This window comes from Mastigoproctus giganteus, chromosome 7, assembly GCF_048544385.1.
Source record: "Mastigoproctus giganteus isolate SK-2022 chromosome 7, ASM4854438v1, whole genome shotgun sequence".
Taxonomy (NCBI): domain Eukaryota; kingdom Metazoa; phylum Arthropoda; class Arachnida; order Uropygi; family Thelyphonidae; genus Mastigoproctus; species Mastigoproctus giganteus.
In genome coordinates this window covers 54,704,103-54,839,590 of record NC_143581.1, presented here as the reverse complement: position 1 = coordinate 54,839,590, position 135,488 = coordinate 54,704,103, and the positions used below count along the sequence as shown (strand labels likewise).

At 37.8% G+C, this 135,488-nt stretch overlaps 4 protein-coding genes across 4 annotated transcripts; 2 read left to right on the top strand and 2 right to left on the bottom strand.

The window, feature by feature from the left end:
* The first annotated feature begins 12,114 nt into the window (after positions 1–12,114).
* Positions 12,115–16,140, top strand: LOC150082912 (uncharacterized). Its single transcript, XM_090378319.1, has 3 exons — positions 12,115–12,210; positions 12,300–12,365; positions 12,457–16,140. The coding sequence occupies exons 1-3, from the start codon at positions 12,115–12,117 to the stop codon at positions 16,138–16,140; spliced, it is 3,846 nt and encodes a 1,281-aa protein (XP_090234445.1).
* A 1,745-nt stretch (positions 16,141–17,885) lies between these two features.
* LOC150082911 (uncharacterized protein F54H12.2-like) lies at positions 17,886–19,121 on the bottom strand. The gene has a single exon (XM_090378318.1). It carries the CDS (start codon positions 19,119–19,121, stop codon positions 17,886–17,888), a length of 1,236 nt encoding a protein of 411 aa, XP_090234444.1.
* A 1,366-nt stretch (positions 19,122–20,487) lies between these two features.
* Positions 20,488–21,585, bottom strand: LOC150082910 (uncharacterized). The gene is made up of 2 exons (XM_090378317.1): positions 21,125–21,585; positions 20,488–21,001 (listed from the first exon to the last, which is right to left on the bottom strand). Exons 1-2 carry the CDS (start codon positions 21,583–21,585, stop codon positions 20,488–20,490), a joined length of 975 nt encoding a protein of 324 aa, XP_090234443.1.
* A 21,557-nt stretch (positions 21,586–43,142) lies between these two features.
* On the top strand, positions 43,143–105,339 carry LOC150082909 (uncharacterized). Its single transcript, XM_090378316.1, has 4 exons — positions 43,143–43,344; positions 51,052–51,111; positions 101,513–101,758; positions 104,285–105,339. Exons 1-4 carry the CDS (start codon positions 43,143–43,145, stop codon positions 105,337–105,339), a joined length of 1,563 nt encoding a protein of 520 aa, XP_090234442.1.
* Positions 105,340–135,488: the final 30,149 nt, after the last annotated feature.

Here is a 135,488-nt window from a genome sequence, read left to right as displayed (position 1 = left end):
GACTTGTGAACCGGTGCATTGTCTTGATGGAACAGCACATGGTGATAACTTTCCCTCATCTTTATTTCCACATGCAGTTCCTGGACTAAACTTTATAATAATTGCTTGATACTGTCTGCTTGATATTGCTCCAAGTATTCAAACATTAATGATTTCCTCAGCATCCCAAAATACAGAAGTCAGACTTCACTAGCACTTGATCAAACTTGAAACAATTATCTTTGAAAGATAAGATCCTTGACCCTTATCATTTTAACAAAATGCGTACAAAAATAGTTAAATCAGGGTACCCATTAAACTTTGAAGTGCCTCTAAAAATCTTAGCAAAACTCTTAACAGAGACTCACCTTGTTGATATTTTTTTCATAGCCAATTGTTCTGTTAATATGGACTGCATGTTCCATAAACAGTCCTTAGAGTCTCAAGTTTTTTGGATTGTGATCTATCATTCATCACTATAATGTAGATATCATTGATAAGTTCTCCATCATAATTTTTTCTACTGCATTTTGTTATTTTCCTACTTCACAGGGGTGTGGGACCTCAGCTGCAATTGAGGACTCCAAAATTTACCTATATATTCAGACAATGTAGAGGCCCTAAATCTGTGCTTGGCCACAATTCAAGAGAGTGATTAAATGGACACTGGTATTCATAGTTAAATACAATGCATTATTTAAAACATTTTTGGTGAAATATACCATCAAATATATATGACAAAGTGCAAATTACCAACAATATCACCTATTACGTAAAAGTGATTTCTGTTTAGGCCAGGCTGCACAAAACCTTCCAAAACCATTTTGTGTTTTCATTGGTAAATAGCAGCTTTTTGATAATTCTGTTATAACTGTGTTGGCTATGAAAAGTTTCCAAGGTTAGTTGCATTGTAGTTTGACTAATAAGAGGAGACTGGGGTTTAACAAATAAACAGTAGCAAAAGTAACAGTTTTCTAGCATGAGTTAAAAAAAAAAAAAGAAAAAGTACTGTGTATTTCTATTTAAATTATATAGCAATAACCATTCACTATACACAACTCCAAAGCCACTGTGCTATAGTGATTTTCCATAAGAATGGAACAAAGGGTTGCTCTTACGAAGAAAGGCTTAAGTTTTACAAATTACAGTGTCTGGAGACTAGGCACCTGCGAGGTGATCTGATTGAGGTGTATAAAGCCTTGAATGTTTGAGCATGCTCAATGCTGATGGGATTCTTCCTCTTGCTCAGAATAATCGCCTGAGAGGGCATAAATTCAAACTGAGGAAAGACGGTTGTAGGATAGATGTGTGGAAGTTTGCCTTTAGCCAGCGAGTGGTTGATTGCTGGAACAAACTTCCATTTGTCGTTGTAGAAGTTGATAGCTTAAATCAAGCCCGGGCAAACTTTTTGGCTGAAGGGCCACATTAGGAATTCGAAAAGAAGGCGGGCCACACGTAAAATACTATTTTTAGATATATATTATTTTTTATCATGAAGAAGAAATATAACATAAAAAAAATTCTCTAACAATCAAGAATTTAATGAGATGGATGGAACTGTTTTACATCTTTTAACATTTTTTTTTAATTTCGGGTGTTATTTTGTAGTTGAGATTCTTAAAACTGCTTGTAAATGTTCATCGGTGATGCTCGATCGTAAAGAATTTTTATTTAGATTCATGATGGAAAATGTTTGTTCACATATTTAGGTCGATCCAAAAATAACCAACATTTTTCGGGCAAATCTTTAAGTTCATCGAATTTGTTCGAATTAAGAGTATTGTAGAATTTACAGATTTTCTCACCACGGTGCAATTCCCTTAAACCGGTATCACACTGCAGATCTGTAATCTGAAGTTGTGGTTCACTTGGTGCCAGTGACGGATTTAGCACTTGAGAGGCCCCAGGCACAATTCAATTTTGAGGCCCCCTCTAAATATTTCCGGTACCACTACAGTGTGCATTCTACGCGCACGTTTTTACTATAGCACGCGCTCTAGATTTCGTGTTGCGGTTTTAATCATTTTGGTTGCGCAATTCTTTCATACATATTTTAACTAATGTTGAAATGAAAAAATGGCACAACTAAGCATTAATGATAATACGTATTCACTTAGTTCGCGTAGATATTTCATATAATATGTGGGGATATTCGCAGAAGAGTTGACTAACTTCTCATATTAAATTATAGTTTTATTCAGTAACGGTAATAAAGATGAGTGTAAAAATTTAAAATGAAACAATTTTATTTATTATTTTTTTTTTAGATCTGAGATTTGAGGCCCCCTCGATTTAAGAGGCCCCAGACGCGCGCCTCGTGCGCCTGTGCGGAAATCCGCCACTGCTTGGTGCACTATCCATTTCTATTGAAAATGGGGCGCGCACTATCGCCAAACTTCATGGTTGGAAAGTGGTCTACCTTGTTAATTAATAAATGTCGAAGGAACAACTGGAGTTTTAATTGAAATCCATTCAAACTTTTTACCATATCATGGGCGTATAAATTTTTCCCTCGTAACACGGTGTTGAAAGTATTTAAGCGTGTCATGATGTTCAGGGTAAACGCAAAATCACAAATCCAGTTAGTTAATTCGGGAAAGTCCATAATCTTTTTCAGTTTTAAAAATAGAACGATGTCATCTTTAGGATCCAATACTCGCCGAAGAACTTTTCCTCATCTGAGCCATCGAATTTGGCTATGATAAGGAATATCTGTGTACTCGGATTCAATATCTTGTACGAATTGTCTGTGTTTCAGGCCCCTCGATCGTATTAAATTTACTAGTTTAACAATACAAGATGTGACATGTTCAAATTTTAACACAATTTTACATAATACTTGTCGATGTATAATACAATGAATTGTAATTAAATTATAATCGGGATAATTTTCACAAATTTTATTCTTAATTTTCATTAACGCTCCAACATTTTTACCTGTCAAACTTGTTGCTCTGTCAGTTGTTACGCTGACCATTTTGTTCCATTGTAAATTATATCTTGTTAAGCATTTTTCAACTCTGTAACTGTTAAGCATTTTTCAAATTATAAAAGCACCCGTCGGCCCGCTCTAGTTCGCTCACAATTTCAAATTCTATCTCAATTTGAAGAATAGAGAGATGATAAAACAATTTACGAGTCGACAAATTCTATAATGTATTACATACACAAATTTATTTTTCAAAAAGGTGTCGCAAAGGGCATAAAATAAGTAAACTTTTTTCGAAAATACCATTAAAGCTCGCGGGCCGCATGCGGCCCGTGGGCCATAGTTTGCCCGGGCCTGGCTTAAATAGATTCAAGGCAGAACTTGACAAACATTTGGAGAGAGTGGATGGGTGAAAATAAGGGTGGTTTTTTTTTTTTTTTTTTTTTTTTTGGCTGATGCTATATAAGCTTGCTTTCTTGCATCATGTGCCTTTGCTAATGCTAAGCCAGATATGTTCTGTGTACTTGTATACTTCATTAGATAAGTATGGCCCTGCAAATGCAATCCATTTTACTGTATATTGCAATAAAGATGTTATTATTTTAAAATTTTGTTTAAAAAAAAATTTTTTTTTAATTTTACAACATGCATCTTAACATAAATCTTATATTTAGAAGATGAATAAACACATCCTCTTTATATATATGAAAAAAAATCACTCCCAATTAATGAAAAACTTCGCAGTGCACCTTGTATTCCAGAAAAGTAGTTCATTAACTAGAAAAAAAAAAAAATCAGGAGACTACTGTATGTTATGCTTGCCCAGACTATTGAAGCCATCTGCTCTGTAGTCCCTATTCTCTGATATTTATGAATTTCTCTCTCTCGATTGACTTTTTCATGACACCAGTTGAAACAGGCTCTTTTTGCAGTGGGGAGAAGGACCCAAAACATACCCAGAAGCTTCCCAAACATGGTCATTTCTCCAAGGGAACATCCCCAACCATCAAGCTGAAGTGTTCTGTAAATAAATTCCACGGTAATTCGTAAATAAAGAAAATTAAATAATTTGATTATAATTAATATAAATAATTAAAAAACCCAGAGGCTGAACATCTGGTGAGTATGGGCTTGCCACACCCAGGGTCCTGAGCTGGATATCATCATCATTCTCTTTTTTGGTGATTCCCTCCTATTTCTCTCTCTCTCTCTCTTCAAATTTTTTTTGGCTGGTGGAGCATAAGCCTCAGGCTTCCTTGCACCATATGGCTAATAATAATAATAAGTAAGATAGAAAATGAGGGTGGGACTACACTTCAGCAGTAATGTCTGGCAATCTATCCCTCCTCTACATACAAACTTTCTTTGGGACATTACACTTCAGCTGTAACATGTGATGATTTCCTCTACCCACTTTGTCACTTCTTAATTATTCTATATCAGTATTCTACTGATGTATAAGATTGCTTTATTCAGCCTATATTTCTAAGGGCTGCTTTGTCATTCAATAAATTATTTTTATTTCTAAATTTATGCAGCATAATGTTCTACCTTTTATACTTCTTACAAATGTAACCTCAATTCACAAAGGAGGATCAAAGGCTGACACAAGTAATTATAGACCTGTTAGTTTAACTTCTGTTCCAGGTAAGTTAATGGAGGCACTGGTTAAAAAAGCACTGCAGGATCATCTGGACAAGAATTCAGTTATAGCTCAGACGCAGCATGGTTTTGTTAAGGGCAGGTCTTGCCTGACCAATTTGATTGGATACTATGATGTAGTCACAAAAGAACTGGATGCAGGGAATAACTTTGATATTATATATTTGGATCTTAGAAAGGCTTTTGATACTGTTGCACATGGAAGACTGCTGCACAAATTGGAGCAGTGTGGCATTGGAGGCAAATTGCTGCTATGGATAAGGGGATGGTTGAGTGGCAGAAGACAGAGAGTGGTAATCAATGGACACTTCTCAACGTGGACTAATGTTATTAGTGGAGTTCCTCAGGGTTCAGTGTTGGGTCCGTTGTTGTTTTCGGTGTTTATGAATGATATTGATGATGGGATATCAAGTTTAATGTCCAAGTTTGCAGACGATACGAAGGTTGGCAGGGTTGTCAAGGACACTACTGACGCTATGCTGCTGCAACAGGATCTGGAAAGGTTGAACAGATGGGCTGAGAGGTGGCAAATGAAGTTTAACATTGACAAATGTAAAGTACTACATATGGGAAACAGTAACCCCAGAGCAACGTATCAACTCTGCGGTACTACACTGACAGTGGTGGAGAATGAAAAGGACCTGGGGGTAATTGTGCAGGCAGATATGAAGTTCTCTGAGCAGTGCAGACGAGCTGCAAGAGTAGCTCATGGTGTGTTGTCAATGATATACAGGAATTTTTCTAGCAGGGATAAGGAGGTGATTATTCCCTTGTATAAGGCAATGGTTAGGCCACATCTTGAGTACTGTATACAGGTCTGGAGGCCTCATTTCAAGAAGGATGTAGAGCTGCTGGAACGGGTACAGAGAAGGGCAACAAGATTAGTGAATGGAACAAAGGGTTGCTCTTACGAAGAAAGGCTTAAGTTTTGCAAATTACAGAGTCTGGAGACTAGGCACCGGCGAGGTGATCTGATAGAGGTGTATAAGGCTTTGAATGGTTTGAGCATGCTCAATGCCAATGGGATTCTTCATCTTGTCAGAATAATCACCTCAGAGGGCATAAATTCAAATTGAAGAAGGATGGATGTCGGATAGATGTGCGGAAATTTGCCTTTGGCCAGTGGGTGGGTGGTTGGTTGGTGGAACCGACTTCCATCACTTGTTGTTGAAGTTGATAGCCTAAACAAATTTAAGGCTCAACTGGACAGGTATTTCGAACGAACGGAGGGGTGAAATGGGAGTGGGTTTTTTTTTTTTTTTTTTTTTGGCTGATGCTGAATAAGCTTGCTTTCTTGCATCATATGCCTCTATTAATGCTAATGCTAATACATAGGAGTTCTGTGAATGGATTGTTTTATATTTGGGTCTATGTACTAGAAGAGAAACTCAAAAATAAAACAATTTCAAGCACCATTAAGAAATGTATGCTGCAACAAGTTTTTCCAAGCTTGGCATTCCAGTTATAACTCAACACTTCATTATAAATAATACTTCATCTAAATAATACATCATAAATAATACTTATTTATCATCATAAATAATACTTATTTATCATCATAAATAATAAATAATACATCATAAACAATACTTCCCTCAACTGCAGAAGTTTATTATTCTAGCTGACAGGTCTAATTTCTGGTACTTAATTTAATCCCTTATCAAATGATGCTTTGTTTCACATCTTCCATTTGTTTTTTCTGTATTTTTTTTTTTTTTTTAGTGGGACACTGTTAAAAGTAAACAACAATTTCCCATTCAGTAGTATTCTTCTTGGCTGGAAGATTCCACAAGAGCATTTATACTGGATCTTTATGGACAACAGCTTTTTCAAAGTGCAAATTTTTGGACAGTTATTCAGGATACCCAGTACAATTAAACACAGCACAATTAAAAGCACTTACAACACAAAGCCAGACACCAATGGTAAGACACCCTTATATTACAATCTAATAAAACACCTGAGATCTATTTGCTAACTGTTGCTCATGCAATCCCCCCTCCCTTTTTTTTTAATTTCTCTACTCTGGAAAGGTTCTGGGCTCTGCAAATACAGAGTATTGCTATTTTGCTAGTAGAGGCATATGATGCAAGAAAGCAAGCTTATGCAGCATCAGCCAAAAAAAAAAAAAAAAAAAAGCCTCCCATTTCACCCCTCCATTCATTCCAAATGCCTGTCCAGCTCAGCCTTAAATTTATTTTGTCTATCAACTTCCACAACAAAAGATGGAAATCTGTTCCACCAATCAACCACCCACTGGCCAAAGGCAAATTTCCGTACATCTATTCTACAACTGTCTTTCCTCAATTTGAATCTGTGCCCCCCCCCCCTCAGGTTCTTAATCTGAGCCAGAGGAAGAATCCCATCAGCGTTCAGCTTGCTCAACCCATTCAAGGCCTTATACACTTCAATCAGATCACCTCACAGGTGCCTATTCCCCAGGCACTGCAATTTGCAGAACTTACGCCTTTCTTGGTATGAGAACCCCTTCATTCCCCTCACCAATCTTGTTGCCCTTCTTTGTACTCGTTCTATCAACTCTTATGTCCTTCCTAAAATGAGGCCTCCAGACCTGTACACAGTACTCTAGGTGTGGCCTGACCATTGCCTTGTACAATGGGATAATCACCTCCCTGTCCCTGCTAGCAAAATTCCTATATATCATTGACAAGACTCTATGACCTACCCTGGCAGCCCATCTCCACTGCTCAGCAAACTTCATATTTGACTGCACAATTACCCCCAGGTCTTTTTCACTTTCCACTTTCCCGAGTGTAGTACCACAGAGCTGGTACGTTTCTCTTGGGTTATTACTACCCATATGCAGTACTTTGCATTTGTCAATGTTAAACTAATGCCGTGGTGTACTGGTTTTCTACTGGTACATGGTATGCTGGGGGTCAAGAAAAAGGAAGCTTGCTTTTTTTTTTTTTTATCTTCATGTTCATCTATTTGCATGTAATATGAGGTAGACAGATTTTCATGATTCATGTAATTCTTTTTGTGGGTGTTTTTAGGCCTATCTGACCATCATAAATTCTATTAAAATTTGACCAATATCAATGACTTCCCCCCCCCTCGAAATTCAGTTCTCTATATATAAATAATAGAAGTATTGTTTTGCCATTGCTTGGTAACAAAAAGTTGGTTTGAACGTCAGTATATGTTCCTTTGGCCCCCTGGGAATGTTTTATGATCCATTACAAACCCCATAGTATTGTATTAGCAACATGATGCAAGGCAGCAAAGCTTATTAGCACCAGCCAAAAACACTTAATTTTTCCAAACTATCCATTCCACAAGTTTATTCCAACAACTGGTTATTCTGGATGAATGCAAATTTCCATAAATCTATTCTGCAACCATCCTTTTTCAATTTAAATTTAGGCTCCTTATGTGTTTAATCTAGTTCCCATCCCCACAAAAACCATATTAATTCAGCATCAGATAATTCAATGTATTTGATACAAGAGGTTTCAATTCACAAACATGTGAGTTGCATTTGGAATTGAAAATAAGTTCCAAGGTAACTAAATAATTGCCGACTGGGATAGCCGGGTAGGTAAAGTGCCTGCCTACCAACCCAAAGGTCGCGGGTTCGAATCCTGCCTCGGGCTTGGATCAGAGTAAATGCAAAAACCTTTGGGAGGTGCATTATGGCCACAGAAGCTGATGTACCAACAACTAACAAAATTTAAAAAAAACTAAATAATTAAAATTGAATAATTCAATTATTTAATTTTAATTATTGTAGGGTTATTCCAAAATATGGTTAATTGCAATTCAAAACCTTAATGTTGCTGAAAGGGAGAACAGTTGTCTACTGTTACCCATAAATTATTCATTGGTTTTTCTTTATGTTGCCAGGGTCACGGAAACAATGACACTAAAAAGAAAACAGTGATACTTCAATAAAAAAAAAGCTGGAGATTTTGCATTCAGTAGGCAAGAATGAGAATAAAAATCTGAAATAGCAAGGGAGTTGGCATTCCACTGTTTACCATTGATTATGCTGTCCAGAAAAACTATCCAAAGTTTTCAGGAGGCCTAGCAAATATACAATTGTCAGTGTATATACTCATACTACCATTGAAGTCAGACTGACTGGTCTGCAGTTACCCAAGTTGGTATCCAATCCAAAGGACTTTCTCCTGTGTCAAATGATGCCCTCATAATTAACCTCATAGTTATTGCACTCTCTTGCCACCTTCCTCAAAATTACTGGAACTATGTCAGATATGTCATCAATATGACAAGAAGGCCCATGATGCCCTATGGATGATTTATCGAACATTTGCTAGTAGAGATAAGGACGTCATAATCCCATTATATAAAGCTATTGTTAGACCACACTTGGAATACTGTGTTCAAGTATGGAAGCTGCACCTAAAAAAAAAAAGACATCGAGCTCCTTCTTGAAAGGGTGTAAAGACGGGTAACTCGCCGGTGAGATCGGCAAAAGGGCATCCATATGAGGAAAAACTTTGAATATGCGGGTTGCGCACCATAGAGGAAATTTAATTGAGGTGTTTAAAGCTCTGAGTGGCAAAAGTAAAATGAATGAGGACAAAATTTTCACGGTTATAAATGATTCTAGAATTAGGGCCATAAATTCAAGTTACATGGGAGAAGTTTAGGGGGATTGCCGGAAGTTTTATTTTAGCCAGCGAATTATAAATTACCGGAATAATTTACCTACATTTGTGGTTGAAGCTGACAGTTTGGGGAAATTCAAATATCAGCTGGATAGTTGATAAATGCATATTTGGTCCTTGACCTATGCATATTTGGTCCTTGAGGTTGTCACAGACATTCTCTCAGATATGCCAGACAAGCTGTACTTGCTACCTGAGAGTCTAAAACGCTGACGGAACTGATATTCAGGTGACACTCAAGTCAAGTGGACCCAATTTCGGCGAAGTCCGGACGGTCTGTGACAGCCAAATCCTCTGCTTGCACCTTCACGATGGTGGGACTGTTAGTAATCCTGGGTATAACCTCCATGCATAAGTATATGGTGGACCACCCAGGTGTGAACCAACGTAAGCAGGGGTCGAGGTGTGGCGCCCACACCACATGGAGGAACGCCGCCCCTCTATGTTACCAGGCAGTACTAGGTGGTAGATGACTCATCAATCGGTGAATTACCACCACTTTGCTTATTGGAGGCTTGAAGTGGTGGAACCCATGTTTAGTCTCTAGAGCTAAGTTCCGGTCAACCCTTCCCTATCTCTTCCATCATGCAGTATGACTGATGACTTTTGAGGTTACGATGAACGTCGTGGCGAGATCCAATATTCCTTACATTTCGACGGTACAGCTCTAAAACGGTGTTCGCAGGCCGGTCGCTAGTTGGTACACCGGACCGAACCTATTGGTAACTCTCTAGGAGGCTTCTCCGGATCAGCTAGTGTATAATCTTGCTACCTCTACTCTGCCAGATAGTGACTGGAGGGAGTCCGAGTAGTGTATATGCGGGGAGCATTGTCGAGGCCACGTTATGTCAAGGATCTGGGTATATTCTTACCACGTGTACGCCATATCCAAAAATTTCATTACTTCATACAACATGTCCCACCCACTTTTTCTTACTATTGAATACACCATGAATTGTCAGTAGATATGTTGGGGGTTCAAACACATTTACATAAAGTCTAAATGGTTTTAAACTCAATTGCATAATACCTGGAGTGATTTAAACTCAATTGTATACTATACTCCAAGTACAGGTGTGAAAATGATATTTAGTTCTCATTTCTCTCCCTAGATGGCGCCACTTGCTTACCGAGTTTTTTAGTTCGTATTTTTGTCCCTAGATGGCACCACGTATATTTCTCTCTTTTAATTTTTTATCATACCTGAGTCTTTTCTTGTGTGTATGTAAACCTTTTGGAAAATACATCACTTGCTTGCCGAGTTTTTTTAGTTAGTATTTGTGTCCCTAGATGCACCACGTATATTTCTCTCTTAATTTTTATCATACCTGAGTCTTTTCTTGTGTATGTAAACCATTTTGAAAATACATTTTATTACTGTATATCTTCTTAAGTTGTGTGTAAACCTTTTTATTGACACATTTCCTAAAATCCAAAACTCAAACACCAAAGAAAATTTCAGCCTTTGATAAAAAGAAAATACATTTTCAATTAGACATACATGTATTTATTCTATCAACAAATGAAAAAAATTTCCGATCTGAAGTTGTGTGTAAACCATTTAATTGACACTTTTCCTAAAATCAAAAAACTCAAACATCAAAGAAAATTTCTGCTTTTTAATGACCATTTTTAAAAAGGTACATCAATGAACAAATCAGTAACATTCTGAGAACACAAACAATCAAAAGACACAGTTCAATGAAATGGGAATAAATGAGCATAACGTTCAATATAACGCTTCCTTAACTCTGATATCATTCCAACTACTGCCTGCAGAATATTATAAGGATTAATTTCTGGTTCTTTCTGCTGCAAAGTACATCTAGCCGTAAAGTCTGTTACAACGTTATACGGAATCAGATGTCGAACCATATACTCGTAGACTTCTTGAAATGTGATATCACTGGTGGTGGTGAACTGTCGACGCAGTCGTAAACATTCGCGAGCTGTGTGTAGTACTTCCATCACTGATTCTTGCATCAGCGTGAATAGTTTAGCTTCGTTCCCAAGCACAGATACAAAATCGTCAACATAGAGTATTTTTTGTGAAAGAGACTCACATTCATCCAAGTCGAGATTAAAATCACACAGCTCACCATTGGTAATTGTAGCACGACCAGCATCTGTCTCAATCTCCAAGCCGTCTGTAAATGTAATAGTTTCATGTGCACGACCCCGAACTAATAGTAATACTTCAGGCCATTTTAACGCTATCTTACTCCACTGATCTACCGTTAGTTTTAGATAACTCGAAGCGCATTCCAAAACGATCGTTACTTCGAAATCAAGCAGGAGAACTCGTAGAATAGTGCGTGAACTGAGGCGACGAAAAAACACATAGTTCTTCTTTGGAGTGGTACTCATCTTAGCAGTTGCTGGAAAAATGGCAAATGTAACGTATAACAGTCATATATAAAGCAGTCCCAACCCAGATATGTGACTAATAATATTACTCAAGAAGAAGTGTGTCATCGGAAATTGCCCAATAAAACAACCTTCAACCCCAGATATGGACTAAGAATATTACTCAAGAAGAAGTGTGTCATTGGAAATTGTCTAATTAGGAGCTCTTACAGAATGACAAACTATTTTCCTTTTGACCTTAAAACCCACTTACAGGTCAACCCAGATATGGACTAAGAATATTACTCAAGAAGAAGTGTGTCATTGGAAATTGTCTAATTAGGAGCTCTTACAGAATGACAAACTATTTTCCTTTTGACCTTAAAATCCACTTACAGGATGTCTGTAGTATTTCCCAACAAGTTTCGTTTTGACGAAATAGTAGGATCAATGACTGAGAATGTCATAAAGCTACTGGAGAGCCTTTAAAAGCGACCACAGTCACAGATTCGTTACCGGAAAAAAAAAAAAAAAAAAATGGACATGTGTGATGATAGTTCACTGGAGTGTGAAGCTGTCCGTCTTGCAGATGTTATTGAAGCCGAAATATTGTATACGAATACTGTACTGTATACTGAGGTGAGTGACTTTCCTCCTATATTGTCCCTCTTTATTTTTAAACGTGATAAAAATGCAGTTTTATAACAATGCTTAATATTCATTTTCAGAATGCAGAATTCTTTTCATTGTCTCCTCGTGTCGAGGGGAGGGCAGGAGGATCAAACGAAGGACCTGTAAGTCTTATTCAGAATCTCATATGCAGAATTACAATCCGAATTCCAAAAAACGTTAAGTATTTTTTTTTTTTTTTTCATTTCTTTTCAGATTCAAATTGGTGGTGGTGACGAAACATACGAACGATTCTACGAAATCAGTGAAGGGACAGAGAAGTATTCCTCTAAATATAAAACTATGTATAAAACGTACAAGTGCAAATACCGAGACTTACATTTGCTTGCTGGGGAACAATTTTTTCTTTTGTTCAAACAAATGTTTAAACTAATTATAGGACAAGTAAACAAGGGAGGAGAATTTAGCCATGTTCGTTTATGTGTAAACGCCGACTCCCTAAAAACACCGATTAATCTTCCATTTATGAAGATATCAGAACTGACAATAGATAGAATTATGGATGCGTTTTTCAGTGTAGATCAGTCGCGAAGTGGCTTTCTGATAACAGACTCTCTCACAATCGATCTGGTTCTTATAAACATATCAAATAAAGGTGGTGCTGGGCATTCTAAAAATATAAAAAAAAGAACTATTGTACATCTGAACAGATTCTTAGAAAAGAAGAAGTGCGTTGTCAAAATTAGGAATAATGATAATATGTGCATGGGACGTGCAATAGTAACAGCTATTTCAGCCGAACAAGACGACACCATTACGTTCCGAAAAGTTCGCGAAGACAGAAACGCTTTGCAGACCTCGAGAGCCAAGCAATTGCATGAAAAAGCAGACGTTTCCGAGACAGTGTGTGGAGTGGAAGAACTACAAAAATTCCAGCGAGTTCTTACTCCCGAGTTTCAGATAGTTGTACTGTCAGCCGACAACGAGTTTGATGTTATTTACAGGGGTCCTGAAGCAGAGAAACAAATATTTCTACTGTGTATTGACAAACACTACGATGTAGTACGCTCTGTGAAAGCGTTATTTGGAGCAGATTATTACTGCTCACTGTGTTTTAAAACGTTCCAAAACATTGAAAGACTTCACACTCATTCTTGTCCATATTCATGCAATAGGTGTCGAACACGTGAGTATCATAGTGGCGATTTGGTGTTGTGTAGTGATTGTTTTCGGTATTACAGAGGAAATATCTGTTTCGACGCTCATAAAAAAAACGACAACTGCTCGACATATCACCGTTGTCGTGAGTGTTTGCGAACGTTCACCACCCAGAAACAACACAAATGCAAACCCCTGGATTATTGCGAAAAATGTAAGATAGTTCACATGTCACAACACTGCTATGTTCAGAAACCAGCGGACCCTAAAAAACATGTATCTATAATTTATTTCGACACCGAGACGGTGTTGCATCAGGGTGAGCATATACCAGTCCTCTGTGTAGCAAGTTTTGGAGATGAACTGCGTTCATATGAGGGACCCAACTGTGTCACAGCATTCATGGACGAGATTTTTGGAGTTCGTGAATCGTCAAAACGTGCTCGCGATGGTCGAAACATTAGCCACATCGAACCCAAATACAAAGATGTGCGGATAATAGCACACAATTTGCGAGGCTTCGATGGCTACTTCGTACTGACTTACCTCTACGGTAAGAATTTCGAACCTCATGTTATTTTTGACGGCTCTAAAATATTAGGAATTTATCATTTGAAACTAAATCTCATCTTCTTAGATTCTTATTCGTACTTATCAGTTCCCCTTAGAAGGTTACCTGCAATGTTCGAATTACCCGAGGTTCGAAAAGGATTCTTTCCCCATGCATTCCATACTCTACAAACTACAGATTATGTAGGTCCTATTCCTGACCAAAAACATTTCAAACCCGAATTTATGTCGAAGGAGGATAGTGTAGAGTTCCAAACGTGGTACTGTCAGAAGAAAGGCCAATCGTACGACTTAAAAGCAGAGCTCATGGCATATACACTTGACGATGTACGGGTATTACGTGACAGTTGTAATAAGTTCAGATCTCTCCTAATCGATATCTCCGACGTCGATCCGTTCAACCAAGATATCACCATAGCAGGAACGTGTAGTAGAATTTTCGCGAGGAACTTTCTACCCCAAAACACGATGGCTATCCTCCCCCCAGGGGGGTATCGAGGGTCGAACCTCCAAAGTCGAAAAGCAATTGCATGGCTATCGTGGCTAGAACAACAAGAGAACGCACCGATACAACACGCCCGCTCGGTTGGGGGTGAGGCTCGGATTGGGCCCTTTTTCGTTGATGGGATCCGAGATAAAACAGTTTACGAATTTCATGGTTGTTATTTTCATGGATGTAGGATCTGCTATCGAGGTAATACGCTACAGACAAACAGAAATCTACCCATGTCAGTGCTCTATGAAGAAACGTTGGATCGTGAAACGTTTCTGAAAAACCAAGGCTACAACTTGGTTTCCATATGGGAATGTCAATTCGATGAAATGAGAAAAAATAACCCCGTCATGAACGCATTTGTAGCCAATTTTAATATAACAGAAGCGATTACCCCTAGAAGTGCCCTCAGAGGTGGTCGTGTGGATTGTTTTAAACTGTACCACAAAGCAGATGAAAACGAGCAGATTCATTATATGGATTTTTGCTCCCTATACCCCTGGGTGTGTAAATACGGAGTGTATCCGCGTGGCCATCCAAATGTTATTCTGAGAGATTTCGATTACAGCAACAGAGCATACTTTGGCATTGCTAGTGCACGCGTGCAAGCACCAGAGAAGTTGTTTCTTCCAATATTACCGATAACATGTAATGGAAAGTTAATTTTTCCTCTGTGTGCAAAATGTGCTCAGGAGGAATCAGTCCTCTGTAATCACGAAGATACGACCATAAAAGGCGTATGGACAACTCCAGAACTGTATTTGGCATGTGACTATGGCTACAAAATTATCGAATTCTACGAAGTGTGGCACTTTGATGAAACACACGAATCGTTGTTTGGTGGATATATCGATACCTTCTTGAAAATTAAACAAGAGGCTTCGGGGTGGCCTCAGGGCATCGATCGTGACAGCTACATCCAAGAACTAAATCAGAAGGAAGGTATCACACTTGATCCTGCTCAAATTAAAAAAAACGCGTCCAGACGCGCTCTGGGAAAGCTGTGTATGAATTCTTTATGGGGTAGGCTTGCCATGCGAACAAATCGTGTAAATACTGTTCTATGCAAGTCCTACTCAAGCCTCGTTGAACACTTCATGGATGAAGGTAAAATTATCCACGATGCTCGACTAGTCACTGAAGAAAAAATGCTGATAGCATACAGCGTTCTTGAAGGTACAGAAGCCCCATATCGCAAAGGAAATGCTGTAATAGGGTCCTTTGTTGCTTCATACGGACGAATTAAACTGTATGAAACCATCGCACCTCTGGGAGAGCGTTTAATTTATACAGATACCGACAGTTTGGTATTCTCATATAAGACAGGCGATACACTTCCATCTACAGGTCACTCACTAGGTGAACTAGTAGATGAATTGGAAGGTGACAATATTTTAGAATTCGCTACTTCAGGACCCAAATCGTATTCGTACAGAACACGCTCGGGCAAATCTGTAACAAAATGTAAAGGCATTACCCTAAACGAGAACAACAGCCGACTCGTAAACTTGGATGTAATGCGATCAGCGGCAATGGGTGAACATGTTGAAGTGACTGTTCCTGTACCGTTCAACGTGAAACGTGACAAATGGCAGTGTAAGCTACTCCATACATCGTTAACTAGGCGGTATGGTTTCACATTTAAGAAGCGCATAGTTGGAGAGGACACCCGCACATTCCCATATGGATACTTCCATGAAAAACACAATCAAAAATGATTCGTCGGTTATAACACTGTCACTATGTGTTCGTTTATCCACCCCTTCACATGTGTCGCGGCCGGTGGTACTCAAAGCGGTAAAACAACCTTCATTCTGTCCCTTATTAAAAACAGCAAACAGTTAATTTCACCCCCTCCGGAGAGAATAATTTACTGCTACTCTGAAGAGCAGGATCGGTTCTCACAGTTTCCGCAGGTTGAATTCGTAAAAGGTTTGAAACTGCCTGAAGTCGATAGACATGTCAGAAATCTAATCATAATCGACGATCTCCTACACGCTGCAAAAGACAGTTCCGAAATCGCTGAAATATTCATTAAAGGAAGCCATCACAGGAATACAAGTATCTGTCTTCTCTCCCAAAATTTGTTCTGTCAGGGTAGTCAATATCGGACCATCAGTCTTAACTCACACTATTTAATCGTTTTTAAAAATCCCAGAGATTCCCGACAAATATCTCACCTAGCCTCGCAAGTATTTCCAGGGCGTTCGAGTGTTCTAGTCGATATTTATAAGGAGGCCACAGAAAAACCGTTCTCATATTTATTACTGGACTTTCGACAAGATACACCAGAACAATTACGTCTGCGCTCGTGCATATTACCGGAGGACGGCCCGTCAATTACTTATGTACCTTCATGGCTAAAAGACTCCGAAAACATAGTGACTTCATCAGGTTTTTGTCTGGTGCCAGCCCCAAGCAAGCAAATACAATTTTGAGACAGACATCGCACTCTCAGGTCACTGTTTTGTGCGAACTGTGTAAGAATTTACTAAGAGGTAACATACCAATCACTCCACAAGAACTTCGTAGACTGCAGCGCAAAAAGAAGCTGTTACGTGTTCTAGCGGATAAAACAGTCCCCTTCACAAGGCGACGGAGACTTATTACCCAACAGGGAGGTGCACTGTTTCCCTTACTGGGCAGTCTGATAATTCCACTGATAACATCGCTAATAAGAAAATGAACGACTCGTTCAAAAAATATTTACTACTGGCACCACCAGAACACCAACGGATGATTTCTCTGGACGAAGAGATGTCCGAGATTCTGAAGAGACAGGACATGTCGATCGAATCCAAGGTGAAGGCCTACCTTCAAACATTGCAGGCTTTTCTGGGACTGAAGAAGAAAAGCGGGCCTCCGGAGGAGGCCCTCGTGCTCCCTCCCGCGGCGGCCGGGGAAAAGCGCGCGCCCAAACGTGCAAGGAAGAAGCCGTCGATTCTGACGTCTCCCCGTCGCTTGAGAGGAAAGAAAATACAGTGGATAAGTATGTGAGTACACAATTTTTTTTTTTTTTTAAATTTGTTTATTTAAGTGATCGATTACATCTAAAGTAGCAATGATATCATTGCCCCACAAATTTTTACAATAACATTCGTTAACAATCTGTCTCATAGTAATACCGTGACATCTATGGGTTAAAAAGAAAACACAATGCAGTCCACAAGCTATAGATTCCCGATGTTGTATTACAGTCTTGTTATGAGTCCACTTGCGACTTTGCCTTTTCAGAAACGCCACAAAATCTTCGGGCGGGGGGCGGGCAAACGTGTCGAAGTAATCGGCTTCTTCTTCTTCTCCGAAGTAAATAGCTATCCAATGGGTTCCTGGTCTGTCGGATGGATCGGTGTTGACGACTAGAAGAAACGGTTTACTAAGAATGTTCGTAGCCAGTTCGTCGCGAGCACATACACTTATGGGGTAATCTTTAACAACACTTTCCAACAAACGTGCTATTTCTTCAGTGTTCATAATCCAGAAGAACCGACCTGTCTTTTGTCAGCGAAACCACGTTCTCGAATTCACTGTACAAGACGCACGTGACGTTTTCAGGCAATGGTGATGAAAATTTCAGTTCGAGACGTACGCTCCCCCGTTTTAGAGCACTAATGTGTGCACCAATCGCGTTTTCGTCTGGCGATAAATCAAAACCGTACAATACATTACCGAGTGGATACTCGGAATATGACAAATCGTTTCCGGTGTCTTCCGTCCATTTATTTAATGAAGAGAAGAGTGACAGATACGATCTCGTATACTGTCCTGTCTTGAAGTCGGGAGTCAGAGGTATTGACGGGTACTGAATGCCATCGGCAGTCACTTGTAAGTAACACAGGTTGAAGTGAGAGAAGTTAAAAGGATTACGAGAGTACGATCCATTGAAACCTTCACTCGACACCAAACCCACAATCACGCGCGATGGAATTTGTCCTAGGAATATATTATCACGTGTGGAATCTACCATTCCTTTGGGAATAGAAAAGTATGTCACGTTCACGCGATTAATAGGGTACACGATCGGGTTCTTCTCTAAAACATTGATGTGTGCTAGTTGAATCTGAGGATTCAATTTCACTTTACGTACGAATAACGTTGCTTCCATAATGTTCAACTTGGCAGTCGACGAATCGTTGGAAAGCAAACAAAATTCGGGGGAACTTCTTACCAGTCGTAAACGGAGGGAGACGTTATTCACTATGTATTTAGATTGGTGACACAGATCGAGTCGAAGTCTTCCTAACATCTCTGCAGTTTTCGATTTTGAGAAGAATTTCAATCGTTGGTACATACCACTGTCGTCCTTCTCGAACATCTGTTTAACATCAGTGTACTGATCTTTGACGTACATCTCAGTTGTCAGTTGCGAATTCTTGGCTTCCCGTCCATAGTTAAGAAGTGTTTCCAGGTATGCACGATAAGGGTACGTATTCGATGATGGGTTAATCAGTTTGTCTTGTACAAAGAGATCGACTTGACTGAATAGAGAGTGAAAGAAATTGTTAACGACTCCTACTTTATCATTTTCTTCCAGATCTTTTCCATCGCTTCTGGTGATTCGCACCTTCAACCGCAAATAACTTTTCCCGAGGTCTAGATACTCTTCCGAAGTCCCCGGAATATAGAATTCGATCGGGCCTACACTATCTACAGATGCCAGAGGAAGGAAAGTAATATACGACGACCGTTCGACACACATATTAGTGGCAGGTTTACTGAAAAGATCCAGCTCAGACATCATAACTTCCATCGAAAATATCGCGACGTCTACGTTTACCACCTCTCTGATTACGCACCTTGTCTTTAATGGCTTGCCCGACTTCTGATACACGATTTAAAAACGAACGTTTAGGTGGAACACCTGATATAACATCATCAACGATATTTCGTCCTGCCGAGAGTACTTGTCGACCGATGAAAGCTGCTGCAGGTTTGAGTATAGGTGTGAGAAAGCGGAATGCAGTTCGGAAAATGCTTCCTAATCCGTGACCTCTCTGGATGGAGGGCCCAGCGAAGTAGGGGTTCCCCCCTGCTTGCATTGTGTAGTAATGGACGTACGCATTCATCGTTCACGGAAATGGAGTTTAATTGTAGTCTTTCCCTCACTGAACGGTACGAATTCACCGCTATCTGTACGCACTTGGATGGTTACTGTATGGAACGTGTTTAACTGGAGTGGGTAATAATCTAAATGCGAGAACTCTCCGTTATTGGAAAACGATACGACACGTAACAGTGGCGCTTTCGTATCGCCTACAACCTGATCCTCAATTAGGTTACAATAGACGAAATAGGAACTGACACCCCTATATATATCTGCCTGGTACTTAGCGTAAACTCTACCTTCTAAGTCTCTGCCTAGTTTTTCGAAACCTAGCATCTGACCGAGCCCTGTTTTTGGGAAGCGAAGGTAAACCGATGGATCGATTTCGATAGACACTATACCTATGGAGTTCACTTTTGCGTCGAGTTGGGGTGCCAGCTTCATCATGGCGTTAAGCACCTGTGGTATACTTTTGTAGCTCCCTCGTGGCAGTTTACAGACCTGAACAGCTTCTGCTTTCACACCCCGATATGTGATCGTTCTATTGGATGCTTCTTTAGGCAATGTGATTTCCTTCTTGGAAAGCCACTCGCCGACGTGATAATTTCGGAAAATATAGAACCCTCCTTGATCCTCGCTAAATGCCCTATCGAGACCTATAACCCGTGTAAAAGCTTTAGAGATTTTCACAGTACTCTCGTTCTTCACCCTTAACGTGAACTGTTCTTTCGTTCCGTCAGTTTTCACTTTCAGTTGAATGTCACTGTCGACAGAATTAATATCATCGATAAGTTTTGAGGAATTGGTATACATTTCTTTTAATACTGTCATCGCTCTGACTTCTTTTTTCTTTTTGGGGTACAGAGTGAATATGTTCCATCCATCGGAGATATTATCCCATGAAAGAGGGAAGTGTACTTCGGCAAGTGCTACTTCCCACTTGCCAGAGAGAGAAACAGCATTAGGCAGTTCCACTGTGAATTGTGACTGAGAATTTCTGGGATGTAGATCCATACTAGCGTTACTGGGAAGTGTAAGGAAAAACATCTTGTGAGCTGACCCAGCTATTGAAGCTTTGTGGGTAGCCTAACCATTTGACTAATAACTGACGTTGTCCTCTGACTGTCTTTTGTTTAAGTACCTTTTCGATGGGGTATACGTCAGGGGGTACATTATCGTCAAAGTTAACTTTCTGTAACTGTGTTTCGTAAAACGTTCCTTCTATCTGATCACCATCACGGCCTGTCACACTGTACACAACAGGGTTACGCTTCAAAACACGTGTAATAGTAAACACTTCTCTCGTCCAATTCCCCCAGTAACCTTTGCGAAAAGGGTGAGACCCGCTGCTCAAAACAACTCTATCTCCGATTTTAAATTTCGGTTTCAGGGTTTTGGTACGGTTGTAGTAGAGTCTATTATACACTTCTTCTTCGTTAGCAAGTGTGACTTTTACAGGGGCCATACCAATAGAACGATGGGTAGTACGATTATACGTAGCCACAATATCGTCGAGTACGTGAATATATTTCTGACTTTTGGAATAAGAAATCCACTTATAAATTTTTTCTTTGAGTGTACGTATGAACCGTTCGGCAATAGCTGCCTTCTTTTCTGATCTTGTTGTATAGAAATTGATACCAAGGGAAAGGAATAACCGACGAAGAGGAGCATTAGTGAATTCTTTTCCTTGGTCGGTGTTAACGCAAAATGGTGTTTCTTCTTCGAAAATAGATTTGAATGCCTGCACCACCTCGTTGGCTTTTTTGCTTTTCAGTTTTCTGACCCAAGAATATCGCGAGAAGCAGTCCACACAAACCAGAAGGTAACGATATCCATCGTTTGAGTCGGCGAGAGCCGACAGGTCACCTAGGTCACATTGAAAAGTGTGATTAAGTCCGGGAACTTTAATTTGGTTTCTCCGAAAATTAATTCTTTGCTGTCGATGTCTCACGTAAGTAGGTTGACTAGCTAGGAATTCGCGAACAACACGTCTGGGTAATTTAGTATGTTTTTGAAGAGCATCAATAGAACTGAAACTACCTATTACTTTAGGATTATAATAGTCTGCTAACATTTCTCTATCTCCACAGGTAGGAATGGACAGTGTCGAAGACATCGCACTACTTATATTTGTCATCATCCTGATAGTGATTATTATTATCTCGGAACAGCAGCTTGAAGATTGGAGGATGGACTGCTTCCACACATCTGAAAATGTTACTGTTTGTTCATAGATGTACCTTTTTAAAAATTGTTCATTAAAAAGCAGAAGTTTTCTTTGGTGTTTGAGTTTTTGATTTAAGGAAACGAGTCAATAAAATGGTTAACACACATAAGTTAAGACAATAATAATAAAAAGGCTCTAATTAAAAAAAGTATCTTCATATTGAATCTCTAAGGAAACGAACCTATAAAAGTTTTACTCACACACAAGAAAAAAAGACTCAGGTGGATTAGTTAATAAACACTACGACAATGAGTTTTCTTTTTATCAAAGGATCAATAAAGGTTTAAATCTATGAGAAGACACTGCGAAAGAAAATATTTTTTGTCACTTTTAAAAATAAAAAGTGGCTCTTACTGCGACATTACACGATTAACACAAATATTCCGATGACATTATTTGATATGTTTATCGCTTCAGTAAAAAAGTGATGGAGGAAGTCATCAATAAAAAGTGATGGAGGAAGTCATCATGCTGGGACATTACACAATTAACACAAATATTCCTACAAGAATGCGTGTGGTGGCCTAGAAAAAAAAAATTAGCAACACAGGACGTGTAGACCGTTTTATATAAAAGCTGGGTACAGTCTGTCGTGACATTCACCGTTTTTCGGGTCTCAGCTCAACTACAATTCCACTAGTCTGTACCATGGAGCCACGCTGTGAAAACATGCGTTTTCCCCGTCATTGGCGGGGAATTGGAAGTAGACCTTTCCTCAACTGGCAGGGGGAGATTGAAATTCCGGACAGCTACCTACAACAGCGAAAAGAAAGAAGTAGCGACGAAAACATGCGTTTTCCCCGTCATTGGCGGGGAATTGGAAGTAGACCTTTCCTCAACTGGCAGGGGGAGATTGAAATTCCGGACAGCTACCTACAACAGCGAAAAGAAAGAAGTAGCGACGAAAACATGCGTTTTCCCCGTCATTGGCGGGGAATTGGAAGTAGACCTTTCCTCAACTGGCAGGGGGAGATTGAAATTCCGGACAGCTACCTACAACAGCGAAAAGAAAGAAGTAGCGACGAAAACGTGCGTTTTCCCCGTCATTGGCGGGGAATCGGAAGTAGACCATTCCTCAACTGCCAGGTGGAGATTGAAATTCCGGACAGCTACCTACAACAGCGAAAAGAAAGAAGTAGCGACGACAACGTGCGTTTTCCCCGTCATAGGTGGGGAATCGGAAGTAGACCATTCCTCAACTGCCAGGTGGAGATTGAAATTCGGGACAGCTACATAAAATCGACGGGGACGAGGTTTCGTCCGAGTTAAAAGGTGGAACTTTTTTAATTTGTTGATTGAAGTGTACATGTACGTCGGAAATTGTTTTTTTCATTTGTTGATAGAATAAATACATGTATGTCTAATTGAAAATGTATTTTCTTTTTATCAAAGGCTGAAATTTTCTTTGGTGTTTTGAGTTTGGGATATTAGGAAATGTGTCAATAAAAAGGTTTACACACAACTTAAGAAGATATACTGTAATAAAATGTATTTTCAAAAAAGTTTACATGCACACAAGAAAAGACTCAGGTATGATAATAAAAAAAAAAAAAAAAAAACTCGGTAAGCAAGTGGCGCCATCTAGGGAGAGAAATGAGAACTAACTATCACTTTCACACCTGTACTTGGAGTATAGTATGCAATTGAGTTTAAATCACTCCAGGTATTATGCAATTGAGTTTAAAACCATTTAGACTTTATGTAAATGTGTTTGAACCCCCAACATATCTACTATTGTCAAACTAATAGAGCAAGCTTATCTGCGAAAAGATCTAAACTTCCCAAGCACTTCCTAGTTCATTTCACAAATATACATGGTTTGGCAGACACTTGCAGTCTGCCAAACCCCATGTACTTTTTCTGACAGAATCTCAGTTATGGGTTGATTCAACTACTGCTCATCTCAGATGCCCAATTTATTCGCTGTATGATTCCTTTCGCCTCAAAGGTGGTACTTGTAGTAGTAGTAGTAGTGGCATGTGATGCAAGAAAGAAAGTGTATGAGCTTATGCAGCATCAGCCAAAAAAAAAAACACACCATTCCCTCCAAATGCCTGTCCAGTTCCTCCTTAAATTTATTCAACCTATCAACTTCCACAACGAAAGATGGAAGTTTGCTCCAGCAATTAACCACCCGCTGGCTAAAGGCAAATTTCCGCACATCTATTCTACATCTGTCCTTTCTTAATTTGAATTTATGCCCCCTTTGGTTCGTAATCTGAACAAGTGGAAGGATCCCATTCAAGGCCTTATATACCTCAAATCAGATCACCGCGCAGGTGCCTAGTCTCCAGCCACTGCAATTTGCAGAACTTAAGCCTCTCTTGGTAAGAGGATCCCTTAATTCCCCTCACCAATCTTGTTGCCCTTCTCTGTACACGCTCAAGTAAAATCGACATCCTTCCTAAAATGAGGCCTCCAGACCTGTACGCAGTACTCAAGGCGTGGCCTGACCATTGCCTTATACAGAGGGATAATCACCTCCTTTTCCCTGCTAGCAAAATTCCTATATATCATTGACAAAACCCCATGACCTGCCCTGGCAGCCTGTCTGCATTGCTCAGAAAACTTCATATCTGACTGCACAATTACTCCCAGGTCTTTTTAATTTTCTACCACCTTAAGTGTAGTACCACACAGTTGGTACGTTTCTCTGGGGTTACTTCTACCCATATGCAGTACTTTGCATTTGTCAAGGTTAAACTTCAGTTGCCACTTCTCAGCCCATCTGCCCAAATTATCTAGATCCTGTTGCAGTAGCACACTGCCATTACTGTCATTAACAACCCTGCCAACCTTTGTATCATCTGCAAACTTCAACATTAAGCCTGATATACCTTCATCAATATCATTGATAAATATACAAAACAGTGAACCTAACACCGAACCCTGTGGAACACCACTAATAACATTAGTCCACGAAGAGCAGCACCCATTGATTACCACCCTCTGTCTTCTCCCACTTAACCATCCTTTTATCCATTGTAGCAACTTACCCTTAATACCATTCTGCTCCAATTTGTACAATAGTCTTCCATGCGCAACAGTGTCACAAGCTTTCCTGAAATCCAAATATATGATATCAAAATTATTTTTTGCATCCAGTTCCTTTGTAACCATATCATAATATCCTATCAAATTTGTCAGACAAGACTTTCCCTTAACAAACCCATGCTGTGTCTGAATTATTGCTGCAGTCTTGTCTAGATGATCCTGCAATGCGTCTTTAACCAGTGACTCCATTATTTTACCCGGAACAGAAGTTAAACTAACTGGTCTGTAATTACTTGTGCATATGTCCGTTCTGATATTCCCTGTCAGAGACTTGGCAATTTGGAATCTCCTCTCTTTGATCTTCTCTGGCTTAAAATATCTCTACCTCATTGTGTCAAATTCATCTATTGTCTCTACCGTTCTCCCAACTCCACTAATCACTTGGAGCTCTTTGACTTCCTCTCTTTGCAACTTGACTTTCTCCAGTCCAACTTTCCTAACAGTGAGGTAATTTTCCTTGGTGATTTTAATGTTCACAACTCCAGCTGGCTTTCGTTTTCTAGTCACACCGACCCAGCAGGTCGAGATGCTGAGGCTTTTGCAATTACTAATGACCTAGCACAGATTGTTCATTTACCTACAAGAATACCGGAAAATCCTAATCATACAGCCAATACGCTTGATATTTTTCTCACAAACAACCTTTCTAAGTACACGGTCGAAGTGAGGTCCTTTAGGCACTTCAGATCATAAATTGGTGATTGTCTCTTCTCCAATGGAACCTTTATCTCGTGGCTATTCCCAACCTCGTGTTGTTTGGCATTACAAGAATGCAAAATGGGATGACCTGCGAGACTTCTTTTCCTTGGTCGGATTACTGTTTCAAAACTTCTGATGTCAACGTTTGCACAGATCGTGTCAGTGAAATTATTCTTGCAGGAATGGAATCCTTTATCCCACACTCCACTTTAAAATCTCGTCCCTTATCTAAACCTTGGTTTTCCAATAAATGTGCTAAGGCTGTTCAAGAGAAGAATGTTGCATATCGTAATTGGCTTGTTTCTAATTCTTCAGTTTCATTTTCTGCCTACACCAAAGCTCGCAACAATTGTAAAGCAGTTATTAATAAGTCCAAACTAGAGTTTCAACAGGCTAATAGTAGAAAACTTGCTTCTTGCTCTAATGGTAGCCGAGCATTCTGGTCTCTTGCCAAAGCTATTGGCGGCAACTTTTGCCCATCTCTGCTCCCACCTCTGTCCAAACCAGATGATTCTGTTGTCACTTCAGCCAAGGATAAAGCTGACCTGCTAGCATCCCATTTTTCTTCCAGCTCATGTATTAATGATCTTGATAAAACACCTCCCACCATTCCGAACACGCTCCATTCAATGCCTCCTGTGGTCTTCCGTCAAAAGGATATCAGAAGGATTTTGATGAATCTTGATGCTAAGAAAGCTCCAGGTCCCGATGGTATTTTTCCACTTGTTCTCAAAACCTCTGCTTCTGAACCTTTGTGCTCCTGAAAGTGAAAAAAGGCGGGAGCCTTTTTTCACTTTCTTATTCCAAAGGTGTTCTTCCTTCTGCTTGTAAATATGCTCATATCCAGCCAGTTCCTAAAAAGGGTGACAAATCCCTCCCATCCAATTACTTCTACTCTTTCTAAAGTAATGGAGAAATCAATTAACCGCCAATTCTTAAACTACGTAGAAACCTTCCGTCTGATCAACGATCGCCAGTATGGATTCCGTCAGTGTCGATCCACTGGTGATATTCTGGCTTATTTTACCCCTTTATGGACTAATTCAATGGAAAGGTTCGGTGAAACACAAGTAGCTGCTCTTGACATCTCAATGGCTTTCGATCGTATCTGGCATAAAGGTCTTCTAAACAAGCTTCCATCTTATGGTTTGACAACTGTTTTTTGTTTTGATTGGTTATCCAGTTTTCTCTCTGATCGCTCACTGAAGGTGATGGCTCTCTGTCTTCTAACTTCTCAACTAATGCCGGTGTCCTCCAAGGTTCAGTTCTTTCCTCCACTCTTTTGCTCTTGTATATTAATGACCTTCCATTGACTGGAAATTCTATCCATAGTTTTGCCGATGATAGCACATTGCATTCCACTTTCCATTTTGAGAAACCTTGTCCTGCTCAATCAGCTTCAACTTCTCGAAAATCTGCTGCCAATTCCTTAAATGCCGATCTTCAGGTAATTCTCCAGTGGGGCAAAGACAACTTAGTTGATTTCAACCCTTCTAAAACTCAGTCTTGTCTTGTATCTCGCAAAAAGAATTCTTCTGCTCCTATGCTTATCTTTAGTGACACTCCGATTTCTAGGCAAAATGATATCTCTTTTGGGGATTACTCTGACTTCTAATCTCTATTGGTACAAGCACATTACAAATATTTCTTCCTCTGCATCTAAAAAACTTGGTGTTCTCTTTCGCTCTCGGCGTTACTTTTCTTCCAAACAGCTGCTCACTCTGTATAAATCGCAAATCCACCCTGCAATGGAATATTGTTCCCACATCTGGGGTGGTGCCCCCAAAACTTCTCTCAGGCTTCTTGATTCCATTCAGAAGAGGGCAGTTAGGTTAATTAATGATTCATCTCTAACAGAGTCTCTCCACTCGCTTTCTCACAGACGTACTGTTTCTGCTACATGCCTCTTCTACAGATACTTCCATGGGCACTGTTCTTCTGAATTGGCTTCTATAATTCCCGCTCTGTCTTTCAAAACAGTCCGAACACGTGCCGCCACCAGCGAACATCCAGTACTGTCCAGCTTCAAACCCACATAACCAACTTTTCATCTTCCTCATTTATTCCTTCAACTGCCGTTTTCTGGAAAAAATCTTCCTTCGTACGTATTTCCTGAAAATTACAGTCTACAGAAGTTCAAGTCCAATGTCAACAAATATCTTCTTTCGTCTTCTCAACCTCCAACCCAAGCACGGTACTAAGTACTATAGGTTTTAATACCTTTCGTGTGTGGGGTTCACATAAAAAAAAAAAGGTTGTCTATTTCCTTTTCTTTTATTATTAATTAATTATTTATTTTATATACCATTTTACTTTTTTTTTCTGGCTGGTGTAGCATTAGCCTTAGGCTTCCTTGCAGCATATGTCCAATATGTCACCAGCAGCTTGCTTACCTTTAGGCTTAAAGTTTTTCTAATAAACAATCTTCTGTAATTGTAAAATCGCTGATTTCACAATATAGCTTCGGTCGCACAATTTTTCCTCACAACGAAATTCCTAGGCACAAATCTGATTCAGATGGGGTGGACCAGGGGCGTATTCAGGGGTGGGCAGAGAGGGCATAGTTCCCCCCCCCCTTAGCCAAAACTTTTAAATTAAAGAAACAGAAGGCGTTCTGAAAAAAAAAAAAAAAAAAAAAAAAACGCAAAAGCCTGGTCGCCATGCTCCCCTTACGATGTTACCTGGACCTGGTTGCCATGTCTCCCCTTACTATGATACCTGGATATGCCACTGGGGAGTTCAAAATCATGATGGGAAACAAATAATTCAACGTTAAGAGAAACAGCATCTTTTTTAATCATTCCTAGTCTGCAGACTGAAGACAATGGAAATTGTCTTCAGTCTAATGACATAATAAAATTAAACACTATTATAAATCCACATAAGAATTGGTTTAAACTGCAGCAACTAATTTACAGAAAAGTGTTAACTGTAACCTGCTCACAAGCACACACATACACATTAAAACTACTTAATGAAAACAATGAGAAAAGAAAATACCAAAGTTAACAAAGCAAGAGCCCAGGAAAACATATCCACTGATCTCGTTTGGGCGAGATCAGTGGCTAATTAGATTTATTCTCAGAGTGTGCCCAGGAAAGGAGCATACAGAGAGTGGAAGGTGGGATTAGGTTGATAAGTCTCCTTCCTCTTAAAGTTGTAAGGACTTTGTGATTGCATCAAAAAAATATTTGAAAGGTACTACATTAAGTTAATGAGTGTATATTATATACTGAAAATTATAGAAAATTCCTTGTGCTTCCTTTAAATCAAAACTATCACTTGATGTTTGTTCTGATAACGCCGGACATAATCTTAATATAAGTGTTGTCTTGTTTTCTTTATTAATGCCTTATCTAGTTATTGTAAGTGGTGGCTAATTGGTTGATTTAATTTTTTATGGCTCATTGGCAGCTTAGACAATAATGTGTAAATGGTGGCTAAAGCAGTTTTTCTTACGTAGCGTTAAGCAAACTAAGTTTGCTACTCGGTCTACTGATCTGATATTGTGGAGGTACCTTCACCAGAAATTGCCTTGGTATTGCACCAGTCTACGGTGGCACCTAGACCCATTTATCTCTACCGGAGAAGCCGAATTTATGCAGAACTTCTGCAAAACGGGCCTGTATGGAGGAGGCCTCTGCGCCACCGGGGAGCAGCCAGTACCCGGACATTCCCCCTCCCCCGATAACTGTCCTCAGACACATAGAACCGGGCCTGAGTCCACCATTCTGAGTGCCTCATGCACTAAAATCCCGCACCCACCGGAAGTAGTGCTATACTGGTGGGTGCCAGCGATCCCGCTCCAAGGCTGCCCAAACCTGGGAGCCAGCAAAAAATAAAATATAAAATAAATATATATAAAACAATAATAAAAGTAAAACAAAATAATGAAAAAAAATAATAATAAATAAATAAATAAAATATGTAAAATAAATAGACACGGGGGGGGGACAATCCAAACAACCCCGTATCCTACAAACAAAAAAATAAATAAATAAAATAAGAAAAAAATAAATAAATAACAATAACAAAATAATATATATATTAAAAAAATTGCACTGGTCTAAATAAAACTATACCAGTGGAGAATTACAGTATACTGCTATTTTATTTCACTGTACAGACTCGACATTCGATTTTGCTTTTGCCATTCACTTAACTTCGTACTGTTTTTGCTGCATGCCTCTTCTACAGATACTTCCATGGGCACTGTTCTTCTGAATTAATTTCACTTTTGTATACACAACCCATATATTGTGAATACTTCTCGTCACTGGATTGCTAAGGTCTTCTCATTACCTAGATGCTCATCAATGAAACCCCGAACAGTCGAAACCCATGCCTGGATAGACTTGTAACTCGGAGCTAAGTTGTGAATACCAAGGCAACTCGTGGTGAGCTTCCTCCACAATATGAAATCAGTGTACTAAGTCACAAATTTGAATACATTTTCGGTTTTTCTCGGAAATAAACACACTTGAGGTCAGAGGAGTTCACAAGATAGAAAGGAAAATATAAAAACATAGTACAGTACAATGCTTAGTAATCACGCGGACTTGAAGCGTGTGCACTTTTGTACCCTAGCGCTTGACCACTTGGCGACGGAGGCTTTAGTTTCCTGAACCCCAGACATGAAAAAACCTTTTGCCACCACTTATGATAATGTTTTATAGCACTCTTAGCACCGGCTGTGTGTGTGTGTGTGTGTGTTGTGGGGGGGGGGAGAAAGAGGAATCACGCCTGCCCCTTCTTAAAAAAGGTTTGTATGATGAAATGTAAGAAACTATTTTAACCGAAGATGACCTTAAATTCTCGAGCGAGCTCGAAAATTTCAGCTAAGGGTTATCACATCCCTCTGGTTTAATGTTAACAAATGGCAACACATTCCTGGTTTAATGTATAATACAGTACATGCATTCTTCTTCAGCTGCGATAAATGAAAGGAAACATTTGCGAAATATCTTACTTCATTTATTGTCACTTAATTTATCTTTGGTGTTTCGATGAGGGTTTCCAAGGTTATAATCCCACCTGCCGTTACGGATACGGGCCAATGCAAAAGATGTCAAATAACATCTGTAGCAAGTGTATTTTGATGATGTATGGACCTTGAGACAGCACGCGCGTGTATCTCTGGAATTTGGATTTCATGTCAGTTAATACCTCACTTAGATACGTACTTACTTAATAGCCACTTAATTATGTATTGGAATATGAAACTTGTTATGGACATAAAAAAAACAACAAAAAACAAAGCGGGGCTTAACATTTTGTTTGATTAACAATTTAAAGCGATTGATTTCTGATTAAGTTTATTTTATTATTATTTTTTTTTTTTTTTTTCGATTTCGTTTTCAACGTTAAAAAAAAGTAGTTTCGTTTTTACGAATTAATTCTAATGAAAAGAGGATTACAAACAAACAAACAAAAAGAAAAACTTAATAGTAGAAGAAAATCTGGGTTAACCAAAAGTCATATACTCAAGAATATTTTAAACTATATTTTCAATTATAAGTGATCACAGAAAAGAAAAATGTGGTATTTTAGACTTTATATCCACTGAAACTGAAAAACAATGATGAGGTTTGTTACCAAATCTTGGAAAAAAAAAAAAAAAAAAAAATGGTGACGTGTAAGAGGACTATTTTCATATGCTGTATATTGTTGCATATTCCTTATTATTTCAGACTAGACTCGCCAACCTGCCGCTAGAACTCTTACCTGTCTGCAAAGCAGCTCCACATCTGCCCATTATTTCTTATGTTAAGTTCTAACGGCTTGCGTCAATAAATATTTTTTTAAAACGTGGCATTAAAAAATGGAGAAGCCGGTTGACTGCCGTAACGCAGCAGGTGCTGGCAGATGATTGACTATCAACAACACGCGACATTTCATCGGCGAAGCCACGCGCACCCCTGTGCAGGCACGGAAAACTACTGCCGCTGCTGGATTCATGTCTTTTCCCAATTAAGTGCATCGTAAAGCGAGCCAACCTGCTGAAGTTAATTCAACCTGCCCGCCGAGAAACACTCGCATTAGAACCCACTGGAGGCCATTCCACTTTGCTTACGATATAACAGAGCAGTCTGCAATCACCAAGCGGTGCGTTTCCTGGCAGCTGCCAATGGAAAGACAATTCAGCTGGCGCGAAACTTTTTATTTGAACTGGTGTTGGCAGACTCTGCATAGCAAATGGCGGTTTCAGAAGGGGGGGTGGGGACTGCATTTTTTGTGACCTACATAAAATTTACTTTTCTAACTTGGTCTTCTTATTTTTGATTACCGAAGACATTAACCGAGAATCCTTAGTAGAAAAGATTGCAAAAACAATAGAATTTATTGTAATATAGTAATTTATTGGAAAAGTATACTTTTTATTGCATAGCACATGTAATTTGTAGATATTCCCAAGGATGCGAAAATGAGTTAAGGGGGGGGGGGATGTAGCGGGTTCGAAGTACCCAGATCTTGAAACAGAAGATGTTCTAAAAGTTTTTTTTTTAAATTGTTTTAAGTGTTACTTCGTTATAATAAAAAAATAACTTGGCCGAGAAAAGTGTAATTAGACAAAAGAGTCGGTTCCTACCTGCCCGGGCACGCCCCAAAATTCAGACACTGCTCCGTCTTGGAGTCGACCTTCAGAAATTGGCTATAGACTAAAAATACCGTCACATGCTCCTTGATGGATTACATCTGTGGAACTGGGATAATTTCCTCGATATGACGTTAAGTTCCTCATATTTTCATTTTTACATGTTTAATTTTTGTGTAACTCAAATTTCTCATGTAACGGTAATTTTTTTTTTTTTTTTTTTTTTTGCAAATTAATCACATTTATAATGTAAAACTCCTGGCCATGTCGCCGTGATGAGTTTTATTGTCTCTCTAGTACATGTTCTGTACTTATCAGCAATAAAGAATTTATTTATTAATTTGAAAAAGAAAAGTCGATACTGATTTCTAACAAACCAGATGTTTCAAAATATTGTCCGTTATTCTTACAGATTAGATGTTTTTTTTTTTTTTTTTTTTGCCAGGAAGCTGTGCAATACGTATTAGAACGAATTGAATTATTTCTCTCCTACGATTCAAAAACAGAAGTTATTACCTAAGTGCCGCTATTCATAGAGGAAGAGAAGGGATAAACTGTCCCCACCACCCAGTCGGCATTTTACGATACGGTTGCTGATTTTTGCCAGGTGTCGCTATTCAAGATGTAAATAATATTACCTAACTATGGGGCGAAACAGTGCTTTTAACATATGTACACCTGGCTCAGTTTGCCGCCAAACTATGCTATGGAATTAGCTATTATTTCATTTCCGACAGTGGCTAATAAAGAGATACGAAGCGAAACGCATGACACTTGGGTGGATTCTAAAACTTAACACCTGTAGGGAGACAGTATTATTGAAAGCCAAGTGTGTTTCCTCGGCTTAAAAAAAAAAGGAAAGAAAAAGTAAATACAGGCAAATGCTCGTTATGTAGCAAATATTTCTATTTAGGCAATGCAGTTCCTCTTAAAATGGAGAATATCTTCCTAAAACAACAATATCGAATTCTGAAGCTGAAAGACTACACAGAATAGAACCTCAGATATCTGGAGATCACATAATTTGACTATTGAATGCAAAAAATCCCTTGAATATTGCGAGGAATTGTTATTTACAAATTGTGCTCTGAGTGTACGGTTATTATTTTGGTAGAAAAGATAAATGTAGGCCAAAGACTACATTTATCTTTTAATCATCATCTATCCGTCAGAAAAAGCAATTCTGTCTTATTGATGAGACAGAGTTTGAAGCCTTTACATTAGGGTAGCCAAAATGCAGCGTTTTTCGGCCAAATTTTTCTCACATGTCTCGCATTTTTTATTATTATAATTATTTTTTTTAAATAAAATTAACAACTCATGTAAGCACAATGTGAGGCGTCATGCGACCTTGCTTTAAAGTCATTTACATTTCTTTAAAATGTAATAGTAACACCAAAAAATAAAAACTGTATGTCATTATTAGTTAGTAGAAAAATCTTTTTCTAATAACTTTCAAAGAATAATTTTTATTACTCGATTTCAAAAGTTAATCAGTGTAAAATTCTGAACAGTTCTTATATATATATATAAGAGAGAGAGGCGGCTCGTTGGTAGGTACTGCGGAACTGCAGCACCCTCAGCTTTTTAAATCTAAATATACAGTCAAACGGATTTATGAAATTTTGTGAAGAACAATACAACGCAATGAATATTTTTATTAACGGGTCCCGCATATATAGTATACTCATCCTGTATTTCCGATACGTAATCATTTCAATAATAAATGAATAAAAACACAAAATCGCTTCCAACTTTGAAGTTAAACCGTAGATGGAACTGGGCGCTACACAGTTCCACATTTTGGCTCCGGCGGGTGAGTCAATGCCTAGTTGGCAGGTTGCCAATACGCATTTTTCAGAAGTGATAAAACGAGTCAAGAGAACTGCGAAGCAAGCAGTGCCGACTTGAACAGTGCACCAAACTTGAATGAAAAAGTTATTAATCTATTTTCAACAAATAAAAACCGAAGAATGGATTTTATTTTTAAATAGGATTTAGAGATTACCCAAGTCTGTTAATGTTTTGTAGTATTTTTAACTTGCTTATCATTACAGTATTACCATCTATGTCAGGGTCGGCAACCTTTTTAAGTGAAGAGCCATTTTTGATCTAATTGAAAAAAAAAAAAAAGGGAGAATCCAAAGAGCCACATTTCATCAAGCTGGGGGGGGATGGGGGAATTTTTTAAGAAATGGAATAGAGTGGGAAGGTGTTTTATTAAAAAAATATATTTTTTCTGAAATATTATTTATCAATAATATACCTTTGCAGCTGAACTTCTTGAGCGAGTCTCTCAACATCAGGGAAGTATGCTGTAATTTTCATCTTTAAGCATGCTGAGAGCCGCAGTTACATGCTCAAAGTGCCGCAGGCTGCCGACCCCTGATGCATGTCTACATGTCTTATAATCAAGGTAATTTAATGTAACTTTAAGAAGCAGCACCCCCATACATCAGAGTCAATATATATATATATATATATATATATATATATATATATAATAAAAGAATAATTGTATTAAGAAGCTAAGTAATCATGGAGGGTGGAATGTAACAGTACGAATAGGAAGATAACATTGATTATGGATCAGAGACACTGCATTATCAAAACGTACCCTACAGCCATAATGTGTATATATATATAAAATATATTGTATGTAGAAAGTGTGAAGAAGAAGATTTTGGTTTAAACCTATTGAATCTACGCTATAAACCAGAAATGAACTCTACTAAATGGATAAGGAATGTAACGATATATGGTATGAAAAAGAATGATCTGTATGCCCTACGTAATATAATTACATTTATTGGCACAATTTATTAGACCTTATTCTTACCGCAAAATTTTAAAATTTCGTTCTCAACACGTGGCTACAGCACACGTGTACCATAGCATACAGAATGTGTCGGAAACAGAAGCAAGAACACTGCAGTCTTTCTCATAATTTCGGTGGCTGACCTGTGATGAAGACACTGAAATTGTGAAAAACACTGCAATGTAATCTTACTTTGGTCACCTTTTCACTTCTTATTTTTATTTTTAATTTCCTGTCTCTTTCTTTTTCATACCATATATCGTTACATTCCTTATCCATTTAGCCGAGTTCTTTTCTGATGTATACCGTAGATTCAATAGGTTTAAACCAAAACCTTCTTCACACTTTCTACATACAGTATATTTTATATATACACTCGCCCTTAAAACTGTGAAACATATGCTGCTCGTTCAACGTTAAGAATGTAACTATAGTTGGGACTTTCGTCCATTTTTTTAAAAAGAACAAGCTAGCTGAAAACGAGTTATACTATACAAAAAAAAAAAAAAAAAAACCAAGACAATAATGTTACTGGCCATCATTATATGAAGCTATTCCAATGTGCGTGTTTTACCATAAATAGAAAGCACTTCCGATAAGAGAAAAGTGCAGCTATTTATTTGTACTGTATATCGCCCCCCCCCAACATTATTTGTAGTGTAGCTCTCTCCCACAACATTATTGGTTTTCAACAAAAACAACATTAAACATACTTTTATCAAATATTTATTCGACGCCTCCCTTCTCTCTTTCTCTTATTCTATTATGAACCAACCTTTAGTTTACCAGTGCTTAAAATCTACCACTGGATTTGGTCCACCAGGCCAATGCTGTGACGATACCTGGTAAACCCCGAAATTCTTTCTTGAAATTTACTTTCAATTGTTTTATTTTTGCTATGTAGGATGGAGAAATGAAATTTAATTGTGTGTCTAAATATATTTGAAACAGAACTTTAATTCGTAGAGGTTCGCACAGAAAATAAACCATTGAATTAAACAAACAGAAATTAAATACAATGAAGGATCAAAGTAATAAATATTTAGATAAACTAGCATCCATCAAAATAAACTTTTCTTTCCGCGAAGAAAGTTATTTGGATGAATCTAACCAACATAAATCTCAAAGAGAAGAAATTTTTGTCCACATTCTTTGAAAACTCATGTCCAAAAAATTAAGAATGAAAATAAAAACTTCCAGAATCTGAAAGTATAAGAAGCTGTATTCTTCAGAACAGATGAAGCTTACAGTCGAACTTTTCACCGAACCTTTCCATAAAGAAAAGGTTCTGTGAGTGATCTTATAAATCTTGAAAGAGCACAGCAGCGCTAAAAGATTGCGAGCAGGGCTTACAACAATACCTTTTAGCAAGCCACCACTCCAAGTTTTAACTTGTTCTGGAAGTTGCTTTGAGTGAACATTTCTTTTCTCAATTGTCGCGTGTACTGAAAATGATGAACGTTACATTCCATCGTAAACTTGGAAAGTAAGCCACGGAAACACTCGTTACAGTTTACGGATAAGACGTTATAATAAACAAACAGTGTTAATGGTGTCAAAGGTTTCGTGAGGGAAGGTTTTTCGCTTGAAGCTGAAGAAAGAAGCGATAGCCCATCAACAACCCGAAACGATCTAAACAGCAATGAAGTCTGCACCATCATTCGATTGGACCGACGACTGACCATTCAAGAAATTACAGAGAAGACTTTTATTCAGTTCGGTGCAGCCGAATTTGACTGAGGATTTGGGCATGAGGCAAGTGAGCACCATGTTTGTTCGTCTCATTCGAGATCAAACACAGCATCGAGACCTCGTTTCATCTGTGCTGTTTCAGCAAGCTGCGTCTTATCCTGCACTTAAAAAAAAAAAAATAATGATAATAAATAAATAAATAAATAATATATATTGGTGATTGATGAATCTTGAGTGTATGGATATGACCCAGAAACCAAGGTTCAACGATCCCAAAGGGAAAAACGTCGTCACCAAGGGCAAAAAAGGCGTGGCAGTCAAAATCACGTGAAGGTCATGCTGATTACACTTTTTTGATAACGAAGGGATGATATTATCAGAATTTGTTCCTTAAGGTGTCACTGTTTAACGCGACTTACTAGCAAAAAGTTTTGAAATGGTTGAAACACGTATTCCGTCGTGAACGACTCGAAAAATTGGCTTCACCATGACAGTGTAGGCGCCTCCGTAGCCAGGTGGGAAGGAGCAGCAGTGCGTAGCACACGCTTCTTGATTAGACCGGGGTTCGAGCCCGTCACCACCACATACGGAGGATGCGGAAAGGTCAAGGGAATGACCACCGCATATTCCCGGAGAAATATGGCCTTAGTTGCTAATGCTCCTATAAACCAAACAAACAACATGAGAGTGTGCCATAATTACACGTCTCTCGCCATCCGGCAATTTTTGACAGACAAAAACATTCCTTTTGTGCCACACGTGTACCTTATTCATCTGATCTGGCACCATGCGGCTTTTGGCAATTCCCAAAATTAACACAGAACACGAAAGGGGAAAAAAAAAACGAACGACTGATAGTCTAAAATCATTGACAAAAAAAAAAAAGACTTCCAAAATGTTTTGAACAGTGACGGGCACGATTAAGTAAGTGTGTCATTGAAAAAGGTATAAAAAGCTAATATTGAAGTTAATATAATATAAAAAGCTAATGAAGAATATTAAAACATTTATTATATTAGACATTGATCACCGAATAAAATTCAGTTTTTGCAACATTCGTCGCTTTTTTTGATCAAACCTTGTAATTAGTAAAGCTGACATAACTGTGTAGATTGCCACAGGCCATCTTTTCAAAAAATTGGTATGTGGCAATTCGGATAAATGGTCGGGAACCAGCACCACCTACATTACGCTGATATAACACTGGTTAGGAACTTACTTATATGTCCGTCCATTCCCCTCCACAATTTAAGACCTAAATGGATTAAAAATTTTAATCGTCCACTTCAGACCTGCCACGGATCTGTAAAGGAACTGTCTAGTATTTGAGAGCCATTGGTCTAAAAAAAGAAAAAAGTTGTCTTAATTTAAATCATAAAGCTCTTTTCCCTGATAATTGTTGTATTGCGATTCTTGCAACTCTTCAGAATGGTTGTAAATTTATACCAGTGAGGTCAGACATACTTAGATAAGAATGATACTCAAATCACACCACGTTTACATCAGCTGAACGCAAACAGAGCTCGGTATACTGAAAACATACTTTTATAAACCATCTCCAGATGGAGAAAACATTAAGCAGGAAATAAACTCTTTCTCTCCTTTAATATTCCTTTTGTACAAAGCGCTATTTATCTTAAAGAGTAAGAAAAATAATTGCATACATTAATTCTAACTGGTATCAAAATTTACAACGCCAACAGCGGCAACCAATTTTTCTTTCTGCTGCAGGTGCTGGGCTGTCTGCCTCGTTCCAGTAATGAATGACACTGTTTCTGTGGTAGTTTAGATTAAAAATAAAATGCGATATAGATGGCAGATGTAATATCAACACACCTAGCAGGTTACACAAGCGAAATTTTTGCAAAATGCAGCACCTGCTTAACATAAAAGAACAGTTTCCGGGTTACTTTAGGAAGCTGTAATAAAACATACGGGATACTCCACATGTCTTCTTGCATCTTTGTACTTCTACATTCTGTCTGATGTGCTGTCTACGTTTCTTGTGTGATGCAACAAAACCTACAGAAATTTATGCTCGACGCCTCATACGGGTTACGTTTAACACGTGGTATTAATTAAGATATTTTAACTATCACTACGGTAATGTGGGTAGGCGAGTATTATTTTAATAACAAAGAACGAATGAGCAGGGATCGGTAACCATTTTCCTTGTGGAAAATGGTTACCGATGCTATTTTTTTCATTTTAACTATAAAAATCTTCACCCATGCCACTTAAATAGGTGTATCTGAAATAATTACAGAAATGCCTCATTTTAAGTCAATTTGATAAAGTAACATATCAATAGATATGTTGCTTTATTGACATTATTTGACATTATTTAAGGGTAAACAGGTTGGAAATATTTTTACTCGAAGAGGAAATTACACCACTTGTATTAACGTTATTACTCAGCTTAACAGATATGAGTTAATTCGCGATAAGTTCGCAGTGGAAATGGTATTTGGATGTATTTCAGCGCGAATGTCTCTGTTTCCAGAGTGCATCTCTGGAAACAGAGACATTCATTCTGAAGTGAATGCACATGCACTTAATGTGCAACAGATTCTGACACATTTAGTATGGCATTGGACAGACGAGGAAGTAAACGTTGGGGGTAATAAATAACGGAAAGAACCACACCACCGGTCTGCCGCAAAAAATATTTCCGCGTGCATTGTTGTGACCCGCCTCCTCGTGGCGTGGACGGATACTAGGGAGAAGCCATCCTGGTGATCGCTGTTCCCTAGTAGCTAAGTGGCCAAAACAAAAGAACAAGACACACACGCTTCGCAGACATCATACAGCCGTTTTACAGAGTTCTCTATTCATCACATTGTACCATGGCAGAATTAAACTAACGTTTAGGTGCCACCCTACATAATACACAACACATGTCTTCTGAAGTAACATTTCATTTGAAAACAATTATAAATTACAGATCGGTTTGTTCTAGTCTACACAATTGTGCGTTGGAACTGTTAAATTGACTAATTTGTCACTCTGACATTCAATTTATCAAATTTGCGAGATATTTTTAGGGAGACAAAAAACATAAAATAAAATTGTGAATGTTCAGTATGGGGGAAACAAAGTGGGAGATGAAAGTAAATGGTGTCTGTCCGTTCGACACTAGAAAAATGTATGCAATTATGCAAAAGGCAGTAGTCTAAAATTCAGCCGAGTTCAAGTATCCGTTGCATTGTTTTTGCTATGAACAAGAGACGATTGGTAATACAATCGTAATGCTGTTTTCTCTTCCTCCAGTAACAGAAAGTGAATTGCTGGACAGCAAATCGATTAATAGAAAGAAATTTTAAATAAAATTAAATAATTTCCACATGGTTTTGTTTCCGATAACAGTAAACGGGCAGTTCAATCTCTTCGTGCGCAAGCACCAACTCCCGCTTCGTGATAATTTTAAATTTTAAGAGACTATACCCAGGTGAAAAATATAAAAAATAAAAATACGGCGGTCCAGGTGCACACATGGGCGTCCTGCCCTTACAAAGTCACTTTTGCTAACGGGACATCTTTGTAAAAGCTACAAAGACTTCTTTAAGGCGAGCGCGCTCACTCACACATATATACACACACGTGGCTGAAATCATTAACATCATTCAGGAACCCTCGCAGGTGTGGACGGCACGTGCGGATCGCAGATGGCAGCACTGGTGCAGAACGGTGCATGGTAATATGCACGAGCGCCTTTTGCGCATAAAAGCCTCCTGTTACTTTTGCAGAAATTATGTGGAGAGATTCCGAGGTGTATAGTGACCTAAGTAGGACTGACAACGATGGCAAATTTTATTTTATATAAGTCAAGACAACAGATCGCCCCACAAACTGTAGCAAACTATAAATAGATAAATTAGTTTGCAGACTTCGGTATACTTGCTTCTGCAGCGTTGAAGCTTTTCAAAGTGGCTGAGCTGCAGCTGAATCGCCACGGGTTCGATGAATAATTAGGAATGGATTTCTCATTAAATATTCATTCCAAGACATGGCGTTCTTTTGAACTTAAGCTAAGATGACTGCTAAGTTGAATAACGAAACTAATGAATATCAAAACTTGCGGTAGTACAGAGCGCCCAGAATATAAAAATAAATAAAAACTTTGTTTATAAAAACTTTTCGGTGTACCTGCCCGCATCTGTGATCACTTATTTTTCCTATATAATACTCCTAATACTTTTCTTTTAAGTACAAGAAACGGTGAATTGTATTTTAGGAAACGGTTACTCAGAAAGTCTCAATCTTCGATTTGCTCATGTAAAATATTTTAAAATAAAATATCTATTACGAAATCAATAAAGAGACCAGAATCTAAAAAAAACTGATAAAACGTTTTGCAAACGTAATGACAACTTATTGGAGCAAAATATTAGAAAATATAAAATAGTTGTCAAGTTATTACATAACACTGCTGGTGGCAATATGCGGTGTTAAATTTAAACAGCAGGGGCTTTGGAATTTTAAAGAACTTCGCATGACACTCGTCGAATGATTGAGAAAAGAACTGGCCGCAGGCAACTTAAAAAAAAAGTAAGAAATTATAAGTAAAAAATGGAAAAATAATTTTTCGATAAGTTTTTGTTGAATCTGAAGACGAATTTAACAACTTTAGAACGAAAGCAAGTTTACAGTTAATTAATTTCATCTAATATAGGAGACACTAGACAGTAATTGTGAAAAAAGGAGAAATACTTAATATTTTACAAAGCATCATTATGTGTCCGGTCAAGTTTAAATACATTTCATGGTGCGTTCAATATCTTATTCAATTACCCTATAAGCAATGGTCGAAAGGAGGCGTGGGGAGATAAATCGGTGCTCTGGACCCATGGCCTTAGCTATTATTTAAGAAAGAAAAAGAGAAGGGTTAGGATTGGCAAGGTTGCTTACCCCTGGGAAAGGGTCCGTGCTGGCTCTCAACTTCTCTCTCTATAAGGATAGACACCTACTAATGATAACTGAAAATTTATCTCGAAAGTTCCAGAAGTAACTGCATTTTATCTTTATATAAAATGCAAACAATTGGCACTTAGTTCTTCGAAATATGTTCTCCTTCCAACCCGTGCATTAATATATGGTGACGTAACTACAGAAAGTTGGCCTCGCAAAAATAAATTAGTTCCTGGACGGTTAGAGACTAAATAAAATTAATTTTAAAAATTAGCACCCTTTTCTCAACGTTTGGCTGCTTCTGGACTCGGAGCCCCGCAAAGTTTCAGTAGAATAATTTCGCTTCTGCTGATACACTAAGCTGCTTGAAAAGCATTTTATAAAATACAGTACTGTAGTCGAAATCTGCGCTATCAAACTGTTTGAATATCTTGACAGTCCGCTATTTTATCTTTTCGGCCCATAACTGAATGAGCATAGGTTGTATGCGGTAGTGCATTATTTTGCATTACGCGAAAAATGTTTTTGCTGATGTTCAGCTTATCTCTTAACAACCCATAGACAGGGCCAGTTCTAGAGTTCGGGAAGGAGCCTGAGTGCAGAATTAATGTTAGGGGAAGGACAGCAAGGATAAGTTTTCTTTGTCCGGATTGAACAGCAATCCTTTGTTGGGATTTGAGGATGAGCTGAAAATGGTCCCCATCGGTTTGAGAAACAATCACCGTATCTCTACGGTGATTGTTTCTCAAACAATCACCGATATATGGACGATTGTCTCCCATCGCAAAAACGACTCAAATGTACTTTAAAGTGATGACGTTGCTCCACTTTAAGCTGGATGCAGCACGTTGCAAGTGTCGGTTGCACTTTGTACTTTTATCCAACTTGAAATAAGATTTAATAATCGCGCGTTACTCGTCCATTCTATCAAATTGATTGGATTTGATAAGAGGTGAAGCGCAGGGACCAAGTTCTGAATATTTCATTGCTTCAATTGAAACAGTAAAATAAGTCAGAACTTGCATGGAGCTCCGAAAACGAGTGTAGTTTTTGCATATATTGGTGAATTCAGCTGGAGTTAAAAAAAATAATAAAAAATAAAGGAATCCTTCGTATTTCTAAGACAGGTACACAAAAACATTTTATGTACGTTAACATTTTCCAGTGTTTGATGAAGAGAGGAATTAAACAAATCAATAGAGCGCATATGAGAAACTGAAGGCGTTTTATACAGATCAGATCAAAGTAATCGATTTTACACGGAATGTTTCTAAAAACTGGATGAATCTGCTCATTAGAACAAAATCTACCGACGGAGTTTTGAAATCCGATATCTTTATTTACGCAAACTTACTTTTTATTTTATATAACATGGCATTGAATTTTTTCAACGACTATAATCATTTCTTCTAATTCCATATTGCGGAATATATGTTGTTATACTCAACTACTGTAACTCAACCACTCAACTACAGTATTTGATGACAGTGCATTTGTCTTCAGTAACCGTCCACAAATATCTGCGGCGTTCATTGAAATATATCTGTCTCTTTATATTAAATACTGTAATACCCTCTTTAAGCTTTATTATTTTTTTTTTTTTTTGTCAGCTATCTATCAAAGTTACTTTTTTTTTTTTTGCGAGGATAGTTTTTTTTTGGGGGGGGGGGTATTGTGGGAATGTGTAAACGCAGAGGCAAGACCTGTGCGTGGTGGCAAGTGTTTCTGGCCACTTCGCATCCTATAAATGACCCGTTTGTTGCGCCCTACGGGACCAGTCGATACCACCAAGCAGCATTTGTTTCCCGCACGACCTTAATTGCCCTTCCATTTAACAGCTGTCGTAGTAGTGATGGGGAAGGGGAGGAGACTCCGCCAGACCGTTAGTAGTGCCACAGACACGAATAACGCGGATGAGAAAGTGTCCATTTGCCCTGATAAAATATGGCGAAGATATAACTGCATTGCTCAGTGGCTGAATATAATGGTCGCTTCCAGTGAACAAAGCACCCGAAATACGCAGTGCCTATATAAAATGTACATGATGCGTTTTATTCATTTATTTTGATTATTTTGATTAAATTTCATAAAAAGAAGATTCATTTGGCGCTCCCATCTTATATATGGAGACTGACCTACTGAAAACCATCACTACTAAGGCAAAAGAAGTGTGATAATTCACAACTTTATTTATTATTATTTTTTTAGATTGTACTTCTTTAGTATAAAGCTCGCCTTTGCACATAATTTTACATTGCAGTAAAAGTTTTTAGTAGCACTGCTTTAAGTTCCGAGAGATTGCGACAATTATATAAATTAGCATGGCCTTAGAAGGCGAATCTTAAATGACATAATAAAAAAAAAAAAAAAAAAAAACCGCCGGTAACAAACGTTCCAGGCTTTGCAGGACCCAGGAAAGTATCAACGGAACGTTATGCTTGAACTGGAAAATATCAACGGAACGTTAACGATTTATTTTTTATTTATTTATTATTATTTTTTTTTTTTATGTTTATCCAGTACATGCAAACATTGCTAGTTTTCATCGGTTCTAACATTCGGACGCCATGATTAATTACGAAAGTGTTTAAATTTATAGTCGAAATTAATTAGAAATATTTAAGATTTATTTAATTTTTTTTTTTAACACAGGCTCACGTGAGCCAGCGACACTAGTCTCGGGCAGCAAAATTTTATAGAGAATATAAAATAAGTGTGAAAAATTAATAAAAATATACGAAAATATTCCCATATTTGTTTGTCATTTACACGTTTTGCGTTTCTCCATATGAATTAAATTCAAATGTATTTTCCTGGTCACTCCCCATTCCCCCCTTTCCTATTTGAACCACACTCAAATGCCCGGATTTTTCCGCAAGAGAGAAAAAGCTACAGAGAGGGATTCTAATAAACAGTGTCTTAAAGGAGCAGAAAAATACCTGAAATCGCCACTGAGTACAGAACCTCTAAAAGAGGGCGCTTGGTGCAGTTTCAGTGTTGGCTACGCCATAAAGACAGCCCTGCTGATAAGGATGTGGTCCCCAACATCACTTCAAATTTTATACTTTAAAGCATTAAGTAGTGAAATTTGGAAATTATCCATAACAAATAATTATAAATATTTAAGATTTATTTAATATATTTTATATATTAAATATATATTTATTAATGTATTTATTTAATAACCGAAAATTATCCATAAAAAGAATGATAACAAAATAAGTTTATACTTCTAGACAGACATACAGCAAGAGGAATTTGCTACGTATATATGTATTTGTAATTTCAACTCTTTCATCACTGATAAATAAAATGAACTTTTTAATCATCACTCTATACCTGTTTCCCACAAAACGCATATTTCAGAATAATCTATGAGTCACAGGTATTTCTGAGCAATTCTTGTGACGCATAAATGTTACCGATTATTGCAACAATTATTGTGCTATAACATTTGTAATAATTGTTGTGATGCAACAACAATAATTGCTGTTATCAACCAATAGTTCACCGTTGTCTGCTCTACCAGTGTTTTTATAAATCGTATGCGCGTAACTAAAGTAGACTGCATTTTTCGCGCTCTTGGGTACCAAAAGTTGGTAGAATCGCCGTCCCCCCACAACACCGGGTGGAAAAGACCCTAGTTCGAGTCCCGTCGACGACGTGAGGATTTTTGAGGGCCTTTTTCGCAACGTGACTGAGTTAATCGGTCTCCGAGGATAGCATGATTTTTTCCCCCCCGGAAACTCGGATTTTTCATCCAGCAAACAGAAAACCGACCATAGAACTAACGCAATTTACAGACAGTACATACGAAGCAATATGGCCTTAGCTGCTGATGCTCCTAAAACTCTACTACTATTGCACTTTTCATTCATTCATTTACTTGTCCTACGTGATGTCCTCCAGAGCATTAATTATAACAGCAGGAAGAAAGTAAACATTTCTATTTAGCCGATCTCAAGTGGAGAAAGTAGAATTCTCCTCAACAGTGGAATATTCCGGGATTTTCATCCCCACGTGCTGTGCTGGGATTAAAATCCCTGATGCATGAAGACATTTGTACCTGAGTACTCGATGCCAAAAATTTCAAGAACAAGGATATCGTCTGCTACTGGTTACGTTCCAGTAGGACCTTTCTTAATCGCCTACAAAATTATAAGATGTGAAGAACGTCGCAAACCGCATACTCGTGGTAATTTTCACGTCCTTATTCTTAAGAAACGGGTGTAAACTTTTAAGTGGAGAAACCAAATTTTTTGTTGAAAATTTGAAAAATATGAAACCAAATTAATTTTATGCAGTCCTAACTTGTTACTTCTAAGCTATCAAAGAATATACCTAAGAGTATGTATGTTAACACAGATAACCCCAGGGGCTCACAACTGGTGAGTATGGGCTTGGCACACCCAGGGTCCTGAACTGGATATCATTATTCTTCTCTTTTTTGGCGATTGTCTCTCTCTCTCTCTCTCTCTCTCTCTCTCTCTCTCTCGGTACTCATTTTTGGCTGGTGCAGCATAAGCCTCAGGCTTCCTTGCACTATATGGCTAATAATAATAATAATAATAATAATAATAATAATAATAATAAATTCGTTCAGAAGGCTATCCGTTATTACCATACTGTGCTTCATTTCAAATGTCATCCTCCCCACACACACTAACTTCTAGCCCATGCTGCGCTCAGTTAATCATCTTCCGTAACTATCAACAAGCTCACTACACTTGATTTCGACCGCTCATTCTATGTTTCCAATTCATTATTCTATATATTATTTATTTATTATTATAAATAAATGTAGTTCCGAAAGCTCAAGGTGAAAAGCTATAATTTACACTATATATACTAACAGAAACCAATTTTTTTTTTTTCTCTTATTGAAGTTTAGTTCCAGAAATGCTGCAGCACTTATATCAGTTTCCAGTGTTTGAGACTTAGTTGTGCATCGCATCCTGGTAACACCCAACTAAAAGTGGACAAGTCTTGATGAAAAAAGTACAGTAGTATGGCAGCACCCTCATGCCTTTATTATATCAGCTCTAAATAACATTAAACACGGTGTTAAGTTTGGAGTATTTCAACTTGCAATTATTTTTCCTGCCAGTTTTGTTTTATCAAGCATACTAAACGCACACCACGCTCTAAATTCATACCGTTATGACGTCAACTGTTAACGGGTCCGGCGCCGTCTGCGTTAAACAGGTGGTTCACACCTGTTATGCAAGACAAGATATCATCCTGTGATAAAAACGTCAAGAAACGAGGCCAACTCAGACAACTGCTGCTGTTTCCTGCCTCTGCAGAAACTTTTGGACGCTTCCTCTTCTGTTGACTACGATCCACGCACAGATTGTGGCTCTCCAGACGACAGACATGTGTTTCTGTAGTTCCCGGTACGTGTGAGAGAATGTTGAAAGTATTAATAAGAGATCTACGTAAACAAACCAATGACGCATCAGAAAAAAAAAAAAAAAAACTTACTACAAATATCGATAAGAATGCAAAACGTTTCGAGTATTCTTTCTCATTTTTCTTCAGTGCAGAGGATGAAAACAATAAACAAGCACTGTACAAAGAATTGGATATCTGAAAAATATATCCATTTAATCTGGGAAAATGAACCAATCCTCATCGCTGTATAAAACAGTCTGCTTCTTGTCGAATACGCTTCCTGATGCTAATCGTAATGCAGATAACGCAAAAGTGTAACATGCTTATGGAATAATGTTAGATTGGTAAAAATCCCAAATGCTTCCTCTCCTCGGATCGGTCCTTGGAACTACGATTTCAAATTTTATCTCGTTTCGTATAAACTCGTGCATGAAGTGAGTTAAGTTATTTATCTGAATCAAAAAAAAAAACCGAAGTGTTAAAAGTTTTCCAGTTACTGCAGTCACCTTTTGCCTGCTTTCTTGATAAACTTGTTTTCTACAAACTCTAAACGCCATCAAGGGCATGAACTTCCCACTAACTTCATAAACATCGCATGGTTCGAGGTCGTCGTGTGTCCGACCAAGCGAAGTTCAAGGTCTTGACTGACGGAGGGTGTGTAAGGAAACAGGTGGCATGCACAAGTCCGGTCGTAGTGCATGCACATAAGGTTCCTCATGTCCACTTCCGCTCTCTTGGAGAGTGGATCGTCCGCACCAATTATTTCAGGTGGCGTAAACTGGAAAGCTAACAAGCAAATAAACATATGACGTCACGAAATCAAACTGTCGGAGTAGGTCAATAGGGTGCTTTTGTTTCTCCTATGCAAACTTTTTAAATTATGGCTTAATATGATCCAGGAATAACGTACTCAAACACGTTATTCCTGGATGGTAAGCACACTGCTAGTTTAAGCCAGTATTCTGTCTCAAAAAAAAAAAAAAAAAAAAAAAAAAAAATGTACGGCTCATTTGATGTTTTACCAATTTATTTGCAGCAATAAAACAGTTACAACGGTGGCCATAATGAAAATTATTTTATTTATTTCAATAATAGTTTAACGCCCAAATAAAAAGAAGATAAACGTTAGGAGACATTTCCATTCAAATACGGTTAGTACATGCGAACTACACGAGATGGCGCTAAATGACCTAGCTCCATATACAAAATTTCAAATTGTTAAGCATAATACCAATAAATAAACATTTAACGTATTTCCTTTGGAGGAAAATATTGGTGTCAAAGCATAATAGAAAGTTATTAAAAAGAATAAGCCACGCAGCTAACACCAGGAAACTTTTTTTTTTTTTTTTTTTTAACAGTGGCAGGGGTCAGCATCAAGACAGTGAACATCTCATCTCGTGAAAACGTGAAGATGCTGCACGTGATAAAATCTCTAATACATCTTACCAGTACAGCAACGCAAACTATAATAAAACCATACGTCTTTGGATGTCTGATGATTACGAAAGCGTAAGAAAAGCAAAAAAAAAAAAAAAATTCGACGTTTAGTGTCAACGATTTATAGAAGACAGGCCTATTTATCATCAGCTGATGTAGCACGTGACAAGAAAGGCGGAAATTGTTGTCTAAGAAGCAATGCCTGTTGTGAACAGTGCTTTGACACAGATGACTGAATAGATAAGAAGCCTGCCACATGACCCGTGTTTCGTGATGTCAGAGTGTGTAGGAATCGACCACAATAATCTACTCATAAATAGTCTACCAGGATGCACGGCCTACCACTCCTTACTCACGAAGTCAAGTTGTGTGAACTCTAACAAGAATAAGACTATAAAAAATAAAATCAGCTTCTCTCCATTTGAACTATTTTTTTTTACTTTAAACGCCTTAATATTTCGTTCTTTCCTTTTTGAATATATTTCTTTATCTTTCATTCATATTCTCTCTCTCTTACATAGTTTCTCTCTGAAGGAGAACACACCCAGGCCAGGGCTATTCACGCAGTTTTAAAGTACAGAGAAAATAAGAAAGCCCTGCTCAACCGGATTGGGTGTTACCAGCTCAGAAGAAGGAGGCAAGGTTATGGTGCAGTAGTCAACGAACTGAGGCAACCAGTTACATTTCTCCTTTCTTCTGATTGATGGCATTATTTCTACACATACACCACAGGAGGCTTTGTCCTGAGACTTCTTCAACAGGATGAGGGAGCAAAGGAGTTCGAAACTTTTCAATGTGTCCATCTAGAACAGCATTTACTGTTTTCTGCGGATTTGTCATTGGCACAATTCGATAACAAATACATCCCAACCTGCAGATTAATAAGCCGAAATTTGTACCTTGACTTATAAAGAGAAAAGACACAAACACGCGATCATTCAAAAAGCTCGTATGTGACCGCTAAGGAACTAACATGTTGGCTTTAAATTTTACGTTTATTTACTATAGACCTTATGAATGGGTGTGCGCCAAATTTTATGGTTTTGCTACATGTCTTTCTTTTATATATGTATTTGTGTGAAAGATACTGAAGAAGATAAAAGACAAAAGATATTAGAGGGCCAAAAAGTGAATTATGGTCAGCATCATGTTTGAAATAGTTATGAAAAAAAAAATAATAATAAAAGCGAACTTTATCATTTTGAGTCTGTGGATCAAAGTAACCTCCCCCGATGGTATTCTCCACCTTGTCGCGGTGGGGGGGGCTTGCGTGTCCCGATGACCCGGAGAGCTAAGTCGGCGGTAGCTTAGCTACTGGCAGGGCCTCCCAAGCCGGACAGATCAGAGGGTAGGGGCCAGACTAAGAGAGATACCTCGGTCCTCCAGATTGGGGGTTGCTGCAACGGGCTAGCTCCTCGTTCAGTGTAAAAAATACACAAATGCTAAACGACCTACAAGTGAAAATGGACTGCACTCTCGGAAACGACTCTGCAAACGGAAAAGGACTATGCTTTTGGGATGCTGTAATATTCAAGGCCTTTCAACTAAAAGAAACTTTCTTCCGGATGAACTGCAAAAATTCAAGTTAGACATCGTCATGTTATCAGAGACAAAGAAAAAGGGATGTGGAGAGGAAATAATGGGAGAATACTACCATTTTTGGAGTGGAGTCGATAAGAGTGAAAGAGCAAAAGCAGGAGTTTCTATTGCTGTTAAAAAGAAATTGAGACACAGCATCAAAAACTGGCAATTTATTAATGAAAGAATGATCTCATTGCCCCGACTAATGACACTGCCGATACCTTGAAGGATGAATTTTGGGAGGATCTGAGAGAACTAATAGAAAAAATTCTTAAGAACAGAGATATTTCTAATGGGAGATTTCAATGCAAGAGTAGGAACTGAACAAAATAGCAAAGTTATTGGAAGATTTGGAGAGAAAGAGAGGAACGACAACGGAGATAGACTATGCAATCTTTGTGAACAGTTCGACTTGAGAATAAACAACACATTTTTCCAACACAAGGATATCCATAAATATACTTGGTCACAGGAGACAAGACAAATTAGATCAGTTATAGATTACATTATTTCAAAACATTCAGGAACATATGTATTGAAAGATGTCAGAGTTTATAGAGGAGCTGAATGTGGATCTGACCATTTTCTTGTTAAAACAACACTGAGGTGGAACTGGATTAAGAAAATACGTGTGGACAACCAACAATGCAGGGAAGGAGAAATGCTACAAGTGGATCAATTTAACGTTGACCTACTCCAGGACGACAGCATTAGAAACAACTTCACCCAGAGACTGGATGTTGCAATTAACATAGAGATAAAAGGTAATACTGAAGAAATCTACGAATATTTAAAAGATACTGTTAAAAAAAAATAGCTCATGAAATTCTAGGCAAAAAGAAGAGCCAAGGACCAAAAAAGACCTGGATTACAGAGAAAGTAAGAGCTGCTGTAGAGGAAAAGAAACTTGCATATCAGAAATGGCTGGGTGATAGGAATGATGCATATAGGAACATTTATGTTGAAAAAAAGAAAATAGCCAATCGGTTAGTAGTAGAAGCGAAAAATGAAGAATGGGAAAGAAAATGCGCAACTATTAATGGCAAATTGGGCTTCAAGCAATCAGCGGAATCGTGGAAGGTCCTTAAAGACTTGAGAAAACAGAATAAACACAAACTTCAAAAATTCGCTGTTTTATTTTTAAACCATTTGAAAACGTAAATGGTATTTTCAGTTTCTTCTGTTACTAGTGATGAGCATAATCGTGAGGTCATAATGGATTATTTAGATTATGGTAAATCATTTGAATGATTCATTCGAAAGATATAATCGAATTATTTCATTCGTTGATATCATTTGAATGATTAGTAGTTAGCGACCACTAATTATTCGATTATTGAAATCTCTCGATTACTAACCATTCGATTACGCTTATCACTAGTTACGACACAGAACGACTTGGCTGCACTGCTTGCTAGCTGCTCGTTTTTTTCAAACATACTACTACATTTCAAATACCCATAGCTTCGTAACTGTTGAGAATCGAACTCATGTTGACATAACATTTTTAATGTGAAAACATCTATAGCGGCACCTAACAATGGAATGTAACGAAAATGCGAGACGAAAAAAGAAATTGTTGAAAAAAGTTGTATTGTTGCAGTCATATGACAAATACTTGTATTGTTGCAGTCATATGACAAATACTTGTATTGTTGCAATCATACTATTCAACAAATGGCTAATTAGGCTATTGGCTTGAATTTCGCTCAAGTCTTCCAAGCCAAGGATGTTTTCACATAAAATAAAACATCTTTCGTGCGCACGCGGTTTTTTTTTTTTTTTTTTTTTTTTTAACTCAATGGCTCCAGAAATCACTAGAGGTTAAGACAAAGTCGTGGGATACTCTGTATATTAAGAAATTTACTGAGAACACCTCAATACATATTCTCTTAATGACGTGAAGGCTATGTTTCGAGCCCATGCTACCTCTCATCATTAGGCCTCATGAATGTGGAACTCATATTTGGCTCAGATTCGCTATTGACTGAGCCTGGCTCTGATTGTTCTTATACAATAATTACTTTAGTTTAGAAATGAAAGATTTAACTCTATGATGTCTTGTAGAACACTTCAGTGCTGGTACTCTCCGTAGTTGAATAATTATACAAATAGATTACATGTATTCCGCTCCCTCGTAGACAAGATCAGCGATCCAATGCACCCCGGAATCGGAGACCCGTGGACCCCAAAATACATCGAATCACCGCCAATCTTTAAGCGAGAGAATACAATACATCCGTATTTTAAAAACAATTTAAATGATTTGAGACGAAATAAATACATATTGAATCCATATTCTTAATACTTTAAAAACTAATATTAAAACAAAAAAATGAAGAATCCTATAAAACATTAAGAGACAAGAATTTTGTACTTCCCTGAAGCGGACGGGGCTTTTTCGACCAGGGTCATGATCACATTAAATTGTTTTTAAAATACGGACGTATTGTATTCTCTCGCTCAAAGATTGGGGGCGGTGATTCGATGTATTTGGGATCGGGCTTGGGGTCCAAGAGTCTCCGATTCCGGGGTGCATTGGATCGCTGATCATGTCTACAAGGTAGCGGAATACGTGTAATCTATTTGTATAATTATTCAACCACGGAGAGCATTAGCACTGAAGCGTTCTACAAGACATTATAGAGGTAAATCTTCCATTTCTAAACTAATTTACTTACCGGTATATCGTAGAATGTATTGAGCCATTGCTGCTCTGTTAACTATTAATTATACAATAATTACAAACTAAGTCTGGCTCAGTTAGTATTTGATCGACAACTAAAAGCGTTTCATCTTCGTGAGGACTGATAGTGAGACGTATTGTCTCCAAACGTAGCCTTTAAGTCATTAAGAGTATGTATTGAGGTGCTCTCAATAATATATAATCACGTGGTATGCGCATCTTCGTGTAATAATTAACCTTAATCTTTAAGGCTGTTAACCACGTAATGTTGTTCTTATACATTAAATAAGACTACTTATTTTAAAATATTCCTTCAAGCTTCATCAAAACTAGGCATGCAGCTTCCCAGGCTCTCCTCAATCCAGCATTCATTAATGTGAAAATACTGTCCAATAATGCATTCGAAAAGTATACCCTGAGTGAAAGTAAGAGGGGGGGGGAAGAGAGGGATGTATAGAAAGTCCTGGGCATACAAGGACATATAAACAAACTTTCACTGGCCTCTTACGGGGGAGAGGTCGGATCCCCACTCTTTCCTATCAGTGCTGTTAAGTGTTGTTCTCGAAAAATACTGCTGAGAGACATCTGTTTTAAGTTGTTGCTTAGCAATGACACTTCTGCTGCGCTTGGAATCGCTGGTACTCGATGTTCTTGTGTTTGATGCAGCAGCTTCTGCGGGTAGATATGAATGATGAGTTAGTGACTCGTGCAGAAAGAGATTGGAGCCCGCCATCAAACAGCTGCAGGTTCAGTAGTCTGGTTGGATTTTTTGTTTTCTTAATATTTTTCCTTTGTGTCCTTTTCCGTCAAGTTTTCTAAAGATCGCGTTCGTCCATCTACTCACCTGCCATAGAGAAGGATTTGATTTTGATGAGTGCACGCGCATACGTCTGCAGAAAACACTAGCGCGCATGCTCCCAAGGATCAGCAAACGTCTCAGCAGATGTGCGAACAGATGCCGTCTATAAGAACGTTAGCGAGCGACACAATGCCGATCCGGAACTTATTGTTAGGCGAATTGTCGCAGTGTGAGCGGTTCATTCTTTCCAAGTAGTCCGCACGCTCTACAGAGTAGGGGAATTACGTCTGTAGAGAACCCCAACGCTACTTCATTGTTCTGGCACGCGTCGTGCGCCGCGTTCGACACGTGGCACGGAACGGAACTGTTCCCCCTCCCCTTTTTTTAACCTCGTGTACGCAAGTTACCGTTACGTTATCGAAATTCAAACTGATGACTGCTCCTGTGATCTTCATCCTGTTATTTTACCTCTTTCTATTTTCTGTATTCATTCTTTATTAACGTACATTTTCAATCGTCTGATTGAATATTCACTTCTGCCTGTCTTTTTTTTTTTTTTCTCTCTCTCTCTCATTAATTCTACCACAAGCTATTAAGAGACGAGCTCACGTATAGATCAGCATTCATTTACAATGAGTAATGAAACCTCCGTTATTTGTATTTATAGTTCTTTCTGTGTACTCATCAAGAAACGTTAGTTTTTTTTTTTTTTTTTTTAACTGAAAAGAAGAATACGTTGGGTGCCGCAAAAACATTCCAGGGGTACCACGTAATTTGGGTTTAACTTACTTAAACTTCTTTTTTTTTTTAAATTATGTTTATTTCATTATAAAAAGGTGTACGGTACCTTTTTAATTTTGTGGTGATCTATAATTGATGTTTATTTAGTATCTCTATATAAAGAATAAAATTATCATATATATATATAAAAAGATCGAAAACCACTGCACTAAGGTAATTGTATCTGACAGCGAAATAGTGAACGTGGACAACAGTTTCAAAAACTAAATCCAACAATATGGTAAAGCATTAATTGTCCTTCAACTTGGAAAACCTCTAACTTATCAAAACATGTACACTATTTTTAGGGTCCGTAGTCTAACGAAGGACCCTTATAATGTCACTCGATTGTCTGTCCGTCCGTCTGTCACAGCATTGTATCTCTGGAACCACTCAACCTATTGACTTGAAATTTTGCATGGGTTTGTACATCATGTGGGCCAACATAACGCCATATTGATCGTTGTTGACCAAAATTTGTCTGAGAAGGAGGGTCAATGTGGGGGGACAAAAATATTGTCGACAACCTATAGCTTATTATACACTGTTGGAAAATATCAACGAGTAGGTTTAAAATATAATTTTAAAATATTTTTAAAATTAAAAATTATGGCGCCAGACGGGAAAATGTGAGTAATTTTCGTGTTCCCCCGTTCTATTTCCGTCGCTAATGGAGCTAAAAATCACATTAGTTATGCTTTATTCGATGCTTACCAAGAGAAAACTATTCCGATTGAAAATCTATCATTTACTTTGTGTTAACATTAAAAAAACAATTTTGTATTGCAATTCGATAGCGCACTTCTTTGTACTAAGTAATTCTCCTTTTGGTGACAAAAAGGTTGCCAAACAGTTGGTTAATAATTCTATAAATGTCATTTATAAATTTTGCGACGAGAAGTATTTTTTAACAATTTTCAAAGCTGGAGTTGTCCCAGCAAGGAGATACTCAGAGAGCCAGTGTTGAGGCGGTGGTGGTGGAGAGACGCCTGTGCGGAGTCTTGTACGGCCCTCACCTGCCAGTCGCTTATCCCCGAAGACTTTAATCGCTTCTCCAGGAAGAAGTCGGAGTCGCTTCTCCCACACTTGTCATTCACAACATCTGAAAAGACTTAAATAGACAACGTTTTCGTTAGTTCCTCAGTTTTAGGCCAAGCCGGGGTACTAGAAACTTTTTTCAGTTAACATAAAGCTTTCTATTTGAGATACTACAGTAACGACCATTCGTGACTATGGACCCTTCATTCTGAGTGCCCGGCATTCAGTAGTTGAACGATTTATTTACGTACAGGAGATCCTGTCCACGTATAGTTAACCACTTCGTTAGATGTGCAAAAAACTGGATGGGTTTACGTACTCCAGTTTTTGAATTTTAAATAATATTTTTAAGGGTTTAAAGGCTTTTGTATAAACAAAAATTTACTTTGGATTTCTACGTCATTTTAACTTAATGGCCTTCTTACTAGTTACAGAATTTAAAATGCATTCGGTTTATAGAGATTATAATTACTCATTGATAACTAATCTCCCTGTGAGTGGCGGCTAAAGGAATCAGTATAAGTGTATAGTAAGAAATATTCATTAAATTTACTTACCGGTAGATTGAAAATAATAATAAAAAGTAAATAAATATTTTAAAAAAATAATAAATAATCGCATAGGTTTAGTGAAATCTTCACTTCATTTATCCCAGTGGCATACTTGTTTATGGCGTTCAGAGTTATCAAAAATGTCAAGAGAGTCATTTTGTTGAATAGGCAACTACTCTAAACCTAACGCGGTCGAAAACTAGGAAGGGATGTTCAAACTTTTGTTCTGCCGCACCTCGTGACATTAATTTTTTTACGAACATATATGGAAACAGTGGTACTTAAAAGGGAGGCGTTAAAAGTTTTTGATAAAATTTCCAATGCGGCGTCGCTAAAAATTATTTTTTTTAGTAATACCGCACTGGTGTGTGCGTACGCGAAACCCCCCAAGAGTCGATTGTGCATCCCAGAAGCATTGCAGACTTTCACGCCAGTAATCTAAAGGATTTTTGCAACATAAATTATGACATTTTTTTCCATGGCGACCAAAATCTATATCCTGGTATCTTCCCTTTCTTCCCCTAAACCAGCGTTTCCCCAAACTGTGTTCCGTGAAAAATCCTAATTAATAATTTAAAAAAATAAATTTTGCATATTTGTAGCGTACAACACTTTTGTATCATTATAATCTTTAACATTATTTTTTTCGGTTATTAATATACTGGTAGACTAATAATCAAATAGACCGCGGAACACTTTATTTTGGCGGGCTTTGCATAGAGAAGTATGCGTAGAGGTAATGCCATCTACGTAAAAGTAGCAATGTAGTAGTCTGATATGCTATTCGTATGCGATTTGGACTGGAGTACACGGGTTGAAAGAGAGGTGGAAGCGAACCGATATCATAACTAAACTCACTTCCTTGTATAATTTTTTTTTTGATAATTATCAGTATTTCGAAATATTATTATTGAAACATGTGACCATGGATTTGTAGTTGAAAAAAAGAACTTTAAAACGAAAAGCAAGTACTCCTAGTAGTGCAACTGTGGTCGATGAAAACGAAACACAATATTGTCACACTTCAAAAGGAAGGATGAACAATCGCAGCCTTTTGTTCCCCAAAAATCCGAAGTGAAAAAACAGGAGCCAACTAATAAAAGACCAAAACGAAAACATGATGACAGTTCTTTGAATTTTGGTTTTACATGTGTTGGAAATAAAGATGCTTCTGATGCACAGTGCGTCATATGTAATAAAATATTAGCAAACAGTTCTTTGGCTCCCGCTAAACTTTTGTTCCGTGAATATGTTGTGAGATTAAAAGTGTTCCGTGACTAAAAAAGTTTCGGAAACGCTGCCCTAAACTATGTACTACACTAGATAGTCTAGCCGTTTAGGGAACGGGATTTTCTTCTAAACTGTACAATACAACGGTCCTCTCAGTAGAAAGTAAATACAGTATTTAACAATGTACGTAACCGTAAGTAAATGAGCAATATAGTCACAAAGGTATGGTCAGCAGATATCTTCTTCTGGCATTATAACCCAGAGTGGGTCTTAGCCTTCTCGATAATGTTCCACTTAAAGACCATGAGAATAAGTTGGAGAATCAAACGTCTCCACTTCTTATTCTCATGGTTTTTAAGTCCTTTCGTCATCCATCCATCTTTTTCGTGGTCTTCCTCTCACTCTCCTCCCTGTAGGTTTCCATTTCATTATACTCTTGGTCAGTAGTACTGGTACAATAATTTCTTTGATTTTTTGGCAAGCTATAGACTAGACAATTTTTTTTTTTTTTTTTAATGAGACAGGTAAGGTGGGGTGGGGGGAGGAGAGAGAGAGGATTACTTGATTCCCATACTAACTTAAAGTTTCCATACTAAATATTACAATTAAATGAGCAATACATTCCTCACATTTATTTTTAATAATAATAATAATAAAAGATTCTTAATGAAAGCTAGCTCTTCACAATACTATGACAGTCTGAAAGAAAAGAAGATTAGAAGCGGACAAAGGTGCAAGCAAATACAGTGCAGATTTTAAATGAGTCCGTAATTTTATCTTTTTAGAATCAAAACTCGGTAATTTTGGAAAAACAAAAGAACTTCCATCCTCCTTTGTTTCCTTCTCTTCGAAAAACGGGGTACTCGATTTGTATACCCTTTCTTTAGATCTACAATAACCATGGCGTGAGGGAGTAAAGCATTTCTCTTTTCTTTGAACTCGTGTCAGTTGCCATAGGAACGCAGCTGCTATAGTAACCGATATCACGTATATTAGTGGGAGATTTCATGACAACAGTGAAATCGAATAAAATTAATAAGCAAACAGCAAGAAAGAAACAATTAGGTTTGCCGCAAACCTTTTCAGGAATGTTGTGATTGTTTTAATGCTTGGGTACAGAGAAAGTTTCTTTAGATACCTGACAGAGATCGCAAGAACAGGTACTACCGGGGCTGTAATTATCCCTTGGACCGCTGTATTAATGATAGGGAGCATCAGCAGGGTAGGCACATAAAAAAGACGGACGCCTCGAGCACACAACGTTTGGCGCCAACAAGGCCTGGGCACGCACTCCGCGCGGTAAACACATCGTTTAACAGTGTTTGATACGTGGGTTGCTTTCAGGTAAAAAAAAAAAAAAAAAAAAACATCTTCAGAAGGACAGGGTGCTTTACATAAACTATGAAAAGGAAACTCATGCGTAACCACAGCAACCGGCAACTACACGGTTAGTATTTAACTGTCTATGCAAATTACGGCTTATAACCTCAGAAAAGAAATTGAGATAATTTATATCGAATTAAAGAGCGAAAGGTGTTCAGTCAAATCTGGCAGGGCTACCGCTGATCACGAGACCTTCATGAAATATCTGCTAAGCCTAACAGATGCTTCACAAGCTCTCTGGTAGGCTTAACAGACAGAAGTTACACAGAACTTCTGTCACCAAACAATAAAAAAAAAAAAAAAATTAATGAAAAATAAAATAAAATATTATTATTATTATTATTATTATTATTTACTTGTCAGAGATAAGAAGGAAGTGGCTGGTGGTCAGTAGATATACTGGCACAATAATTGCATTGATGTTTTCTTTTTTTGTTAAGCGTGCGTGTTACCGAGCACGATATTCTACTCATTGTCCTGTCGTCCGACTGATCCTACCCAAATAACAACTGCAATTGCAGTTAACGAACGCAAAGCAAATCTATCGTCACTTATTAGGGCCCAATGAAAGACTCGCAGAATTCGTGATTGAATACCATCCGTTTTCCACTTCGTGAAGTAATCCGAACACGAAACTGTAAATCATCTGTACTTTTTTCTACATTTTATTTTTTATAATTTAGAACTCTTCGTGACGATCATCTCTTCCAGCAAAGTAAAAGAAAATTTCAATTCGGCAAATATTCGGATGAATCAATTTGGTAAACGAAGTGGATTCCATCGTATTGACCTAGAAGATTATTATTAAATCTCATCGTAGCCTACCTTATATTAACAAAAACGGCTATGATAATTATTAATTACTTTAAATTTTAAATATTTTTACAGATAATCCGAAACTGAAGAGCCAACTGTAGAAACTGCAAACACAACCATTCAAACTAGACAGAACGAACTGAAGGAAACAACGCAGGAAGCTAGTAAAACATCAATAAAGCTACAAGTATTTTCACCTATGATCGAAAAAGAGACAGAGCACTCGTATGCCAAAAAGATGATTTGTCTTTTTCCGATTAACTACTACCTATGGTCAATGGCGGATGTTAACTCTAACAGTTAAGAACATCCGCCTCACCGAACGGAAAATTATGTTCCTGGAGAAACTAGGTTTTCGGATTGCAAACACAAAACGATCGCATACATTTTCTGGAATAGTCACTGTCGATATATACATTGCATCCAAAATCTGATGCTGAAACTTGTACGGGGAATTTCTGGAGTTGAAGATATAGCAATGATAGATTAGGATACGAAACGCCCTTTTTATTTTTAGCGTTATTTTGGATAAGCAAAAATAGTAGTCATTTCCGTGGCTTCTCAGTTCACCCCAGACGTACAAATAGAGAAAGGCGCTTTCCACCAGTCTTGATGTACACTGATACGGGAATTTAAATTATTATTTCAAAGGTACCCAAGCATATGTTTTTAGCTGCCCTATATTTTAACAACTTGCAAACGCGCACTTATACTTGTATGTTTTTGTTTGCAGAAATGTGTGCGTTCATGGGCCGATTTGCATGTTCTGTGGGCTAAAAAAACCGAATAACTCGCGGGGAACTCTACTCCCTTCGTCTAACATCGGCTAACCACAGCCTCGATTGAAGAGCACTTTAAGAAATTCTGCCAGTTGTTGACACACACATATATACATCAACTCTCACAGACATAGTCGGGATAATTCTGTCCATGATGAGGCCGCGTTTACTCTGGGTGACTCCTTTATTAAGTACGCCTACTTAACAACGAAGAGATCTCCTTTTAGTTCTCAGAACTGGCATAGACTGAATGACGTGCCCAGAGTACCCCAGGGATGTTAATCCATGTTGACTTGACGGCTTTCTACAGTTGTTACAAACTGGATGGTTACAAATCTTCACTCCGAAGAACTTGTTCCACATTATCCCACGGTGCTCAATTATCTGAGATCCGATCACCATAGTAGGTGGAATTCACTTATTCCTGTAGCCACTTGTGTACATTTCTGGCTTTATGACACGCGCGGTATTCTGTTGGTAGTACCTATAAGATCATTCATTTCCTGGAAAGAACGCTAGAAAAATGAGCGAGTGTGGTGGTTCTTACATTGAGTGATATTTTCACAAAGTTGAAAGACTGTATTTTATGTATGTGACATTCGGTTACAATATCTCACATAATAAATATGTTGCAGCTTATAGCGCATTACTTATTGACCTGCCCTTGTATTTACAGATGAATACTCTGCAGCTATGAAGGGATGCGTCGTGTCGTAAAAAATTTCCAGATAACAATGTAGCATTGAAATGTTGAATGGTATCAAGGGTCCCAATGTACACCACGAAAACGCTTCACCCTTCTCCAGTCATCGCTACCACCAGTCTGCATTGCTGACATCTGGCAAGATGGATCCACGGACTCATGTGTTTTCACCATATAATAGTCTTCACATTGGCATAAAACAGCAGGAATAGGGATTCATCAGACCAGGCAACGTTCCTCCAGTGTTAGTATTTCTTATCTTACTGTAACCTTACCTTCTTGTGTTTGGTGAGAGGAGTGGAATCCGGTTTGGTCGTGGCTACGATACCCCATCTGTGACAAGGTATGACGAGTTATGCGTTCTGAAATGCTTCTTTGGTTACCACTGTTGTAAAGGGTGGTTATTTGACTGAATGTAACTCTTCTGTTATCGTGCGCAAGTATTGTCAGGACACGTTCCACCAATAGGCCAACATTCGTATCGCACTATACGAAAACATGATGCTATTAGAGAATGAGCGCTCAACTTCGTGAAAACGATGGATGTTCCTAACAAGGTGCGGGCCAAAGTTTGGCAACCAGATATCTTAGGGCAGCACAGACCAGACTTTTTCTGAAACGTGGCACATAATTCCATTGTAAACGTTTCTTATGCCACGTGAGGGACAGATTAAAAAGTCACACAATGTAAATCGGATTTGGAAAGGAAGGGAACGTAGATTTAAAATTAGGTTACAAATTAAGTAAATACATTTCTTAAATCAGCAATGCTTTTTTTTACACACATTCCTGTAAAATAGCTAAAAAAATGTTTACGAAAACTTTAAGGTCAGGCACTTAAAGAGAATAAATCAACCATTTCCCTTCCTCACTATTGATCTTAATATAAATTTTATTTTATATTCCGGGACAGTCACGTAGGTCAGAATCTAAGTAAGAGAGTTATGCTAAGCGCTTAAAGTAAGAAAATGAAAACAATTACGTTTATAAAATAAATTGAATATAGTTTAGCAAACCAATACTTGCCCTTACAAAAAAAGTTCCATGCGGAGTTCGGTAGTGCCACTACCTACCCACACTAAAGTGGTGCTAACAAGCGGTATGCAAGGTGTTTCAATTAAAAAGGCACGGACGGATCTGTCTCGCTTATTTTTAGTTTTAGATTATTTGTTGTCTGAATTTTTTTTTTTTTTTTTTTTGCCATATTTCGGCTGAAATTTTTGAATTTCGTGTTAAAATTGGCCTAAGTATTACCGTTTGGGTTTTACGATTTCTAAATTTAAACTGTACCTAATCAACCGTTTTTTTTCCTTAATAGAAAAGTTGTTCCTCGTCCTCCGTTCAGTCTAAAAAAGTCATCATTTCATCATCATTTCTGAAAAAGAACGTAGACCGACTTTATTTGAAGAAAATTAAAAGACAAGCATAAATAATTAATACTCTCAAATTCATAATATTTTTTAAAAAAAATCTATAAAGCATATTAAAATTGAACAAACTTAAGAGATCAAGCTACTGAAAAAAAATGTGGCAGAAGTTGATAGCTGCATTAGATATATATAAGATAAAAAAAAAAAAAAAAAAATGCTAAAACTACAGCTTTGGTAAGAACAATGATGATTTTAGCTTATAATTTATCAAATAAATTTTAAAGCGCATCGGGGCTATCAATAACAATTTTAATAAGTTCTAAATAATTCATCCTGTGGCACATTTTAATAAAACTGGGCGTAGTGTTAATTGCTCCAAGGTCTTCCTTCAATTACTGTAAAAATTAGTTTTTTTTTTTTTTAATCGGCTTTATATCACAGCGATATTTTGTACTGTGTCAATACCAGCTTTTAATTATGACACTGTTTTCGAACAATATATTTCATGTATTTATGTGCGTCAACCCTGACGCACATAAATACTAACTATCTAACTCCCGCTTCTCCAATAAAGGCAGCCATAGCTTCCATAACCACATCTCTGCTGTCAGTAACAATCATTTACAGAGTAACCTTCGCAGTTACGTGTTAATATTAATTGCATATTTATTGTATAATTATGTTAATTTTCATGTATTTTGCTTTCAGACGAACTCTAAGTATAAAGTATACGTGAATCACATTACGTTCAAATACACACGCGCAATACTTCACTTCAACTGGAAAAAGAGTACAAGTTTACAATTTTCTCCAGGACAGCAATATGAAGTTTGCACGCGCTGTTAACGCAGGCTCATTGATGTTTTAACTTTCAAACTGCAAACATGACGTCTGGTTCTCTTCAGAAATCCTTGCCTGAAGCGTATGTAAACAGCATCACAACCGGATTACAAATAGCACGCTCATGATGCTTTTTGCAGAGCATAACGATTGTGGAAGTTTCAACCAATTATCGACTCTTCTTGAGGATATACAAGAGGTTTTTTTTTTGGCTGATGGCTGGACAAAAGAGACAACAACGCATACTGATTTCTCTTTAGCAGTGGTTCTATTTCGAAAATGACACATTAAAGAAATCTTAATTCACACTTCAGAGTCACAGAAATTATATCTGAGTTCAACACCGGCGTTCTGAGCCCTTCCCCTCCTTTTTTTTTGTTAATTTGTTTGACGTACTTACTTATACGCATCCCCTCTCCTTAAAAAAAATATCGAATGCCCTTTATAGATCAAACCATCTCTGGAGATAATTAAAATAAACATTTACCGAGATTTATTCCGAACCATAATAATGGTCAGGCTCAATTTTTACATAAAAAATTCAAAATGTTTAATTAAAGGATACGTTTCATGTGAACCAAATCGCTGGCTCAGACTAACAATCCTATGTTATTCAAGAGTTTTCAAGCATGTACACAATTTTTTTAATTATGCTTTTGTTTCAAAATCTACATCGTTATCCTCAAAATGTCTCGCGAATAAATTAAATTACGAGAACAGGGAAAACCAGTTCCGGATATTTCTATTCAAGCCTGCAGAAGTCAGTTTCATTCAGGAGCGTTTAGATTACTCCTAAGACAGAACACTAATGAGAATGCGTTGACATTCTCATTACAGAAAAGTTGGTTGGGTTGTTTCCAATAAGCGCAGAGGCGGGTAGCAGACTCTAACCTTCTGCATATCGTTGAGCTGGTAAATATATATCTTATTCTGGCAAAAATAATTTGAGTTGCGGCAGCAAACGAGCCACTGTTTAAAATATGATTTCACGTCACAGTATCAGAGTATGCAGTCTTTTTTGGTTACTCATAATAGACTATACCTTACTACAATTTAGGGAAGCAGATATGACACTGAATCTGTTTGTACTGGCTGCAAATAATGTTTCATGTGCTCATAGATGGCATAATACTGGGGAGGGTTAACGTGTTCATCTCTCTCTCTCTCTCTCTCTCTCTCTCCTCCTCTCTCTCTCTCTCTCTCTCTCTCTCTCTCTCTCTCTCTCTCGTCTCTCTCTCTCTCTCTCTCTCTCTCTCTCTCTCTGTGTGTGTGTGTGTAATGGAAAGACAATTGTATGGAGTACTTGGTACAGTTTATCTACGTAATCTATTGCATTCACGTTTCCTATATTAAATAATGCACTTCGTGCATACTAATATTACGAATTTGCAAAGTTGGAGTGGCAAAATTTACTTTATAATTATAAGAACATAGCTAAAAAAATAGCAAATAAATAAATAAAAAAAACAAAGCAAATAAATAAATTTATCATTTTTAGCGCTTATGGGTCGATATAAATCACGTGGGATCGGAGAGAGATTGGAAAGAATACCAGCTTACAAAAGCAATCGAGCCAGTAAAGAAAAAAAAGTAAAACGCAGCAAAACGGCTGCTACCTTTCGTAAGAGAAAGCCAATACTATACAAGAATATGAAACTCATTTTGAAGAACTAGAATAAGAACTAGGAAGAGATCTGCGATGAGTAGGAGCAAGAGCCGCAGCCTGCTTAAAGAATTCATCGAATACAGAAATTGGATATGACTTTACTAGAAAATTTTTGTATGAAATTGCATTTCGCTGCTGTATTCTCAGCATCATCAGGCATCAGTTTTGTGAAGATAAAGCTGGATGTAGGTGTATGGACTGGTTCCACGAATTTTGTTTTATAAAACCTCTAGTGAAAGTCTTTGTATCAACGTGTGCCATTTGCGCTGATTATGAGAGCGAACAAAGACTCAAGACAATATATGCTTGTTTATCTTCTTTATAATTAATGAAAACGAACCACTGTTTTACTTACTTTTGTCCGTTTTGCTCATTTCAGCTTATTTTCCGAAAAGAAGCGTTATTGGTATCTCATGTAGAATAACGCTAATTTATACTTTTCGATATCATTATTTTTTTACTAATCAATAGAATAAAAAAAAAACACTTAGAACTTGCTGAACCTAAGGAACTTAAAACATATATTAAGATTTTTTAATAATTTGTTCTGTCTCTTTGAAAGTACAGTAGAACCTGGATGAGTTTTTCAAGGGACTGGAGGTTTAAAACTCTTGCGCGGGAAAACGTCTTAGAAGGGAAAATGACCTAAGGGTATGAAATATTAACTACACAAATAAAAAATGAAAAGGTACACATACATAAGTTAAAGATGATTTTTAAGTACTATTTTAGAATTTATAAATATTTTACTCTGCCTATGGGAAACATTTTTAAACTAAGGATTTCTAATTGCTTTATATTATGTTCATTAAACTCATTACCAAGTTGGAAGAATGAGCTCCTTTGGAGATGCAACATACCTTAAAAGATCACAATTACAATAAGACAGAGCAACAATCTACTAATTCAGAACTGTTCACAACCATCAGAGCAACGTGGTCTACGTATCCAATTATGGATATCGTTGAACACAATTGCAATATGTCACTTCCCTTATGTTAAAATGTTTCTACTAAAACTGTTTTAGCGCTGAAAGCCTCAGACTACGGAAAATTCACTAATCGAACAAATTAGTGCATGGCATCATTTCGTAGTAAACCGCCGAAGCAGGTGAAATGGCATCGTTTTTGTTATATATCATATTGTGAGTGCCTTCACAACGAATTTCCCTGATATTGAACTACCTCGAATAAGCAAAGCTTCGCCAATGGATTCTCGGCGTATACCATCACCCCACAACCCCTGGGTGGTGGGTATCCGCAGAGAATAAGTAACATCCGTCTTCTCCATTGGCGAAGCGTTGCTTATTGGAGGTAACGCAATATCAGGGCAACTCATTTTGAAGGCATTCACAATATGAGATAAATGTATATCAAAAACAAAACGATGCCATTTCACCTACATCACTGGTTTACTACGAACTAAAATGATACTTGGCACTAACTTGTTCGATTATCAAAAATGTTTATATTATTTAATATTAAAATAAATAATTTCTATATTTAAAAACGTATTAAGTGGGAAAACGTCATTATAATAATACACTGTATATTCTTTATCACGAACTTTTTATGCGGGAAAACCTTTTACCCGGGAAAATAATACATTACAACGTACAGGGTTGAAATTGAGACTTAAGAAACCAAACCTACTCTACAGGGGAAAACTTCTTACGCGGGTTCTGCTGTAACTGTTAAAAGAAAGTAGTGGCGTTATTGGGTCTTATTTCGATTATTATTATTATGCGTATAATTATAACAGAAACTGAAATAAATGCTGGGATTGTCCTCCTCCTCTTCAAATTTAAGAAACTCTTCTCACTAAGTTTGATGAGACCAGAAATAGTATTTTAACAGTTATCGTTAAATTTCCGATTCCATATTGGCTTTTAATTCGTCCGATATGCGAAGGCTGTTAATTTTTACCACTCTATTTAATTAGTCTAAAAGACAAAAATGCGGCGATTTTTATCTTTTGATGGATGTTCAATTATGATGATGTGCTATCTTCAATGTAAGCAAAAAGTCACGGCAAGATGACATATAACAACGATTGTTGGACTTCTGGGAATGACTAGTTCTAATTACTTACTTTTGCAATTAGAATCAAATTACATCAAGGTTGTCAATGATAAATTAATATTTACAATTTGGGTTGCATGAATTTTGAAGCACCTTGTAGGAATATTTCAAAGCAGCAACGTACCAAGTGATGGATGACCACTTCTCAAGGAGTAAAAGGAAAAGGTTCAAACTCTGAATGAAAAGCTACATAATGCAGCTTTAAAAATAGATACTTTTACAGGAATCCGTAGTAAGTTGTTTGTTTGTTTGTTATTTTGGTTTTTAGGAGCATTAGCAACTAAGGCCATATTGCTCCGGGATATGCGGTGGTCATTCCCTGAATGACCTTTCCGCATCCTCCGTATTTGGTGGTGACGGGCTCGAACCCCGGTCTAATCAAGAAGCGTGTGCTACGCACTGCTGCTCCTTCCCACCTGGCTACGGAGGCGCCCGAAGTAAGTTGTTTTGTTATTTGGTTTTTAGGAGCATTAGCAACTAAGGCCATATTGCTCCGGGATATGCGGTGGTCATTCCCTGACCTTTCCGCATCCTCCATATTTGGTGGTGACGGGCTCGAATCCCGGTCTAATCAAGAAGCGTGTGCTACGCACTGCTGCTCCTTCCCACCTGGCTACGGAGGCGCCGGCCCGAAGTAAGTAACATGGCGCAGTAGTAAGAACAAATACTAGCGAAACGTGCAACAGGTACTAATAGATACAATGAGAAGTCCAAATGTCAGTTACATTGCTGGTACACTGGCTGAGCTTACAGTATCACCAGAAAACAATTCTAGACCTCTAACGATTTTGACTTACAGTGCTAAAACTGTCTAGAATATACGCATCGAAGACGAGAGAGATGTAACAGTGAATAAATCCTGAAGATTTGCACTTACTTTTAAAGCTTGTAAAATAGTGCAATAAATTATTCATGAGCATATAACCAATTATCTACAGATAACTCGCAACATAATTACCCTCTCCAAACTCATTTCGGGTACACATGATACTCCTAACATCGATAGCCTTATCATCCTGCCCACGAAAAACAGAATAACTAACCGGCAAACATCTTTGATCAGACCTGCCCTCAACCAAATCAGCTCGCTCAGCCATATGTTCCCAGCAAACACGATTGGACTCCTCAACGACCTGAATATCAACTCAGAGATGATTTGCGTCGACAAAGCCTACAGATCAAAAGTTTTAGCTGATACCTTCACAGTCCTGCAATTTTAGATTTTTCATATCACCATCACTGTACGTGGCTACTGTGTTGGAGGATGATATGCGCTCCTTCTCCTGTTCCTGACAGCCTGCAGCATCTTGCCGGCATCCCCGCACTCTTCTTGGACAGACGCTGAATGTATTTAGAGTATTATGTCGAACCTAATCTGTCTTAACTTCTGTAATTAATTATTGATTCGATCTCTGTATATTTATTTTTCCCTATATTGATATTGCATTCATTTTTATAATTCTGTTTACCCTCCTAGCATTTGATTGCTGTCAAGGGGTGGATATAACTTTTCTTTTACCCGATTAAATAAATAAATAAATAAATAAATAAACAAACAAACTATTTTATAGTAAACAAATACTGTTCGTGAAGCGGACTGTCTATCCGCTCGCCAGTGCTGCCTTATTCATTATGCTGCAGCACGGTGTACTGGCTTTTTCAGACTTCGATTATGTAATTCTTGTTGTTGTTTACTTATATCCTATATTTGTTCTTCCCCCTCAAAGGGGAACTACTTCAACTAAGGTGCAGTAGCTCCAGGACCCCAAGGTTCTGGGGTTTCCAGAATAATGCAATTATCGTTGGACCAGAGCCCTCAGGATCTTAATCGTAGAACTTTTAAAAATGTGTGTCAGAGCCCTAGATTCCCAAAATCCGGCATTCTATGAACCACTAACACACAGGTCCAAAGTTTTAAGACTTCGCTACATCTCACAACGACAGAATCATTCATTATGAGATACAGTCATTCATAATTGTAGCTCATGATGAACAAACTGATTTCGTAAATTTCTGTATAAAGTGTTTGAAGTGGTTCTGCATACTTTCCTCATTAAAATATGATAACCAAACTATTAACTGAATAGCGGATTACTTAACAGGAAGAAAATACGTCGGTATATATAACACGTGTTCCAATCAGCTGCTACTTGTATTTGGTATGCTCTAAAGTGGTAACTGGATCTTTGCTATCTCTTGCATATCAATGACGTGGCCGGTATACGTTCTCATCTCAGACCTAAGACAACTGATACCCTCTGTTGACGATGGTACGTGGCACAGGGTAGGAAAGCTGACTCACTACAAGACCAGTTACTGCTTAACCAAGATTCAAATGAATACAAGACTGGTGTAGCCCATAACAACGTGGGACTAAACATGCATCCAACAGCGTACGATATATGACAATATTTATTTGTGACCTTGTAATACATACCACGGATAAACGAAATAAATAAAAACAGGCGAATTCGCATAAGTTGATTCTGTGGTGAACACATACACATCAAATATGCGTAGTATGCAATTACCAACAAAAAAATACGATCGTAGGTCTGTATCAAAATTCAAATGTCCTTCAAGCAAATAAACACTTAGAATTCCAAAAATTAGCAAATTTCCCTGAAAGCATATTTTGTAGTAACGCAATATTTACTAAAAAAAAAAAAAAAAAAAACACCTTCAAGCAATTAAAATCATAAAGCACAGGCAGATCCGCCTTATGTACACCACCCTGCTGCCCTCTTGTCGGTGCGTTTGCGTCATCGTCAGTAGCGTTACGAGAGCATTTTTAAAAAAGGTATCTAGAATAGCATCAACATAGTTTGGCTAGGAGGAGTGAAATAGCCACATTTTCCAAGTAAAAATGAGACTGCACCTCCTAACTAAAACCTGCTCTACAGTAAGGATTTAGTCGAAATTAGGTTTCGGTATTATTATAAACAGAGGCTCGCGTTTGTAAGCCTCTTTTGGTAGAGAAAGGTAATATATATGCAACTGACAGCCAGTGCCGTGATTTTCATTATTTTATTTCTTAAATGAGTGCTAGAGGCTGCTGTAGGAGTGACATTTAAAATTCCTTTCCACTCGGTCTCAGAAACTAAGAGAAACCATCTTTATATAAAATAAAATAAACAAATTGTTTCTACCTTTAGTTCAACCAGATTACACAAAAATAATAAGATACTGTGGCGAATAATTCCAACTCCCACTGATTAGTACGAAATTAGGTGTCATTGTGTGCAGGAAGCTTAAGGCGAATTTACATTTTGCACTTTGGATGTACATCCACAGTGAAACAGAGTTGAAAGCCTGACACAATATACTTTTTTAACAATACAGTTTCATTTCATTATTTTCCAAAATGTCAGAGGTTGAAATAATGTGTTGGAATCAATTTAATAAGTGTAGCCTTTCCAGAAGAATGTACTAAATTATTAAACAAAATGGGAGGGAAAAAAAAAAAAAAAAAAACGCTAACGCCGTCGTAGAAGGATAAGGCCGTGGGACCAAGTGGCGAGAGCAACTGGAAGTATTAAAAAAAAAAAAAAAAAAAAACCTGTTAACAGAACTCCGTGGAAGATCCTGATATTTATTTTTCATACACGTGTCACTGTCTTTTCGCTGCGAATAAATCATTCATCAAAAATAGGAATCCGAACTACTTCGTTCACTATTCACTTAGTGATGTTCACTTCGAATGAAATTCAATTTATACGTTTGCACTTTAGATCAGGGGTGGGCAACTTTTTTCGTCAGCGGGCCGAATGAAATTTTCGTATCATGATGCGGGCCGAATGAAATTTTCGCATCATGATGCGGGCCGGAATAGATTGAACGATTTAATAAAAAAAAATCAGAACCTAAAAAATGTTATATTACTTGAATTACCAAATTATTAATGTATTTTAAAAAATATATATCTGAATGTCCAATTATCATTGAAAATGCGGCATTCGGCATCAAATTTTCTTTTTTTTTTAATTGGCTCATTTTATGGGCTATAAATTATATTAAATTAAAAATTGTAATAATTAGAAAAGGCATAAAACATCTCGCACCAATATTATTTTTTTCAATAAGAAGTCAAACCCAAAGGAACTTCGGTTAGGTGCTACAATAAGACATTAGGAAATAACTCTTTGACGCTGCGTAGAATCACTTGGTTACTGTTGTACTGGCCGCGATTCCCGATCGAACCGAATTAAGCCGAACGTTTACGGCGAGTGTAGTCAGGTATGGATTTTCTATATTTATGCATTTACCGAGGGGGCCGGATTCAACATCGTCGCGAGCCGGATGTGGCCCGCGGGCCGGCTGTTGCCCACCCCTGCTTTAGATGAATCATTATCTAAATTCGCCTTTAGAATCGATACCACAGTCCGTAGAGGTAAAAAAAGCACTTGAAGGCGTGCGTCATAAAACAGCACATAATTACGGTGAGAAAAATTTTACTGAAGTGAAAGTTGTGTCAGCATGACTTTCGAAGTAATTCAAATATTGGGTAGCTGTACACAAATCTGAAAATACACGGCTTAAAAACTTTTGAAAGAACCGCCGAAAGGAAAGATGACAAGATCATAAAGTTACTCGTTTTATTCGCATCGGAATGCTTGTTAGATTAGGAAACAAACACTAAGAAATCAGCACGAACATGTGCGCACACACAGTGGATTCATTCAATTCAACGCAACATAGTATAATGCAGTCCAGGTGAAAATTTTCTGTCACATTTAAGATGTTCAGGGTGAACGTTGTCTAAAGCAAAAGCAACAGGAGTTTTAATTTGGGAAAACAATACAAGGATGGTTCAGTCCACCGAGCACCTGTACAACCATACTGTGGCATTATCAATGCAACTGAGAGAGTGAATGATGATTCTGATGGAGGGAAACTGTCGTTTAACTCCTTGGGAGATAATGAACATGGCGAAAGTCAGTACTGGTATCATGTGCATCACAATCCATGACCAGGGGTGGTCGATGCGATGAAGCACCACATCAGATGGCTGCAATAAGCGGGAACTCCGATGAAATGCTTGCTTCAAAGAAGAAACTGCTTAGGGAAGCTAACATAACAAGAGCCGCTCCTGTGTATGACCACTTGCATCATCAGGGCTGTGCAACGTGCCTTAAGAATAACCAGAGAATGGATAACGCTTGAACTGCGTTACCAGCAGAAGGAGAAAAATTCCTATAGCGGGTTGTTATCGTTGATGAACCTCGGTGTGGTTATTATGATCTGAGGAAATAATATCAGCGTGTGGAAACAGAGCTTTCAATTTTCAAAGAAGGCATGAGAAAAGTTCATGTCTTTCTCACATTCTCTGATGCTCAACGATCATTAACAAATGCTATGAAACATTACTTTGGTAGTGTGAAAAGGGTCAAGCATCCCGGCATTCCGAGAATAGTGTTGCTCACATGAGAGCTATTTCCCTCTCCCCCTTTCCGGTGAAAGTTATTCTACGAAAGTTATGCTGGATACATTTTGTTCGAAGCGATTGAACGTCCTGTATACAGAGCGGAGCTTTCTCCGTGTGATAACCATAATTTTTGGACCCTTGAAAAAGTTCCGGAATGCAAGGTTTTCACATTAACTATTACATGAAGGATGTATAAATAATATCATTTGAACCTTATATCAGGGCGAATCGATTTGCTTGTGTAGCGAGATTTAGGTGAAATACGTATACAATACATTCAAAGAAATATATTAACCACAGTGCATAACGAATCCAAAATGAGCCCAAGAAACGTTCACGTCAAAAATACCATAACACACATCAACGGAATCCAAAATTAAAATGGGAGTTCTAGTAAACATGCAAGCTTTTTTTTTTTTTTTTAATTATGTAGCAAGGTCATAGCCTCTTCTAGCAAAGACTGATTTCCATAGTCCCCAACCCCTCCTTCAGCGCTGATGAAAAGGAAACCAACAATGGTATCTTTGATCACGCTAAATCACTTTTTCTGATTCTTTCCAAAAATGTGGGATAACTTCAAAGAATGTGGATTTCATCTCTATCTGCAGGATGAAAAATGCCTTCTTTTATATTTTTAAAGTCCATGTTTAATAAATGGATTATATTCTCTTAATTTTAATTATTTAAAGGGATTAAGTGACTTCTTATAATTTTAAACTATACATATGTTAAGTTTTAACATATGTATCGCTAATTGGTTTGAATTTGTGTCATATCACTTTCGCTGTATTGGTCAACACAATCTCTCTCTCTCTCTCTCTCTCTCTCTCTCTCAATATGACCGATGCTCAAAACTTTGTTGTTACGTAGTCTAGAGGATCAAAAATGAAAATGGGAGTTCTAAGTCCTATGAAAATTAATTTGTATAGATTTCTGTGATAGTGACGGAAATTTACTTGGATATATTTACAATTTCCAGTTTAGGACAATATCAATGCCATAGTTTAAAACATTGCGGTACATGATATTATGTGTTATTCTACGTATCAAAAAGCGTATATATTATGTTAATGTAACCTGCTAATGAAAATGCTGCGCAAGAGTTAAAACTGAATAAATAAGTATTAAATAGTTTTGCGAGTTATACACATTCTAAAAATATTAAAATTACTTCTTTCCTCTCATTCTACGACCCGGAAAAATGACAACAAAACTGGAAGACGAACATGTTTAAACCAGGAGATACTAGGAGTCAAACTCGGAGAACTCGAAGTAAAACTAATAGCAAAATTATAAATGAATTACAAAAAAAAGTGGAAGTCAAAACAACTTAAAAAAACCAATAAAACATGATTTATGTGCATGCGATGTAAACATATTATTTATTATTATATAAGGAGAAAAACAAAATGGTTGCTTTAGTATTACATGCAGAAGTTTCTCTGGCGTTTAGTATAAAATCAAATCTAAAATTATTGCAAAGTTCACTAGTAAAAGTCGCCCTATTATTCAGCCCTCCCCTCAAAAAAAAAAAAAAAATAATAATAATAAAAAAATCCAGGGGTGTATACTACCGTCTAAACATGAATTTCTTCTATGAAACCTGGAATCATCTGCACAACGAGAGACTTATCTGTGGAAACCAAAACTTAACCTGTTGCTATGCCTTGATATTCACAGCAAACACAAATCAGGAAGTGCGCTCGAAGAATTTCAGATCCTGTAAAGATCACGTGGCCGCATTCAGAGACGTACAAGTTGTTAGTTGTCTTTATTGTGGCGCCTCCCAGGCGATTGAATTAATGATGCTCAGGGTTGGTCTGACAAGCTACTACATTCCTCGGATGCACATACAATCGGATTTGCATGCGTTTAGTGTCGCGAGCGACAACAACTGCAAGATCTCTAACCTCCCCTATCAATTATCGCCTAATATTGCGGCACTAGGAACGTTACTTATACGCCAGTTAATTTTGGATTACGTTAGTCCCTTTTTTAATTTTATTATTATTTTTGGGTGGGGGAGGGGGCACGCAATCATTGGTTCTAGCAAGATCTGTTAAGTTACAAAAAAAAAAAAAAAAAAAATCCTTACACCAGCTGATAATAAGTCTGAAAGAGGGTGCAGTGTGAATACTGATGATAAAGTTTTTGTGGGGGGGAATAGGGTTATCACTGAAGGGAAAAATGAAACCTCTCCCTTCTATAAAGACGAAATGTAACCATAAAACAAGTGTAAGGCTGAAGGACGTTGACACGCAAGGGATTGGTGTGGGGGGGGGGGGGAATTGTCGGTAACACAATGTAAATTACCCTTTCCCTGGACGTCCGCTATGATTGGGATTTACGCCTAGATAGCTCAAGTGAGGAAGATTAGCATATTGGAGCTGACAGTGGGTGATATCTGTGTCGTTGAAAGAGCAAGGAAAGGCAAGAGGAAAGGCCGGGTCACGTTTTGAACACGATACGGCCATTGAGGTGAAGCATTCATACTGAGCTGGGTGCCACCGCTTACAGAAGCTTTCCTTGTACAAGTCCCGATGTTGTCTCTGATAATTTTCCATATTCTAAACACGTTTTTAGAGGTTAAATCATAAATAAGGCTAAAACGCGAGTTCCACACCAACATTCAAAACACGAATATTCTTAGGATTTTTACTATGCGCATGGCATCTAGAGAAAATTCACTAATTTCAATTTTATACCCGAGCATGCCGCTTTAAAGGTTAAGTCAAATATTTGTCAGTCAAAATTGCCCGATGGAATATATAAGTGGGGAAAAGAATACTAGTAATGTTTCGATCACTTTGACTCAATTGTGTCAACAGGTGCTATGGAACATCGACATTATTAGTGACGATGTTAGCTGCCCCTGTTTCTAATTGTCAATGCTGTTTGACCTGAGGCTTTGTCACCATTGGAGCATGGTTAATACTTAGCAGCGTGATAAATGCAAAAGAAACAAATCGACACATGTGTCAGCCTGTAATAGACAGCCCGCCCTGGCGCCATTCTAGACCTCAATCTGTGACAGCACTTCTTGTAGGAGGTGTGTAGAGGGGGGGGGGGGTGTCCTTCTACAACTAAGTCTAAAGTTGTAATTAGTTTCCTTGACCTATGTTATGCCATTCTTGACTTGCAAAACAAGGGTAGAGGGACAGAGGGGAAGATAGCGACAACACGTTCACGGACATGATCGGGATTTAACTTCAAAGGTCGCCACCTGATTCTTCCCAGGACGCCAACAGTAATAATAATAATGCGTGCTTCGTGTGTTCATGGGTCAGCATACATATTTCGTGGAGAAAAAACGCGGAATAACTCAGGGGAATACATCTCTACCTAAAGGCAAATAAACTCTTGGAGTTTATGGCATATACCCAGTAATTTTGAGGAAGCCCGCCATGGAGTGATTCCCCCATAATTAACCATTGAGGTTAATTATGGAGGAATCACTGGACTCGGGAGAGATTCCTTTGGATTGGAGAAGTGCCAATGTATCGCCAATAAATAAAAGCGGTTCTAAGAGTGAAGTCGGTAACTACAGACCGGTCAGTCTGACTTCAGTGGTAGGAAAAATCTTAGAGGCAATGATCAACAGTGCAGTCCAGGGACATTTAGATATAAATGGAATTCTGAAGGATACGCAATATGGTTTTGTTAAGGGAAAATAATATTTAACTAACCTAATAAACTATTTCGATACACAATTACTCATGAGCTGGATGTAGAGAACAATTTCGACATTGTTTATTTGGATTTTAGCAAAGTATTTGACTCCGTCCCTCATCAGAGGTCTGTATAAGCTGGAACATGTTGGGATAACTGGAGAAGTTCAAAGGTGGATCGAAGGATGACTGCAGAGCAGAATGCAGACGATTGTAATTAATAGATATTCTTCAAATTGGTGTGATGCCAGAAGTGGGGTTCCTCAAGGATCTGTTCTGGAACCACCGTTGTTTCTGATTTTCGTAGATGACATCGACGAAGGGATAAAGGGTGTGATGTAAAAATTTGCAAGTGTAAAGACTGGGGGAGTTCTTAATGATCAGTGCCAAGCAGTGCCCTTCAGGATGACTTGAACAGGATTCAAGAATGATCAGAAAAGCGGCAGCTGTTTTAATGCACAAATGCGAGGTCTCACACTTGGAGAACAGCAATCCCAAAATAACTTATACACTTTGAGGGATTGAATTAAAAACAGCAGAGAAAGAATGGGATCTGGGAGTTATGATAAGGGCAAATATCAAGTTTTCTGAGCAGCGCAAACAGGCGGCCAGGGAAGCCCATGGTGTCCTATTGATGATTTATCAAACAATATCCTGTAAGGGTTATAATCCCGCTGTGTAAGGCAATTGTAAGACCGCAGTTGGAATACACAAAGACCCCCAATTGGAATACTGTGTATTCCAAATGCGGTCCAAGCATAGAGACGTCATCTGCAAAAAAGACATGGAGCTTCTTGAAAGGGTCCAAGGATGGGCAACTCGCATAGTGAGATTGGTTTGTTTGTTTGTTTGTTATTTGGATTTTAGGAGCATTAGCAACTAAGGCCATATTGCTCCGGCATATGCGGTGGTCATTCCCTGACCTTTCCGCATCCTCCGTATTTGGTGGCGACGGGCTCGAACCCCGGTCTCATCAAGAAGCGTGGACTACGCACTGCTGCTCCTTCCCACCTGGCTACGGAGGCGCCAGAGTGAGATTGGAAGGACAACCGTACGAGGAAGGACTTCGAATATGTGGGCTACAGAACTTGGCAACCAAGCACCTTAGAGGGAACCTGATTGAGGTTTATAAGGCTCAGAGGGGTTAATAATTGAATGAGGGCTGAATTTACTGTTATAAAGAATTCCAGAAAAAGTGCCATAAATTCAAATAAAAAGGAAGACGTTTGGACTAGATTGTAGGAAGTTTTCTTTTAGTCAGCGAGTCGTTCTTTACTGGAGCAAGTTGTTTTCGTAGGTAGTTGAGGCTGACAGTTTGAAGAAATTCAACAGTCAACTGGATAGTTACCTAAGTGAGGAGAGAATCGCATAATTTGTATTTTCTTATCTACTTGTATTTTCTTATGCACTGTGTGGCTAATATTAATACGTCCCCTAAGTCAAAAAGGCCTTAAGAAATTTCTCCAGCTAGCCATGGCTTCGAACTCAAACCTTTTCAAAAAGCCAAAAGCGAAAGAGCCATTTACGCCACCAAGATCCCAATAACGCTGAATTATGAAACAATCAAATTCCAAGGGAGTGCGAAATGGCCAACCAATTACTGAAATTACTGCTGCAGAATAACAGCGACCGCGGCAAGTCAAATAACTCAACCCGACCGTCTTAATTCAATCCCAACTATTATTTTGAAAACATTATAATTTTTCCGAAAACTACGTTTACATCCCGGAAGTGAAATTATTAGAACTTCCGCCTAACAGTCAGGCGTTAATTTGCACTCTGCAACCGTGATAGTCCCAGGAGTTGATTAATAACGCACGGAATAAATGGTGAAGAGTCACTTCCGTCAGAATTTCCCAGTTCTACACTAAAATTAGGACCAGCTGACCCGTTTTTAATTTAAGTGGTAAATACATCGTAAATTCAGTGTCGAACAGTTTGCGTGAGAATTGAGGACGAGATTGCAGCAAACCAGAATTATAAATTATCCTGCAAACATAATTTACTTCAACTGTCTGATTCTGTCAGGGAGTGTTTGTGGAACGTATCTGTAAATGGCCAAAGCACTCTTCCTTTCTTTCATTAAGCTGTTTTCTTCTTTTTCGTTCTTCCTTCTCTCTTTTGTCATCCGACTTCTCTCATTATCCTTTTCTGTTCTCACTCTCGCCATATTTTTTCTCCTACTCCCACTATTCGCTCTCGCTCTCACTCCTCTTTTGTATCGCTTTCTTTATCATATTTTTCCTATTCTCTCTTTAATGCTGTCATTTCTTTTTCTATTTTTGATGTTTCTGTTAATACATATCAACGAGTTACTTCCAGGAACCCGAAGGGAGGTGTGTGGCGGGCACCCTAGCCTTGTATCATCCCTTTTTACCTCGCGACGAAAAGTCGGGGTTAACTTCTCCAAATACGTCCCTACGCATGTAGAGGTCACTCACTTCTTTCTATAAGCCGAAAGGGTTTTGTCAGACTTGTTTGCTCGGCCGTGACCTTCCTTGACCTCCAGTAGAAGAACTGGACCGGCCCGCCCGCAGCTAATTATGCACCTGTGCGTTGAATGTTGCCAGTTCAGAGAAGAAGGCGTTGTGTCGCTTTGAATCCAGGGTTGGCGCCAAAGCCGGCTAAGAGTGGGTTTGTCTCTGCCCCCCTTGCTGCGGCGCCTCTCTTTCGCGACTCACTGGCGTCCACCTGTTCACGTGCCGGGTCTGCGATGGCTAAGCGATAGCTCACCTCGCTCTTCTCACCTGCTCCACCTACCCCTTTTTTTCACCCGGGTTGTGCATTCAGTAAGCAAAGCGATTCTTCACGTGTTTTGGTTGTCCATAGAAATGAGAAATTAGTTCGTCTGGCATGGCTTTGTTGCTACGATATTCACGGGCCGCCGTGGAGACAAAACGTCAATCTTCATTGAAAGTTGCCATTTTTCCGTTAGTTTTAGTGCCAAGAAATCGAAAGCGAAAGTACACGCAATCAATCAAAGTGATGAATGAGCTAAGAGGTTTAATTACATCCCAAAGGGCAGTTAATTAAGCAGTTGGGAATATTACAAAGCCCCTTAATTCCACGCTATCATTCGGCTGATACGATGATCGCATTTGAACACCTCTTTATTAACAGCACTTACTGTGTACACGCTTTTTGAATAAACGTTTCCAACGACTGGTCTATTTGTGCTCTGTTGCCATGGCAACTGTGGGTTCGTTCATCTCAGATAAACGTAAAACTAAACCAAGATTGGGAGAGGAAAAAAAAAACACGCCCGTTTTTTTTTTTTTTTTTTTACAGCAGCGTGACCAGATGTTGTCGTGCTGCATGCTTTGGCGACAGGTGGTTGCCATTAATAAAATTCGGATATAACGTATTACAGCGAACACACCGCCCAGTTCGCTTTCAAATAGTCCATTCCTCACCCGCAGTTACGCGCGACATTCAGTGCTCCTATCGGAAATGCCCGAGCAGGTGGGGTTATAAATATTGAAACTGTTTCCTGCGGCCGCCTTTGCTCTCGGAAGCTGCAAAGCATCGCATACTTGTATTTGTTAAAATCCCTTTCGTCCCTGTGGTTTGGTTGCAGAGATGAGCTGGTCCAGTGCTCGGTGTTCATATGAAAGAAACGAGTTGACTGGATTGATGAAATTCGCTGACTTATTAGGTAGCAATTTAGTTGGGATATCGTTCTGTGTTATGACTAATACGTTTACGATGAAAGCTGTGGCAACCACAGAGAATGGATCATTTGAAAAACAATTGGCTGTTAGTTACCGCGCAAGGACTTTCATGCACAAAAATCAGGAACAAGTTGTTGAGAGGATACTTTCAACTGCGGGCTGCTTTTTAATATTGAACATTTAGTTCTAATAATCAAGTTGAATATCTCATCTCTAAGACCAGAAGTGAACTGACAGCAAGGTATCGGCCCAGTCCACCTGTGGCTAGCCCAGTTCTGGTTGAGGATGGGTCAGAACCGGGCTAGCCATAGGTGGACTGGGCCGATACCGTGCTGCCGCAATAGACACACACAATAAGCACATAGCCGACCCAAAGCTCGGTGACATCTCGACCTGCCATGCATATCATGATCTTTGAAAACATTAAAATAAAATGCATATCTGCCATCCCAGTCAGCCCTCGAAGAAAATGACCCGTCAGGCGCAATCCACTTCCACAACAATGCAAATTTACAAATTGTAGGGTTTGCGATAGCTGGATTTCTAATGACAAGATAATTATTTTCACAGAGTAAAACAACTAAAAGAGTCCGATTACACCGAAGTTATCTGAAATCCATTCGCCCCATATCTAAAAACAGATTCGGCATAAAATTTAGGAAATTCTCATTGCAACGACATATACATTGAACACGCAGCAATGTAGCCTTTCACGGCCTTAAGCCAGAGGTTAACATCACAAAATTACGAAACCTACATTGCAGGTGCCCAAACTAAACAGGAGACCATCGTGTCAGGTTTTTCGGTTTTATTGGTGCATTAGCAACTAAGGCTATAATACGCTCGTGTCAGGTAAAGGATATGTTGTATAATACGAGGATGACTCTAATGAAAACGAGATTCCGATTTTCTAAATTTAAATAACGTGCAGCAACCATAGGTATAAATTTTGAGGTTGGTACCAGTACTCTCATTGAATAATAGGCCACGTTGGCTTTCCTGTATAGACAGCAACAGAGACAATATGGCGTTCACAATAACGAGTGCATCCAAAAATAGCACAACGCATTGTAATCCAGTTTCTTACAAAGAAGGGTGTATGTCCAGCAAAAATTCATCGGCGTATGGAAAAGGTATACGCCAACAACTAGATTTTTTTTTTTTTTTTTCTGTTTATACTCCGGGACGAACAAACGGTTAGAGGAGTTTACAAGATAGACATAATACTGTACAAGAAACAGCACCGTATTCAGCAGTCACGGGCTTGAACCCCGGTCACTCAAGGCACGTGTACTTATGCACCCGCGCGTCTGACTGCCCACCAGTCTATGAATAGACGTTGTTACTGTGTGTTATCTTTACTGTGAAGGAAGAGGAACCGTGGAAGATGATTGTACACTTGTCACAGAAGAAAATGCTTATATCGACAGGCAATGTTATTAGGAAGATCGATATACGACAGTTTATTTGAATAGGAATCTGGATATCAATCATAGGTGTGCCTATCCCCATCATTCACAACAGACTGCAGTACAGAAAAGTTTGTCCGAAGTGCGTTCCCGAGATCTGAACCATAAAGAGAAACGTTTGCAAATGGGATTGTCTGCAGCAGGATTGTCTGTCCTCATCCGATAGCAAAAGGAAGAAAATTACTTCTGTCGCAGTTAGTGATGACAGAGGTCTATGGATTGTATAATGACCGTGGATAAGACATGGTACAGGCACTTTCAACCAAAACTCCAAGTAATGCATAATGTGGTGGAAACAGTCATCATGACAGCTGAAGAAAATCAATGTTTTTCTCCGGCTCACAGGGACGCTTTCGTGCCATTTCATAAGTTGAGGTGAAACAGTCAAGTGGCAGTGCATCCTCTGTACATTTCGGATTAGGGACATAAGTGTTACTTGTCTAAGCGGAACCAGGAGGTTTCCCGCAAATCTGTCCAATGTCACTGCAAAGAAGCATGAACAATGCTAAGCCCGAGGCTTAGCATTGGCCAGAGACCCGTGCTGGCTCTCAACATCCCTACCGATAAAAGATAACCCCCTCATTCATTTCACTCAACTTCCATCAGGGTCTCATATACCTCGATGAGATATAATTACCTCCCTTCATATTTCTATTTTCCAAGCATTGAGGAAAGTTCAACCTTCCTATAATTAGTCAACCACTACTAAAACTATGATTCCAATACAAAATATATTATTGATATTATGAATATCTACGCTTTAATCCAACTGGTTAAATCGCCTACTAAAGCTGATCATCTCCTTGATCTAGTTTCGTCTACACTCACTGGACTAAAAACCTTTATTCAATATATAGTAGAGCCATCTTTTCCCCGAATTACAGCTCATGCACATTGTGGAATGGATTCCACCAGGTCTGTCTCCAGATTTGGCCATCCTTCCATCACGATATTCGTTAGCTACTGTATTGTGATCGATAGAGAACTACCCTTTCCAGCATCCCAAACATTCTCAACTGAAGAATTATGCCACCAGGGTAGATGTCGGACATCTTGGGAATGTTCCTCGAAACATTCGGATACAATTTTCGCATGGTGGATAGTTGCGTTCGTCTTGAAATAATCCATCGCAATCTGGGTAAAAATGGATTCTTTCAAGACGAACGAAACTATATACTGTGCAAGAATCCATCGAATTCAGGGTAAAAATGAAGCATTGCAGGGTCAAGTTTGTATAATACGAAAGAAAACTTCACTGGAAGTAACACGATCTTCTAACGGTATGAGCGGACCCAATCAGTACCATGATACCACCTCCAGCCGCTTGAGGTACAAAAAGATGTAAATCGAGACTCGTCAGACCACATGTTTTCTACTGTTCTACAGTCCCGTCTTATAGTTGGCGGCAATCCAGTCGAATCTTTCAATTTTCTATAGAAAGAAGTGGCAAATGACTGCGAAATCCCAGATTCTTCAATCTCGGGCTGCATAGTTCGCTTTGAAATGGGTCTTTCATTGCCTAAATTGAATTTTTCTGTCATATGCTACACACTGCACCGTCTGTTTTGAGGAAGCAAATTCGCTTTAAATTCGTATTGTCTCATTCTTGGAGTATATCGACTTTCTGCCTCATTTCTTCCCTCTAGAGCTGAATTTGCCTTTCATTATCCACTCGTATACTCTCAGATGGTTCTTTCGACACACCAATAATCCTTTGTTTTCTCAATTGTGGCTCTTGCTAAACCAACAATAACAAATTTCTGAAAATCAGAAAGATCACCTGCCTCCTCATGACCGGATTAACTACACTTTGATCTTAGCCAAAAGGCTGAAAAGCGATGACCGGATTAACTATGAAGGCCTCTGATGCCAAGAAACTTGTTATCACACCACGTGGCAATTTACGTTTGCATACCGAATGTTTAATTATCTGTTGACACCAATTGGACCAGTGATACCTAATTTTTGGACTAGTACGGTTGATAAGTCGCATTGGAATAAACCGTGTTTGTAAAAATGATTCTTTCTTGTGAAAAAAAAAAAAAAAAAAAAATACGCAGTCAATTTTCTGTTATAGCTGCATTTTCATAAGTGGGAGGGGGCTAACTTGCGAAGATCATCAGAACTTCGCCATAGCGTAAGTATGCTCAAGTAGCTCGTTAAACATATTTCGTAAACAAAAATCTAAATTTGGCAGGAAAAAAAAGTATCTCTGAATGTTGATAGAAGCCAGAAAAAAATGCTGATGTTTCAAACGAATAAGGAATTCCGCCTAGTTCCTCAATAACAATTAAAAACAGAGCTGAAATTTTGTCAGGACTGTCCAAATATAAAGGCACTGCAAAGAGAAAGAAGATTCGCCGTGCCATGTATTCTGATGTGGGAGAGGTTGTTCTGCAGTGGTTCTTGGCAGCTATAAGTCAAAACCTATTATAAGTGAACCAATTCTACAAAAAAAGCTCGTGATCTCGGATTAGCCTTAGGACAGAGAGAACTTTGTACCAGGAACTGGTTGGTTTAAATGATTCAAAAGACACAACACACACTATATGGCTGACCGATGAAACAGGTGGAACCGATACCACTGCTGCCAAAGAGTGAAGTTCAAACTGTGATCACATAAGCGGTGATCCTTTATTGTATACTTATAGCATGATAAAACAGGTCTGTTTTATAAGGCTATAAGTATACAATAACAGGTCTGTTTTATCAGGTGTTGCCATCCAAGGCTGTTTCCATGCTGATAAACGTAAAGGGATAAAGCAAGAAAAGAAAATAAGGTTGTTTCTTTTTCTTGAGTTAATTTAGGCAACAGCGACACAAGAAAACCAATTGTCATAAAAAAAAAAAATCTTCAGAGCCTCGTTGTTTGAAGAGAATGAATTTTACTGAACTTCCATTACACATCGCAATAACAAAAAGGCATGGATGACGCAACATTTGTAAAATAGCAAATGGCTAGTAGAATCTAATCGCGAAATGGCTGTAAAACTAAGAAAGTTTTACTGCTGCATCACAAGTTTACAGCACGCTGTTTTCTGTACATTCATTAATTGCAGTGTAGAGAGGGTCTATGACTCTGATTGCCAAATTATGCCTCATTTAAATGACATCATGAACGAGAGATCCCTCTGCTTCCAACCGAGCGGTGGAGGACAACTGACTGGTGGCTGATGTTGACAAGCTAAACCTTGTCAAACCTCCTGCAGCGCAATGTTGAAGCATATTGGAATGGAGATTTTGTTGTTGTAGAATTTTAGGAGCATTCGCGACTAAGGCCATATTGCTCCATGAATATTGTCTGTAAATTGCGTGTTCTGAGATCAATTTTCTGCGTGCTGGATGAAAAACCCGAGTTTCCCGGAGATAAAACCATGCTATCCTCGCCTGAAAACGACTAACTCAGCCATGTTTAGAAAAAAGCTCATAAAAATTCCCCTCGTCATCGACGGGACTCGAACTCTGCTCTTTTCTACGTGGTGTGGGGAGGATGGCGATCCTGCCAACTGTGCTACCCACGAGGGCTTGGAATAGAGAATGGTATTTCATGAAGCATACCCATCTATTTCTCCTGCACTGGTTCTCCCATCGTAGCATAAAAACTCTTGTTGGATTTATCCTCCTGCAGTTCTATGGGAACTGAGCGAGTCAGTTCTCTGCAATGCATTGTAACCAAGTGAGCGTTGACGAACAGACATGGTTAGACGTTGTCCTATTGGAACAGGAAGAATGTGGAACAGTGGCTGGAGTTGCTTATACGTGGCCCTGCTAAACTGGATGGGCGTTGCGAGTAAACACCTACTGAAACTCTACAGCCATCCTCAACAAAAATCCCCAAGGAAAACTGGGGTGAGAGAGAAACTTACGGGGTTGTCCCTATCGCACAGGATATAAGTAAATATACCCGGTTTAGAGGTAGGCTGCGGCGGTTACTTCTTTACCTTGCTCGGTGTTTATCCTTCTAGACGGTTCTAACGGACGTCTGTAGAGATGGCCTGTTCCGGCTGGGGCAGTCGGTCTTTTTGACCTCTACCTTTTAAAGGAAACGTCGGGTGAATTTTCGTGCGGTTTCCAGGTTTCGATGGTAGTGACAAATGGTGGCCATTGTGCGCGCCTAAGCTCCGTTTAGGAAGCATCCTCTTCCAATATTCCCATTGCTTAGTGATGAGACATCTCCTTAGTAATGGGTCCTCTCAAGACATCGGATTGAAGGTACTAACTGAAAATGCGCTAAAACCATTTATTTTGGAATAGAATATGCTGGGTAATTTTAGGTCGTTTGTTTTCAAAAAAAAAAAAAAAGGAAGAAAGAAAGGTGCGCCTTTCTTTTTTCTGTAGTTAAAAATATATTATCAGATCGAGCCCGTACGCTGCTGCTAAAAATATAGAACCCACCGTTAGCATATAGGCTGCCAAGAAAGCTACACAATTAAGATGTATACGCCTGAAATTATTCTGGACTGTACCAGAGTATAAAAAGATATTTTAATGAACGACGAAAAAAATCGCTATACAGTATATTGGTCTGAACTAGGGTTTGCAGGCATTGGCAGCATCAAAGGAAATAGAAACATCATTTATAACAAAGAACTTACATAATATTAGGTAGATATTTGATAAGAACCTGCCAAACGCAGTACATCAAGTGAGGGATAAAGACCAGATAATCACAGTGAGTGACTTGAATTACAATGATTACACCTACTTAGAATAAGCTAATGATTCAAGGACTAACCTTATTATTCGCTTGTCACTTTTGTAAGAAATCAGATTGGACAATGAAAGATTACAGTGCTTGGTAGATGTGAGAGATGGTTGGTATTGGTGGGTTGAACACTATGATTAAACTACATATCTGAAACGGCAAAAATCCAATATTCACCAGAAGAATGAATCATTTTAAAATATTTTGAATAGCTACTGGATAAAATTATAACTAGCACAATAAAACGCAGGACCATAACTATTTTGCTATCAGTTGTTTTTCGGCTTCTGCAGAATAACAAGAGTCGCAGTCGCTTGAGTGGAGATGTCTGACATGTTTCATTGCGAATCAGCAATATTTCAATAGGATCGTGCGTGGTTTCTTCCTATCGGCATGCTTCTTAGTATTTTTCTGTCATGTACTTATTTGGCGTATGCATACAAAAAATAAAGAAAAAAGTCCAAATACGACGCCCTATTTATTTGCCTCGTACACTGCGAGCCCCAACTATGATAAAACAAAAACAATTGTTGATTCATGGTAGTTGGGTGCCTTCCCTATCACGAGTCAGAGTTCTTTTTTTTTCCCTTTGGGAAAAAATATAAAATTAATATTTTATTTAATATAAAATTAAGTAAAATATAAAATTAAGTAAAAGCAAATTTTTCTTTTACTTAATATAATATAATTACTTAATATAATTATATTTTGCTTTTACTTAATATAAAATTAAGTAAACGCAAAATATAAAAAAACAAAAAAAAATAAGGTTCGAGATAAAAGTGGGTCCAAATATTGTCTCTACTGTTTTTTTTTTAATTAAAGAAAATTATTTTAGCATATATAACAAAATTTGAAAAATTATTACTGAGTAAGTGAATATTACATAAAACATTACATTTCTCATCCAAATTATTAAAAATACCCTCACACGAGTGAGCTGTAATTGTTCCTGATATTGCTGCCCGAGCGCGTCATTAGCGGCTCCGATATTTAGAAGGGCCATATTTGGAGCAGGGGGAACTATATTTCGAGACTTCCCCTTACGTGTATGCAGGACCGTGCAGTAGTATCTGGGAGGCGCAGGTGCATGGCTAATTTGGAGGGGTCTTTCTCAAAAGATATCTCTTTCCGATCCTGCTCTATGCTTCTGTTATTTGGTCCTCAACTCCTCAAGCACAGCTCAACAGATACAATGGACTCGAATATTGGATTCTGAGGCGATTCAACCGGCTAACTGGATGACCGTTTACAATCTCCATTCCAATCTCGCCCTAACCCCATGAAAAATACAGGTCGCAAGCGCAAATATTCAACTGCTGGCAAAACTTATCGCAGAGAAGATAGAAGCCCCACCGATCTCAAATATCATTAATTGTCCAAACATGGCGAGGTGGTAACGAAGTCGCGTGGGATTTTTCACTGCGGGCTAATGTCAATAATTTAGTGTCTCTCAAGAGAATGTTCTAAGCTAACGAAAATGGTCTCTATAATGCTCTCTCGCCATAGATTCCTACAAATTTTGCGATGACAACAGCTACAAAAATCAAGCACTTGGGAATACCTACCAGTTCATTGAGATATAGCACAGCACTTATCTCTAATATGGACAAATTCCGCTTAATTGTGATGGCCAGCTTTTCATAAAAGCTGACAATACTCCAGACAGACTCAATGTTAAAGGCACGATAAAGCATTCATTGCGCTTTCAGAGGAGGCGCTGTTGAAAATGCCACATAGACATTCTGTAAAACTACGTAATCCTAGCTTGAATTTGTAATTGTAAATAAGTATACATGTTATCCTGGTACTAGGCAGAGATTAATCTGTAAAACGCTTCTGTTACGTATTGCCACATAACCCGCATCCCTCTTCTCCCATTGGCTGAATAAATATCACTAGGAGGAAAATTTTTTAGTGTATAGAAAGATAATACGCTATAACCATTTAAGAAACATTTATGGGAACTACTTCTGTGTGTGAGGCTGCGTGCATCGCATCCAATACAACCTCCCCCCCCCCACTTTGCAAGGCCCTGTGTGTATGTAAATATATTTTGCGCTATATATGCATGTTGTGAGGTAAATCTATTCCCGACTGTAAAGCTACAGACAGCTCTTTGATATTAAGTCAAAAGATTAATTGACAAAAATTACGTAAAATATGAAATGTTCCTTAAAAAAGAAAAGTAGGATTTTATGGGTGGGGGATAATAGTAAACAAATAAGAAAACTTGAAGATGACTGAAAATAATTGGCGGCCCTTGCTGACTGAGGAGAACATGGATCCCTTTGATATATATTCACACTATGAGGATATGACAAAGTCCATTGCACGTATTTAAGATAAAGATGTCCTGAAAAATGAACACCGCAGAAGTGTTTTACAAAATGCACAACTTAAAACGAAGCGTATTATGAACTGGAACCCCATGTTGGTTTACATAATAATCAACAGAATTATTCCTGTAGGAGAAGAAAAATCCAAGTGACAGTTGCAAGAAACAAAGGACTAAAGCTCTTGAATCAGTCAGTAAAGACTTCAGAAGAATATTCCTGTATATAAAAAAACTCGTATATAATTTTTTTCTCGACTAAAACCTATTTGTGTATTTTTATTCCCGACCATTCTGCATGATTATAAAATGCCAGTTTAGTTTTGTCCTGGTCCATCACACCCTTCAAAACCAGAGCATCACCACATTTATCATAGTACCCCTTAACAGACTAAAGCTTAAGAATGCTATTTTCTGTTAATTAAAAATGAAATGCACTGTAATTGGCTTTACTGTTGTAATATAATAGTACGAGTAATATCATGCATAATATGTACTATTACCTTTGCCCCTCTTCATTCCAGTATCACATCTAAGGTGTACAAAACTTGATTCCTTCTAGTACACTGTCACAAGCATTTCGGGAAAAGATATCTTGCATATTTCGGTGTCCAATTCATTGACCAAAGTAAGTGGCGTCCCCTCTCTCACTTTGAACGAAAGTCCTTTGCATCATTCATGCCAAACCATTGTGTGTCAATGGTTTGGCATGAATCTAAGAAAAGACAGAAACACACCTGATTGTTATTTTTTCATGTACAATATTAAAGCTGGAATATAATACTAAAATCTGTCATCAACTGTGCTTCCTATCTCACAGTACATTTGGACCAATTTCATAAAGGATTAGTCCCCACATAAATTTAATGAAGAAAGCACAGACGATGATTGCGACTGCAGCAGATATTTAGAGGCAAGCATCTCTAAGACTAAGTCTGTTGGTACAGCTGATGGCGTTTCAAAGCAGCAAAAAACTGTTTACACCAGCGGGATTGAATAACCGGTGCATGACTTGGTTCTTTTAAACAAAGCTTCTAAGCATCTATTGACTCTATATTCCTTTTCGTGTGTACAAGCACAGGAAAAAAAATTAATAAAAATTCATACCTTTATAATACAAAGGAAGATTTCATTAGTACTGTATTGATAAATAACCTAGAACCCTGGGTTCTAGGTTATTTATTTATTTATTCTATGTTAATAATCATTCAATATGATTCATTAACATAGATTCTTCACTGACATCTCGAAGGTGTGATGTTAGCTGATCATAGACATTCCATAGGCACCAGACACATACTTTGATTTCCTTCTATTAAACAAAGCTCGAAGGCAAGTTTAAAGGAAGTTTCTACACAATGGTAATATATTACCCTCTATTCCAAATGGCCAATCTGTCGTCATTTAAAAGAATGACGACAATTTCGAGATCTGAAAAGTAAAAGTGTTGACTATGATCCTTGAACAAAAATAAATAAATAAATGCTGGTATTAATAGCCTGCAAGTGTATTATGTCTGTAGAAGTACGTGTTCACGCTTCATCCGCATGTTGTGCGGGCTGAAAAACCCTATACGCTCCGCCTAAAATCGGCTAACTACACAATGAACAGAACATGAGAAATTCCTATAGTTGTCGACGGAAATCGGACCCAGACTTCTCCAAATGAGTAGCAAATAGCGGTGTATCGACTACGTGCCACGAAGGGCATGCTTCCTGAACAGTCTAATTACATCCTTGTTTTTTTCTGTGAGAGAGATTGGGAAAAAACGAAACAGCTAAAAAGAATTAATGTTCTCTTACTTTCTCTTCATATAAAATTGATATTCATGAGCAATATATCAAAGCTAGATCATGATCACTTTTTACAAAATTCCTTTTTATCAAGATACCTTTTTACAAAGTTCCCCGAAATTAGTGCAACTCAGAACCATGGGCGCCGACTTTTGATTTCGGAGGTGAGTTTTTGATGGATCGCAGATCACGCAGCTGATTACAGAAAACTGGTTCACTGCACATTTCTCAGAAAGAATTTGTAGCTTAGACATTCAAGAAAATGCAATGCTGCTAAAAACTTGCGTGATCATACGGTAAAAGAATACAAATACAAGAAAATTGTGAAGAACATGCTGACTAGCTTTGTAACCACGAGTTGCAATATGAATTTAAAGCTTAAAAATAGCCATCTTGACTATTTTCGTGAGAACTTCAGAGCAGTAAGACAACAGGGTAAAAGGTTTCACACCAAGATCGAGAATACAGAAAAATGATATTTGCAACCCGATGACAAAATAAATATGTCATGCTACTATACCAACGTTCAAGGTATATCATTACATTCTTTGGAATATTTGCATTTCTGTATACCGGCATCGACTGATCACTCGACTCAATACTGAAATCTGTCTGATACCTAGGTGTGAACTATACTTTTATAATGATTATTACTAAGCATTTTTACTGTTCATTTTGTGAAAAAACATTATGTGAATATTGAAAATCAGCATCACCTATTGACCAATACTGTACATCTATTTTTAATAAAATAGATTTTTTTTTTATATCAACACTAATGTAATCAAACAGCAACGATCAACGAACATAAGGGAATAATCAAACCTTAAGTCAGTGGTTTTCAACCGGGGTGCCGCAACAACATTCCAAGGGTGCCACGTAATTTGGGTTTAAATTACTTAAACTTATTATTATTTTTTTAATTTATATGTTTATTTCATTATAAAAAAGTGCACAGTATATTTTTAATTTTGTGGTGATCTATAATTGATCTTTATTTAGTACCTCTGTATAAAGAATAAAAAGAATCGGATCTAACAGGCAGAAAATTGAGTAGGGGTGCTGCAAAATAAAATAAATTACTTAGGGATATCGTTATTAAAAAAAAGATTGAAAACCACTGTTTTAAGTGAAAGGAGAAAAGATTTAAAAGGTAATTTTTAAAAATTAAAAAAAAAAAAGTAAAAGCCATTTTAGAAAAAAAAGAAAATTAGGAAAAAAGGGGAAATGAGACAAAGAAAAAGAAAGCGATGACATGATAAAAAAAATCAACTTTCAATGCATGAAAACGTTGAAACTGAAATTTCTGTAACATATAGTTACTCGCAAGATGGCGCGACTTGTACATCACAGCTGGGAAACCTATTGGTGGTTTTGTAAAGGGTCCATCACACCCGGTAAGAGAATCGGAAATGGGACCGGAAGGAACAGTGGGGAGGATGCCTTGAAGTAACTGCACTGCTCTAATTAGCCACACCTGTAAAGGGCAGGATATCAGACATGGGTGATGGTGATTCACAGAGCTGAGAAAGCACCACATGACTGGCTACGGGCGGAAACTTGAATGACCGAACCGTATTTCAGATAGTAACCGATTCCAAACATTTCTAATGTTCTTTAAAAGATAACATCACCACCGAACTCCAACTGTCAAAAAAAAAAAAAAAAAAACTTTTTTAAATATTGCTTTTTGAATGTTGTTTAATGCAATCGCCTTTAATTCTTAACGCCCAATCTAAGCAAGATTAAAAAGTTAGGCCTACATATGATTTAGCACTGGGATGTGACTCGGTTATGGTTGAGTAGAACTGGTCAATCTTTCTTGGCGTATTCGTAATTAAGAAACTTCAAGTTTCCACCCTTTCCGAGAGCAGAACTTTGTTTAAGTTAAAAGGAGAGAAGTGACTCATTTCGAAGCATCCCAACAGGATATTACGCATCATCGACTTGCTCTTGTTTTCCCTCCCTCTTTCCTTTCTCCGGAACACAGCATCTGTTAGCACGCGTCTTCCTCGTGCCGCATAATTGTTCGCGACAGTTGCGGTTTCAGTTGGCGTCCCCCAAGTCGGTAATAGGTGAAAAATGGCGTTTTTATCTGCCCATCTGCAAATGTAGCAACTGTGGGAGGGTGCGAATGAAGTGTGCTTCTATTTTTCTGTTTAGTAGCGATCAATCCAGTTGGCCCCTTCCCAGCTAATAAGTATTAATATCTTACCGGTTAGTGGGATAACCCCAAGAAAAGTTAGACGAAAACTTTTCCTTTTTTTGGGAAAGGAAGTATTAAAACCATTCAGTTTCGAAATTAATATCGAGTCTTATGGTCTCATCATTTGATGAAATTCAGTCAGCCTATTTAAAATTTTTATTCCAGCTTTATCCAAACTACACTGCTTGACAAAATTAACAGAACAAAATGCTTTTCATGAATTTTTTATTGTGGTTTGTTTGTTTGTTTGTTATTTGGTTTTTAGGAGCATCAGCAACTAAGGCTATATTGCTCTGGGATATGCGGTGGTCATTCCCTGACCTTTCCGTATCCTCCGTATTTGGTGGGTACGGGCTCGAACCCCGAGTCTAATCAAGAAGCGTATGCTACGCACTGCTGCTCCTGCCCACCTGGCTTTTTTTATTGTGGAAAGCATAGCCGAAGGCAAATACAGTATTTGATATAATAGGCATCCTGGTATGCAAATTCCGAGTATCCAATAGAAATCGATCTACCATCTTACAGAGCCGATAACTATACAAATTATTCATGCGTATAAAAATACGGGTTGCGACCATATCACTTCATTCCCGTTTTTTTTTTTTTTTTTTTTTTTTTGGCTTGCTTAGTGGGATAGTCACATCTCCAGTACTCAGGATGGCAAGTCATCGTCATTTAGATGCTTCTTTGAGATGACGTACCGTTGGACGACTTGAAGCCGGGCAGTCACAGGCGGAGGTGGCAGGTTGGCTTAATGTGTCAGACAGTGTCGTCTCAGAAGCAGTTTCAGGAGACAGGAACCATTACAAGAAGAGCTGACCAAGGTCGCCCGAGGGATACGACAACCAGAACAGGTCGCTATCTGGCTCTAACAGCAAGACGGGACACTACGATGTCCTGTCATCAACTGTCGCTTGTGGTTGCTGCAACCACAGGTGAAAATATTTCCAACTGGATTGTGTTAAGAAGGCTCAATTCAAGCGGACCCTAAGCAAGAAAGCCAGTCGTTTGTATCCCATTAATCCCAATCCACTCCAGAGCTCGTCGAAACTGGTGCCATGAATATGTGACTTGGAGCACTTACAAATGGGGGACAGTTCTATTCTCTGATGAGTCCCGTTTTAGCCTACAAACAGATTTTACAAGTTATTTCATCTAGACAATGGAATGCGGTACCATCTCTCCAACATCATGAAAGGGAAACTTGGAGGCGGTGTTCTCGTGTAGGGCGGAATAATGATCAACGGCTGCACCCCTCTCACCCTGTTTTTGATAGGGGTACCGTAAATGCGCAGAGGTACCGAGAACAGATCCTCGAACCCTATGCGTGAATTTTTAGGGGTGCAATTCGCCCAGATTTTCTTTTCATGCACGACAACGCCACTGCACATAGGGCTCAATTGGTGGAGGAATATCTTGAAACTGAAGTTATCCAACCACTGCCGTGGTCAGCAAGATCCAGACTTAAAAATCTAATTGAACATGCGTGGCACGCCCCTGGCGTCGCACTGCTCGCCGACAGCCAACTCCTCGGTCACTTGGTGAGCTACGGTTTGCGCTGGTGAAAGAGTGGGATTTGTTGCTACAGAATCTTATAGACGCCCTTATATCGAGCAATACACCGCTGTCGGGCTTGTTTAGCCGTTGGAGGAGATTATACGCATACTGTATATGATTCTAGAAGGTGGGAGCAATATAAATTGAGGAGTAAAAGCTGTAACTTATAAAATCGAACACCCGTCATTCAAAAAAAAAAAATAAAGGAAAAAAAAAGTGTTTGGTGTAAGTTTTGTGTGTTTCATGATAAATATGGCAAAATAAGGCAGTGAGGTGAAAAAGATGTGCTATTATAACTACATATAACGAGAGTTATTCGATGAGAAGTATTGGCAAAAACTAAATGTTTCATTTAAAGGAGTACAAGCTACCATTCGACGATTCAAGGTGACTGCTAGTTTAAGGGCCAAACCATTATCAGGCCAACCGCGCGTAGGAACGGAAGCATAAGACAAAACCCATAGCACCAATTTCTAAACGCAATCGATGACTTACTGCACATGAAATCTGAGCTGAGTTCAATAGGAACTGAGTAACTTCCGTGTCTACATCCAATGTAAAACTTCGTCTTAAACAAGCAGGTCGTGTAGCGGTCCGAAAACCCTTCGAACCGTAAAATTGAAAGACACTGTTGGCTTGGGCTAAGAACCATCAAACATTGGACAACTGAAGAGTGAAAAAGCGTATCGTGGACGGATAAAACCAAATTTTGAAATTTTTGGATCCAGGCATAGAGTTTATGTGAGAGGACCAACTGAAGAAAATGTGTTCCACATTGTTTAGTGCCTACAATCAGCACGGTGTTGGTTCAATCGTGATCTGGGGTTGCTTCTGTTTTTCTGTAATGAGTGATATCGTCAGAATTTAAGGAATTTTAAGAAAAGAAAACTATAAAGCATTCTTAAACATAATGCAATATTGCTATGTCTGAACTTCGACCTTGTGGAAGAAATTTTATATTACAAATGACCGAAGCACAGCGCTAAGCAGGGCAGGGACTTTCTATTAACTAAAGAACAAAACCAAATTATGATATTAGGGTCGCCCATCAATGATTACATCTACCGATATATTTATTTTGTCTGTAAATTGCGTGTGTTCTCTGGTCGATTTGCCCTGTTTTGCTGGATGAAAAAAACTCCAGTTTCCGGGGGGGGGGACCTTGCTATATACGCCTGAGACCGACTAACTCAGCCACGGAGTGAAAAAAAAAAAGCCAATTAAAGTTCCACACTCCTCTGACCGTGTAGTCATCCCGGAGTATAAACAGAAAATGTATTTATTTTAGCGTAGTAATGAGGATTTGCTAAGGTCCATTAGACCAATAGGGGATTACAAAGCACAGGATTACCATCATAACAGGTTATATTGAACTTTCTGGTAAGATACCTCCTCGATTAACGAAACTGATAGCTGCTAGGATGGAGAAAAATTATGAATGAATAAATTAGAGTTGTTGAGAAGGAACAAAATCGCAGTACAAAGAGGTGTAGATGAAATTTCACGAATAGATAATTACAGTTAAACGGGCACTGAGTGGAAGATGTTTCTCACACACAGTGCTTGCACCTTGTTCTGCTTCCAACAACTGCTCTCCCGAATAGGAAGTGCAGTTCAACTTGTTTCCTTAGAGACTTCTAGCTCGTCCTCTGTAGAGCTACCGGTCGGACACACAGACATACGTACCACACCGTTATATAATCCGAAACGGAACCTAAGGTTGCCCTTTCTTTCACCAGACAATGTGTAAATAAATAACTTAAAAAAAAAAAGCAGGTAAAAGGCTTCCGTTCGATAGCTGGTAGGACCTTATTTCCTTCCGTAGCGAGTTCAGAGGACGCTAGCAGAATCAAACCTACCGTAGCTCTTACAAGGAGAGGAAACGGGGAGTTTTGCCTTGTTCGTTCGCTCCGGGCCAATGCAGGAAACACCTGTTGCAGTCCAGTGTCTCGGCTACCACATGGCTTTAAGGGGAAAAGCACTACCCCCCCATTCTCTCTTCTTCCTTCTCTTGTCAGATTCTCTGGATACAGTTAGCTTGTCATGGCATTCAGCAAGACGGCCAATTAAACCACCTTCCCTTAAAGTACACTCTGCTTCCTAAGTAAGGGTGTCCGATCTTGTACCCAACCAAAACAGATTCCGTAATAATCCGTTTAAATATAAAAAGCCAAATATTGTTTATCTGACCTCATGATGCAACGTAATAAGTTCGTTAAATCACAATATTTTTCTATTTCACCGAGATGAGAAATAAAATATTTTGTTAAAATAAGTGAATCAATGAAGAACCTGGAGATAATGCAAACGTAACCAGGTTAATTGATAAACTGCCAAAAAGTTATATGGATTTTAGGAGGCTAAAGAAGTTCTATGAACAAAGCATAATTTTCTTCCATTGCAAGAAATGGAACTCTTGAAAATATTTTCAAATTCGCGGCAGAAAACAGCCGAGAATATCGAAGCATAGAATATCACTTACTTAAAAACTGATTACCAAGTAAAAATCACCTAAGTGATAAAAAGGAAATCTTTCTGTAAATAAAAGTTTATATTTACGAAAATATAAAGTAAACCGAACTCCAAGAAAGTAAATAATGGAACTGTTTCTTTCTGACTACTAAGTAATTAAGCTACTGGCTTTGAATTTCACGTGCAGGTTGCATCGATCTTTATATAGCAATTTCTGTGTGAAAGTATCTACAAGGCCGGATTTATCGAGGTGTAATGGCACAGTTGCTCCAAGGGTCCTAAGATCACGAGAAGTTCCGGAAACTACTACTGGTTAAGAGGCTCAAGCAACTTGTTTTTGGGTGGGGAGGGACTTCTAAAAATATGTGCGCCAGGAGCTTCAACTGCCTAAAATCCAGCATTCGAGAGATATCAACAATTCAAATATCAATGGCATGTTGGGAGTTCTTTCTAAAGAGTTAGATGGCTTATCGTCATTTATCAACAATTACGACAACGGTTCGCCACTTCGACCAAGAGACAAAACGGAACACAAATGCTTACAAAATCTAAATAACCCAACTTTTCGTTTGCTTGTAGAAATAAATTGCAAGCCATTTTTCTTCTTCATTAAACTTATAAAAGTGAAGTTAGAGGAAACCATTTTATTGTCTGGAAAATAATGTTTAATCGCCATTTCGGAAATAAAATTAAGAGAAGTTTGAGTGTGATACGATTTGATCCAAACACAAATACTGGTAGATATTGAGACAGTTTTGTCAATGTCACAATTACTTGCTTGTTAATGTACAAGTGTTTCTTCATTATGAGATCGCAGTATACCCTTGGATCATCTGCATACAACTTATCATTGACAATACTAGAATGAATACGAGCCAAAATTAAAACAAACGAGACCTCGGCTTTCCGCAAATATTTTTATCTGTTAAAAAAAAAGTCCCCTTAAATTAAGTAATGTTCATTCAACAACTTTAACGAGATATTTAAAGTGATCTATTAACATGACAATGTTTTCGCATTAATTTTAACAAGTTAATTTTACTATTTTAACAAGTTAAGGTTAGCGACAGACTCGCAATGAGATCAATACCATTATGATGATTTCTTTTCTAGCAAAATTGATTAGGTCACAGAACATTTTTCGCATGATCGATCATTCTATTCTGGAGAGAAGTAGTAATATTATTTGTCATCCATAAGTAGTGTGAATGCAAAGAGGTATACAATTATATGATGCGGTCGGAAAGGATAACAGTAACAATATTCCAGTAAGAAAGTTTACAAAGGTTAAGGAAACAATACATGTCTAATAAGGATAATCTTACAAATAAAAATCATCGTTGAATTAAATAATTATCAGATAAGAAATCAACAAAGATGAACATTAAGTTATCAGATGCAAATAACATGTGGTTGAAAGGGAAAGGTAGAGGCGAATATCAATTGGAAGGATGAACATATTTAAGGACTGAATATATCTTAACTCTATGAAATGAGACGGGTTTGATTTGTGATTTGGTACGCGTATTAAAGGGGGGGGGGGTGCAAACAGATATGATCCAAAATTTTTCGATTATCATATTTACAGGCTACCAATTTAAATAGGCAGTGTATGTTAGTAATTTTGATTTTATTTTCGCTTTTCCATTAGAACGTAAGGACTGGAAGTTGATAGAAGCTTTAGAGTAAACTCATCTAAGCAGTCTCATGTAGATGACCAAATGAGTACGCAATGGATTGTAATGAAATGAAGTAAATAGTAAACGTGCTAGATTACAATATTAGGGTCACTGATATGTAATATTTTTAATTTTAATACTCAGAATAGCTTCAGACATTCCCTTCTAAAAATGCGTCGCGTGAAAAAAGTTGCCTATTATGTCAGTGATGAGACCAGGGCTCAGAATAAACCGAAGCGCATTAGAACGCCGTTTTCGTCACTATCATATGTAATGTCATACCTGATCATTAAAAATAAGATATTTTATTAATGAGCGTTTCGTAAAATTTTCCATTTTGACCCTGGACGAGACCAAGCTCTCTGCGAAATTACTTTAGATATTAATGACTTGTTAATTCAAAAGGGAGAGGCGGTAATAAGATACTGAAAACATTTCATTCAAATTAGTAGAGGAAGAAAACTCTCAGGGAACAGAGCTCGAGATCTGTTCTAGACAATAAAACTAGATTAGAGTGGTGCCACCATGTGGGATACCAACAGTGATGTTTCTAGTAAGGTAAAATCCAACTTTAAGAGTGTACAAACTTTTAAGAAAAAGAGACAGAAATACAAGTTAGTTGCCAGAGATGGTATAAACACTGACAGTAAATCAACTAAAGCGAATAAGTCAACAGAACAAATGCAACAGAAATGAAAGACTAACACGACTTCAAGTCGGACCATCATGCTTCCAATTTCCCCGAAATACGCTTATAGGACTTATTTCGCGTTGCTTCTGCATTATGTTATTCTCGTATTGTCTTATCTAAATTAATATTTATATTATAAGACAACAGGTATCCCTCGAGTTTTTCGAAATTCTTACTTTATACGCGAATTCTATTCTTACGAACAATTTTCGAATTACGTAAATTATTTCGAATTAATAAATTGTAATCGGCCTGTCAACTAGGATTTTAAGAGATTTTTAGAACCCTGCATATGTGTAGAACCAAGTAAAATCTGCAAAATCTGTCCAGAAATTCCTTATAGTTCGTCATAAGGCAGAGCCTCTTGTTGTTATCACGTGATAAACACATCCTCAGCACAGCATCTACTTATGTTCGGCATCAGATGAGTGCGACCATCGTGGAGTGTGTACAGGTACACATGCAAGTTATTTTATCCTATTTTATTTCTATTTAAGACATACTATATGTTCTTCCTCTCACATTAATTTGTACGCTCCTTGAAAGAAAAAATAAATAGTTCGAACGTCATATTCAGAACATAAACTAATAAGGCCGGGGCCTTATTAGATCATTTTCTATTTCCATGGTAGACAGACAAACCATAGCCCAAGACATCCACCACAATTTTTAACACATTTTTGACGCCCCTAAAATTTTGCTACCAGAGACTAGTCGGTGCCTCACTGACTCGCTCCACAAGCCGGCTCTCCCTCTCTGATTTTTTTTACTGATTATAACCAGTAAATTAATGAATGTGTGGTTGAAAAGTAGTAAGCTAATTAAATTTTCTGCAAAAGCGTGTAATTTAAGAAGCGAGAGAGAAGGGTGAAGAAATAAGAAAGTTGGGCACTGCTTCATTAGGGAGCCTATCCTGTGAATGTCACTTCTACGTTAAAGAGGTTCATTGAAGTCATTTGCATAGATGTCCATAAACCTGTTTCAAAAAACAAAAAAAAAAAAAAAAACCGCACTAAAACACAGAGAGAAAAAAAAAAAAAAAGCAGTCAGAAAGTAAAAACAAACCATTTACTGTCGGGTGAAGGAAAACCAATGGATTAACTTGAAATGCCAACTGGCGGGTATCACTTTAGAATAACAGGATAAGGAATTACTAGATGTCGAAGACTTGGAGAAATTCTCCAAAAAATTCAAAGCACGTGCGAAAAGTTTCACAATTTCCTAAACTTTTATTTATTTTGATCAATTTGAAATCTTCAATTTTGTAAATTGTACAGATTTATAAATTTAAAATTGATTAAAAGTTTAACTGAGGAAGTTGTCAGACATTCCACACCTGCTTTGAATTTTACTGTCTAGTAATTTTCTTTCCTCCTCTTAAAAACGCATTTATTCACCTCGAAAAGATGCTAACCATCGTGTTTCAGATACGCTTTGATCATAAATTGCCAATGGGGGTAATAAACAGCTACAGGTGTAGTTTAAAACAATAGTTGCCTGTCATTCTCCGTGCTATATGATTATACTGTTTGGTTCCCATCCGACGGGCCGTTTAATTGTGAACTATAGGTGTCACCGTGGATGCATTAAGTACATGTGCTTTGAGTGACCGAGATTCGAGCCAATGACTGCTAAATACGGTGCTGTTTCTTGTTTTTTCCTCTATCTTGTGAACTCCTCTGACCGTGTGGTCGTCCCGGAATATAAATAGAAAATTTATTTATTTATTTTATCGATGGTGCATTGTTTTAGCTGATCAAACCGTTCCATCAAAACATTAATAGAAATGAGTTTTCTTAAAACTGCAAGTTTGAATTTCAATTCTTATCGCCAGTTAACAAGGTCTAAAAAGTTAAAACCTTTAAATGACTGTTAACCTCTAAAATGAGTTATTTTTTTCTCCCAGTTCATTTTTATGGTGCAAAAAAGCATCTTATTGTTATTTAAAGGGTGAAGGTCATTGAAATTCATTTAAATAATAAAGCCAAGTGGCAATAGAAGTGATAAGGTTATTAATCCGCCGAACATTTCGCCGTAAATAGTGTTACAGTAATTAATCCTAATACCTGCAATGGAGACCCTTTTTCCGGCCTACATGCCAAAAATAGGCTGAAACAAAAATAACAATTTTTGCTAGTTACAGAGAGAGAGAGAGAGAGAGAGAGAGAGAGAGAGAGAGAGAGAGAGAGAGTCTAAAATTTGTATAGTCTTTATTCATATTATGCAAAATATAACATGGGTAAAAAGGGAAACAGAAATAAGGGAAAGGGAAATAAACTAAACTTCTTTAATAATAAAGTACGTTCACAACAAAAATGCGTTTTTATTTCAGGACAAATTCAATTATGAATGGCCGCGGGCCAGTATACTGTCCTATACATATCATTCGTGCCATTGATTCGATATTGCTCCTATACCTTAATATTCATTAACACATTCTTATTCCTTATTATCTTTAATGAAGATGTGATAATTATTTTGTTGAACTAAAGTTAACAACCATGTTCTCCAGAACTCTCTCCCTACTCCTTTAGCAACCTTTTTTGTATTTACTTAAAAATTGGTTTGAAAATAGCAAATCTTGCGGTATATTCGACAGTTATTACTTCAAACTGTCTGTGTTTATACCATGGTAAGGCCAGCTTGTTGCTCTCTATAAGCCCGTGCTCCTTCCTGTTTTGTTCCATCAACTACAGACCCCTTTTCGCTCGATAACAATTATCTCGACACACGACTTCTGTGAAGGTCAAACCCGACTTAACCTATCAAATGGACACAGCGGACTTTTTTCCTATATCTTTGACAACCAGCTGTGTCCCCTAAGTCACGTGTCATCCAAGTACACCCCTCACTCGCTTCCCCTAATGATCGCACGGTCAGTAGAGGAAAGTGGGCAAGAAGTGTGGAGGGGTTTGTACAGGACAGGGGAAGAGGACGGGGATAAAACTCGGGTGAAACATCCCCGACACCTGTTTCCGAGACGGGACCCTGGTTCTCCCCATCCTGTGCTAAGGGAACAATGAATCAAGGTGACGTCGAGGGCACAACGACCGGGAACCAATAGGAGCCGCTCGTGTGGACAAACTGTTAGCGTACCACCTCATTGGCTGTGCTGGGGCGTCCGAGACGAACACCTGCACGGCATAGCCCTTGAAAACACGTCGGCACATTCACGGGACAGTCATTTCGTACGAGCGTTCGCAAGCAAGTGTGATTACCGCTTATTTTTACTGACCTAATAGTGAATGAAGGAGTACGGCACTTTTTGGATAGAGCCAACCTACGGAATCATCAAAAGTTGCCCTATTGGACTGTTTGTATCGAAGTCATCATCATGCCACGTGCATTCCTCATCAAGAAACGGAGTGGCATGCGATCGCCGGCGACACCGAGGCAACAGCAACCGGAGCTGGATTTCCACAGTGACCCTGAGGTGGAGAATGATGCAGTTCAAGCTAACTTGCTCGTGGTGCAGGACGTTACGTCAGGTGAGTGTCCGTCCCTGTTAAGGCTCCGCTTTGTCGGCGTTCAGTTGTCCCACTTAGTCCCCTGTTATCTTCCAATGTTCGTGTTCCCTTAGCTCGGCTGTTATCTGAAATACAACGCCTTAATCCTCCTACAAGGTTAACACACACATGCGAGATAGGAGAGCGGGAGGATAGCTCCGTTAGATCTTTCCGTGGGCGTAATGGTAGAAATTGGTCCTTTCTCAATGTCAGAGCAACAATCTAATCTTCATAGATGTCCTCTTACGTAGGTGGATAATTATGGTAACAAAAGTTCAAAGGAGATCCTTCCAGCCATGTGGAGCCGGTTGTTTCTGGCAATAGGCGGAACAAAAGTTACGAGAAATGCCCAAAAAAGAATATGGATATGCAGGCCACTCTTCAAGGACTTTCATATTCTTCTTTGGGTACTGAATATTCGCAAGGAAAGCCCGCATCTCCACCCAGACAGGCGCTTAATGTTAAAAAAATAATAACTAAATAATAATTCAAAAATAGTTCCAGGTTTGAACGCTGATATAAAGTAAATTTCTAAAAAAAATTAAACGAATGCAGAAAAAAAAACATTATCGTTACAAATCGTTCCTGCCTGCTTATGTTTAAACAGAAGTTACCCCGCTGCTGATAAAGCGAAAGTAACAAACAAGCAATAAGCTGAGTATTCTTTGTATATAGAATTGGAAGTATTTAAAAACTCGGCTTCTATAGCTTTGAACATTTCTAATACCAAGAACGTTCCCAAATTGATTCATCTACCTGAAAAAAATCAGAAAATCACTACTGGATTATGCTAACACAATTTTACTTTTAAAAGTAGACTGTTACTACGTTTTGTATTAGATAACCATGCCTTAAATTTAAGGTTACTGTTATAGTTATTATTTTAAATGAGAGCCCATTAAACTACTAATAATTTTCCATGGAAGGAGTAGGAAAAACATGAAAGTTGGTAGCAATGGCTTGTGAGCTTGAAAAGTGGCACCACCTATCGCCAGCAGTGAGCCATACAACACATGCTCATGGCGGTACTGAAATATAACATTTAACATTCCAGAAAGTATGGGTCTCCCTCGTAGACTGTTATCTTTAAAAACGGTTCATTAAAGCTATAAGTGCGTTTGTTTGCGATTTGGATGTCAACCAAAAAATTCGAGTGAAAAAAAAAAAGAAAAAAAGAATCATATTCATGCTTTTCACTGCTTTCTGCTACTGATGCAAAGTGATACCACAGAGTAAATCACTACAAACTGTCATGTTCCCAGCTGTTTCCTATGTAAAATTATTACCAGTTTGAGCTACCAAATGACCCACTGGAAGTATTACTGTTAGCAATATAAATACTGTGCTACAAGAGTATCTTAACTGTAGAAAATAATATTATGGGTATATTCTGATAGCGCGTTTACATGCTAGGAGTCTATTGCATAATTGGCAATAACACTTTTCCTCAACGACCATATTTTTGTTCTCTTGGTTTCTATGATAATTGGGCACTATTGGTAGTTTTAAGTTAATTACAGGCGGTATCTTTGAGTGCTATCTGACAGTATCAGTTGGTTGATCAAATGAGTTTACATCGGATGATTGCTAGAATAATGCCGTCACGACCTATCCCAGCCGATGTATACCTCTAAATTTAAATACTTATTTACTTCTAACCAAACGTGACTTGTAACCGGTCCGTGAGGTTATTATGATAGTTAATTATTTTGGAATATCCATTACGTTTTAAAGTCTTCCTTGTGATTCATCAAAGTCGGTACTGCGTAAGATATTACCAAGATTAAAATATTAGGAACCACGATGCTGTTGTACACATGCTTACGAACAAGCCGGTTCGTAAGGATGTAAACAAGTTCGTAAACAAGCCTTCTCGCAAAGTTCCTGCTTAAAGCAACAGCGCATCCTGAATTCAGATCCTCATCGATTAGTACGAGAAATAATAAATCCAGTTTCTGATTTATTAATTTGTTCAACTAACTTCATTTACGATAATCCATTTTCCCCAATTATCCTTATCAGAGTCTAGTACTTTGATCTGGAGAATAAGTTAAACTTATTTTTAGCGGTATCTAAATCCGAAACTAAAATTCTATTTGTTTCTAATTTTGCCAAACTCACATTCAGTAACTATCTCAAGCTAAACAGAATGCAACTGCAATGCGCAGATATAACAGTAACGTGTATACTCAGGGCCAGAACTACTTTCAATAATTTTAGAAGTCGGCAAACACAACCAATGTAAACCACATAATCAGAAATTGAAATGAGAAAATAAACTACTCGTTAGTTGACAATAACCGTTATCATAAATGAACATTTTCAAAACGCCCCCTGTGGTACCCTAAGCAGCCTTCAGTTATAAAATATGTATTATTTAAACTTTCAATTACTATCATTTATTAAAATAATCAAGCGAGATTTTCAATTTCAAATAATGTATGTTAATACTACTCCAAAAAGTAAGAAATGTTCAAAGTTTTAAATTTCTTCTTTTCTCTTTTCCAGATGTTCGGGGACCGTATGATCTCACTACCAAGAAAAAGTCCCCCAGCCACGAGGAAATAGTAAAACTTTTGGAAAGAACTCCGGTAGGTACCTCACCTCAGTCTCATACAGTCATTTCTCCCTTGCCAGTTCCTGCAGTGTATCCCAAAGGGGTGATCCCACACGTTGAAAAGGCTCATATGTCTATGGACATTGACAAACAAACATGGCATCGGCCCATGGTTGCACCATATCTGCCATTCAATTACCCTCTGAACTTCTTCCAGCCTAACAGCATGTATGGTATGACCCCAAGTCATGGATGTGTAGGGGGTTTGCGAACTTCTCTTCCACCTCCACTGGTTCCTGTATCATCCACAAGATCACCTTCGCCGAAATCAGAATATTTTGGCGCATACGACATACCACCAAGAGATGTGATGTCACCTACCACACCTATGCATTCAGGAGTTATCACCCATTCTCCACAGTCAAAACACATTTCATTGTGTTCAGGATGGACTTCGGACGGACGAGAGTCGAATCTGTCGTCCTCTCCAACTCCGAGTTCGGACGGGGAGTCCTTGAAGGATGCAAAACGCAGACGACAAGAGACAACTCGTTATCAGTGTTCTGACTGTAACAAATCTTACTCTACTTACGGGGGACTTTCGAAGCACATTCAGCTCCACTGCACTACACAGTCAAAAAAGTCATTCAACTGCAAGCATTGTGACAAGGTCTATGTATCCTTGGGAGCCCTCAAAATGCATATTCGGACTCACACGCTTCCCTGCAAGTGTAAACTCTGTGGAAAAGCTTTCTCCCGACCTTGGTTACTTCAGGGACACATACGTACCCATACTGGAGAAAAACCTTTTACCTGTCCCCACTGTAGTCGAGCATTTGCTGATCGATCTAACTTAAGGGCTCATTTACAGACCCATTCCGACGTGAAGAAGTACAGGTGTAAAGCATGCAGCAAAACTTTCTCTCGTATGTCCCTGCTCGTGAAACACGAGGATGGAGGATGTCCCGGGCTAAGATCTGAATCTGTGCGAGAAATAGCATCATAATTCCTCATCGCTAGAGCATATTTATATATTATCCAAGTGAAATTATTTTTATGGAAAACAAAAACGAAAGTTACTGTTCTTGTTACTAAAAGTGGCGCTGATTTCGTTGCTATGTATAATGAATAGTTGCCTAAAGATAATAACGCATGCTCATATGACCAATTGTTTATACATCCACAGATCTATGTACATAAAAATTTAGAAGCCTAGTAATTATGGTTGAATGTATTTATTAGAATAAGTGTTGAGATGAAAAAGTGAACGAAACAATTGTATTCTTGATACTCAGATACTGATTTCTGTGGGTGTTATCCGTATTTGTATGCCATATTTATATATATATATATATAGTTTCATTAGCGTTAAGAGTAGTACTATTCTAATAATTTTCTATGATATAGTAAGAACAGTCAAAAATTATATTTGCCTTGATAGACCTACTTAAAAATGAATGTGTCAAAGATTACTTATTTGCCTCGATCGACCTACTTAGAACGACTTGCAAATTTTTAATTTTTAAATTAAAAATTTCAAATTTTTAATTTGAAAGTTACTGGGAAAAACCTAAATTCCAAACAAAGAGACAGTCTTTGATCATACATAGTACAAATTATTGCTAACTAATAATTTATAGAAACCTACCAAAAGTGTCTTCTCTGTTGCCATGGAAACTATTCTATTTAGATTTATCACTCGCTTTACCGTTATTAACACAATTTGGTACAAATGAAATGTCTTCCATTCATGATATAAAATAAGATGGAAAAATCGTGTTGCCAAACATATTTCAAAACATTTGGTGCCCATTTTAAAGAGAGCTAGTCGATTGTGCCAACATCTTAGTCTAGAATATAAGAACATGTTTTAAAAATTTATAAGTTTATTTTTTAATCAAATCTAAGACTTAACTATCGGTGAATCTTACTCAACACTAAATGACGTTTTTGTTTACAGTCAGTTTCATTTGCTTTATATGCTGCCAAACCAGCCTTTACGAGATACAACGCTTTATTATTAACCATATACTGCCTATCTATAATTACAAGTCTGCCTTCTCTCAGGGAAAATTGTTATACGTGATGCTAATAATACTGCTGGATTTTTCTGTTAAGGAATAGAATGGAAAAAAAAAAAAAAAAAAAAAATTGCAAATTGCTCACTTCTTTGACGCAGACTAAACGGCCTGCTCCAAATTTGTTCAGGTGATAGTGACTTTCTCAAGTCCCACACGATATTTGCCAACGCTGGAAGGTATAGGCTTCTTGGTTTTCCTAACCTAAGGTGATTTTTTTCCTTTTTTTTTTTTAATGAAAGCTGTGGGGCCACACTGTCGCGACCTCGCTATCCACCTGTTGCTCAGGTATTCCGGCTGGACACGCACCTTGTTGCTCAAGGTCTTCCCGTCTTTGCCTCCTATAGCATCGTATATGGCGACAGTGAGGCGTAGTCATGGAAGATAGTTTTTTTTTTTTCCCCTCGCTTACGTTAAAATGTATTATTGACCTTTAATTAGCCGTGTGCCCTCAGCAATCCGTGTTTTTTTCCCCTTGTCTTTTCATTTCAGCGTGTAAATAAATAGTTTGAGAGAGAAAGACGCAGAGCTACCTTCGCTATTGGCTTTTGTTAAATAGGTCATGTTAATAATTCACTTGTCTTTGCATTAATCTGTTAAAGAACACACTGGATATTTATGAGAATTCTTCAAAAGCTTCGGATAAGCATTTATAGTAAGATAGTTGTTAGTTAATATGCAAAACTTCACCAAGCACCATGTCTTTCAGTCTCGGTAGGCTCCTTTTTTAATGCCTTAAAATAAAGGAGTTCAAAGAGATCAAATTTGTATATTGTTTCACGCAAAACTATGAGATCTGTATTGTTTCCAATGAGTGAGTAAGTGTTAAAATCTACTTACAATGCATGTTGTCCACTCGGTTTTTATTATTTTTTTCTAGTTGTAATTTATCTCCAAGTGCCATGTTTGATTTTTATTGTAATGCACATTTTATATTGTTATATAACGTGAATACTGTTGCATACTTTGTATTTTTTAACATGAACGACCTAGTCAGAATGATACTATATTTATAAAAATGCTTTCTTAATAAAAATCACTTGTACTGTATCAGTTTCGTAATCTTTTCGATAAAATATATATACAGAACACGCTGTATTATAAGAACTTACAATTTCATATAACACTCATGTTTATATCCAAGGTAAATTATTTATATAATGTTTAAAAATTCCACTCGTTTTTAACAAAAAACAAATGAAATTGGATTCAAACAACGTAAGGAAGTGCAAACAAAATTCAACGCATTACAGTTACTATGTATAAAACATTGATGTTAAAATGCCATTATTCGATCTAGTGTCTGTGATTTTGAAATTAGTATACTATCTTCAATAGATATATTTAAAGATTTTGAAGAGATATTTTATATCATTAAAGTTATTAATCCACGTATTTTTTTTTCTGAATTGAAAAAAGTAACATTAAATAAAACTGGTTTAACTAACATTGCGTGCAGTCTGCAATTCTGGGAATGTAGCCTTTGAAACGCAAAAAGTATGCTGTGAGGCTGTCAATATCCGCAAGGAATTAGTAATTTTTAAAAACTAAAGTGGAGGAAACTTCATTTTTGACACCCCCCCCCCAAAAAAAAGACATGCTTCGCAGCTACTCAAAAAATAAAAATTTATACATAGACACACACCTCGTCGAATATTTTAAAATATGATATCTTGAAATGAGACTATTTGTTTACATTCGAAAACCTAAAAAGAATGATATGATTCACATTTATACGTCCTGCTATCTATCTGGCTGAATAGTATCGGACATGGATAAACTCTACGAAAAGTTGAGGGGTTTCTATTCATTCTTAAAATTACAATGCACACCACAGAGTCAACACTTCCTTAAGAAAATCTAAACAGAACTCAAAGGAATACTGGGATAATTCCAGGTGAATACTGGATGAAAATTTTCCTTTCTAGGAGGCAGAATCCATATTTTCGAAACACAAGACATACTTAACGATAGACTTATAATTTTCAGCAAATGCAATTAGCTGTAAAATCTAAATTATACTAACCTGTTGTGGCTTTAAATAACCCTGTTATTTATTTACTCGTAATATAAAAATCTCTTCTTAATTAGCCAGAACAGGAAGACACCTTCAAAGATTATATTTAAAAACCATCAAAATCGGATAATACAATTACTTTGGGAGATATTTCAGCACTCCTTACTTTCCTCACAGAGTGGAGTCTTCTACCCACTCTGATAATAAAGTAAGAGTTGCATAGTTTAATTTCAATACTTTTAAAATAACATTTTAGGTGTTAGGAAATCCTTTTTTAAAATGATTTATTTATTCAACTAAATATTAGATTAATCCTTACATGAGTTGCCCGTCCTAAACATTAATATTGTACAGGATAGCAAAGTAGATCTCTGCATGCATATGTATACAGAGATATGAATATATATGCAGAGAAAGAAGAAAATTTGGAAGGACTGAAGGAATAACATCTGTCCACCTCTTCACAAACAAAACAAAGAGCAAATTGGCGGAGACAAAAATAAATTAAAAAAAGAAAGGAGTGGCAGAGAATATAATAATAGCATGCATTTTGCTCAGTGTAATATGGCAATTAACGTAGTAGATGGATGAGAGAGCTACAAATAATTATTATGGTAGTCACGTAGGATCATACTTCACAAGTGATGCTCACCGCGTGGCATTAAAAACAATGCGAATCAGGCATTGACAGACTGGGCACGCCAGACCTTTCTTTTTATTCAGTTTACAGAGGGCACAGTTGTTAAGAAAGGCAATCCATTTGCGAGTGAAAGAAAGATTTCAACATGACGAACCTCCCGCTCAAGGATACCAGTCGGTGAATCAATGGTCACTCCGAGTATGTGACTATAAAGAATGATTTTCGGTATTTATTTTGTGCAAGGGGGTAAAAGAAGTTTCTGAGTTCGGTGACGTTACCATACTAATTGCATATTATTCAACAATTCCATTCATTTACACAACTGCCAATCTTGGGGTATGATTTGGTAATAACATCGTTTCTGCGACCTTTATAAGCAAAGGTCATCCCAATTACAGTTCTCGTTTTGTTGATTTAGTCCTTCCCTATCCGGTTCGTTTGACATCCAAAGAGCTGATAATAAAAAGATGTTTGGAATCCCAAGATCCTACAACGAGTTACAAAAGATAAAAGCTCTCATTTAGAGAAAATAAAAACACAAGCTCGCGACGTCTGTCCTCTCCGCCCTTAGTCGTGGGTAGTGATGTGGCACCAGACTCCATCGGAGCCACCCTGTAACCTGCGAGGGTGTTTCCCCCACGCCTACATACACCTGTCATCAAAGGGCATCTACAAGTCCCTGGAGTGACTAATAGACTGTATTTCGATCGACTTATTGACTTTAAAATTGAACTCAAGAGGTTCCCACCTTGTCTGTGAAAGGAGGACCGAGATGGAAGTATTACTTGTGTGTGGGAGCCAGGTGGCTACTTGAAGACTGACAATGGAAAAGTAAGGTCAGCGCTGTTTATCATCACCTCGAATGTAAACTAAACTCTAGCATTACATGAGAGAGAGAGAGAGAGAGAGAGAGAGAGAGAGAGAGAGAGAGAAAAAAAAAAGTATTTTCCATTGTTTTGTCATGACCTATAATTACTGAAATCTATTTTTTGTTTCCGATGGGAGAATGCGTCCGTGTGAAACGATGTAGAATCTACTTCCACATAAAAAAAAAAAAAAAAAAAAAAATCAACATAACAGAGAAAGGAAAAGAAATGCTGCTTTTGATTTATACCTGTTGCTCCTACCCTAGGAAGTTTACAATTACCTCCCGTCTTCTGGATGAGATTCAACCCAGGTTTCAGCGCTAGTTTTAAAAACTACATCTTCGAATTTTTTTAATGACATTACACAATAACAGACTATTTTCCTTCCATTTTGGAGGGGAGGGGAATCTTCACTCTTTATAAAAAGTATTATTTTTTATAAAGAGAGTAAAGAAAGAAGCTGATTATTGAGAGCTATGATAGCTTGATAATTCGCTATTAACAATTAATTTGATAAATTAAAATTCTAAGTAACAGAGTGGCGAGAAGTCAGTTAGTCTATTGCTTCGATATTTTACAGTTCGACTATTCTTAAAGCGCGTGATTCATAACAGAGGAATCCAGATTGTAACGGTGAACGAAGAAAAATAAAACAAGAAATTCAAGAATTGCTAACTTCGCAGGACCATACATTTTACATAAAGAAAGTAAAGCCACTGTTTCCAATCTCAACAGAGAAAAACATCCAAGTGTCTGTACAAAAACACAACCTCATATATGAATTTTGGCTAGTTCAGTTATATTACAGGCCTAACTAAAAAAAAAAAAAAAAAAAAAAATCTTAGATGAGTTGCAGAATGCTAATTTCTTGATTACTCGGTGTATCCAATTCGCAACGATGTTCAGATATGCTCTGGTGTTCACGGTGCCGTCCAGCGGGATTAGGGGAAAAGCATGCCACAAAAGCATACTGCACATCATGCCATGCACTCTGCCATCGTTCTTGTCTCCACTCCACCTGCATTCATCTTTTGTTTTTCTGGCATCGACAGTTGTATTGTCTTGGTGTTCAAGATCAGGGACTTTCATGAAAGTCTCCTATTCTCGTATTGCATTATTCGAATAAAGGGTTCTTCGGGATGATGCGGATACTGATGTCTTGCGATGTTCTCACATTAAATGTAGAGGTTTTACATGTTTTGTTATTTTACATATAGCCCAAACCTCCATGTTCCTAATAAAGTGTCCAGGCAGTGTGCATTTGTATTACTTCTTATGCTTAAATAATGAGTCTTGGTATATTTATTACTTAAGAAGTTCTGTACCAGCTTATCATGAAGATGTTATTGTTCTTTGGATTGGTTTTGTTTGGGTAGGTTTTGCTAAAACATTCAGGGTAGTCATGCACACGCTTTACTCAAAAAAAAAAAAAAAATAATAAAATAATAATAATAATAACAGCCAATTTAAAGGCAAATACTTATGGTTTCCACTTCGGAAACCATAATATACTTCCCTTTAAATGTATGATTTTCAATATGAATAAGGTACATTTTAAATATGTTTTATTAATAGCGGAAACCACCCATTTAACAGCATTCATTGTCCTCTCTTAAGAAGAAAAAAAAAAAAAAAAAAGATGTACTAGTAGTCTCCGACTGACATCGGGGATGTGTTCATATGTACATTTATATGCTCTTAAAGGTGAGACGCATTCCTATTGTCAAATTTTTAGACTCGCCAATTTAAGTTTCACTTAAATACTCATTAAGAAGAAATTAATGCAAATAAATACAATATTAAACCAAGAAACTAATAAAATACACACATGCATTAAACCAACCAAATTATTTACGTTTCAACAAGTCAAGGACAGACGCCAGAACATAATTTTCCTTCTCTTGAGACAGTTCATTACAGCAGCGACAAAGATTACTCAATCCTCGACTGAATATTTGTTGCTCAGCCATGTTTGGGTCATCTTCAACGAGAGAATGGTGGCCGCCCATTTTTCAAATAAACTGAAAAGTTTTAACCTGAGAGGCGCTAGTGCTACTTGCAATTATGCTGTAACTAAATAGCGTGATTAAATTGTTAAAGAGAAATAAATAAAACGAAAATCAAAATGAACAGTCACTCCAGGAAGCACAACAGCTTAGAACCTAGCACTAGGTGGTGCAACTCTAGCCCGAATAAGGCAAGGACTCCATTAGATGTACAACCTAAAATGGTCATATTTCAGTCGTGATCTGCTTGTAACAAAAAGAAACAATGGATGCCCAAGTGGTAGAAAGTATTTGTTTTAATTGATAATCTTTAGGTAATCACACAATGTCATGTTGATTACACTCTCTTAATTTTTATTAAAAAATATTGAAAGTTTGTCATGTTTATTTTCTTTCTTTTATTTATTTATTTTTTTTTGTCGTGAGCCGTTTTACTTGCGATGCTGGCTGCATTTCTTCTTCCTCTTGCACTCTTACCTTTTGTTACTCCAACTCATCGTGCTTAACGATGTTTCACATTTTGCTTAACATCGTGCAGTACAGCATCTCCAACCACGTTATGTACGGCCACTTCGTTGAAGCTAATCTCATTTACCAATTCCACAATCTGTAATTGAATTTCGGAAACTTCCTGAACATCGTGAAGCTACTCTGGCCATATATTCCGTCACACTATCCATAACCTGCGTGATTTCCTCCCATGATGCCTCAATGTTGTCTGTGGCATCCTCCCATGATGCCCCAAAGTTGTCTGTGGCCCACTTATTATATCCCCTCCACAACTCGCCAAATGACTAGTTCTCGCCATCTGTCTCGAATCAGTTGTCGCAAGCTCCACCGGAGATAAGAAGATTTGAATTTCGCTCTCACCCCTGGGTCCATCGGTTGTAACAAAGAGGTCGTATTCGTTGGTATGAAAACAACTTACACGTTGTCATTCAGGTCTTCAATGTTAAAAGAATGATGGGATACAATGTCAAAAACAAGAAGTCCTATTGTTTATATTTTGTTCCTAATAGCACCTCTTGACGAGAAAACAAAAGCAAAAAGGTTTTAAATGTAGAATTTTAAAGTTATAAGCAACCTTATATTGAAACAGCGTAATTCGGCGACTGCTTGCAGTGCATTATGGATATTATAGTAAAAGAGCTATGGCCATACAGCAATGAATTTTGCTGTTTTATTGTCTGTTATGACCAAAATGTATTTACTTTTCGAGTTTTAAGCGAACAGGCCTTATCTTACCTCCATATAGTCCGTTAAATCCAGGGTTTACTACTTCATACAGTGATAAATATTTTTCTTGTTGCATAACACACACGCGCACACACTGAAATTTGCATTTAAAGAAGTTAGTGTCCTCTTTTTAGCTACATTATAAGAATAATAATAAAAAAAAAGCCAGTGCCCTCAATCTATCATATATGAAAGAGGATTACTTTTTTTTTTTTTCACAAAAGGAAATAATCTATGAACTTACGTTAATACCGTATGAGTTACGTTTGCAAATAAGGTTCTAAACAGAGGTAATGGAACCTACTTGCCACTTCTTTCAATATAATGGATTAAAACCGTTCTTTTAATGGTCATAAAAAAAAAATAAACGGGTTACATATCACTAATAAGTTATTAGTGAGCTGAGTAAAGTGAATTTTTCCGATAAGAACGTATGTTCTTATCGGAACGTATAAAAAAGTACGTACTTTTTTCCGCAAGGAGAGTTTTCTTTAATCCCTCGCATCCGAATCATTTTTACAATGCCAAAAGAAACACTTAATAATAACATTCCGTAACACTGAGAAACGAATGAATTCACGCCATCTTTGTAGAGTTGCATCAAGCACAATAAAAATAGCGAATGGTACTAGTCCACAGGGGCAAGCTGACGACTTCCAACACGTACGTAACAGAATTAAACTCTGTATTCATTGTATCCAAACGCCAACTACTTCTCTTGCTTAATGTACATAATGGAATTTGAGATTTAGCATAGCACAATAATACGTATTTTTTTTCCGCAAGGAGAGTTTTCTTTAATCCCTCCTCAAGATTTTCTGATAGGAGCTATTACTATAAAGAAGGTGAAAACCACAAAAATAATGTAGGTGTATGCTATACCGATTCGCCTTTTAGCAAATATTAAAGGTTTCGGTTATGATGTTTAAAATGAAATTTTAAGTTGATAACCAGTCATTTAGATAGCGTGTCATTAAATATGTTTCATATTCGCTAAAAAGTTCATTCTCTGCATCTAAAAACCCAATTTTTTTTATGCAGAGGAAGCAATATTTGTAATGTGCTTATGTCAAGAGATTAGAAGTCAGGGTAATTCCTAATAGAACTATACCCCGATGAGCTAAAATGTTATGACCAGCGAGTCGTTATGTAAATCGAAGCAACTGCAGGTGAACTACGGCTTGTGCGCGGGTCGGGACACAGTATAAAAAACACCTGATACTGAGCTCCGTTAATCAGTGTTACTCTTGTTCTTCAGATGGGAAAGGCAGCAGACTTCAGCGAGTTTGACAAAGGCCAAATTGTAATGGCCAGACGACTGGGTCAGAGCATATCCGAAACTGTTAAAGCGAAACTGTTCCAATTCGGATTGCCGACAAATCCTCATTGCTCCTGTGGGGAAGAGGAATCCTGGAACCACATCCTATTGTCCTGCCCCAACTACGAAGAACAGCGGACAACACTTAAAAATAAGATTCAGAACATCTCAGAAGTCAATCTTAAAGCCTTAATTGAAAATGAGATTAACTTTGAAGCCCTTCAAATCTTCACCAACGATGTCTTCAGCAGAAGAATGCAGATGCTTCACCACACTGGATAATTCAACAAGCTCTTGCTGAGCTTGTTGAATGTGTCACCTACCAGTCATCCTGGACTTGAATTCTTTTGATCTCTGAGGTTGTACAGAGATGTCAACCACTGGTGTTTTTATTTTATGAATTTATCGTTAATTAATTAATTTATTATTATTTTTATTTATTTATTATTATTATTTCTTTCTGCTCGTACTCAGGACTGGCCATGGCTTCCAAATTCGCCAGACAATCCCATTGAGCATCTGTGGTTTTTGATGGAACAGCAACTCCGATCTGCGGCGTCTCAACCACGGATCTTACAGGAGTTAAAGGATTTGCTGATTACGTGTTGGTACCAGATACCACAGGACACATTTAGAAATCTTGTAGCGTCCATGCCTCGCCGGGTATGAGCTGTTTTGGCTGCACGTGGAGGACTAACATCATATTAGGTAGGTGGTCATAATGTTTTGGCTCATCGATGTATGTTCTTACCTAGAAATTAGAGTGTCATCGAAGATAAGCATAGGAGCAGAAGAATCTTTGTGGGAGATATGAGACAGGACCGAATTTTCGAAGGATTGAAATCAACTAAGTTCTCTTTGCCAGCCCCACTGGAAAATTACCTGGAAATCAGCATTTTAAGGAATTGGTAGTGGATATCCGAGAAGATTAAGTTGTTTGTGCAGGGCAAGGTTTTTCAAACTGGAAGGTGGGATGCAATGTGATATCATCAGCAAAAGTATGGATAGTATTTCCGGTTACTGGAAGAAGGTCATCAATATACAAGAGGAAAAGAGTGGGAGAAAGAATTGAACCTTGGTTCAATTGAAAGTGTTCAAAGAATTGAACACTAGCATTAGTGGAGAAGTTAGAAGACAGAGAGAGCAGTCTACCATCACTCACAGTGAGCGGCAGGGAGAAAACTGGATACCCAATTACAAAAAAAACAGTTGACTAACCATAAGATGGAACTTCATTTAGAAGACTTATGCCAAACATGACCAAAAGCCTTTGAAATGTCAAGAGCAACTGCTTGAGTTTCAAACTTTTCCGCTGAATTTCTCCATAGATGAGATAATTAAAACTAGATAAAATAGATAAAATCCTATGTTAACAATGAAATAAAAATACATATATTTTTTTTGCTAAAGGGAATTTAAACGATTGGTATATATTTTTGCCGAAAAACGACAGGGGTCACGTGCCCTGGTGCCCCTACCCTGAATTAGCCACTGAACGTAGGTTGTTGTTATTATAGTAGGGTTTTAGGAACATTGACAACTAAGGTCATATTGCTCCGTGTACACAGCCTGTAAATTGCGTGTGTTCTCTGGTCGATTTTCTGTTTGCTGGACGAAAACCCGAAAAAACTCTTTTTTTCCGGAAACCCGAGTTCCCGGAAAAAAAGCCATGCTACCCTCGCCTGAGACCGACTAACTCAGCCACGTTGTGAAAAAGGCCCATAATTCCTCCCGTCATCGACGGGACTCGAACTCGGTCGTTTCCATCCAGTGTGGGGAGGACGGTGAGGCTACCAACTGTGCTACCCATGAGGGCATTAATGTACAATCAGACAACCCAATGACTAATTATTTCTGTAATATGAGAGCCAAAAGATGCCGATAATTGAAAATTCAAGTAAAAGTGTAGCAAAAGTTTAAAAGTATACGAGAGAGTTGGCAAAAGCTCATTTATGTACCAGCTAAAAGCCAAACTGTAGTGTGGATAATGGTCCACATTATAAATAGTAACATAATCGTACTACACCTTAGAGAGCAAGCAATGCTAGTTTCTTGGAAGTGCCAACCGAGGCAACCCGCTTCACTGTAAGAGAGTGACGAATTTTTTTAGAAACTTAATTTGCTTTTAGATACTGTACGTACAAATTAGGCTTTTACCAACTCATTTTCATTAACTTGAAGCCCTTTGTTCTAAATTTACTCGAGTTTTTAAAATGTTAATTGCTATCAACACTAGAATGCAGTTTCCTCACAGCTATAGCCATAATTTTCTAAATATTACTACAGCAGTCCATATGAAAACAATGATAAAACACAGTAAAGTCAAAGTTCAAATGAAGAGTCGTGTCTTCATTTGAACACAAGTCAGAGTTCAAATGAAGACACGACTTTTCAACCCCCAACAGAGGAATGGCTCCTCAGTGTCCCAAATCTAAGAACAATAACGAGAGATTGAAGATGAAGGCCTAATTCTGAAAAACTCCCCGCAAGGAAGCAACTAACTCGAAGAAACAACTCAAGTTTAGAAAGAAAGAAAAAAAAAAATAAATAAAGAAGAAAGAATAAAGCTATACTGACATGATGACGGAAATTCTCTCGGACAGTACCGGTGGGCTCAAATCTGCCAAGGTCAACTGCTCTACTTAATCCTCATCGTTCACGAATAGCGTCAGTCTGTCTGTGAAAACGCGAAAGAAATAGTTAAAAAAAGATCCTGTCAGACTGTAATGACGAATGCAGCAGATGCTCAATTATACGTGCTTAAAACCAGCGAGCTAGAAATAACTCCCAGAGTATTTAAGAGCAGGAGGAGATGGAAAAAACAATTTGGAAAGGGGAGGGAGGAGATGATCAAGAGACAGCAGTTTCCGATAATGCACTACAACCCTCAAGTTCACCTGCGCCAAATATCGAGAACAATAGAGGGTAATAAAGGCGCCAATGATCACGAAAACGTGCTGCAAGACTGCATCTTTCGTCATAAGAAAAAGCCCTGATGTAAAATATGACGCTTTGAGAGGAAAGGTGGGGAGAGGGAATTTGGTGGTCAAAAATTCCACAGGTGAACGTTAAAAGGCCTATATCAGGAACGTGGTTTAGGTTTCAAATAAACCTTCCCACTCCATAAAAGAAACGTGAGTTAATTTAAAAAAAAAATCAAGTCTCTAGATTGACAAGAATGCCAATTATTTTTTTTTTTAAATTTAAGTGAGCAAAATTACGTGCCCATAGTTATAAAACAACTGAACTCTTTAGCAGTGTTACAGTACGAGCAGTAGGTCGTCACCGTAACGTAATTTGAGGAAAACATTATAATACCTTGGAAGTATCACTTGTTTTCCTTGCGCGGAAAGCTGGAACAGTCAGTCCGTTCCTACTAGACCGTAGGACTATGGTCGGCCACAAATAATTAGACAGGTGTTGCTCGAGCGCATGTGGTGACAGTAAATTAAACCTTTTGTCTCACTTCCTTCGCCTCGTGCAGCAAAACCATAGCCGCATACAGTAAATAACCTTTTACAACAAAAGTTTGTCTGAATTACAGCGGTGTGCTTTCAAATTGTTTCCTTCCGGAATTATAGAACACGAGGGGAATGAGGGGTAGAGAAAGAACGCCACTGCGGTAAGGGGTCATAATTCCGGATGTTTGTTACAACGCTGACCTGATCCAAAGGTCACGGTTTGGCAGGAGCAGTTCAAGGATCAGGTGTAGCCTTTCCCTTGAGTTGCGACAGTCAGACCCACTTGTGTGTTTTTGGAAAAACCAATAGAAGCTGCACTTATTTCAGCACTACAAGGTGCAACTAATGAAACGCATACTGTTTCATTAATCTAATCCTTTAATATAAACTTCTTAAAGTCAGATTTTACTTATAACTTTCTCGGCTGACGTTGACATCTGAGATTTGCAATTTAATTCTCGAAACGTTAGTCCAACAAAAATTGTACGCCGTACAGGTACAACGTAGTGACAATTGCAAAATTCAAAAATTTATTTTTGCTAAGGATTAGTTTCATCCTTTTTTACTTTTGACAACTTTCTTTTGATTTTTCGAAACTTATTTTTCAACTACTGATTCAGTTTGCTATTTATAATTTTTCATAAATAATTTTCGTCCATAACTGATAGTTGTTTTTTTTATGAGCATTAGCAACTAAGACCATATTGCTCATTTGTGTATTATGTCTGTAGAAATATGTATTCACAGCCCAATTTAAATTTTTGGTAGGTTGAAGAACCTGGAATAAATCGTCAGGAAAAACTTTCTCCCTCCGCTTGAGATCGACTAACTACAGTATCCAATTGAAGAGACCTTTATAAATTCCTCCAGTCATCGGGGAATTCGAACCTAGTCCACTCCAAACGAGTGACAAGTGACGAAATCAATATACCACCATGGAGGACTATTAACGGCTTTCGTAAACAAAGTTTCCTCTCCATAATTTCAGTTAACTTTTTGTCACATTCTCACTAAACTTTCTGTTAATTTCTATCGATAACTTTCGAGATGTGTTCCGTTTTATAAGTTTCGTCATCTAATTTATAACTTTCGATCCATAACTTTCACCACAAAACTTGCATAAAAAGAATCAATTAAATAATTTCTATGCACTTGGACTAAGAAACAATGGAATTGTACGGTTTAAGAATCCCTTTTAATTAGTCAGTGATTGCCAACTGAATAAAGTAGCGATAAAAAAAGAAACAAGTTAATTGGAATGAACAATGTTTTCACGAGTTGCCCAAGTTTTGCATCATAGATAAAATAGCACTTCTCATATAATGTTTCTTATGTGTAAATGAAGTGCTACCTCACCGATTTAAAAGTTAATTAAAACTCGTATATTATACGTTAGTGACTAATATTGCTGAAATATCAACTTAAGACGTTAGCAGCTCTTACAAATCTACGAAGTGGCGATGTAAAAACTTACCCACCATTTATCCATTACTAAAATCTTCGTAGCTGACTAACGTAATTCTTTCTTCACTTTCCTAATTAATTGAATTTCATTCAATCACCAATTTATCGTTAATTTTAATTCAATTAAACGCTGTTTCTAAGCGACCATGTTAATCTTAATCTTGTATACATTAATAGCGAATATTTGAAGCGGTCTACACATTTATTGACTGAAGGATGTAAATACGTAAACGGATATCAGAAATTGCTTATATACCACAACTGTGAAAAAGTGCTCGAGTCAGGACAGCAATTAATTTAAGTATCAACGTTATTTCAAAACAATAAAATAAAGCTTTCAAAACAGCAGTGTTTTATTTGGGTAGTTCAATTTAATAAAAAACAAAACTGCTAAGAAACTGAACTATGTAGGGCGACAATTAGACTTGAGCATAAAGTTTGGCTTCTTATGCCTATTACTCTATTTACAAATGATAAACTGCCCACTTTGTGAATGGCTATTACAGAGTATTTCGCAATCAAGACATTATTCTTGTAGTTCCCTCTTGTTGTAAAAGGGACATTTGAATTTCATAAGAACAGGGACAATTCGAAAACAGAAGTTAAGCAGCGATCCAAACTCAAAAATATTTACCGAGCTAAAAGTGAGTGTTTACAATACGAAATGCTGTATGTTATTACTCTCGAAACAATAAAATAAACATTTTCTCTTGTCAAATGCTAACCCGAAGAAAGTAAAGTGTTATTTTAGGAATCTAAATGCACGTAAATGGTATTCTGGATTAGAACACGCTTTCGGCTGTTCTAAAAACCTCGCCAATATCGAAAACATTACGAAAAATCGCGAAGGCCAAAGGAATCGACGGGAACAGCTGAAAGAAAAATTCCAAGAGGCCAAGCAGAAAGGAGGAGTATGTAAGATGGGGAGTGGTGGGGGGAAGAAAGGGAATCGCTTGCTAAACCTCCGTTAAGTTTACCTTCAACTTAACTCGAACGTTACCGCCGGATCCGCCTTAAGCTTCCCGTTCATTTCCAAATTTCGCGCAGCAGGCAGTCATATTTCACTGACCCCGTCGGCAATGGTTCGTGTGAACACAGAGGTGAATGTCTTAATGGGCCTCTGACCATTAGTTTATGGGCGGAAGTGAGCATTCTTGAACCATCTGCACGCGCTACGTGCTTATGGCGGGGTGGGGGGTAAAGGAAAATGAACGTTTCGTCAGGTGGCAGAGTGCGTCTGGTTTTTAAAGGTCTTTGACGAACAGGGATTCATCCCCCCTCCACACACACATACTCGTAACTAATATGTAAATAATTGAAAATAAACCCCTTAATTTAAGTTAAGGGCTGGATAACTTGTTTTCATTTTAGAATTCAACCTTTCTACAATGTATATGACTAAATAGTTGTTTCGTCAAAACGGCACAAAACAGTCCAGTGAAGTTGCAACTGTTATAGAAGACGTGAGAATGTTAGTTTATGGGTATTAATATTAATAAATAACTTAAAATTAAAAATGTTAAATTGAATAAGATGTGCACCAGTAAATGTAAAAAAGAATATAAAATAAACAAAATTAACTTTTTTTTTTCTTTTTCATCTTTCCCGAAATTTGAAATATTCCCACACCGAACTGAGATCTGTATGATTGCTATCATTCATGCAGTCTCATACAAATCACGAGACTCTGTATGCAAAAAATTTGAAGAATAAATGTATTCTACATCAGATAACGAGCTAAAATTACTGTAGAAAAGCATTGGAACTGTGATTAATGAAATAAATAATGAAACAATGGAAAATCCAGAAGACATGCTTGCTGTCTCCAGCAAAAATTTACGATAACTCAGTGTGCCATGAACACTGAACAAATCTATCAGTCTGACTACAGGTTTCCCCTGTATCAAGATAAAACAGGAAATCAATCAATACCTCGACCTAGCAGTCATGAGGTCGTCGAAGGATAATAAAAATTCTAGAAGGAATGATGATAGGTGGTCAGGCTATTATGACAAAAGAAAATAGCAACAGATGCCATATGAAGTTTCTTTCAGAGAAAATAGAAAAACCAAGTGCAAACTTCTAGGAAATCCTCGAGTACTCCTAAATAAAAAGGTGGGTATTTCACATGGGACAATTAGGTTGAAACAGGTTGTGTGAAAGACCACACTGTTGACGTGCCATATAGAAATATTAGCCTATGAAAGCGCAAGTATTATCGGTTAACAACCTCTCTAGTTCGGGTGGGGGAAGGAACACTCAACAGAGATGACAAGTTCAGTACTGCATTCATAATATACCAAAATGCTATTGTTTTATCTATTTTTTTAATTTATTATTATTTTTTTTTTTTTTCGTTTCAGCTCTATTTTGTATAACTGAATGGGCACAGAAATGTCTTCCCTGAAAACAGAGCCTACTATAAGAAATACTTATCAACATAAATCGCAAATGACGGGCGATGGGTAACTTGCATTACTTTACGAAACTGAACTCTTTGAGGTCTGAATTGTTGCGAAACAGAAACAGTTCCAGTCACTTGGATGGTTGCATGCATGCAACCATCCGAAGTGACTGGAACTGTTTGCAGTAGCATGAAATATAGCGGCAAGAAATCACGACATTTACTGTTAATAAGTACTGTACTGTAAACGAAATCAATGCTAAAGAACCTTGAGAGGCTGCCGTAGCCTAGTGGTCAGGCGCTCGGGTGCATGAGCACGTGCCTTGAGTGACCGGGGTTCAAGTCCGTGACTGCTGAATACGGTGCTGTTTCTTGTATTCAATCTATCTTGCGAACTCCTCTGACCGTTTGGTCGTCCCGGAGTATAAACAGAAAATTTATTTGTGGATAAAACATAGTAATTACCGATTCACTGCCTACAACAGTGTACCGTCAATATTTCATTAAAGTACCATGGACGTTGCTGCGTCCTCTGTCTCGCCCTGCACACTCAAGCATATTTATACTTAACACGTGGCTAATCTGACACTTCGCGGTATGAAGAGACGTCCGAAAACTTCTAAGAGGGCAATTCAAATAAAATATCTGACGGCCTAATGGAATTACGAAATATAATTCAGGTATATTATAACCTAACCTTACATTGCGCCTCACTTAAATTGTTCTCGAGCCCATAGTTTGAAATTCATTTCAGGGAAAGTCGGGAAATACAGCATGTTTGGATCTAAAATAAGAATTATCTAGCAAAACAAGTAACAAATCATAGAATATAAGCAATTTACAAATAAGCAGAAAGACTGCTGCTTCATGGCTTGTTTTGGCAAATAAACAAAACATCACCATATATATAATGCATAAAGAAGAAAGTTTATATGTTCTTTTATCCATTCGGACTTCATAGGCAGAGAAGACAAAATATCTAGGGCGAATACCCATATCCTCGAAAATCGTACTGGGACATACGAAAAGTTGTACATTTTCAATTTGCGAGTATGGGGCAGGTGGGGGGGAGAGGATGGCTTCCTCCTGACCTAGTCCTGCGTGGCAGTCTACTCGGCATGATACATCGCTGTCTTCCACTCGTTTGGTGCCACTCGTTCGATGCCCGTTGACAACTCGAGAAATTTCTAAAGTCCTCTCCATTCTTTTTTCCTATGGTTATTTCAGGTTTTTCAACCCGCACAAAGTGCAAATCGTCCCGTAAACACACTACAGATATAATACACTTAAGTTTCTGAGCGCATGCCAATACCAATTAGGGGCCATTAATACCAATATTTATTTTGGTCCAAAACGCCTAAGGGGACTAGAGTATACAAACTATCCCATGTTCACAGAAGTCATGCAACCAAACTTCCCACTGCATTTTCTACCAATTAGGCTCTGTCTACAGTATTTCTCAAATTTTTAAACCATGCCTCACTCAAACATTAACTGGTGGTGGTAATTTTTCATTCACCCGCACTAAGTTATATGTGAGGGATGGAGCAAACATAAAAGCAATGGAGATTTTTAAGTGTCATTATAATGAACTTGTCGTTACGTAATGTACACCCGTAACCCGTAGTTCTGGGAACCAGAACTGAAAAACCAAGATTTTTGTTTTCATATAGCCCTTAACGAGAAAAACTGCGAATTTTATTCGAATAAAATGTGTATTATCACACTAGCATTAGTACGGCGCGGAAGGGGACTTGTTTCCTGAATCAGCAGGAAATCCTGGGGGTGGAGAGGATACTGTACAGCTCCATAGCCATCCAGAAATTCTCCAAAATTCTGTTTAAAAACTATATATATATATATATATATATATATATATATATATATATATATATATATAAAAAAAAAAAAAAAAACCCCTTTGTATAGAGAAGTCTTTTTAACTCCAAAATAACTGGAATTATTGAAAGATTTCATAAAGGTCATTCGCTTCTAGGATACCAAGGTGTTATTAACTTGCTCTCCAAAAAATGAAGAAATAATTTAAGTTCACAGTTCAATTCAAACAAAATTTGCCATACAGGTGAAGAGCTACATGCGTACCCTAATGGCCTGGTAAGCTCCACTTATTATGGATCGCCTTCACTTCCAGGAGGAGTCCTGGTGGGAAGCAATATGTTCATTTAGTTTCGAGCAGCCATCTGGAAACAAAATGGCGAAATATGTTTGAAGGTGAATGACTAATACTTTTGTAGCCTCTTTTATTCGCCATATTAAAAGAATTGGACTGTGAACTTAAGTTATTTTTTTTTTAAAAACTTCCACTTTTCTTTCACATACTTTTTTAGGCCAGGCCCGCTATGTAGAGTTTCTTTCTACACCACCACAGGTTATCAAGGTAGAGATGGGTTTATGCTTGGGAGTCACCCCGTTTCAAGAACACACACACACTAAACATATGTACAAAGAGCATATAAATATAAGTAAATAACTGTTGTATATAAAGCTTGTATATTAATTAATTGATGTATATTGTGTGTAATAAAGAAAAAAAAAATTGAAATTCTACCTATAACTTTTTTGTATTAAATTTTCACCAGGGTAACTCTAGTGAAATAATATCAAAATATCCCAGATCTAAACGCAGTTTATTTATATCTAAGTAAACGTTAAGTACTCGTCATTATTAATAGCTTTTAGTGACAAGTTTTTAGGATAAATCTGGAACCAATTCAGTTTGTCACAGTGAAAACTTGTGCATCTTGCAATCCCAATCAGCTCTGAGAATCTCAAGGAAGGGACTGATAATGCTAGCATGTGTACACGTGTTGTCCAGAAATGACCGCTTGCCTCCCTTAAGGAGTGTGCACCATACTAGAAAAAAGATCCATATTGTTCTTTTTAGCGTTGGTCGCTATAGAAACAGGTGTGATAAGGGGAGCTGTGTCCGGCTTCTTTTCTGTAGTGACGGTGTTCACTGAAATAGTGCACAGCAGACAAAGAACAGGAAAGATCGGAGACGATCCCTGTTTCTTGGACCCACAGAGGGAGGAATAAAAAAAAAAAAAAGGAAACTAAATGAAGCTTACACGGAAATGGGGATGCCTTTTAAAACGGGAAGAGGTCAAGTCGTAAAAATCTTGTGCCACTTTTGGTGTTCGTTGGGACGAGAAGGAAGTACGATATGGCTCCTCTGTGTCTGTTGGGTTGAACGAACAAAGGACTCCACACGCGCGCACGCACACACATTCTGTTGACAGGAAGGGGAACACCCAACTCGGAAATAGGCCTGGTTCCAACGGGGTAATTGTGAACCACATACTTCATGCACGTGGAACAAATTAGCATTATTTGAAGAAAGAGTATGCAAATCTTGATGATACAAACGATTTCTCATTATGTGACAGCTTGGGGAAGGAACACTTCATTTCACTTAAAAATATTACAACGGTCTTCATTATATGCACAAGCGCATTTAGAACATCTGTTCCAACCATATCACAAGTATCACTGGAGGCACGCATACTGTTACATAGTCGTTTGGAAGGAAGTCAAAAAAAATGTCTCGTTCATCCTGTTACGTCCTCTTTTCGATAATGGGAATCAAATTAAAATAAGTTAGGTAACGAACTTCGCAGTTTTAAGACTTTTATACTGCATTAAAGAAGTCCCGTAGACATTTCACTAAGTGACGTTCACATGATGAGTAGTCGTCAAGTGGAATTTGTACAGCAGTTCTTTTTAACGGGAGGGAAGATGCACAGGGAAATTGAATTAAGCTATACACATAAAATTTGATACAGAAATATATACTTCTGTAGCAAAGAATATAAATTAGTCCTGAATCTAACTGAGAGAAAAGTGGAGGAAAAATTGTTGTGGTTAAATATAAGGAAGGCACCTGGGGTGGATGGGATCCACCCAGTTATATTAAAGGAGGCAGCACAGAAACTAAGCAAACCCTTAGTCATAATTATGAGAGCTTCCTTAGACTCAGGGGATGTCCCCATGGGCTGGAGGCGTGCAAATGTCTATCCCCAATTCACAAAGGGGGTTCAAAAGGTGACACAAGTAACTATAGATTGGTTAGTTTAACTTGTGTTCCGGGAAAATAATGGAGTCACTAGCTACAGAAGAATTGCAGGATCATCATCTAGACAAGACTGCAGTAGTAGCTAAGACACAGCATGGGTTTGTTAAAGGGAGGTCTTGTCTGACCAATCTGACTGGATACTACGATGTGGTCACAAAGGAACCGGATGAAAAAAATAATTTTGATATCATATACTTGGATTTCAGGAAAACTTTTGATACTATTACACATGGAAGACTGCTGTACAAATTGGAGAGGTATGGCATTAATGGCAAGTTGCTACAATGGATAAAGGGATGGTTCAGAGGGAAACGACAGAGAGTGGTAATCGATGGACACTGCTCTTCGTGGACTAATGTTATCAGTGGAGTTGCCCAGGGTTCGGTGATGGGCCCATTCTTGTTTTGTGTATTCATCAATGATATTAATGAGGGTATATCAGGCTTAATGTCCAAGTTTGCAGATGATACAAGGGTTGACAGTGTTGTTAATGACAGTAAAGACAGCATGCTACTCAACTGGACCTAGATAAGTTGAACAAATGGGCTGAGAAGTGGCAACTGAAGTTTAACATTGACAAATGCAAAGTACTGCATATGGGTAGCAGTAACCCAAGAGAAACAGGTACAAGAGGTACAACACTCAAGGAAGTGGAGAGTGAAAAAGACCTGGGGGTAATTGTGCAGTCAGATATGAAGTTCGCTGAGCAGGTCATGGAATCTTGTCAATGATATATAGGTTTTTTGCTAGCAGGGAAAAGGAGGTGATTATCCCGTTGTACAAGGCAATGGTTAGGCCACACCTTGAATACTGTGTATAGGTCTGGAGGCCTCATTTTAGGAAGGATGTAGAGTTTCTAGAACGAGTACAAAGAAGGGCAACAAGATTGGTGAGGGGGGAACAAAGGATTGCTCTTACCAAGACAGGCTTTAGTTCTGCAAATTGCAGCGCCTAGAGACTAGGGCACATGCGAGGTGATCTGATTGAGATGTATAAAGCCTTGAACGGGTTGAGGAGCAAGATCAATGCTGATGAGAATCTTCCACCTGCTCAGATTAAGAACCTGAGAGGGCATAGATTCAAAGTAAGGAAAGACAGTTGTAGAATAGATGTGCGGAAATTTGCCTTTAGCCAGCCGGTGGTTGATTGGTGGAACAGACTTCCATCTTTTGTTGTGGAAGTTGATAGCCTAAATAAATTTAATCATGAGCTGGACAGGCATTTGGAACGAATGGAGGGGTAAAATGGGTGTTTTTTTTTTTTTTGGCTGATGCTGCATAAGGTTGCTTTCTTGCATCGTATGCCTCTGCTAATGCTAATATCCCGTCCAGCAAAAGCCTCTGGCTTCCTTGTATGGCTGTTACTATTACTAACGTTATACATGTGACATAGAACTGTATAACGTCACCGAAAATCCTGGTGCAGAGAACGGAAGCAACTGGACATTTCAGCAGTGACAGAACATAGTTTTGAGTATTGATGAAACATGGTACATAGTCCAGGCATCAGCTGGATACCTCAAAGGATAATTTTACCCAAATGTTGTTGCATCAACAAAGAAGTTTTGTGATGGTAGCGTGACGGTAAAGGCCTGTGTTACGCGGCATGTACTTAGTCAGTGGTTCTTATCGATGAAATTAATCACTGTTGTACCAACTACGCTTTGTGACATGACACGTTGTCATACTGTTACAAATACGGCCCCCTGTCCAAAGAACTGCAACAATGGCTTGAGGAGAATAACGTAGTGAACCTGCTATTTTCAACCCAGAGCACAGATCTTAACCCAATGAACACTGGGATGTTTTGGAACAGTCGAGAGCCAGAACAAGAAGTTTAGTTCAAGCAATGAATTAGCTATGATTAAGCTGCAGCCTTAGGAGAGGACTGGACCAGGTCTCCCTCTGCCCCTCAGAGGGTTACTGATGCCATTAAATTCCATTTTCATTCAACATTAAAAACTTCCTTTTTTTAAATAAAACGTTTTCTCATTTAGTGTCTTAATACATGTTGGAAGATAGTGTATACAGATGACTGAAAATGTATGAAAAAAATTTTACTGATTTTTATTGGTTAGAGTTAAGGAAAATTCGGGATGACAACGATATCTCTGAAAAATCCAAATATGAAATTTCATGAAAATTCATCACTGAGAGTCGAGTTATTACATGATGACGGATAGTCGAACACGGTGAAGATAAAAGTATTTTACACGTTCATGAATGCGCCTAAAAACTTGGAAACTCCTCATTTAGAAGACATCGTAGAAATGACTGTGGCCTTTGGGGGTGGCATACGCATTCACTATCCTCGCGGTAGCGCAGTGGTTACCATCGCTATCTTTCCACCAAAAGGACCTCATTTCCTTAGTGTCTTTGGTGTAAGAACAAAGAAAGAACATAGTCTTTGTACGTATGTGTCTCTTTCAAACCGATACGCAACAAAAAAATTACACGGCCTATTGTTAATTACTGAAAGCTTACACTGATTACTAAACAAATGAAACTGGAACCAGCACATGCCACGCAGCTGTTGTACCAAAGACTAAAACAGCGTTCGGGTATTATCTTTGTTCCTCATAAAATAGCAACACCCTTCGAACCTTACCAGAAAACTTTCACCTTATAGTTTACTAGTATTAATAGAGCAGAATACCTCGTAAAAACATAATGACAAGTATAGAAGAGTTGTTTAGAAAACGTATATATTTCATTCTTAAAACATTAATTTTAACAAAAATGCGTAATTCACATGTGTTTAAAATTTAGCTTAAAAGAGAACAAAAGATTTTCCGAAAATTTCATCCAGTAGAGGAACAGATATTTAAATATTGTTACAGATTCCTTAAGAAAGCAAAACGGAAAAACTGTTGTTTTTGGAAAAACAGTTACCTGTCGAAAGGGTAGAACTGTTCGAAATAGTTTTTTTTTTTTTTTTTTTTTTTTTTTTATTTACTGAATTAAGCCTAAGGATAAAAGTGGATGGGAGGAAATTGCGATTGACAGGAGAAAACCTTTCGAAACGATAATATTTAGTCAAGTTTCTTCAAAAGAAGTAAATCGCATTAAAAAGTGTTTTTTTTACTCAATAAATGTGTGGAGCTCAGATTCGTTGGGTAAATACTATATTAATGAATAATTCCAGACTAATCCACCCAACCCAAAAATTCGAATGAACAATGCGATCTGTTCGCCAAGACAGCTGACAACGCTCAAGTCTAGTACTGTACATTGTACTAGAACTAGACTAACCATCAGTATATGCGGCAGGTTCGTAGCGAATGTCTTTGAGAAAGTTGTGCGCTGACGAAGCAGGTAACCTTGACTAATGCTAAAAAAACTAATGCGTGCAAACGCTAAAAAAATGACATGCTAAAGTTCTCTTATAAAATAATTCTCTTAAACCTTTCTAAAGAGAGAAATGAAAAGATGCTCACAATGGCAACTGAAGCCGCTCCGTGCCTTGTAAACAGAAAAAAATCACTGGAAATGTTCTGACTCACAAAACTTGTTTGACAAATAATCTAAATCGTGTTAGAGAGTAGATGAATGTTACCTGATTTAAATAATTTGATTTCGACTGCCAAAAAAGTTCTGGAGTTTCCAGTACATGTGAATCAATTAAAAAAAAAAATTTTTTTTGCCTGATGTTTTTCTACCTCCCTCGCTAGTACTGTATAGATGGGCTACTTAGCTCAGAGTTACTTTTCAATAATCAACACTTCGATTATGTTAAGAAGATAATTTTTCACTTTTTATGCTGTTTTTATTTTGAATGTTCAGAATGTAACTTCAAATTAAAACGTCCCTCAAATGTTAGTCATTATTTATTCACACTTATTTTTCCTGTTTAGTTAATACTATCGAAATTCTTGAGATATAGTAATCCCTTACAATCTCTTTTGAACAGCGTCTACATTAACCTACAATGAGCAACAGATCAATGTGGAACTAACATTTCTATCATTTCCGCTTTCCAGGAAGTACTGTTTGTCGGTAAGTACCGTATCTAGATTGCACCAGTGCAGTTCTTCTTTCTGATAAGTCTCCACTGTTAGCATCACGATACAAATACTATCACATTTATTAATTTCGAAAAGATTTCTCTGCTTATAACTAATTCTCTCTGGCAAAAGGCATTGAAGGTATGTACGTTGGAGCCCTTAAGCAATTTCCGTTTAATGCAGGTCCACCATTGGGAAGCTTGAAATCAAAAATGCGTTCGGCATAGTGTTAGCTATTACTTGTGATCAGATGGTTACTACCTCCAGCCAGTCCTAGATATGGTAGAGCAAGAGATATAATAAGAAAAGCTGCGAAGTAGAAAGATCTGCTAATATAAAATATCCCTACTATAAGATGAAATATGCAAATTTCCACCACTTCTCACAGCGTTTGTTCGGTGCCAATTGTCACTCCCAGTGGGAAGTAAAGCATGTGGGAAAATGGAATCCTAGTGAACAACAAATTTAAAGATTTCGTTTTTATACTGTACTGGGAAAACATTCCAATAATAGGGTTGAACTGTTAAATTTCGATGAACAAGTACAGGAGGAGGAGGAGGAGGTAAATTTACATTACCACCTAACCAACCATATGGGAAAAGACAGAAATTTGCATATTTTGGTTAAATAATCGCTTTCAATGTCCTGGATAGTTAGTGTTCTTTTATGTATTAGAAGATCTCGAATTTCAGATTTACACCCAGAATACAGTCTTTGGAAGTTTACAAGAAAGAAGCACGTTTTTGCGTTTTAATTTAATATGAATAGTCAAGCTCAATATACATGATTCCTACTAAAAGGCAGAAAAATGGAAGAGATGGGAAAGCTGGAGTTCTAGATTGAAGCTCCGAAACATGGTTTTGGAAACTTCACTCTAGCTGGTTCGCACCTGGGTGGTCACTTCCAGTATGCTTGACAAATTAATTCCTTTGATCCTTGCAAAGGTTTATACTAAAGATTATTACCAGTCCCATCACAAGACGTAGCAGGTAAAGATTTGGTTCAGCAAAATGCCTACGCTTTTCCAATATTCTACACACAGATCTCAAAGTATTTGAATATCAGTACCAGCGAGATTTAGACTCCCAAGTCGTTGTCGGGTTAAACATTATATCATGCTCAGGGCCTCCTCAGCTTTCATCACCAGAAGAACCACGACAAACCTAAGATCTGTAGCATTACAGTTAACGTTATAGTGAATGCCCTAATTAATAATGCCTTACCTACTATACTGAACAAAAAGTCCATCTAGTCTGGCAGATCAGCAAATGCTAATTTTAGCATTGAAATTAATTATTTTTAGTTCATTCAAAAGGTAGAGAAGCTCACTCCGCACAGTGAAGATCGAGAGTGTGTAGCACAGGCGTTTGATTGTTCAAGCGCATGTGACTGTTAAATACAGTTAATGATTGTATGCGTTGTCGAAATGATTAACTGTAAAATCTGGTCCAGTGGTCGTGCTGGAGTACAAACAGAACGTTATTATAGTTACCACCTGACATATGGAAGCGAAGCATTCATGCTCGCTTTCTCTCATCCACAGAAGTTAAACAGTGAATTCAAGCAACTAAAACTCGATGCACAGATTAAAATTAAATCGAACATATTTCACTGAATATTATTACTGAAAGTATAAACCGTTAAAATAAAGAGATTAAAAGAACAGATTACGTTAAATGGACAACTAAAGAAAATAAACCATGCATACCATAATGAGTGTAACAGTTAGAGTATAATCTATATAAGTAAACCTTACTATAGAGTATCTAGCAGAAGCACATACACATTTAGGTCTATAGATGATATTTAAATATCAGCCTCTACAATATCAGGACTTACATTCGTTCTACTGGACTGAAATGCGGAGAGACATTCCTAATAATCGCTTAGCACATAACAAATCAGTGGCATTACAAAATGTAGTTTTTTAATTGCGATTCTATTTTAGCGCATCTAGCAGCGCTTATTTTAGGCGGTGCCTGTGGCAAGTGCCTCACTTGATCACCCCTAGCGCCGGCCTTGTGTAGCATTGTGCATAAATGGTATCGACCGCAGAATAGTTGGTGGAGCAAACAGATTGCGTTCACAAAAGACAAACAAGCCGATCTGCGGGACTACCACTTAAATGGTGGGCCACAATCAACAGGGACATAAGCCAACGTTGAAATGTCGAACAAATAATATCATTATGACAGATAAACGCATAACTGTTAGAGACCTCGTACAGTAGGTAGGCTTTAAGAAGTGCCTTTAAGTTACTTTGACGCTTAATACACAATATACTGATGCCTCAACTAATCTATATAAGTAAAGGCGTCAGTATATTTCAGTTCTCAACGGAGACGAAAATTGGTTTTTGGGGGGGCGAAAAAATCATGGGTATTACAATGGTTGTGGCCCTCCAAAGTTCGTCCTTACCCGACGACATCTTATTCATTAATATTTAATTTCTCTCATTGGGTTTTCTTTATCCCTGAGACAACTGATTTTTAATATTAGGTATATTATACGAGGATTAGGAGTGAGTGAGAAATTTTGATAAAAGGAAGATAGTGGGTGTGATTTAATTCAACTACCTTTGCTGTTCATAGGCATTAAATGCCTAAGTGCTTTCAGAGGTAATTCTCCGCAATCCCTGATTTTTGCGCCTTTCCGACTGCATGGTGGGTGGGCACAGTTTATTTATTTATTCTTTTGTTTCTTTGGTCAATATATGAGGCATAGATGCGATGAGGAAATGTTTCAGTCTATTGTTTCTACTTTCTAAGCGACAATTAATATTCATTTATTATTTCCACGTGGAAGTTTTTTTATTCTTGATCTGCAATGCTTTTATGAATGACATGGGCTATGAGAGTTAAATAAAAAAAATAATTTATATGTTATTAATTCTTTGTAGTTATTCAACCCATCATCAACCATGTCAAGTGCTAAAAAGAAAAAAAAGTGTCGACAGTATCTGGTTGAATATCTAGCGCCGACCGGGCTAGCCGGGTGGGTAAAGTGCCTGCCTAGCAACCCAAAGGTTACTTCCTTATTTAAGTAACACTGTTACTTCCTTATTTAAGAAGAACACACAAAAAATGACGATAGAATGATTTTGTATGATAAAATTGCTGCGTATTATAAAATTGCAGAAACCATTGCAAAAACTGGTAGTGCTCATACAGTTGCTGTGACACGACTCGCGTTAGAGGCTAATTTCAACAGTAATGCATCAAAATCCTTCCAGTATTTTAAAATCTTTGCCATTGAGCAGCGATTCAATTTGAAGAAGACGAATGGATGAGATATCAGTTAACATTGAAGAGCAGCTAATTGACAAACTACAAACGTATCCTGTGCCACTGATGGTGCTACCTCCATGGTTGGAAGACATAAAAGGTATTATAATCCACCTAAAGGAAGTATGTCCCGAAGTTTTTGCAATACACTGCATTGTGCACCGACATCATCTGGTTGCAAAAAATATTAGTCCAGTTCTTTATCAATCTTTCAATATAGTTATTAAAACCATCAATGAAATAAAGTCACATAGCAAATATGATCGCCTTTCAGAAAATTGTGTGTTGACAATGAAGAACAGTATATGAGGCTTCTTTTACACACAGAAGTCAGATGGCGTTCTAAAGGAAAGCTATCTAACAAGATTTAGAAACATTTTTGATACGATAATTAGTTTTTTAAAAAGCAAAGGAGATCAGGAAACACAAAAACAACATATACTATATGGCTTGGATTTTTCGAAAACTTAATGAAGTATCAGTTCAACTTCAAGGGAAATTAATTACGGTGATAGACTGCAAACGCATATTAAAAGCCTTCACTGAAAAACTGGAAATATTTGAAAGCAATTTAACGAGAAAACAATTTCATGGTATGCAAGAGTTAGCTGAAATCAATGAATCTCTCACCGAGAATGATCTTAAGAATTATTCAGCTCATTTGTGTTCTTTAAAAGGTGAAATGAAAATACATTTTCAGATTTATTTTCATTTGAAGTGAAGCCACGGATGTTAGATCCAGTTGGATGTGATTTTGGGTCTGCTAGTGAAGAAATTCAAGAACTCATTGAATTAAAATGTAACGAAGAATGCAAATAAAAAGGTGGAATGGCTGAGCTGTGGGGATCATAAACAACTAAACTTCTTTATCCAACAATGTGGTCTGAAATGGCCAAAGTACTGCTTTGTTTTCCAACGTCTAATATGGTTGAAAGTGGTTTTAGTTCAGTGAATAAAATATTAACAAAGGAAAGAAACAGAATTTACACATGTTCAAGACGGAGCAATATGGCCTTAGTTGCTAATGCTCCTAAAAACCAAATAACATATTCAAGAGGAGACATTAGAATTTACCTTACTAACATCATACCGAACATTGACCTTTTAGCCAAGAAGCAAGCGTATGCAGAACAGTGAATAAGTACGTTGTTGTAGAGTTTTAGTAGCGTCAGCCACTAAGGCCATGTTGCTCCGTGTATATTGTGTTCTGAGGTCGATTTTCTGTTTGCTGGACAAAAAACCCGAGCTTCTGGGAGAAAAAACCATGTTACCCTCGCCTGAGACCGACTAACTCAGCCACGTTGTGAAAAAAGCCCATAAAAAATTCCTCATCGACAGGACTCGAACTCAGGTCTTTTCCACCCGGTGTGAGGAGTACAGCGATTCTACAAACAGTGCTACCCACGAGGGCGAAAGTTCTGCGTCGGATGGGGTTCCCTACAATTAAATTTTTTTTTTTTTTTTTTAACTTTTGGGAAATGTTTTTATTTTGGAATTAGTTCGGAAAATTTTAATTTTGCTAAAATAATTCTGAAATTATTCAACGCGTTTTTCAAAGCGATATACCTCTGAGCTACCAGGTATTATACTGTATTTTTGCGGGGAATGCAAAGCACTTCTCCTCAGTACTGTACTGCATAAATTAGATTGATGATTCAACTGTAAATAACAGATTTCGTTTATGAACTGTAAACTAGTTTATTGTAAATAAATTTAATATTAAACTTTATAAAAAAGGAAAAATGTGTTTCTTGGTTTAAATATTTGGCAACAGTATAACAACAAGGGTTTCAATTTTGCCCTGTCACCTCAAGTCCCTTATTCTAGTTTCAAGAACGTTAAGATAATACAAAAAATTGGTCGAAATTTTAAAATTTTGAAGAGATCTTGTTGTTTAAAACCAAATTCTGCCAATTACAACTCGAAACAAAAAGAAATTTGACGTATTTTCAGGAGCCTTCTCTCCTCTCCTGTTCCTCCCTACTTAAGAACCTCTGATATACATCATTTTATAATAGTATATAAGAGAATAAATACTGAAACTACGTATATTAAATACTTAGACTAAATAGCATAGTTCATCTCATTCTGTGGAAAACTTAGAAATTTCTGACCAAGTTCTGCATAATTTCATTTTTAATCACCGATAACTTGTAAACAGTGTTTAGTCAAAAGCCTTCACGAATTATAGTTTTACTCCAATTTTAAAAATAAATGGACCACTGCCTTGTGGATTTGCATACCTAACATCCTAAGTAAGTGGCAAATTACAGTCTCGGAGTAAA

Excerpts from the sequence above, each read along its gene's own strand:
- LOC150082911 (XM_090378318.1), bottom strand. The coding sequence starts at position 19,121 with ATGTGTGTCGAACGGTCGTCGTATATTACTTTCCTTCCTCTGGCATCT.
- LOC150082912 (XM_090378319.1), top strand. The coding sequence starts at position 12,115 with ATGTGTGATGATAGTTCACTGGAGTGTGAAGCTGTCCGTCTTGCAGAT. Across the intron at positions 12,211-12,299 it reads ATACTGTACTGTATACTGAG|AATGCAGAATTCTTTTCATT; the intron begins GTGAGTGACTTT and ends ATTCATTTTCAG. Across the intron at positions 12,366-12,456 it reads GAGGATCAAACGAAGGACCT|ATTCAAATTGGTGGTGGTGA; the intron begins GTAAGTCTTATT and ends ATTTCTTTTCAG.
- LOC150082910 (XM_090378317.1), bottom strand. The coding sequence starts at position 21,585 with ATGTCTTCGACACTGTCCATTCCTACCTGTGGAGATAGAGAAATGTTA. Across the intron at positions 21,002-21,124 it reads ACTAATGCTCCTCTTCGTCG|TCAGAAATATATTCACGTAC; the intron begins GTTATTCCTTTC and ends TTATTCCAAAAG.
- LOC150082909 (XM_090378316.1), top strand. The coding sequence starts at position 43,143 with ATGTGTAAACGCAGAGGCAAGACCTGTGCGTGGTGGCAAGTGTTTCTG. Across the intron at positions 51,112-101,512 it reads AATGGATTATTTAGATTATG|TGAATGAAGGAGTACGGCAC; the intron begins GTAAATCATTTG and ends CTGACCTAATAG. Across the intron at positions 101,759-104,284 it reads GGTGCAGGACGTTACGTCAG|ATGTTCGGGGACCGTATGAT; the intron begins GTGAGTGTCCGT and ends TCTCTTTTCCAG.